The 111880-nt window shown below is 41.8% G+C and overlaps 6 protein-coding genes across 8 annotated transcripts in view; 2 read left to right on the plus strand and 4 right to left on the minus strand.

Moving 5' to 3' along the window:
- Positions 1-5588, minus strand: part of twist3 — a 5784-nt gene extending 196 nt beyond the window's left edge. The window contains exon 1 of the mRNA XM_031747870.2: positions 4464-5588. Coding sequence (XP_031603730.1) covers positions 4756-5328 — 573 coding nt within the window. The 5' untranslated portion in view covers positions 5329-5588 and the 3' untranslated portion in view covers positions 4464-4755. The remainder of the gene's footprint in view (positions 1-4463) is intronic.
- Positions 5589-14888: 9300 nt separating this feature from the next.
- Positions 14889-22583, minus strand: LOC116326462 (heme transporter hrg1-B-like). Of its 2 annotated transcripts, none has more exons than XM_039611868.1 (3): positions 22136-22583; positions 18331-18498; positions 14889-16060 (listed from the first exon to the last, which is right to left on the minus strand). In XM_039611868.1, the coding sequence occupies exons 1-3, from the start codon at positions 22302-22304 to the stop codon at positions 15924-15926; spliced, it is 474 nt and encodes a 157-aa protein (XP_039467802.1). In that variant the 5' UTR covers positions 22305-22583; the 3' UTR covers positions 14889-15923. The 2 variants fall into 2 exon arrangements, with proteins under 2 accessions (XP_039467802.1, XP_031603643.1); XM_031747783.2 differs by having other exon boundaries at positions 22175-22574.
- A 2199-nt stretch (positions 22584-24782) lies between these two features.
- On the minus strand, positions 24783-33691 carry LOC116326547. The gene is made up of 4 exons (XM_031747887.2): positions 33393-33691; positions 29501-29970; positions 26521-26567; positions 24783-26434 (listed from the first exon to the last, which is right to left on the minus strand). The coding sequence occupies exons 1-4, from the start codon at positions 33568-33570 to the stop codon at positions 25447-25449; spliced, it is 1683 nt and encodes a 560-aa protein (XP_031603747.1). The 5' UTR covers positions 33571-33691; the 3' UTR covers positions 24783-25446.
- Positions 33692-34459: 768 nt separating this feature from the next.
- Positions 34460-40695, plus strand: phf13 (PHD finger protein 13). Its single transcript, XM_031747838.2, has 5 exons — positions 34460-34896; positions 35756-35857; positions 37330-37509; positions 37609-38020; positions 38117-40695. Exons 1-5 carry the CDS (start codon positions 34852-34854, stop codon positions 38347-38349), a joined length of 972 nt encoding a protein of 323 aa, XP_031603698.1. The 5' UTR covers positions 34460-34851; the 3' UTR covers positions 38350-40695.
- An 86-nt stretch (positions 40696-40781) lies between these two features.
- On the minus strand, positions 40782-49664 carry LOC116326557 (dnaJ homolog subfamily C member 11-like). The gene is made up of 16 exons (XM_031747901.2): positions 49510-49664; positions 48755-48884; positions 48539-48612; positions 48340-48441; positions 48072-48200; positions 47855-47977; positions 47287-47360; positions 47002-47191; positions 46780-46865; positions 46242-46358; positions 45989-46144; positions 45553-45622; positions 45294-45351; positions 44869-45011; positions 44656-44785; positions 40782-44546 (listed from the first exon to the last, which is right to left on the minus strand). Exons 1-16 carry the CDS (start codon positions 49582-49584, stop codon positions 44521-44523), a joined length of 1683 nt encoding a protein of 560 aa, XP_031603761.1. The 5' UTR covers positions 49585-49664; the 3' UTR covers positions 40782-44520.
- Positions 49665-53847: 4183 nt separating this feature from the next.
- On the plus strand, positions 53848-108306 carry LOC116326471 (calmodulin-binding transcription activator 1-like). Of its 2 annotated transcripts, none has more exons than XM_031747792.2 (21): positions 53848-53919; positions 56308-56403; positions 61515-61618; positions 84756-84823; positions 87510-87645; positions 89747-89818; positions 91699-91852; positions 93257-95118; positions 96355-96481; positions 96995-97129; positions 100156-100304; positions 100797-100981; positions 101068-101146; positions 101233-101500; positions 102137-102657; positions 102938-103086; positions 103196-103442; positions 103643-103711; positions 104236-104381; positions 104460-104531; positions 105225-108306. In XM_031747792.2, exons 1-21 carry the CDS (start codon positions 53895-53897, stop codon positions 105298-105300), a joined length of 4740 nt encoding a protein of 1579 aa, XP_031603652.1. In that variant the 5' UTR covers positions 53848-53894; the 3' UTR covers positions 105301-108306. The 2 variants fall into 2 exon arrangements, with proteins under 2 accessions (XP_031603652.1, XP_039467705.1); XM_039611771.1 differs by having other exon boundaries at positions 104463-104531.
- Positions 108307-111880: the final 3574 nt, after the last annotated feature.

Below are 111880 nucleotides of genomic sequence, written 5' to 3' on the forward strand. Positions count from 1 at the left end.
GCAAAAACTTATGTTTAGTGCAAAACGGAAAAATCCCCACAGCTCTTTAGCTTCTCCTTTTAACAGGCAAACATTTCATCTGGATCATTTTCAGCTTTCCCTAATTATAGCGTGCCCTTCCGCGATACCACGAGAAGTCTTGCGAGCGGAAGCCGGATGTATGTGTGTGTTAGGGTTAGGGTCACATGACTTTGATTGTACCCCGAAAGCATGCCGCGTGCATATTCCCATCCAAAAGGTGCTTTTGTTTTTCAAGTCACAGAGCGTGGGGCCACCTCTTTTGTGCTGGAAAGCCATTAAACACCCTGCCTCCAATTTTCATGCCCGATCAGTATTTAAATGCACACTGTTTTTGTATTTGATGTATTTATGTTCGCTAATTACATCTGCACTGGATTCAAGCTAAGTTTATTTGTTATAGAAAGCACATGTAAAGGTTTCCATGTGGGGGTCATTCCTTATTAATGTTTTTAAATGATTGAACGATTTCTGTTTCTTTATATTGTGTAAGCGTGCAGATTCCGATACACTCTGGGCTTGTGTTATGTGGTTCTTTGCTGCCTACGTGTCAAACCAGAAGTCCTTCCTCTATCCCTGCAGCTGTCTGACCAGCACACGTTCGAATGCACGCTGAAGCGCATATGCATGGAGCAGTCAAATGTACACACACGCACACACACACACAATCCTCCCACCTGCACTCAGCTCTTAGTTTGGATCGCTAAAAATAAAGATGACTCTCAGAAGCCACGACTTCTGGATGAGGCTTTTAAAAACGCAGATGAGCCGCAGAGGACTTTACATCTGGTCCCAGATCAGCCAGCAGTGAAAGCCAGATATTTAATATGTGCAGAAGAGCGTCCAACAGCTGGTCAGTCCAAATTGTAAAACACCACACACACATACGCACACACACATATGTGCACAGACGCAGCAGAGCCAGGGGTTCCGGCACAGGAAAGAGCAGTGACAGGCATTGTGATTATAGTATAAACAGAAGGGAGAGTCTTGTTTGTTCCAACTCAGACTGAACAATCGTTTCATTCTGAACATCTCACGCTGAGCCAGACACCCACACATCTTCAAAATCGTGCTCATGAAAATGCACAAAAGTGTGCGCCGATTCGTGTTCGTGTGTGCATGCTGTGGGCTTCCAAAGAAAATATAAAGAGTTCTTTTACACCATAAGCACTGCATTTTAGAAACTTTTTTGGCTTTTTATTTCTTTGCTTTTTTTTTTTGCTTTTGTTGCAATATACTCATCAATTGAACAAATAAATAAATAAAGAACTATTTGATTTCTTTGAAAAAATCTGAGGTGGGAAAAAAAGCAGGAACACTGTGCAGTCCTTTAGAATATTTTAAATCCTTAGATGTACGTGTATGGAATTTTGAATTTCTGAATAATGTATAAATTACATATGTACTATCTGTTTATGTATTAACTGTCCGTCTACTCTCCAACTCTATAAACCATTTTTGTACATTGATCAGTCTTAAAGAAGAGGCACTGATGTTGTTCAACATCTTTAAATAAAGGATGTAACAATAATTCACTGCTATCTGATACCACACCATAAACAGCCTTAAACGAGGGAACATTACAAGCACGTCATGTGATGTCAGTTGTTTGGGTTATTTTGTCCACCCCCCTCCCGTGTACCATCTGCCACAGAGGACATGCAGAAAAGCTGTAGAAAACTCAAAAATTCGGATGAATCCCATATTATTTTTGCAGAATTAAGCACGTTGTTCAAAACAAGTACACATGACCTCATCAACACACACACACAGACTGTTTTAAGACCCGTGCATGCATCCGTGCACACTCCGCCTTTGAAGTGTCCTGACCCTTTCTAACCTCAGCTCTTTCCTAAAATTGCATGTTTTGGTCGTGCAGGCGCAGGCCTTGAGTTTGTAGCACTTTCTGTGGCAGCCCCTGCAGAGCTGATGATAACAGGCAGAGCAGTCAAAGTGGTAGGTAATAACTACAACGATGCGTTCAAGGACAGTCGTGTCCACGAGCAGGGGCCTTGGCTTTCCGCTGATTGGAGCCCTCCCCAACCCCCCACCCCACTCCACGATGTCTGGTGAGTTAACTGAGAGTGGAACACCTGCGGTGTGCACATAGCAGCAGCTGCATGTGTGTGTCTGGACAGTGTAATATATATGTATATATGCACGGGTTGTATAAAGCCCATGTGCAGCAGTACCTGTCGTATCATTTGTGATTGGGGATGAATGCTGCATATGTTTGTAATCATTTAAAGGTCTGATCAGAGAACTGCGTCTGTGCCTGTTTGCAGTGCCTGTGTTCACCTTGACCTGCGATGTAGCTGTTAGAAAAGCGTGTTGCACTGAAACTCAGATTAATCTCCGCTCCTCACAATGTCCTCACCCGCCTATCTTTTTTTTTTTTAAATAAATCCTTTTATGTTGTCAAAGACCTTCATGACCTTTTTTTTTTTTTTTTGAAGAAATATAACTAAGTCTGACCAAACTGAAACCAGAAGATGGGAGAGATAAAAATCACTGAAACAACATCTGCAAATGTATTCCTGTTTACTTATATGCACATGTTTGCACACAAACACACACACGCACACACACTGCTGCACAGCTAATTAAAGCTCACTACAACCACACAGACACAGCAAGCACACACAAACATGTGCTGACATACACAGCCCCGTGCGGCTGACCCTAACCCCGGTAGACACACCTTCCTAATACCTCACAACTGTTTCCAATCTAAAGGTTCCTGCTTGTCTGGGCCCCGGCGAGGCCTGATTGCACGATATAAGATCCTGAGGAGAGAGGGCAAGGCTGCAAGGGAGAGAAAGAGAGAGAGAGAAAAAGAGAGAGAGTGATGTGCCTCCACTTCCCCCCCTCCTCACTCTCCCTTTCTCCCCCCCACCCCTTCGCTGTACCTGTGCAGGAATCTGGTGTCTGTTTAAAATGTTTTTTTTTAAAGCTCTGGAGACTGCAGAGGAAAACATTTGTCTTACATTCATCAGAGGTATGTCAAACACTGGAGTGTTGATGATGATGATAATGTGCTTTTAGCTGATTTTTGGTTTATAAAGTGAAGCAACCAGGATGCTCAAAGGACCTCTTTCTTTTTTCTTTTTTGAAATTAACGCTCTACCCTTGATTGTGTTTTATTTAAGTCTGTGCACTAATCATCCTCACCTTATCTGCTGCAGCCATGGAAATGTCTGAGGAAAGTGTTTTTATGGTAATTTTGAGAATGCATGGAGGGTGGTTAATGACAACTACACTGAAAAGAGATAGAAAAAAAATTATAAAGAGGTGGGCAGACATTTTTGTTTGTGACTGAATGTGTTAAAAGAAGAAAATAGAAAATAAAATTTTAACCAATTAAACTATTTTTAGTTTTAGAATTTTGTTTCCTTTTATCTACTTTCCTTTTTGTATTACTTTACCTTTACATACGTTTGTGTTTTATATTATTTTAAATTTTCATTATGTTTATTATTAAATTAATTTATGTTTTTAAGAGTCCCACTCCAAAGTTGCTGATCCATTTACGGAAAACCAACGTGGGATTGAGTTGTATTTGAATTTCTTCTGTGTGTGACAAATATTTATACACAAAAACACAGATCATAACTGAGAGTGTATTACTCTTTTTAAAATATGAATTAAAAATGAAACAAACAAAGAAAAAATATTAACTGGTAAGTTGGTATGATGATTAGCTAATGAAAATTAAGTTAAGATTTGAGGTTTAAAGAAAACACATGCACACTGAAATCAAAGACTGATATCACAGTTACATGAAAAATAATACTGCAGTTTATTTTGTCAGACTTTTTTTAAAGCATGCTCTTGAATTCATTTTTCTATGTTTTGATAGAAATTACGATTTAAAACAAAAATTTAAAAAGTAAAGCAAAGTTTTCTTCGCTTTTGGTCCTACTGTATTTTTTCACATGAAGGTAAATAAGTTTGACATACACACATTTTAGCTCTTCACATTTGCACTGTAACATTTTGATCCACATATTAAGCCATTTATTCAATTCCTGTCTTCCTGATTGCATTTACTAAATGAAGCAAAAGTGTTAAATTCTCAGATAATAAAACTCCAAAAGAAGAGTTTTCGTCACCTTTGCACGGCGTGCATCGCAGTCTCAAAATTTAGAACATGTCCACATCATTTATTCCTTCTTTGATCAAATGAACAAACCATTTTTATTCATTTTGTTTGCATCGTGTTTGTGTTTTTCGATTGAAGAAAGCACACTGAAATCTTAGTCTAAATGTAGAGCCGCAAACTGCCTGTACACATGTGTGTGTATACATATATGTTCGACACTATTCTCTGCACTAATGTGTGTGTGTGTGTGTGTGTGTGTGTGTGTGTGTGTGTGTGTGTGTGTGTGTGTGTGTGTGTGTGTGTGTGTGTGTGTGTGTGTGTTTGCGTATTTCATCCATACCTGAAGGGCTGCAGTGGAGCGAATCATAGCCCTGGGAAAAAACTGTGGGACAGACAAGGGAGACAGAGGTAGAAAGATTGGAGGGGAGCGGGGTTAAGTTTTGGAGATTTCAGTAACTTAAAGCGTGTTCAACTATGGAGGTGGAGTGAGACGAGAAAGGACTGCAGAGGTTTATGACCATGAGGGGAGAAGGAGGTTTAAAGGTCAGGAAATGAGTGCAGACACGGACAGAGCTGGGGCGGGAGGGGAGATGTGGACACGAGAGGGTGTACGAGAGGAGTTCAGTGGGGTCCTAGTGGCTGGTAGACATGGCCCAGGCCCCCTCCATCCTCCAGACGGAGAAGGCGTAGCTGAGTCTTTCATGGGCCAGGTAGTTGCAGCTGGCCAGCTTGGCGTCCATCTCGTCGCTCTGCAGCACCTGGTAGAGGAAGTCGATGTAGCGTGAGGCCAGTTTCAGGATCTGGATCTTGCTCAGCTTGTCCGAAGGTAGTGTGGGAATGATCTTGCGCAGAGAGGCAAAAGCGTCGTTCAGGGACTGAGTGCGCTGACGCTCCCGCACGTTGGCGATGACGCGCTGAGAGTGGAGCTCCTCGAAGGGTGCCTCGGGCCTGGGGCCCAAAGTCGTCGGGGCCAACGACACGACCGCTGTGGGGCTTTTCTTCATCCTCTTTGGCCCAGACGGTAGCAGGCTGCTGGAGCTGCCTGTGCTGCTCTCCTCTGCCTGACTGAGGCTGTCCTTTTTGGGATAAGGGGAGCGTTTTCGATTTCCTGGTTGAAGGGTCTTTTTTGATCCTCTCTCCAGCTCTTCCTCGCTGGCCCCCAGTCCTCCTTCAGGGGAGTTGGTGCAGGACACCTCTTCTCTCATTCTCCTGTCCACTAATGACCTTCCAACCACCACTGCAAAAACTGGATTTCGTGCGGTTCTTTATCGCTTGAGCTTACAGCTTCAAAAAAGGAAAACAAAAAAAAAAAACCCTCAGCTTGACAAGCTTGTGTAAGTCACGACTGCTGAAGCTCCATCGGATTGGACGCCTTGTCGTCCTGTTTCCTGGTTACCTTGTTAAAATTCTCACTTTCACATTCCCCTCTCAACCTGCCAGACAGAACAACAACAAACCATCTGACAGGCAGGTCCACCTCCGCCTCTTTTATACCCAAACGCCAACCCGGAGCCTGCGGGCAGCTCTTATTGGCTCGAATGGCTTCCAGAGGGTGTGGCCGGGTATGAAACAGGCAGGAAAGCAGGAAGTGTGCATTAGCTGGGCGGGTGATAGAGAAAGGGGGTAAGTGGTTCGCTTAGCCAATAAGAAGTGCTGTGTCTAATGTTGCAGAGATGTCTGAGGCTTTATGGGTTCCAGATTTGGGCTGGACCGTTAGAGCGCCTGCATCCTCGTGTCTACACAAACCTTGCATCTCTGACAGTCACCACGTGTAAGCTTTAACGTTTTAATACTTTTATGATTATAGTGGCGCTTTAAGCTTTACTCTTTTTTCCCCTTTAAAACTCAAACGTGAGAGCGTTCACCTAAGCATGTGTCGGTCATGTTCTTTATTATGACAATGAGATGCTCGCTAAAAAAACAAATGTATAAGAGAACCGCAGAGGATTTATCTGTATAATAATGCACTTTATGATGTGAAATTTATGTTTTTAAATCACGGCCATTGCCATGACAGGCCAAAAGGTACAGCGGTATTTTTCAGAGAGATGTTTTTTGTCAGCCAGCGAGTTAAAATCTGCATACCAGCCTCTGCAAACTTCCTTTTCCCTCCAAATGTGACACATCGATGGAAAAGTTCTAAACAAATAAGCGCAGCTCTAATATCGCTGCCAACATCAGTTGTCAGGTTGGGAGGGGAGGACTGCCAGGACCCTAAATAACCCCCTGACCTGAGTGGCCCAGTGACCTCAGTCTGCAGAGGTGAGGGAGCACCTAATTGTGCCATCCATGGCTTCGGGGCAGGGATCGACACATGTTCCTCCACAGCGCGAACCCATCTGGGTCTGCAGCCACTTAAAATGCATTTTCCACACGTTGGCAGTCATGACACAGCAGGTAGGCCCTGCGTGAGAAAATGACAACAGGTTGTTCACTGTGTGCAACCTACAATTTGGACACATCACTAAATCTTGCGCAAGTTTACCTCTGAATCTCTGTCAGTTTCCCAACAACAGCCAAAACCATTTATACCTTCATGCGTCATGACTGGAGTGACTCATCTGTGGATCACTGCTGAGAAGTCTTGCGGGGAGTTTTCTGCCGCTCTGAGCTGTAGAAATGTTGTACTTTTTGATGACAGCATGCTCAGCGACAGCCTTTACATTTCAACACCTCCATCTCCATAAAGCTGGTTACATCTTTGATGTTTCTGAAACTTCAGAAACTTTGCGTAAAGACACTCAGAAACTGGTATTATTTACAAACACTGGTTTTATGGATCGTAACTAAAACCTCGTATCAGTTTCTATATGCTGCCCCGACAGCCTCCAGCCAACAATTTGGATGTGATTGGGGCGGTATTTGAAGGATCAAATGCGAAGAGAGTGGTTCAGAAGATTTTTGATGAGCCCCATGATTGCACTGGTTTACATTTCATTCACAGAGAGCGGAAAGCAGCTCAATCCCAGTTGGGTTCAATCAACTTGGAAGAGAGAGAGAGAAACAGAGAGAAAAACAAAAAAAAAAAAACCCTCATCTGGTCATCAAAGCAAAAGGCTGTGGACAGAAACGAGGAATTATATGAGGTTACATTTACATAAGCGGCCAAGTCAACTTAAGGATTAACTGGTATTAAAACTGAGGCCTGCTGGGACCTCTGGTGGAGCCAAAGGAAGGACAGGAAAGTCATCGTTGCTCAGGCTAATCTCGGAAGCTGCTGCTTACCTTTAGCGAAGCCATGGCTCTGTGCCACCATCATGGAAAAAATGAGCAAACATAAGCGGGTAGGCCTACAAGAATGTCGTGGCGCATAGAAGAGGCGGAAAAAAGAAGGAGAGAATGGGAGAAGAATGAGAAAAGGGGGGAAAAGAAAAAGGAGAAGAAAGGAGAGGGACAAGGGGGGGAAAAAAGTGAGGCTGTCCAAACAGAACCAGATGCAGGAGTGTGGAGGCTCGTTTGATCTCGATCCTCATAGGCTGATTGATGTTGCACATTTCATTTCCTTGTCAAAGTCCTGACATAATGTTTCACTAAACACTCAGACCTGCTCTCATCTTTGTTCTGTTTCCACAGGGGTCATAATTAAGCTTTTTTTAGAGCTGAAAATAGATCATACACATATCAATATATCAACATACACTATATAGGCTTACATACACAGACACACACACACACACACACACACACACACACACACACACACACACACAGGGGGGTTTGGATATCCAAAAAGCCAGTATGTTGTCTGTTTCTGTCTCTCCACCATATGGTTTTAGCCTGACTGAAATACTGCACTGAAGAGTAGCCACGCTTACACTTTGAAGTTCAGGGGGAAATATCTTTATGTCCGTAATGCAGTCAATTCAATTACCATCATGTGACTCCGCGGTGACAAACTCAGCTGGTAGGAGCGCAGCGGCGTGACCGATCGTAAGTGATGTGTTTGGAAATCCATACTGGCCTAACAAAAGGAACCAATCATTGAATTCCTCCTCACCTTCACCCCTGAGAATTTCCTCACCCTCCTGCCCGCAGTTACTGAAGTTTGCACACAGCACACTACAACCATACCCATCCTTCAAGAGCTCCATCCCTCCCCAGGAGCTTATAGTGACACAAAGGCAGACATCTGGGACCCATTTCCCCTCCGTGGAGAAGCCCTTCCTGTGGGGTATCCACTTAGAGGGGTTCGGGAGGAGTAGGCTGGGGGGTGTGCGGTGGGGTGAAGGTGCACGGTAGGTGGGGGATGGTGGTGATGGTGGTGGGAGCCTGAAGACTAATAATGAGGCGGAGAGGTGTGGATGATCTTAACACAGAGTCGAGCCTCCTGCCTTTCCTGGTTCGGGACCTTTTCGATTAAAGAAAGGCTTCGAAATGTATTCATTCATTTTATGTATTTATTTATTTGCAGAGTTACACATAGTTTAGCATAAAGACTGGAAACAGTTCATAAAATCCACCCGCCAACATCTCGAAAGCACAACTGGTTATTCAGCACTAAAAAACCTGTACAGGACCTAGCACATGAAAAAGACGCTCCACTGCTGGAATTTCACATTTATTTTATTTTGTTTTACAGAGACGACACACAGTTAGTGGTTCCCCTGGGGAGGTATACAAAATTAAAAAAAGAAGAAGAAGAAGAAGCAGGAAAAAAACAACAACAGCCCATATCACATAAAAGTCGATATTCTTAATCAACTGTACTCTTTTATAATTCTAACCAGGCTCTTTGTTTCTCATAGTTTCCTGCCTCTTTGGTGTCTGTTCACCTAAATTTGATATTTATGATACAGACTCTTCTCATCTGTTTCCAGAAATCCAAACGAGAATATTTCTCCCAGGCTTTCATCTCTGATTTGAAATGACCAACTCCATCCGCCAGCCCTGACAAGCCCTTAAAAACACTGAAAAGTATTTTCCACATACAACTTTTGTTCATGCTTCATAATGCAGAAATTTAAAAAAAAACAAAAAAAAAACTTCTTACAACTAGTGAAATTCATTTGCTGTTGAAGTCTTTCAATCGATGGTCCAGATATGCTCCTGAACAGACCTCGAGGTGAGCTTGATTAACACACTTTTTCTAGGAGTGTGTTTACCCCCGCTGCGCACAAGCATCTATTATTCTTGTTTAGCTGTGCCTTCTTCGTATTAGATTGTGATTTATCATAATATTTAGCACTCAGGCTTCCTTCAAATGTCCCTGCTTTCATGTGTAATTTAGCCAATATCCTGCTCTGGCTCTGATTACAGTGTTTAAGTGCTGGGGTCCATCCGTGGCACATTACAAACAGTCCCAGCGGAGCTCACAGCTGAGCTGGGGATAACACACGGCTGGGTTGGTGCAGGCGGAGCAGCAGGTTAGGCTGGATAAAAGACTCATGGGACTCATTCTGGCACATCCAGAGAAGAAGAAGCAGTGCATGATGGCTACAAGACAGAAGAAGGGGTGGGAATGTGCAGTGACACTATCACGCATCCAGCTCTGTCGGGGGTTCCAGTGAAGTCCTGTCTGCAAGGTGGAGGGAACTAAACTGATTAAATATGAGAGTTTGCTGAAAATAAATGGGACCCGCTTGTTTTGTTTAATTTTTTAGTAATGACTGATACGTGGCAGATAAGTTTGTGAACCACTGAATTAAAGGTGTGTTATGTGAAAGCGATATTTCTCTTTCTTGATCAAGTGTGTTGAGGGATTTATTTCACACACAAAAAGACATCCATTAAACATGCAGGTATAAACAAGTGGTAGGTGTGCATGTGTGCTGCTTACATCATATCATCTCCATATGTGCGAGCAGCACGTCCTGTGATCTCCCTGTGAATCTGATAATGAATTACAAGGGTAACACATTGCAAGTACATTTGGACTTGAACTTTATTGGAAGAAAACACAAATAAGGATATCTGGATTTCTATCAAAGCTGCCTCTGTAGTCAACATGACACCCCCAATGGTTTTTAATTTAAACTTAGTGCTGACTCTAGACAGCTAGGCAGAAAGACGCTGATGTGATCAAGCTCTATATATAGAAAACCATCACATGAGAGTCATTTTCTCTGCTGAGTCAGCCACACAACTTCACCATGTTAGGTTCACTTTTCTTGTAAGTAAGCCTGACAGTGAGTCAGCAGATCAGCGCTGACCATGTGGCCACTTCACTTGGAAAATCCTGTTTCAGTGTGAACTTCTTAAATGAGCTTATCAAGCCGCAAGTGTTGTTTGGGAGGAAGAGACTCTTTCTACAGCACTTTTTCAACTAAGTGTGAAACAGAAACACAATAATGACCTTTTACCATATGTGAAATGTAGTGTACATTCAACACCAAGCCAGAAGCTTGTGTTGTTAAGTCTACAATGTCTGAATATCTTGATATGAGATGAGAAGGCAACCAAACACCTTTCTGGCTTTCTATGGTCCTTTTTAGACCAAAAAACCCCAAACAAAACATACACACATACCATGAATCAGTTTGAGCGATATTTCTTCAGATAAAGATCCCTGTCAGGAAGTCAAGTGTCTTAAAACTCACTCTTCAAATGCTAGTTGCTGGAAGCAGTGTGAACCTGGAATTTCCAGGATTAGACACTATCACGCATCCAGCTCTGTCAGGCGTTCCAGTGAAGCACTGTCTGCAAGGTGGAGGGAAATGTTGCGTTTCTCAAGCAGAGCTATTGCATTAGAAACATCAACAGAGCCAGCTTCAAAGGGGTCTGCCTTCACATTGAATCAGGCCCCACTTCCATTAGATTAGATGGCCTTACCAAAGTTACATTGCGTTAACGTTTCTTTATGGTTTCTCAAATCCCTCGCTCTGGTTTTGGTTCCCCCTGTGAAGCCACTTCAAACAGCCTCTGCCATGGCATATCCCTTTGTGCTCTAAAACAGCAAATATGTGTCTCTCTAAAATGTTTCAGATGCAAGCTCACAGTGGTCCCAGAGGCGGAGAGAGCATCGCACACACAAACACATCAGAGGAGCAATGAACAATAGATGAGTGTAAAGGTAAGCCATCTAGCGTGCTGTCAACAACCGGTTCAATTGACTGATGAGTGATGGTCGGTGCAGATGAAGACAGACAGATGAGGAGGAAAAAGGACAAAAATAGAAAGAGAAAAGCGGAAAAAGGGGGAGAAATCCTGCATCAGTAAATCAGTGTGGTAAAAGGAAGGGATTGGAGAGAGGGGGGGGTGCTGCAAAAGGTCTAGAAACATATGTTTCAGTTTGTAAATAAAACAGTAAATTGCTATGGATATTGCTTAAATATCTGTGGGCTTTGTACCATGCTTTGCGGAAGTTCCTCGGAAATCATTCTAGGACTGCCTTCTTAAAATGCCAAAGCGACTTCTTAATGTCAAAGCAGCCATCTGGTTCTCGACCAATTCAAGATGTTTGCTTTTCATTTCGCTTTTTTTTTCTTCCTGATGCTTCTTTTTTTAGATCAAATACTTCATTTTTGTATGATTAATTCCGCTTTTCATCAATCGCAGTGGAAAAGCCAGCAAACCCGTAAATCCCCGTTTACCTTCTATCGGCCATTTTAAAGTAAAAGTACTTTTACTTCATTCAAGAAATTGAACACTACAACACCAGTATGATATACATCTCCAACACTTTTACAGTAGTATTGCTTCTTCTACTATGTTAAAGACCAAGCCTGGGCAACTAATTTTCCCAAGGAGCCAAATGAGAAACTGGGACTGTTGTCAAGGGCCACGCCAATAAGCTTACTGGTGCTGCCCTCCATAAGTCCCACCAATAAGCCTATTGGTGTGGGGAATAAGCTTGTTGGTAGGACTATTGTGGATGGCCAAAAAAATAAGATTATTGGTGAGACTGTTGTGGAGGGCCACACTGCTGGCCCTCCACAACAGTCCCAGTTTCTCATTTGGCCCATTGGGAAAAAAATTTGCCGACCCTGTTTTCTTTTCTTTTGTTTCCTTTCCTACACTCACCTGGCTGTTTATATTTTACATTCAGTGCAAATGTCAATGTAACATGAGGTATCAAAATGTGAAATCCCAGCAATATATTTAAACACTCATTCTGCCCCCTAACAATTTTAATACCAAGGTTCTCAAGGTGCAGTCCATGGAGGCAGTCGAAGCCCTTGATAACGTTTCATGTGGTCTATGAGCGCAGCAGGACAAGAATGCACTACTGTACATTTGATTTATCTGCAAGTCAAGTCATTCTATGAAACAGCTGTGCAGAACGAGAGCAGAGAGTTTCTTCTCTTTCTGTTAGAGCAGACTAAACTTTCCTAACACTGATAAACACACCTGGTATTAAGGAAATGTAGCAGCCACAGGAGCCACAGTTTGATAGAAAATAGTATTTAGACACAGGTGTTTCTAATTAAAATTAATTAGGGCTCCATGCTAAAATGGAACAGAAACTTTAATGTCATTACAAACACCTGTATTTTCTTACTATTTTATGTTAAATTAGGTATATGATTAAAAAAAAACCTCTAAAACAGCACAAATTATCAATATGAAGCGCTATCCTCTGAGCAGACATTAAAATATTGACTACTATTGATATGTGCAATTTTCTTGCAAAGCCCTCAGTTTCCCCAAAAATGCATTCAGTCATCAAAACTTTAAAAAAAACCCCACTGGTTTAATTCTTTAAATAAATGCTCAGAAGCACAGGATATATAAGCTGAAACAGTGCTGTACACATATTTAAAGGCTAGTACCAGTAATTTCTGCACCTATATAATTTCTTGCACCACCTGAAAAATCTTACATTTGATTTTTGGTGTCAATTTGAATCCAATCTCCCAGGGTTGACAATTTTGCATTTCACCAACTGTTGTTACGTCATCTTGTTCTCAATAATTTATTCAATGGTTTGCATAATTTTCAATTCAAATATTTAAATCAGCCACATCTGATATGTTTCCCAATAATTTTTTGAGCTGTAGAATCAAAACTCATAATGCATAATATGGCTTAAACTGGATTAATATCACTGATCAAGGAGCAGTTTTAACTCTTTTTTTTTAACACGGTTAGTTAAATACAAAAGAATACATCACACTTTGTGAAGTCGCCTTATATTTTGCAGTCAAATAACAGCAGTGGACCAAACTGAAATGAAAATGCAATGTAATTAAAAGTAAATATCCAAGTAATCTACTAATACTTTCAGTTTGCAATAAAATATTTTAAAATGAGGACCAAGTTTCTCTTTATCTCTATGCATTTTGATGTTAATGGTGGTATAATAATATATAAGTGTGAACAGACTGTTGACACATCTACAAAAGCTGAATGTGCTCTAACTGTTCACTTTCATGTGCCAGTGTGAACACATGAACAGGTCCAAATTTGCTGTTCTATAACTGAAGTCAGACACTTAAATTCTGACTGTAAGTGTATGCTGAATGCAAAGGAACATCTTTTGCTTCTTGCCGGTTGCTTGCTATAGATTTAAACAGTCGTCTTCTGTTTGCTCTGCAGTGTGTAATTATACAGGATGTTTAGGATATTTGGGTTATTTGAATGTCTAAACTATTGTTTCCAGTCTCTCCAAACTCTGCCAGACTGCCAGTCAAGACAACTTCCTCCCTTGATTTCGGTAGAAAGGAGTCCTGTAATTGAATAAAAAGAGACCCCTCCCTCTCTTTACATACTACACACACACAAACACACACATGCACATTTTACAGGCTGGTGTATAAACTTAATAGGGTGCATTTGGTTCCAAAGCCCCCAGCCCGCTTGATGGAAAGTGAGCTGGATTGTTTTTCAGTTTCTTAATGTCGAAGTTTATAACAGCCAGATAAAAACAACGTTACCATGGTGATTTAACCACAACATCGCAATTACCTTGATGCTGCGAGACTCTCCGGGCTTACAAACAAACCAGTATAATGCAATTAAGATATAAGCACCACAAAAATGTTGGTAAAACGCAGAGGAAGGATGTAGGACAGCAACAAAGTGAAATAATCATGGTGGCTTTTCCAGGATCAAAGTTATTGATAAATATAGTAAATAACCAAGCACCATGCCAAAATTCACTTCTTTTAATCCTCAGCATAGCAGGAGTTCTTTCCTTAATGAGCAGTGCAGGATGGAATTAGGGGGACACTTTTTCTTCCGCTAGATATTTTTCTCCTAACAAATAACTTAATGAGCGATAGAACACCCAAAAATGATAGCACTGTAAAAATTCGCTCACATATTTTTCACATCAACTTCAAAGTGCTTCTATCAGGCAGCTGCTTTAACAAAATCATATAGCAGAAAAAAAAAAAAAAAAAAAAAAAACACCCTGCACCAGCCTCCCCCACCCCCCACCTTTCCTTTGAGGGACAAAATAAAAATGTGGATAAATGGAATAATTGCCCAACTTCAAAGTGCAGGTTATTGCCTGCATTTACTGTTGCAGTTGCAATGCAGTGGGGATGTTTTCTCTTCATAAGGGTGGCTCGGCTTGGTGGGAGAAGTGCTTCATTCCTGTCAGGGTGCAAATCACATATTAATGCCTAAAAACACTGACCCCTCTGCCCCAGGCTTAGTCAGAAGAGGAGTGCATGACACTTTCAAACTGATTCCATGATAGTTTCTAATACTCATGCATTATAAGCTTTGTGATTTTTTTTTTATTTTTATTTTTTGATGGGGGGGGGGATGTTGTACTTTTTAAAGGACAGCAGACATTAAAAATTTTAGAGGAACAGAAAGTGCAAAAGAAAGAAAGAAATTCCTGGTCAGAAAAGAGGAAGAGCTCTTGGCCACAGCCATGCACATTTTCAGACTTTATTAACAGCACTCTTAGACACACTCCTGCACAAACACACACTCCTACATTCAGTCAAATGATACATGCGGATGCACAAAGTGTACTTCATACACAGAAGTGTTCAGCCTCACCTTACAGTATAAATGTCCATAATCGGGTTTCACAAGGATGATATAAAACAAAGTAACGTGATTACTTAAGTATGCATAACAGTGTCATCGCGGCCCAATGAATGCATGTTTCGCCTTTTTGTCACACAGACAAAAAATAAAATAAAAAGTAAAAAAGTCACTCATACATTAAAAACGCTGGTTCAAAGTTCAGAAACATACAGTACCAAGACATGTGGTGCTTATTTGGAATTTCACAGGAAAGCCTAAATGATGAAGGACTTCAGGCTTACCTGCCTTCTATAAGGCCTCGACGCACTTTTAAAGCAGTGCGTGAATGTATATCAGCTTTAAATCACTGTATTCATCAAGGGGCCGATGCTTTGTGATCCGATTTCGTCATTTGATTACTCAATGTACAACCTGTAAGCTAGTAAAAAAAAACACCTTAAATACAAATATCACGCAGATGGAGCAATAAGAAACGCCCATGAACTGTACATTTATATCTGGAAGAGTGATACCCCCTAGTGGCTGCAGCATTGATCTGAATGTTTCCACAGAAGAGTCTGTAAATTTGCAACAAGTTCTTTTACTGCAATGTGGTTAAAAATTTGATCATATTCTAGAAATGTTTTACCAAGAGGACACTGTGTAGATTCAGGGGTGAACGAAAAAGTAAGAAAATAAAATCTATCTGGGCTCGTATAAAACGGGGCTGGATTTATCAGAAAAGTTTAGAAGTCAGTGTCCTGCTCAGAATTAAAAATGCACCAGTACGTGGTGAGGTGGGGACCCTGTTCAAGGTCATGATGCTCTGCATAAAGAAAAGAAAAAAAGCACTGCTGGTTTATTTTTTTCCTCCTTCATCAGCTCCACACTGTGAGAGCAAAGTCTGTGCATCTTCTATAAGATGCAGGATGTTCCCTCAGAAGTCACTGAGGATACCGATGTCCTCAAACTCAATGCGGTATTGTTGAGCAGCGTGGGTGAGCATGAAGGACCATTTCAGGGTCATGACGCTCCACACACAGGACAGGAAGAAACTCTGAGGGTCACTGAAGCCTGCGCAAAGAGAGACACACAATTCAATTCAATTTTATTTATATAGCACCAATCCACACAACAGCTCCCTCGGGGCGCTTTGACAATCACATAACCACTTGTGAGCAATTCACTTGGCAACGGTCGGAAGGAAAAACTCCCTTTTAACAGGAAGACACCTCCAGCAGAACCAGGCTAAGGGAGGGACGGGCATCCGCAGCATAACTAAGGGATAATTGAGTGTCATCTGATCCAACTGGAAGTATAAGCTTTATTAAAAAGGAAAGTTTTAATCCTAAACTTAAAAGTAGCAAAAGAGAGTCTGTCTCCCAAATCCAAACTGGGAGCTGCTTCCACAGGAGAGCTGAAAGCTGAAGGCTCTGCCTCCAAGTCCAGTTTTGAAAACTCAACCACAGGTAAGCCTGCAGTCTGACATTACAGTTTTTCTCAGTTGCTTTGGTGCATTTCCCACAACAGAATTACACTTTGCACAACAGTTAGTTCAACCTCCACAACATGTAGTCGTTTTGGCACAACCTTGTGGCGGTTTCATGTTCATTTCGTCCAAAGGCAAATGCCTTTGGACATGAAGCAGTTGAGTAAGTACAAATATCTAAAGAATGGTCACTATCTCCTTGCTTCTATCATGAATGTCACAATTATTTATACTTGTACCGGCTGAATAGTCATTGTCCATACAACTAATAGTCTCCATTTCATTGCTTGTGTCAGTGCACTCAAAATTGTTGAACATCTTGTCAAACAATTTGTACACCCATTTTGAAAACCCTATTTTTAAGGAGTTTCCATGAAAATCTCCATAAATTACTTTTCTCAGGTGAACCTTATGTCACACTAATGGAAATTGGTGTGTGTTATTTTTACTTGCAACCAATGAAAAGCCTCTTCTACACAGTCATAGGTGAATCGCGTTACAGTATCCCCTACTCTACAAGTACATATATAATGTAAACCAACATACAGGATTGGCATGAGGTGCATACTGAATCTACAAAAGCTTGTGATGACATCACAGCAGAGTCCTGCAGAGGGTGGATTCGACACTCCAGAAGATACTTTCCCCGATGTAACGATAGAGCTGACATTCGCTGTGATGTTGATGCAAATATGTGGGCAGACAGACGGGAGCGTCTAGATATCAATGATTGATATGCAGCAGTGTCTGTTTTTCAGGGGGGTTTTTTGTTTCATAACTACTGCAGTAAGGTTTACTGTCTAAGTGAGTTTATGTTTACTGTAAAATGTTTGATTTACTGTATTTCCCCAGTTGCACAATGCTGTGCACAGTTTCAATTGAATATTATCAAGAGTGCATATGAAGTGTCTTGAGTTTCCTTTACAATTTATGGTTTTCAACATGCCATGCATGCTGTCCAGACTTGACATGTCATTGGGAAGCACCTACAAAGAAATCCGTCACAATGAGAACATGTTCAAACCATTTGATTTTGTGACCAAAGGTGCTGGTGTACTGACTTGTAATTGTGACAGCCCAGACACTTTGATTGATATAAGTACTTGCTTTTGATGAATATATTATCTGTTTTGATTAAGGGACTTGCTTTTGAAGCATTGACTACTTATTTTGAACAACTGACTTTTCTTTTTGATGAAGTGACTCACTTTTGCAAGTTATCCACCATGTTTTGCAGTTTGCACTAATTGTTTTGAGAAGAGCCTTAGTAGTCGTGCAGAGATCAATTCTGTTGTGAGAAATGCACCAAAGCAACTGAGAAAAACTGTAAAGTGCTCTGTTAGGATAATAAGGTACTGTGAGGTCTTTGAGATAAGACAGGGCCTGATTATTCAAGAAGAGGAGAATGATCTTAACTTCAATTCTGAATTCAAATGGGAGCTCAGACAGATAGACAGACAGATAGATAGATAGATAGATAGATAGATAGATAGATAGATAGATAGATAGATAGATAGATAGATAGATAGATAGATAGATAGATAGATAGATAGATAGATAGATAGATAGATAGATAGATAGATAGATAGATAGATAGATAGATAGATAGATAGATAGATAAACGCATGGGCATTAATGTGATCTTTTAACTGAACCCTTTCTTCTGTCAAGTAAAAGATGGCTGCAAAGTCAAAAACTGGGTCAAATAATAAAACTATTTGAAATAAATAATTGATAAACCGTGATTTCACACAGCAACAAGTCTGATTATGTATAACGCAGAGCTGTTTAGTAATGAACAATATACATTAAAAAAAAATGAAGTGAGACCAGAAAGTGATGCCGAACAACTCACTGTCTTTGTATAGGACGCCAATGGCCAGGAAAACAACAAAGGTTGCGAGTGCCAGCAGAGAGAAGAAAATCCCAATGAACATGAAAAACCTGAGGCCTTTCAGCCAGGTTCGCCAGTAGTCCTGGAGGTACATGATGTGAGTGATCAGGGTCCAGAGTGCCAACACACCTGAGGGAAGAGACCGGGTACAGACAGCAAGGTTAGCTTTCAGCTTCATGAGTCCGTTTAAAAAGCACAGTACTACAGGTTTTACATGATATGATCCACCTTCTTGGCATTTTCTAATAATATGTAAATCCATCAACACATTTCCACATTACTACACTTTTTTAATTTTATTGTTGCACTGTAACAGAGCTGCAGTAAGGGATAGAAAGTTGTGCACATATTCAACTCCTCTCTCATTCAGATTTAATGCTAAAGTTCATGTTTTACTAACCTTTAAGCATTACGTCAGGACTGGTGCTGAAAACTCAGTCTGATAGGAGGAATACTGAATATTACAGTGAGATTGGCTGGGAATCTGTATTTGGTAGTATAAGAGTATAGTAGCTATAAGAGTTGTGATTCTCAAGTGTTTGATTTCAGTTTCTTTGAGTTCATCAGTGGGGAAAAGATTAAAGATTAAACTTGTGTCAAGTACGTTTTAAACCTCCTTTGAGTTGATGGCAGTTTGGAAATTTGGAAAATACTCTGAGGGACCAATTTGTGTCCCAAAGAGGAAAACATCCTTTACAATAACAGCTCCTCACTTCTGGAACATTATTCTAACTTTGAATGTAATCTTAAAGCCATCATACCTAGCTGTTTTCCTTATATGCCCACATTTTCCTTTTGTTTGAAGTGCCTAGTTTTTGCTCACTTAATCCATTAATGACTTTTAGGTTTTCAAAAAGCAGCTAGGAGGCAGATTCTAAATGTCAGCCATTTGGCTAACATTGGCACATTTATGGTAACATTCATTAACGCGGACTGTCCCTGACAATTAACACTAACATTAAAAAGTTGTAGTAAAAAACACACTTACAGCTGAACTGATCATACAGCCATGTGAAATAGGAAGTTTTTGCATGACTCTATGCAGTCCTGTGAAGTACACCTCATGATTCAGACGGTTTCAACCACCTTCAGCAGCGATAATTTACAGTAATGGTTTTCAGTATGACTTTATTAGTCGCTGACATTATTTGGGAGGAATTCTGGCTCACTTTTCTTTGTTTGCTGAGTTCATTGAGTTCATTGTGCATTTGTTTATGCACAGCTTTCTTAAGGTCCTGCCACTGTATTTCAATCAAGCTGAGGTCTGGATTTTGACTGGACCATTGGAACACCTTAATTCTTTTCTCTTTCAGTCATTGTGTTATAGATTTGCTAGCGTGCTTGGGAACATTGTTGTACTGCATAACCCACTTTTATCTAAGTAACACTTGAGTCTTCATATTTGACTCTAGAATACCTGGGTATACAGAGCAGTTCATGGTTGATTCAGTGACTACAAGATGCCACTTCAGGAGCTCAGGTCCTATGGTTGAAAAACCCTAATCATGCTCAACAGTCAGTACGAGGTGTTTGTGCAGTGCATTATAGCCAAACATCTGCAGTTTGCTTTTGGTTTGTTCAGATGCACCTTTGCAAACTCAAGTCGTCGTGCCATGTGCTTTTTAGTGAAAAGAGGCTTTCTCTTTGTATCCCTTCTAAATGAGCCATACTTGTTCAGTAACTCCTTTGAGTTTGAGTCTAACCTTATTGTAAATTTGCTGGGGAAAGACTTGAAAGCTCCACCCTAGAAAATTAACAAAACATCTGCTTTTATCAAGGTGCTCACACTTGCTGAATCATTTAATCAGGTGCACTATTACCCTCTTAATTCATATGGAAGAAGTAAGAGTGTACTTAGCTTTCACAGTGAAAACTGTCTTTTTCACATGACTGCATGACTACATGACTATACCAGTCACTGAAATTAATTTGACTGGTCATGAACCTTTGTTTATATGATCAGGGAATGTTGGATCATGACACAGCATGCTGCCAAATGCTGAGTCAATAAATCACACTTCTCTTTTTGTCATTGCAACAGAAGGAAGTGTAACAACTTTTATATTAGTTGAAGATCAGTGAAGATGCACAGGATATACTTTTGCTCTTTCCTGTGGGATGACTCATCATCATGTAAACATGTTTGTGGTCTCACAGTATCAGATTCAGATTTACTTGTGGGTAAAAGAATTCAAAATCTTGATATTATATCAATATGTATTTTAAAAAGAATGAGAAAAACATGGTGCAAATGAACCTTTAACTGTTTACTGTGTGCTAGGTTTTTTATATATTAAAAAAAGAAGTTGGGTTGGACAGTCTGTATGCAAGCATACAACAACAACCATGACTCTACTTCATGGTGCTGGATTAGTTCTGATATTGTGTTAATAAAATGACAGCTTTGATTAAAATCAATAGCCCAATTCTTTTCAACGCTGACTGACTGTGAAATAAATCAATTATGCCCCAGCCTGATGGACAAAGAAAATGCAGCTCTTCATTTTCAGTCAGATTAATGTGTTACTACCAATGTAATTAGGAACGGTTACTAACTAACTGCACAAAAAGATGACACCACTGTTGTACTTTAACTAGTCTGATCTTTGGTAAAAATGCACCTTTAACAACTGCTAACACTGAGTACACTGCGGCCTATCAGCAGATGAGCGCAGAGGTTTCAGATGCTCATCTGTAAACCTCGATAGAGTTTCAAAGGTCAAATTTCCAGATGCAACTCTTTTATCACCGTTGCAGGGTTGTGCATGGACGGAAGCATTTTTATCTTTTTGACAAACCTAACAGGATCTAACATTGCAATTTATAGACTTACAAAATTGTGACCAACATCCTGTCAAGTCCATTGTCCATATGTTCACACTGCATGATAAAATCTGCATGATAAAATCTGAACTCAAAGCAGCACAGTCGTAAAGGAAATGCTACTGCTCTAAAACAACAGCCTTTCTTTTGCAATGTTGACATATTTTCCTTTCATTGTGAGTTTGCACAGAAATGCCCTTTAACCAGGTGTAAATCTGTACTGGGATTATACTCGGATATACTTGGATTATAAATCACGCTCCCTTATTCACCGTCAATGTCCACTGTAAGTCATTCATTTGTAGAGACTGATTCAGTACAACCAACATCTGCATGAAAAGGTTGAAAGAAAAAAAAGTGTTTTTTCAGAAATACAAAGTACTGGTGATTCCGGGTTGGAAAGGTTTTAAAAATGTCCTTTAAAAACTGACATTGGAGAACGGAGACTCTAATGGTTGATCTAGTAGGTGTTCACCAGTGGGAACAGGTTAAAGTACAAACAAGAAGGAATTTATGCTTGTTAATAAATGATGCTGAAAACCACCGAAAAAGACTCTTCCACTGTGGATAGCGTTATTTGTCCAAATGTTCTGAGAATGAATTCATAATTCAGCGACCTGTTTTACTTAGATTTACAGGATTTGGTTTTTTCGTGGTCTTGAACATATTTAAACTTTCTATTTAAAAAAAAGACACTTGTGTAGAAGTTTATGAACATAAAGTGGCATCTGATGATTTTAAGGCCTTTAAGACAAACAGCAAATTAAAAAAAAAAAAACGTCAGGTAATGAGAATTCTTTTAAAAAACTGCAATATTTCCCACACATTTAGTTGCCGCATGTATCGTAAAGTTAGATGACCTAGCCTTGAAATAGAAGTTATACCTGTGACCCATCTCTAACTCTACGCTCCCATAAATGCCAGTAAATCTCTCATTCCTCACATTCATCACATGTATCGCTGCAGAGAGTGTTTCCTTCACCTGACAGTCCTCCCATGGCTCCAGTCCAAGGCTGATTGTACACGAAGTTCCACACCAGAAAGGCTGAAAAGCCCACGATCGTACCAAACGAAGCATAAGCGATCCTCATGTACGTCTTATTGATACCCATGACTGCAAATTTAAAATTAATAATAAAAAATAATAAAATAACAGGCTGTGGAGGGAGAAGCAGGCGCGGGCTGGGCTGGAGGAGAGCCGAGCGTCTGTGAGAGCGACAGCTGCAGCAGCAGGAGGTAAGAGCTGGTAATTTTAAAATATCTACATCCGGTCAACCTGACAAAAAAAAAGGTCCACGAGGACGCAGTGTGACTAAAAAACGCTTGTGCTCTGCTGGCTAATGGTTAATGTGGTTATTGTGAAACATGACAGCGCGTTTCTGATGAGGGATGTCCTATCCAGCTGCAAAAACACACAGCCTTGCGTTACGTCATCAAGAAATCTGATCATGGTGGGTGGACACAGCACCCCCTACAGGACCACAGAGGAAATTATCTACCTCAGAGCTCGGAGCTCTGTGTGTGTAAAATAACAGCTGGAGTGATTAAAACCCTTTTTAATTTGCATGTTAGATTCATGGGTGATGGATGACAAATGTGTTTTTATTTTATCTGGGCAGACCATAAGTGAAAAAAATAAGAAAATGACCCAGCACTGGTGAATTCCAGCATGCTTTACATGGCGGTTTTGAATAAAATAACATGCTTTTTGGGACTGTTATATTAAAATTTTATTTGATCTGTGTACTGCATTTGAAACAGCTGGCCACATGGTCCATATAAACTGCTGGTGTTGGTACAAAGGCTCCTGTCTTGTCTTCATAGGAGAATTCTCCTCATCCTCAGCCCTCCATCATAGGGTCTTTCCCATATCCTCAATCTAAATGCCACCTGTGGGTCAAAATAATCCATTTATAGAGTCGTGTGAAAAAGAAAGTTGTCACTTTCTAAATCGTCTTGTAAAACACTCAGTAGGCTCTCATTGCTTTCATGGGAATTAAGTGGCTAAATAGGTGTTGCTGATCAAATGATGATCAAAATAAGACCATGCAATGGTTGCAAAACCACCATGAGCTACATCTAAGATGCTACAGAAGTTAGCATGTTAAATGCTTAAGTTCATGATAGTACAATCAGAAAAACACTGAACAAGTATGGCATGTTTGGAAGGTATACAAGGAAAAAACCTCTCGTCTCTAAGAAAAGCACATGGCAGAACAGCTTAGGTTTGCAAAGCTGCATCAAAGGGATAAAACCATAAGACAGATAATGGTCATAATGCTGTGAATTATGTACTGATAGGCTGTTTGGTTTTCTCCAAACAGCCTCCAAACAACTCATACTGACTGTCACCAAGCTAGAATAATGTTCCCAAAGTGAGGAGCTGTTATTCTAAAGGATGTTTTCATCTTTGGGACACAAATTCACCCCCTTAGAATATTCTCCAATTTTCTGCTCAAAGAGTAGCCTACCATCAATTCAAAGAGTACCACAGGCACCTCTAACACAATGCTGTCTTACATACAAAGTGCTTCATTGATTGTAGCAGTGTTCTAAACCTGCACAATTAATGTTTTGGCAAAAGAGCGCTCCAACATTCGAAAGGGCAATAGTATATTTACATATATAAAAATATATTTATCTACAATATATTTATTGCAGAGTCCTAATTTCCACCGCTATGCAGACGATCAGCTCAGTGATCCTACACCTGAGGTCCTTTCATCAGGCCCAAAAAAGGATTTTATTTTTTATTTTATTTTAAAAAGACCACAAAAAAATGTCATCCATGCTTTCACGCCTTTATGTTTGGACTGCTATATTTCCTGCTTTCAGTGGCTGTAGCCCAGGAGGTAGAGCAGGTCAGCTACTAATCAGAGGGTTGGTGGTTTGATCCCTGGCTGCTCCAGTCTGCATGCAAAATATCCTTGGGCAAGGTACTAAGCCCAAGTTGCTCTCCGATACATCCACTGGAGTATCAATGTTAGAAGGTGCTTGAGCATAGAAAAAATTGCTTGCGCGAATGAGTGAATGAGGCATGTTGTATAAAGCGCTTCGAGTGCCCATGCCACTCTAAGTGGTTCACCAGCCACCTGGTGGATGTTAAGAGGTTTACACTAGAAATAGTGGCTCATCTGCACGATCAGCTTGGTAATAACAGGTATAGAAAAACTTAAACTTTCTGTTATAAGCTGTGTGCTAACCTAGACCTCGCTGCTTCTTCATATCTTCATATCAATTGTATTTACAAAATGTGCAACTCTGTAAAAGCATACCAAATATGACTTGGGGGTGAAGTTAAAGGTACATGTAAACATAATGAAGAGTTCTGGAAATCTGAAAGATAACAGGAGTTAGAGTCAGAAGAACTGTAAGAATGAAAAATAACCTTTTTACAAACAGTGGAAGATGGTAAAGGGTTTTAGAAGACCTGATACAGTTTTACTGTTGCTCAAAGATGAAGATGGATGACTTGAAATGGGTCAAAATGTCAAAGAATGAGCTTTATAAGGGGTAATGTCAGTTGGACTGACACAGTCAAAAACAGCAGCTGACACATTAGTTTAAAGAACTTTAAACCAACACAGAAATATGTTTTTCTCTTTAAACTTTTTATTTTTAAAACAGTCCAACTCTTTGTTTAACACTGTACAAAAAGTAATCAAAGAACTGTGCAAACTATTGGTAAACTGATTAGTTCAATAAAATAATCATCACAGTGTATGCAGGACTACAGCGTGGAATCATGCAGTAATGAGGGAAAAGTGACAAATAATTGCATCAAAGGTCTGGCAGATTTTATTTTTTTAAACAAACTAAACTTAAATGACACAAATTAAGAAGTTCAACAAATACATAAACCTCCAATAAAAAGTAATGAGAAAGTTACATTTACAATAATGCCAGCAGAAACGATTACTTTCAAGTCATGTGGTCCCTTTCAAAACAAATGTTCAGAGCACATCATGGTAACATGAAGCCACAGCCTCCTATATAGTTACTGTGTATTAATGATTTTAGACAAAAACCTGAGTGGAGTTAAGCTATTGATCATGTATACTGAACCTGGAAAGGTTCAGAACTCTTCAGTTCAAGAGTTAAACCAGCAGGATGCTTTTATTGTGAAAAAATTAAAGAAAATGTTGCATGCTTCAGTAATGCTTCGGGTTTCTCTGTGATACAGTGGAGAAAAAAACTGCAGTAACCCATCTTATGCCGTTAATCTGGCCCATAGGGGAAAAACAGCATACAGCACTAATTTGATGACGTCGATGACAACTTTACATTTGCTGGCAAGAAGTAATAGAAAAAGAACTCATCCAATTTCTTCTTCATGATCTTGATAATGACGTTGTCACGGTATATACGCTGAACCAGCATGTCTTCTCTGGACAACACCAACAGATCACACCACGACGTGCCCGTAACCATCATCTCTCCCTGGATGTGCCAATAGTACGGGTGATTCTTTTTCAACTGTAAGACTCCATTGCGACAGATCACGAAAGCGCAATCAATGAAGCTCCGAAACTTGACGCATTTAGCATGCACCAGTCCAAAACTGCTGGTCTCATTGGAATCGTACACCAACCCATCAGGGTTCGCCCCCAGCCACGGAGCATTCGGATGAACGACAAAACCACAGGGGTACCAGTTGACGCACATTTGCCGACAATATTGCTGGAAAGCTTCATTTTTTATTTCCTCCTCTATCTGTGCTGCTTTGCTCAGAGAAAATCCTTTCTGAATCTTAAATACCAGATGCTTGATATTGCTTTGTCCCGATTTGAGTTTGCAGATCTCTCTGAAACGGCTGGTCAAGCGCAGCTTCTGCAGTTTCTTTATGTTCTCCTTACAGCCACGAGTGGATTGCTCCAGAGCGTGTGCTTCTTCCCAGGTGACCTGCATGGCATTTACATGTTCCTGCTCCTTAGCGCTAAGTGTAGGAAGGGCAGACACTGATTCCAGTTCATGGTGAGATAGAGGAAGCGGCAGCCGAGAGGGAGCATCACTGTTTATCGTATAACCCTGACTTGATGGCAAAGGGCACTGGTAGGATAGGAGGGAACCTTTGGGAACTTTACCAAAAGCACAGTCCACCCATTCCACATCTGTTGTGAGGCCCATTTTGGTTATCAAAGGCTTCTGGTCATCAGGAAAGTCCCTGTAGGCTTCTTTGAGTCTTTCAATAAACGACTGGCATTCAGATGGGACAGCAGTGGTGAATGCCATGGACGTCAACCTGTATGACACACATCATTATTATCATTATTATTATTATTATTATCAAGTTGAGAGGGTGATTATTAAGGTTCTTGCCATTCTTACCTTGGAAATTCTAGCATGGTTTTCTGCAGGGGGCACACTGGATTCTTCTAAAGAGTTTCAGCCAAAGATAGAAAGAGAGAAGTCCATTTTAATTGTTAAAAAATACAAACAAAAGACAAATAAAAGCATCTAAAAGCATAAAGAGTCATTTCTGTACATATCTGCAGATGACACCATTATGGAATCATGTATATTCAGAAAAAGGATTGGCCAACTAACCCTGCACTTGTGTGACAGCTCCTTTACCTTCAAAATGAGTGCCACTTATAGCTGTAAGCAGAGTCAGCATCACTTTAAAGTTCTTGAATAGATTCACTATTTATCTGGACAAAAAAGCAATTCCAAATGCTGTTTTGCAGTACAAAAGTCTCCTTACATACACATTTTTACTAACCATCAGACTTGTACAATTTTTATTTATAAAAATTCGGAAGCACCAGAAACTCAGAATGCACTCGCCTTCATCAATAGAGGCTCTTCATTTTTGAAACTTAAGGCCAATTCATCAGCCAATATCTTATATCCTGGATCACTTATGGCAGTTCATTCAGCAGTAATTATTATTTTTAAACACAAAATGGGAAACGAAAGGTTCTCACAGTTCCTGTAGAACAGGACTGGGATTTAATGAAACAAACTTGATCGCTGAATCATCAAATGCTTTGGGAACAACAGTGATTGTATCACCACTGATTCAAATTAGCTGTAAGGATGTTTATAAGGACTTCAGAGCAAAGTCTGGCTTTAACTTGGCTTTACCTTTACTCAGGCTTAATTTCACATCATATCTCGAATAAGCATGCATCAATAAATTCCGGATGGTGGTGTTAAGCTGCATGTGGACTTGAGACAATTATTTAATAAGTACCGCTCTACTTTCAAGTTAAACCCATTAAGACTACTAAGAATGCAGACATTAAATATAATCCAGTTCTTCAAAAGCTAATTCACTGACACTTTTATTTCCATGAATTTGAGATGTCTCTTATCCTAAGTGAACTAAAGAAATGACAGCTAAGGGAAACTGGAAGTCAGCACAAAATGTGGATGGCCAATAAAACTTTCAGACGATGTAAATGCTGAGCAGACAAGCAAAGTAAAGCTTCCATAAAGCAAAAGACCCGCTGAAAGGTTTAGCTGACAGGGAGCTAGTGATGCAACATTTCACTGTAAAGCGCTGATGCGCAAACAGAGTCTAAAGGTAAAACTTGCATGCCACATTCTCGCAAAACTCGATGTCTGAGGTATGCAAAGCAACATGTCATACTGTAAACAAGTGGCGTGGACAGATAAAGTTGAGTTAAAGGTTTACGGGATAAAAGGAGCAGCATTTGATGAAAGAATCCCTTGGCAGTCGCTAAACATTGGAGTGGCAATATTCTTCTTTGGGGTTGTGCAGCAGTAACAGCAAAAGCACAGAGAGGCTTTCACCTCATAGTAACAAAATCTCATTGGACAGCAGCCCTCAACCATCAGCTACTCAAAGAAACACAAGCTTAAGCATTTTTGATGGCACTTAAATTCATCTGCCTTAGTAATGCTGTGTAAGCAAGACAGCCTAAAAACATGTCAGAACGTAAAGTAATCTGCACAGAAAAGTGGCTGAAAATTCACAAGTTAGGAAGAGAAAGACTAAGGCTACGTTCACACTGCAGGCGAAAGCGCATCAAATCCGACTTTTTTGACCCTGTGCGACCCATATCCGATCATGGTATGACAGTGTGAACAGCACAAATCCGATATTTTCAAATCCGACCTGGGTCACTTTCGTATGTGGTACTGAATCCAATACATATCTTATGTTTCAGAAAGCAACTGCTGTTTGAATGGTCATGTTGCATTAATTCCGCCTTTTATGTCACTGACACAAGACAGACGCCAATAATCAGCACCGGAGAAGCGCCCGAGAAGACATCACGAACGGAAATGTAAAGTCCGAAACAAGTCTTTATATTAAAGGCCATCAGTCAAACAATACTGTTTGGTCTGGGTCTAAACAGAGCGCGTTGTGTGTGACGTCTTCTCTTGCGCATGCGGGCCGCTTTGAGGGTTCACACTAGAGCGCGTTTGCTGTCACATTTTATATGTAGTGTGAACAAGCAGACAAAAAAAATCGGATTCGATCAAAAAATCGGAATTGAGCATTAAGACCTGCAGTGTGAACGTAGCCTAACTGGCTGCCAAGTGTTCCAACATGCATTACAATAGTGATTCCAGGTGCTGTAAAGCTGTTCAAAGCATAAAGAGCCATATTCAGCGATCAGTAAAATCACTTAAAACTCTGTACTGAAGTGAAAGAAAGGAAAACAGTAGAAAGATGACATATCAGATATTAAAACTGGAAAATATATATTCCCTCAAAAGTTGACATTAACTCTTCTTTTATGACACTACCTTGCTTTAAGCAAGACTCTCCTGGAAAAAGACACCTAGAGTGTTGCATAGGTCACTCAGCAATAAGGGGGCCTTCACAGATGTGTAAGTTATCTATGCCATGTGCCCTCTAACCCTTACCCCCCAACCCCCAAACCATTACGGATGCTAGCTTTAGAGGTAGGCACTGATAACAAGTTTTACCTCTTTAGCCCTGTCCCACATTTCCGAAGTGAGCTTTAAGATTTTGGTCGGTGGTCCCCCACAATGGTTATTTCTGAAAGATTCCAGATCTCTAGGAACTCTCAGGTTGCTGATGTGTTGTCAACCTAATAAGTTGTAATCATTGATTTCTGTTTTTGTTTACTTATTTGCTTATTTTATTGAGTGTCTGATTTTGGGGGGGAATGGTTGTAGTTCCACAACTATTGGCTATTTAGCATCAGAAAATAAAAGGAAAAAAGAAATCCCAATAAAATAAACATTTATAGACAATTGTCTACTTTTGGTGCACATTTACTGAAAAGTGTGTGGGACCTTGGAAAGTTAGGAATAGCATTTTGGATTCTCAGCAAAGCTACTTTAGATTTAAGAGGGCAAAACTTACTTCTGTGTTTGAAGTTTCTGAGCCTTTTTGAAATCGGTGGCTCTCACTTGTCCCTTCTTCAATCTGGCAATCTGCTTCTGACTCATCTGAGGCACAGTCTCCATCTTCAGTTGCTTCATCAGTTGAGCTATTAGCTGAAGCCTCAAGTCTGGTATTTGCCACATGAATCTGGTTTGTGTCAGTGATGTCTTCTTCCTCTTCTTTTGATTCAAAACGGTCTGATGTAAAAACGTTGCTGGCTTTACCCAGCCACAGTTGTTGTCCCAAACTTATGTCACACTCAATATGCTCTTCTTTAACACAGTCTGGTGTAATGAAGTTGTCAGCTTCAGTCAGCGCTCGTTGCTGATCCCAACTTAAGTCATATTCTATTTGCCCTGCTTTAGCTTTTGTAGTGAGGCCCTCCGATATTTCAAGGTCCACCCTGGTGTTAGGCTCCGAGGGCTGTTCTCCACCGTAGTTATTAACATCTGTCATAGGAAATAGAAAAAAAAAACATTATTGAATACATTACATAGCAATCATATATGTTTTGCTTTAGTTTGAGTCATGGTACTTGCCCTTAACCTGTGATTCTTTTAACATGTCAACATGGACGTGTGAACACATAAGAAATGGAAACAGCTTATCTAAGCTATCCTTAGACTCTTACCATGTGGGGGAAAAAAATCAATAGTCACCATGCAGAACAGCTGTTATTGAGTTATTCACAATCACCAGCCACTCAGTTAGGTACACCTGATCAAAAGCTCTTCAATACAAATATCTAATGGTTTCAGGAATGCAGGCCTACTTACGTTCAAACTGAGCATTAGAATAAGGAGGTTTAAGTCACTCTGAATGTGCCATGGTTGTTGGTGCTAGACGGGCTGGTGTGATTATTCCGGAAATCCCCAAGCTACCTGGATTTGTCTGCACAACCAGCTCTAGAGTTTACAGGATACGGACCAAAATGATAAAATATCCAGGGAAAAAAAGAAAATTCTCTAGCCAAAAATCCCTTGTTGATGCCAGAGGACAGAAGAAAAAGGCCAAACTACCTTCATCTGACAGGAAGAGAACAGTAACAAATCACTCACTACAATCGAGGTATGCAGAAGAGTGTCTGTGAGCGCACAAAACATCAAACCCTGAAGCAGATGGACTAAAGCAGCAGAAGATCACACTAGATGCAACTCTAATCAGCTAATAATAGGAAACTGAGGCTCGCCAACAGTGGACAACAGAAGACTGAGAAAACGTCTTTTTCTGTTCCAACATCCAAATACAAATCACGCTTTGTACTAGGGCTGCCACGATTACGTTGACTATTAAAATCGACAAATAATTCAATAGTCGACACGTCGTTTGAAGCTTTGTAAGATCCCAAAAGACGCAGGAATAAGTAGTAGGATTTAAGAGTGTAATAACGGACTGAAACGGAAGATGGCAGCACTGCATGTAGAAGGATGCCAGCTGCCGTTAAACCTCGAAGAAGAAGAAGCTGTGTCCGGTATCGTAGCTGTGTCCAAATTCAGGAACCGCATCCTCCTCTGCCCGCATTTGTAGGCCGATTACATTACAGCGACACGACGAAGACTGTCCAAATTTGAAGACTCCGACAAATGCGGCCTTCATCTCCCCAGATCTGAAGGATGGGTCGGGTGTATACTTCGTGGCCCAACCTATCCCAGAATTCATAGCGCGGCCCTGCTCAGTTTCCAACAATGGCGGCAGCTAGCTTGTTTTAATATTACTCTTATTATTCTTTCTGGGTCACAAAATAAACGTTTAACATATTTTCAGCTGTACAAACTTCAAATATCTGCTCAGTTTATCAAGACACCGCATATTTTCAAAAGCGCTCCGACGTTTTCAGAGACGTCTGTTACCAACCAGCTCGATAGCTAGCCGGGGTTCAAGGCTCACTAGAGCCGGTGAGAACACCGGACTCCCGGCAAATCGTTTTCAAACCCACCGCCATCTTTCGCTACTCAGGTTAAACATGATATATAAGTCACTTAGATAACTTAAGAATGTTATTGTTTGGCTTTTTTCAGTATTTTATTTGTTGCTGAGTAAATCGGTTTGGCTGAGATTAAAGTTATAGTTTTTACACAGCTGAATAAATGTCAAGCAGACAACTGATTATCAGAAGTGTGAGATGCTCGAGAATATACTCCGGTGTCCTGTTATATTTTAGATAGCAAGGAGCAGACGGCTGACTTTATTAAACTCCACTGAAACAATCTGCAAATTTCATTAAAATTTTACAAACTACCTATCATCTGGTCTTTATTTTTAGCTAGCACATGCCTTAAACACTTAAAGCTGTAAGCTAATGATAGTTATATAAGACCAGATGCATGCTGGTGCAATAAGCTGTACGTTTTACGTCCAATGGATGCATGATCTGATTAGTCGACTAATCGCAAAAATAATCAGTGACTAGTCGACTATCAAAATAATCGTTTGTGGCAGCCCTAATTTGTACCAATGATTCAGGCTGCTGGTTGTGGTGTAACCGTGTGGGAGTGTAACGGTTTCATGGTGCAGTTTTAGACATCTTAGTACTAAAACACAAATTATCTCAAACTAGTTTCTTGAACATCACAATTGCTTTACTCCACTCAAACGGCCTCTAAAGTCACTAGATCTCAGTCAAGCAGAGCACTTTTGAGATGCAGTGGAAGGGGGAACATGGATGTGCAGCAGACAAACAACAGCAACTGTGTGATGCTATCATATTTTTATGGATCAATATCTTCAGCACTTGACTGAATCCGTGCCAGGAAGAATTAAAGCAGTTCTGTTAAGGTTAAATGGGGTCCTACCTGGTAGGGCTGGGCCATATCATACCATTCACGGTAATACCGGTACAATGTTAGGCAACGATAAGAAAATGAAATATCGCCATAAAATATGGGTAAAACGCGCATACGCAGTGCCAGAGACAAATGCAATCGCATGGCAAGATGCTGTAAACGGACCAAACTTCAGTCAGGAGAACAACTGAGATAATCCATCCACAATAGAAGGTTAGTCATTAATATACTGCAACAACATGGGAATAGAGCAACTGTGATAGAATACAGCATTAATGAATCAATGGTACAGAAGTGGAGGAAGCAAGAAGAATGAGTTGAATAAAGTTTGATTTATCTGACTGCTTTGTTTTGCTTAATGTGTCTTATAATCCCGTGCACCTTATGGTCCAAAGAATACGCATTTGACTTTTTTATTTGGCACACTGCAGTTTAATGTTGCAAAGCGCCTCTTTTTAACTTCAGTGGATATTATACATGGTTATGCTCAGGATATGTCAGCCCATTTCTACTGGAAATGCCTTTTGGTTTAACTTTCAGCAAGGAATTTGCATTTGCACTGTTAAATTTTTATATAGGTTTAATGCACATAAAAAACAGCTGCTTGTTTAAGTGAAAATAAATGGATGGGGGGTTTTTTGCGCTAGTAAAGTTGTGGAGTTGTATTTTGTCTCGCATCAATTATATCGTCAGTTATATCGTTATCGCAAATTTTCAAATATATATTGTGATAAATATTTTTGGCCGTATCGCCCTGCTCTACTACCTGGTACTGGTCGTTTTGTATGTGTTAGACTGATGGGTGGGTTACTACCTATGAAACATGTCCGCAGTAGTTTAGTGGTAATGGCCAATCGAGGTGAAGTTAATTTTCACAGCTTTATAATGTGAGGGGGCACTTTCGTCTTGGTCTTAACTAATTAAAGCATTAAATTACTCATGTGATGTGCAACCATCAAACACATGTCCTACAGTATTTACATACAGTGTCGCATTAAGCTTGCAATGCTTTAATTTAACAATTCCTCTTCAAGCGTAGCTAATACAGGTCAGTCAACTGGAAACGCAAGGAACCAAAAGCAACAAACCTATCCTGTGTAACTTTATCTCGGGGTTGAGGACCATGTGCAGAATGTTCCGCAGGCGCTTGTTTTCCTCACAGCACTCCACAACGATACTTTCAACTTCACCAAACACCTCCGTGGCCACAGCGGTGAAGCGTTCAGTCAAAAAGCTCCGAAAGCCCTCGAGTCTAACGCTCGACATTTTGGACTATTATTATCTACACAACGCCTGAGTTCCTCCGCGTGAACACGCTCAAACAAAAGAAAACAAACGGAATTTGGCAAAGGCGACTTCCTGTAGGAAAACTCTTCTTCGGTGGATTACGTGGGTCACATTAGCGCCCTCTTCTGACAGCGCGCAATCTACAAGGAGTATTTGAAGTACAGATTATAAAGATTGAAGAGGAAATAAAATTTTGAGATTACCGTCGAAATTTTAAGATTAAAGTCGAAATAATATTTTGAAAAAACAAGTTGAAATTTTGAGATTACAGTCGAAATGTTATTTTAAGAAATTTTAAGATTGAAGTCAAAATAATAATTTGAGAAAAAAAGTTGAAATGACACGCCTTCCTGCTCAAAGGTGTTCTTCACTGGGCTAAACGTTGTAAAGGATTTTCCTTATATAAAGCTCAGTGCATTCCTTCTTTTTAAGAGTGCTGCCAGATTGTTGATTTTGCCACTCCAAAAAATGTATGCTTTGTCTGTGATCAGTTTATTTTGGCTTTTTTTTTTTTTTTTTTTACCCTAATGATGACACCCCATTACTTACATCTGTAGACGACATACTGAGAGTTCCAGTGAAAAGATCGAAATGCAAGTCCAGCACTTGGAATCGACCCCTGAGCTTTTATCTGTCATGTTTCTCACTAAATAATGAAGCCTCGCCTATATGAAACTGCTTGTCAGTATTGACCGATTAGTTTAGGGCCTTCGAGTTTCCATGCATATTTTCCAAAGCAGAGAATTTGTTAAAATGTGAGAGACCTTTAAAGCAGGCCTGCTTTTATCCCTTCACACTACTGGCCAAAGATGGCGCTAATCCACCACTTCGTTCCCTTAAATAAATAACTTTGAAGGAGTAGAAGAAGAAGAAGCAAGGGGCAGGCAGCTGGTGACAGCCGAAGTGTACCGTTCCCCCCACCCCCCTCAGCACTCTGTTAACTGGATCAAACGGAGAAATTGCCGGACAGCTCGATGGAAATACAATAGTAACGTTTGCTGATAGTCGGCGATTACATTTTATAACTTTGACCGGACAGCACTAGCGTTTGTAGGCGAGTCCAAGTAGTGTTATCGTTGCCGCTTGCGGCAAACTGAGTTAACACTGTTGCTTCGAGTTTTAGCATAGGTAACGTTACCGTTAGCTGTCTAGCAAGCAAAAGCTAAATAACTTCAGTGTTTACGGTCCCATCGGATTGCCAGCTTCGACAGTCTGCCAGGTTATCGACAAAGCCGTCAGGTTGTCGGCTACTCGGTAAAGATGGGTGACATAAACCCATCGACATCCCATGCATTTCAGTCGGAGGTGAGTGTTTTATATAATTGTTTGACAGTGAGTAGTTTGCAGTCACGGCTAGCGACGTAAGCAAATGTCAACTTATTTGAGGTTGTTACTGTGACTAGCAGCTGCTGATTAGTTAGCGTTAGCTTGCTGCTGCTAATGTTGACATAATATTAGCCAGTGGAAAAATTTGACAAGTTATACACACCAAACATTCCCGCGGTATTAGAACAAGTTGTCAGCGTTCTGTAAATAAAACTTTACATGTCGTGTGAAAATGAGTCATTAATGCCACTTTAAACGGTACTTCACGAAACCTGCGAGCTAGCCTTACTGTATGCTTCATGGAGAATAAAACATTCCATCATCATTACGGAGCATGCTAACATTAAAGCTAGCTGACTAACCGTCATATTCACGCCATCTGGATTTTTCGTAAGTTAACAGCTGACGGACAATGATGCTCTTGTTGCATTTTGTGATTCCTTGATAGTATGTAATATGTGTTACCGCGCGGCTTCGTTGTTTTGTCCGTTAATTGAACTATAGTGACACTAGCTGGTTAGCAGTAGCTAGTGAGTTATTTGCGGTCTACCGCTAGCCGACCAAGCTAACATTAGCTGTCGTTTTTAGTTGGGTTTGTCGGTGGGGGTTGGCAGGAAGGTTCACTTGCATGTCTATAGATAAATATGTGGGGGGGGGGCGTAGTGAATCAAACTTTTGCTTGTGTTAGTCGCCTTTTCTCCCCTGTTCAGTTCTGCTACGAGTGTGGTACCATGCAGAGTAGAGGATGTGTGGCGATCACTCGTCGTTCATATCAACGCCATGTCTGGCAGTGCAGGTTTATTGCAGCTAATGCTTCGGTAACGTGAATGTGTTTCAGGGTTTCAGTCCGCCGTACAGGAGGAGGAGGACAGTGGAGGATTTTAACAAGTTTTGCACTTTTGTTCTGGCATATGCCGGTTACATCCCATACCCCCAAGAGGTAAGAAAACCAGGCGGTCGGTGCCTGTGCACTCTTCTTCATATCAGCATCTGTCTAGTTGGGCTATAACGGTGTCTCTTAAATGTTTTAATCAGGAGCATTCCCTGTGTTATACATAGTTGCATTATGTTTCCGCATGTAAACAAACAACCATACAAAGTTGGAAAATATTTAAAATATTCAGTCTTGACCAGCAGAAGTGAAATCTACACAGAATCAAAATGTTTGTGAAAATGATAAATAACCAAGATCCAAAGCCTGTCACTGAGGCTATCTAAGTGGGGGGGGGGGAGTGTTTTAATCATGAGCTTTATTCTAAAACCGGAGCTACTCTTTAACAAAACGATTTGGATCAGTTACAGATGATCTTGCATATCCACTGTGGATAACATCAAGTAACCTAAACCTGTGGTCTATTTGTCAGTTATAAAATGACTTGATGCAGCTGCTGCCATTCATTATCGTTTTTTTAATTATTATTATTATTATTATCTTCTTGAATTTTATTCACTCACTAAATTGGACACAAGAGTTTGTCTTCTGCTAATCTTGGGGACCAGAAAGGAGATGGCCAGACAGGGAGATTATCTTTAACAGATTCTTGTGGCTTTATAGTTTCTCTGGGTGTGTTTATTTTAGTTTTACACATACTCAACTAAGAACTTTATCTTCTTTCTTTTTTCTTTTTGCACTTACGTGGACTCTTGGCTTAACACATTGGTCTCTTTTGCCCCTGTCCTTTTTTTAGATAGATAGATAGATAATATATCTATATCTATCTTTTTTTTTTTTTTTTTTTTTAATTCTCCCACATTTACAGCCATCTGTGATGTTACTATGTACTAGGTTAACTGAATCGGTTGTATGGAAAGTAGCCCTGTTCATGCTGGTCATTCATTCACATTTATATGCATTTAACTTGTTGAAAACATTCATTTTACTCTAATTACAGTTTGTTTTTTGTTTTAACACATGCTCCTCCACTCTCTAGAACATGGAAGCCATGTCCTGTTATCAAAGGATGTAGAGCTGCATCCTTTGATAACAGTGTATCTTTTGTTACACAATGTTTGTTTGTTTTTTTTTATTCAGACTCACTTAGATAAGAAGCACCAGGTGGTAGAGATGTTCCTGTAAAGTGACACACACCCTTGATAGCATCAAATGTGTTCTGTTATTCTCCACTGCTCCAACTAAAGTAGAGCATTGTTTTTAGTGCTATTTTCTGTAAATCCAAAATAAAATGTGACATCCCTTTCTCTGGTTTAAGTGCAGTTTCTTTTATCAAAACTAACGTTGGATGACTTTGTTTCCTTTTCTTCACCATCAACAGGTGACTCATTCGCTTTCCTTTCAGTGATTTATTTTTATGGTCGTGTAATTGCAAATGTATTTATTTTTTACCTGTTAGTAGTCTACTTCATCTCCTTATGTTAGTGAACTAACTCCTGCACTTCCATTTATTATTTTAGGACTCTCCACTGCGCAGTAGCTCAAGCCCCCCAAACAGTACAGGCAGCACAGCCGACAGTGATGGCTGGACCCCAGGACCAGCATCTTCCTGCCCCCAACGCCCCCTGAAGGGCCCCCAGGATAGGAGCAGGAAGCGTCCACAGCCAGGACCCATTCTGTCCAGCCACGCCAAGAAAGATGTAAGACGGATTTATGTCACATCATCAACCTTATATAATCAGACCAGGTAAAAGTTTTGTTGTAATTTCCAAATGGATATCAAATTTTCTCCTCTGCAGCACACAATCACTACCCTGCATCCAGATGATCGCAGGAAAGCTGACAAGCTGAAGAAGAAGAAGAGGAGGAAGGAGAGGGAGCATCAGTCTGTTGAAGAACGTGGGGCTCACTCAGCAGTCCCAGAGCTGCAGTGCCCGCTTTCCTTTGGCGGCCGAACAATCAAAGAAGAGCCAGAAGATGACATCAGCATTCCCCTCCACCCCCAGTGCGTGCCTAGCCCGTCCCCTTGCAAAGAGGAACCCAAGGAAGAGCGTCGATACTGGGACGGACGAGACCTTGAGGAAGGGGTGGTAAAGATACAGAAAGTGGAGGGCTTTTCAGGAAACAGAACAGTGTTCCGCCAGGGGAAGCAGGTGGTGTTCCGAGACGAAGATGGCTCAGGGGAGGATGAGGATATAATGGTAGACTCTGGTAAGAGATTTGGGGGTCAGAAATGCTTAAATGTTTTAAAAAACTGATGAATGAATAAAGTGGAAGCTCAGTGTATTCTGTCTCCTTTCTTTTCAGATGATGACTCATGGGACCTGGTGACGTGTTTCTGCATGAAGCCTTTCGCGGGACGCGCCATGATCGAATGTAACAAGTGCAACACCTGGATCCACCTGTCATGCGCTAAGATCCGCAAGAGTCACGTGCCAGAGACATACGTGTGCCAAAGCTGCCGAGAGACACACGGACCCCCAGACACTCGACGTTCCCACCGCTCGCGTGTGGGCACACGCAAACACATGCTGGACTGACCCCAGGCCACATCCTGAACTCTGACCCTGACCGCTCCTACTTTAACCCTCTACTGGACTGGCCCCTCCTCACATTCAGGTCTTGCACCCTTCAGTCTCTCTCCTTCAAGGTTCAGCCATGAACCCATATTTTCTACAAACATTTTAGTGGACCTATCCCGAGCCCTTATCCCATTTGAGAACAATTTGAGTGCTATTTTAGATTTACTAAGGTTTGTTTCTGCTTCCTACAGACTCTGCGCGTAAGGCAATCACTGAATGGATGTCTGTCTGTAGATGACATTAGCATAGCAACAAACCGCTACTTTTGGGACTTGGTGTCTCGTGAACACTGGAAGCATTTTGAACTGCCATATTGAGAAAATATTCTCACAACTGCCACCCACTATGGTGCATGCTGGGATTTGTGGGAAAAATGGTTTGCACTTTTTAAAAAAAATCCACCTAACCTTTCTTTCAGAGACGGGTGTGTCTTTCTGATCTGATTAAACTGGATTTGATTTCTCTATGATGCCTCTATTGATGTTACATAATTAACCATTTAAAACAGGAAAACAAGTTGAGGCTTGTGTCAATTGCTTCAGATGGTGCTATAGTATTAAGCTGAGGTATAATCGAATAGAACAAAGATGTAGGATAAGAAGCTAGAGTCTGCATCTGCTTCATCAGTTTGTTGTTCTGCTTTTCTTGTTTAAGACATTTTCAAGAATATCATTGAGGCCATTAGCCCATACAGCTGAACCAAGATCTTGTCTTCCAGACACTGATATTCCTCTGAATCAAGACGTTACTCAGCCATACACAGAAGCTTTCACACTTTATGTTTCTCAAAGTGTTTAAACAGTGTTCTTCGCTGACCAGATTTGTTCCTAATAAAGAAATTGTTATATAACAGTTTAGAAAAAAAGAAAAGTTCAGAAAATGACAAAAGTCAGGTTTTCAGTATAAGTGTATCCTGTTATCTCTGGTCAGTATGATTTTAGTTAACCGCTTCATGCTCTTGACAAAGTTTTCAGAGACAAATATATTTATAGAAGGGAACCACAGTTCTGTTTGGAGTACTGACAGGTGAAAAAAAAAAATGTATCTTTAACTGGAATGGTGTCAGAACAGAAATCTTCAATTTTCAATGAAGATTTCCGATTGAAATTATGCACGCGAGCGTTTTAATAAGGGTGTTGGCGATGCATGTGCTGCTATGAGTTGTCTGAACCGATTTCCATGGTTTTTTTTTTTTACTTTTTTTTTTTTTTTTTTTCACGTCTTTTGCAAAGCACCATTTAGGGATGCACTGATGTATCAGCAACACACCGGTACTGGCCCATGTTGGCCCTGTTGAGCTGTTTTTACACTTTTAACTCTGCACAACGTTGTGAGAATCGGGGCTGTTATCTACACTTACCCTCTGACATGTAGCATACAGATTTTTTTCTATTATAAGGATTCATTTGTCACCCTGGCCTAAAGTGAGTAATGTTCAGTAATAATAAACGTAAAAAATGGAAGTCAGATTTTTATTTTAAATGTCTGTATTGATTCTGAATTTTCAAATCAGTGCACCCCTAGTACCATGGTAGTGGTGGTTTGTCTCTGGAAGGTCAGAGCAGAAGAACAGATCTCAGTCAGTAATCGCCTCCCGTTAACATTTTCATTGCAGTATTCGGTTCTATGTGGAGTACCATTGATGGAAAATTTGCTCCCGTTTGGATAAAAAAAACTTTAAGCTTTGTTATTCATGTGCCATCTGCTGTTGGGACTTGTGTGTTTCTGAACATATACATATATATATATAAATAAATGCATAAAAGCCATACTGTAGAGTGACAGATTTTAGACTCAGATTCTTGGATATTTGTCCGTGATGGGGTTTTACAATGCAGAATCAAAGAGTTGACCAGGGAACGACTAAAACAGACGAAGAATGTTTGTTTGGGGGTTTTTTTGTTTTTTTTTGTAAAGAACAAGAATTTCCAAGAACGATTAAACTCGTCTGTGCACTCTCCTGGTATTTACAAATGTCGGTTAACTGGTTTGTACCCAGCAGTCGCCTAAGTTATGTTTTTAAGACATTTGAAGAACTAAAATCACTTTTGCTGTTTCTCAGGACATGCATGTCTTGAAGAGAATCTGAAGACACCTTCAGACACAAGCTCATAATTTTGAGTGTGCGTCTTAAAGACAGTGTAAATTAATGTTGGAGGGGGAAAAGCTCATTGTGATACAGCTTGTTTAATCTGATCCTGGGTTGTTCTATCCTCTTACTGAGAAAGCGTTGTCTGTACTGTGGTGCAAACTGTTTCTGTGAAACTATTGTAAACTACTGTAAATAAAGAGTTACCATTTTAACTTGATTTTTTTTTCTTTTTGGAGGGGGGGAGGTGTAAAACTCCAGTGTATTCTGTGACTCTGGAGGGTGTAATCAAATGCCAAACATGTTTTAATCATGTTTATTGTCTTTACAGGACACAAAAACGGGCTCCTGAAACCATTCATAACATTTAAATACTACGGCCAGTCAGTTTGGATGATGGGTTGGAATGTAACAGCAGGGAGCAGTCTTTCTGCAGGCCTCAGGGTGGCACCAGAGCAGAGGTGACAGATGACTTGACCAAGAAAATTTTACATCACACTTAAAACAACATAAGACAAATACTACAAACAAATAGTGCAAAATGGATGCTGGAAGAGTAATCCCAACCAAAGAGCAGTTTAACAGCTCTCCCTTTCTCTAACATGACACCAAAACTTGCTGTCTCCTAACCCTGTCAGTGCTTGACTTATTATTATTGTTGTTATTATTTTAGGCCTACCCACACCTTCTGGATGTGTATGCTATTCATAGAAATGGACTAATGAAAATCAAAAGGACACCATATGAAGTCGCCTGCATTAATCAGTATTTCTTGATGCAAACTCCAGTTTAGTAAAAGTGTACCACAGTTAGAGGTTTGGTGACAGTCAATCTCTGACATTTGTTCCAAATGCTGTGCATTTTCTGCAAAAAAAAATTACATTTCCCTAAAAGCTCATGAATAACCCACTGTAGTTATAGAACCAGCTTATTGTGATTACTGATAGAAATAACAGTTTAGGACAGGGAGACAGATCAAAACAAAGAGGAGCAGGGTGCAACTAATCTTAAAATCTTTGGGACTTTTGTGCTGCATCACCTACCAGTTTCTCAACAGTTAAGTGTATCATAGGATTTTTTGCATTTTCCTCACCATTAAGAGGAGCAAATAACTACAGCCAAGGAGAATTAGTGCATGTATGACCACCTAAAGTGGCTTCAGAACACATTCGCCTTGCAAGCAAAAGATCCCGGGTTCAGTCCTAAGAGAAGAGACAAATCCCTTGGGGAATGTGTCGGAATCCCCAGAGGAATTGAGGTGGTGTAAAAATCTGCCGATTAACTTTGTGGTGCTACCTGCAGTGGCGAGGCTTTGTGAATAAGGGAGAAAAATTTTTTGTTTATCATCTAAAGGATAGTAATACAAGCCCTCTGCAACTATTGAGTGGCGTGTTGTTTAAAATGAGTGCGAGTCTGATTTGTTTTCAATGAAAGCTTCAGGGAGAATAGTATTAAATTAAAATATATGACTAACTAAAACACTGTAACACCTAATTCAGACAATATAGCTCTGTGGTTTGGGTGAGGCTACGGTTCAGTTGCTCAAAACCACTAGAGTCAATGGAAACATGTGCCTCTGTTCTACGGACTTTCCACCTCAGAGAGCAGCAGCAATACCCCGGCACAAAATAGAGTAGATATTATTGACAACTATATTGCCAAAAGTGTTCACTGACCCACTCAAATCATTGAATTTAGGTGTTCCAATCACTTCCATGACCACAGGCGTATAAAATCAAGCACCTAGGCATACAGACTGCTTCTACAAACATTTGTGAAAGTACCGGTTGCTCTCAGAAGCTCAGTGAATTCCAGCGTGGTACTGTCATAGTTGTTATTATAATAAAGTGGAAGCATTTGGCAATGACAGTAACTCGGCCACAAAGTGGTAGGCCACATAAAAATCACAGAGCAGGGTCAGTAGATGCTGAGGTGTGTAATGCACAGAGACTGCCAACTTTCTGCAGAATTAATCGCTACAGATCTGCAAATTTCATGACCTTCAGATTAGCTCAAGAACAGTGTGTAGAGAGCTTCACAGAATGTGTTTCTATGATAGAGCAACTGCATCCAAACCTTACATCACCAAGTACAATACAAACCTTGAGATGCAGTGGTGTATAGTATGTTGCCACTGGACTCTAAAGCAGTGGAGACGTGTTCTCTGGAATGATGAATCAGGCTTCTCTATGTGGCAATCCACTGGACGAGTCTGAGTTTGGCAGTTGCCAGGAGAACGGTACTTGTCTGACTGCATCGTGCCAAGCGTAAAGTTTGGTGGAGGGGGATTATGGTGTGGGGTTGTTTTTCCAGGACTTGGGCTCAGCTCCTTAGTTCCAGTGAAAGGAACTCTTAATGCTTCACAATTTCATGTGCCAGCTCTGTGGGAACAGTGTGGGGAGGCTCCTTCCTGTTTCAACATGACTACAGACCAGTGAACAGAGCAAGGTCCATAAAGACATGGTTGCGCAAGTTTGGTGTGGAAGAACTTGACTGGCCTGCACAGAGTCCTCACCTCAACCTGACGGAACACCTTTAGAATGAATTTGAGCAGAGACTGTGAGCCAGGCCTTTTCATCCAACATCATGTCTGACCTCACAAATGTACAAATTCCCATAAACACACTCTTAAACCTTGTGGAGAGCCTTCCCAGAAGAGTTGAAGCGGTTATGGCTGCAAAGGGTGGACCGACATCATATTAAACTCTAAGATTTAAAAATGGGTTGTGAGGTGTGTGAAGCCAGACAAGCGAATACTTTTGGCAATATAGTGTATAAGAATGATCATTTCAGATCAATACAAACCATGAAAGGTAGAGGTGGGTTGTAAAGTGGCTTGCATATGCACAGCCCTATTACAGATATGACAACTGGGGAGTGTAAAGGGGGAATCATCTGATCTGTGACTGCAGCTGGGCTTGATTTCATAGCCAACATGTTAAACTCAATTAATTACAGCAGCAGCAAATGAGCTACATGTGGCAAAAGTGCTGATCTTCTCCCATTTGCATCCAACCAATTACAAAATAGTCCCAGTTCAAATGTTTCAAATCCATGCCAGTATTTTACTGCTACCACTGGATTTGTTCCAGATATACATCAGAGAAGTACAAACTATAACCTTCACTGTATTTAAAGTCCTTATAGAAAATTCTGTTTTGGCTGCAGCTGCACAGTCAATCAATAAACACTGACGCAAATCAAAACCAAGTTGAATTTCTGCCTTTAAATTGCAGTCTAGAATAGATATTAAAAATCAATATGTGGAATTTGAGCTTCTCTCCCTCTCTTTAGTTGGAACATTACCATTAAAGGGCAACTCCCGCGTTCCCTCCCCGAGCAAGCCCTCCCCTTTCTTCCACATCTCAGCCTTCACAGATACAAGTTCAGAGCACCAGTTAGCACCTGCCGACCGGCACCACAGTGAGCAGCAGACAGCGGCACTAAAATCATAAATAAATTAGGATGATTTTTTTGAGCGGATGATGAGAAATTTAAAAAAAAAAAAAAAACACGAGTTGAGTCATTCCTCAGTCGTGGCTAGCCTCGGGGTTAGTGAGACGTGATCTGTGACCAGAAACATTTACATGAATTATTGCAATGACTATGCCATACCAATATTAGATCAAAACTATCAATGTGATACACATTTAGGACAAAGACTACAATTATATGGGGTAAATTAGAGCCCCCACTTTTAGCTCATTACTGAGGGAGTGTCAGGCCCTCTTGTGTAGTGCATATATAAATCTATGTTGTAGGTCTGTAGGGTTGTAGGGTCTCCCCTGCAGCAGGCAGGTATTTGAGCACCTCTCTCAGGTGTGGGGACACAAAGGGCAACACCTTGTCGGTGCTGACTGAATTCTGCTGGCCCACAGGAAAACATGAGGAGTGGAGGAACTATCGGATTTGCTAACGTCACAACAGAAGAAGGCCAGAGGAGAGAGGCCAGCTTATTTTCGATGTGACCCCCTCCATTCTTGGGTTCTTCTGTTCACACACAGTCCGTTTGCCTCGCCATGCTCCGACAGCGCTGCCCTCTAGGACTCGGACTCAATTCTGTGAGCTGATGAGACAAAAACACACACTAATAATCTGAACACGGATGTAAGCAGATGCTGTGCTGTTGAATAATATTGTAAATAACGTTGCTCTTAATAGTCTCGCATACTAACATTGCTTGGGTATCCGTAGCGACTCAGTGTCTGCAGAGATGACTTGGTGCAAGACACCCCTGAACTGGTAGAGTAATTTTAGGCTCTTCTCTTCGCCTACACAAGGGTCGTAGAAACCGGGCAACCCTGACTGCACACAGAGAAACAGTTTAAAAGCAATGCATGCAGATGTACATCAGATGCAGAAAGAAAGTCTCGTTTGGTTTGACGCACCTTAGAGGCCTCAGTGAGGATGAGTTTGGAGTCTTTGACGAGGCACTGTAGAGGCAAGGTCACATCGATGACCTTGGCTTTCTCCTGCTTCTGGCTGGTGTCTGACACAAACTTCCCATACCAAGCATTCAGGATGATCAGGCCTAAAAAGTAATATACGCCCATCATGATTGGCTTCACAGCAATGACGTTATGGGAGTCAGACAGACAGGATCTAAAGTTACAGGGCATTATGTAGTGTGACAGCTACTTTGACATGTGTTTCAATTATATGGATTTTTACCAAGTTTTGAGTGGATACAAACTTAAAAAAAAAATATCAGTTTTTCCACTCCGTGCAATGATTTTATTTTGTTTGTTTGTGTGTGTGTGTGTGTGTGTGTGTGTGTGTGTGTGTGTGTGTGTGTGTGTGTGTGTACTCTCACCCATCTTGGATTCTTCTGCTTCTATGATTCTCCTCACAGACTCCTGCATCAGCAGAACCTGCAGAGGAGCCGAGGGAGGAAAAAAAGGCGGGAGGGGAGAGGGGGGTTAGAAAGAGAGCAAAATCAGGATAGGATTGTAGCGAGCTTTTCTGGCGAGATTCAGTCATGAGTTCATAATGAGGAGAGCTGAACTCAGAAACAATGATCAATTATCCCCCACACACAATAAAGAACTGTGTTTCAGCATGCAAGTACTCACAGCAGACTCTGCCTCCTGCTTCTTCTTGGCAATGTCTGTGGCAGAGCTCTTCCTCTGCAGCTCCAGCTCTCTGAGAGGCACAGAGACAGACAACAATCACCCGCTGGGATTCACATTGGAGGCGTCTGTGATGACAGTGTAAGCATGAAAGAAATCCCTCTAGTATTAACAACACCCGCAATAGAAATGCTGCTCTTTTTTTTCCCTCCACAGCGGAGTTGATCACCTTTATCTGATGGGCAAAGTTTGGCCATCATGCTATTCATTAAGTGTAAAAAAATTATATTAAATAGAGAAAAGCAGAGGAGAACCAGGTGATGATTAATAGAAAATGATCTTTTCTTATTTACGAGTTTTTGAGAACAAGCCTGGAACCAAGAGTTTCTTCTGCTGGGACAATGTGAGATGCTGTTTGAGGCAGAGGACATTTACTCACTGTTCTTTCTGTGCTTGTGTGTACGGGATAACGATCAGCCTGTGGACGGCCATGTACACTAGCAGAGGTCCCACAGTGGCATAGAAGACGGCGCTGGGCAGCAGTTGATCAGTCAGATGGACTGGGAACAGGTATGTTTGATTTGCACGTGCCAGCCTACATAAGCCCAAATGTAAGCACACTCTTATAAGATAATCATGCAGTGAGGCAAAGACACACAGTAGAGTGAGACCACATTGTAGATGGCCCATACTTGATCTTGAGTGTAACTCCCTGCGGGACCCCAATGCTGACAGTGGCTGACAGTATACTGTGTCGGCTGATCTTTCTCTCTGCTCCATATTCTACCACAGTGCCAAACCAGCCTGTCCTAGAAACACGGGAACACAAAAGTGAACAGGGACCATGAGATAAATGAAACCAGGCAGCTAGTAAAGACAATAGCATGGCCACAATTGGACTTTCAGAGCTACTATAAGTGGTGATCACTGTTGTGAGAAAACAGCATGTTTAAAATGTTTGCTGTTACATTCCCTTTTAAAATAATGTCTCCATTAATGCAAGACATTGAGAGATACAGATCATGGCTTTTAATCATTCTGTGTAGTTTTTGTCTTAATCTGCATTAGCTCTGTGAATAAGCTACTGTTATGATTTTGAATATGCTAACGAGAAGAAAAAGTCAAATTATATTTCTATAACTCTCATTGTATGTTTGGATAAAACCAAACACAACATCAGCAAACTATTTTTGCATGTATGCATGTTTAGGACACTTTTTACACACATACTTCACAGAGCCTTTAACTTTGGTCTGGTCTTCATCCTGGAACTTGTACTGGTAGCTCATCATCAGGTAGGAGTGTGGCACGCCCAGCTGGACAAGGCAGGTTGGGAAGCCAGGAGAACAGCAATAAAGAATAGAAATAATAAGGAAAAAAATGATCGAATTAATAAAAGTAATGACGTAGTACTGCTGCAGCCTTTGTGTGTATGCTTATCTTTGAATGTACCTGCAGAGCTAGAGTAAAGTGGCTGCTCTTGGTGTCTCGGACGAGGCTGGTAGTCATGGCGCTGTTGGGCCCCCAGCGCCACTGAAGATAACCCATGGTGTTCTGATCCAGGTGCCGCGCTGTCATCAGAGAACAACTCGGTCGCAAACCTCGAGGTGAGAACTGTAAACCGCACTGGGCTGTCATGAAACTGAACAGAAAAAAAAAAATCACACAGAAAGTAGATATGAAAGGAGAATGCAGTTATGCAGTTTGACACATTATTGACAAAAAGTTAGGCCTTACCACCGTGGTGTGACATTGCGAAACACCTTTAACCCAATAAGAGGTCCCAGTATGTCTCCCGCACCAAACTCCACCTGCAACAAATGCAGATGTAAGTACACGGAAGGAAGAGATTGTAGAAGGCTACGAAAACTGAACCTACCACCTTGCGCACTACATACATCATGTCTGCAAGAATTACCAGTTTGCAGGTGTATGATTCCCAACTAGTTAAAGTGAAAGTTACATCAAGATTTCCATTTGGTCTTTAATGGGAACCTTCATGACTCATGTCCTTCAACCAAGGAAGATCTGTACAATCACTTCAGTTTAAAGGTGCATGTATTAAAGGTCACAATGACCTTGATCATTGGCCACCAAATTCTACCCAGATTCTCCTCGAGTCCAGGTGGACATCTGTGCTACATTTTCAAGAAATTCCTTTAGCATTCCTGAGACAATGTGCCCAAAACCCTGGATAGACACATAGACTTCCTCAGAGGTATAATGAGATGGATGGACAAGTTCCTACTCATTAAAACAAAACGTTAATGTGCTTCTTTCTGTAAATATGTCTGCTTGTGCGTACCTCCCCCCAGCCCTTGGCTGACATAACCCTGCGCACGGTCATGTTAATGTTTCCTCCTCCGTTCCCATTATGGGTGGAGAGCGAACCAGACAGCACTGCTGTGTCAGAGTTCGTCAAAGGAGCCTGCAGAAAGACAGACAGCACAGAATACCGATGTGATCTTGGCTCAGGCTAGCACGTGGGTGGACGGTAATGGCTAAGTGAATGTTTGTTGTACCTCTATAGACTGAGAAATATGCATCTTGTTGATTTCAATATGAGGAAAGCCTCCTCCTGGCATCTCTTCAAAGTCTTCATCATAGCGGTCAAACAGGTCCGTTGCATCCACACCAACGCTGATGGTGCCCTGAATAATGATGCAGTGACAAACAGATTGACAGGATTAATTAAGAAAAAAGGAAAAGAGCGCGAGACATAATGCAATGAATGTGGAAATACTCCACAGTGAAAACAGGGCTGTTTCGTGCTGTTATGATGCTGCAAACCTTAGGGTTTGTTCTTTGCTGCAGTCTCCTCTCCTCTCTCTCTCTCTGTAGCCTTTCATATTCCTCTCGAATTTCTGCTGGTGTCCTCTTCCTCTCCACCACCTACACAGAATCACAAAGTGCGGGTGATGCAGACACACCACGTAGCAGCGAAAAACCACTCAAATGCAAGAAAAGTAGATTATGTTTGGAAACATACCTCCCAGCCTTCCACCTCCAGCCCTTTCTTCCCAAAGATGTCATAGATAGCTCTGGAATGAGCATCACTCAGCACTGAGCAGAGGGAAAAGGGGTTTGTGCACATGTTTTGCATGTCATTTTCGACTTTCAACATCCACTGATCCCAAAGACAGGCAATTAATTTCCCAAGTTCAACTATACCTACTAAATGCTTTACACCTATGAGCTTCCTCACCTTCATAAGCCTGGTGAACCTGGTTGAAAAGTTGCTCAGCTTGTCTTTTCAGCTCTGGGTCTCGATGTTTGTCTGGATGGTAGAGCATACATAGCCTCCGATATGATGCCTTTAGCTCCTCAGCTGTGGCCTGTAGCAGGAGACAGGACAAGTGTCACCCCTGAGAATGACTGACTAATTAAACTGATTAAAACAGCAACTGTTGGGTATTTTTGCCTCTTGAATTAATGTCTATTCAATCAATTAACTGACTAATCAGTTAATTGAGAGCTGAAACACCACTGCTGCATTAGTGCGTCCAAATTCAAGAGTGAAAAACAGCCAGCAGGCGTTTACATTAAAAAGCCATTAACAAAAAGTGTAATAATGCACTACGCGTTAAGCTAAGGAGTCTGCCCCTGTGTACCTAATGCTATCTAATGTTACTTAGATGAGCAAGTACAATCCACACAGCTCATTTTCGCCCCAGTTTTTAGAAAAACCTAGATTTCAGAGGATGTTCTTAGACGATCGTAGCATTTCTGCCAGCGCCTACTTCCATGTAAAGTACATAAACAGCCTGCCTGACATGCATCTGCGGCATCGACCGGTCTCAACCTCTAACGATGATGGTGCCCACTGAGAGAAGCGTTATTCGGGTGGAGGATGACAGCACACGGGCTGCAGAAGGCTTTCTCATTAAAACCCAACACAGAGGTCACAGCAAAAAGTCCGCTGACGTCGGACATCACTGATAAACACGAAGCTAACCTTACCTCTTTCCTAACGTTGAGCAGTGAATAGTAGTCCTGATTGTTAGACTCAATATCATCATCTAAGGGAGCCGCCATGTTTGCGTTTGGCCCGGTTCGGTCCCGCCCACTCGTTCAGTGTTCTGGGAGCTCATTGGTCAGTCACAGGAGGCGCCGCTGTCTTTCTGTCGTCCTCTGCTGGCTGTATACATACAAGGAGAAAAGGGCTTTTTATAAAATGTATGTTGTCAGTTTATGACTTTTTTTTGTCATCCTTCAATTTGAATGTGCGCCAAACACTCAACTGTGATTGGCTATGACAGATTTCGGGGTGTTTAACAAAATAAGTACTATCGAAAAAGAAGTCCCCCTGAAACAGTGGAAGAAATAATAAATAAGTAAATAAAATCTTGTTATTGGCATTGGTTCTTGGCCTTCTAGTAATTTAAACATTTCACAATCTGTGCATCGCTAATAATAGCCTCTTTGCGTCTACTACTTCCTTTCCTTGAACATTTCATTTTGCAGCCTTATATTTCTACACTATATTTATAAGGTGTGGTACTCTGTACTCCACTACATTTATCCTAAGATAAAAGACCAGATTCAGATTTTACAACCAAATCACTGTTGACACCCTCAGAGCTCAATGACTATCAACTAGTTGCCAACTAAGACATGGGTGAAGACATCTCTTGACCCTCTGCAGTTTGAATGCAGATCAAATCTGCAGTCATCTACATGCTACAGAGAGCGACATGGTGAAGATTACCCTCTTTGATTTCCATAGTGCATTTAACATGATTCAGCCGCTGCTGCTAAGAAAGAAACTACAGGAAATGTCAGTAAATGCACGCATTCAACAACTCATGAATTACTGACAACCAAAAAGACCAGCTGCAGTATGCGAAAATGTGCAGTGCTCTTTGAGATCAGGTGATATGCGGTACAGAAGCTCCACAGGGGACTGTGCTGTCTTCATTCCTGTTCACCTTGTACACCTCAGACTCTCAGCACAACTCCAGGTCATGCCACCTACAGAAATACTCTGACAGTTCTGCAGTGGTTGGATGTATTAGTGATGGGCAGGGCGAGGAGTGCAGAGCGCTAGTGGATGATTTTGTAGAGTGGTCTAACAGGAATCCTCTGTTTCTGAATGTTAATAGCTCAGAGGAGAGATGGTGATCAATTTAAGAAGGAAACAGACAGTTACACGACCCATGTCTATCCTGGGACAGGATGTTAATGTGGAGGAGTACAAGTACCCGGGCACCTGCATTGACAAAAAGCTCAACTGGAAAGTCAACACAGACTGTTCAGGCTCTGTTTTACTAAGGAAGCTGAGATCCTTCAATGTGTGCAGCAAAATCTTGGAGATTTTTTCTCACTCAGTTGTGGTGAGCACAGCGTGCTTTTCTGTGGTCTGCTGGATGAGAAGCATCAGAGCTGGTGACACGAATAGACTGTATAACTGTTTAGGAAAGCTGGCTCTGTTATTGTCTGCAACCCAGAATACTTTTGAAGCTAAAATCACAGAAAAATCCTAACCACCCTCTGCACCACTCACTAGACAGGCAACAGAGCGACATCCTTAACCGAATGATTCAGCTGCCAGAAAGACACATATAGGAAAACTTTCATACAACACATTATTGTTATTATTATTATTAGTAGTAGTATTATTATTATTATTGTTGCTGATCAACTGGCCCTGCAACAGACTGGCTACCTGTCCCGGGTGTACCCCGCCTCTCGCCCTGTGAATTTCAACTGTTGTAACAAAAGAATTTCCCAAATATGGGATAACCTATTTCTCATCTCATTTATAGAAGTGCGTGTACACTTCCACACACCAATTAAAACATATATAAGACATTTACCTCCTAGATTAGCTCATGTTAATAAGTGAGTATATAAGTGAGTGATATTACATGAAAAAATCTAAGACCATCTTGTGATTCACTCTCTACACCAGGGCTGACAAATTCATTTTACTTCATGTCAGCCCAGTTTGATCTTAAGTAGGCTTGGACTACCAAAACCTTTGCATAATAACATATGAAAAAACAAACACCCCAGTTAATTTCTCTACAAAACACTTTGAAAACATTTTTTTAAGTCGCATTTAACCAGCCATCGCTTTACAAAAAAGGTGAAAAGTCTGACATTTCTTAAGAAAAGTAAGTCTGACATGGTCATTACACTATCATTGCATGTGCATTACAATTTAAAGATCACAGTGAGGCTATAAACTCACAAAACCTCCACATGTGGTAGGACAACCTCCACATGTGGAGTTTTTGTGGGCAAATAAAAGTTTTTTGTGAGTGTTTTATGTCTTTATGGTCCAAACAACCTACCGGCATCTAACATTTATAATTTTCTGTACATTTTCACTCTGGTATAATAATGCTGGCATCACACCAGGAACAACAGACATAAGATAAGATAAGATAAGATAAGATAAGATAAGATAAGATAAGATAAGATAAGATAATTCTTTATTGTCATTGCACAGTCATACATAGTACAGTAGTACAATGAAATTGGAAAAACTGTCCTACGTCGGTACTACATATAACACAACACGACACGATATGACACATCACAACGCAACACAAACAACACAACACAGTATATTAACTTAGAAATAAAAAAGAAGAATAAGTGTTATGTGTATTGCACACTGTTATTATTGCACATTAATTATTATTGCACATTAATTATTATTCTTTCATGAAAGAAAAAAACACACTGAGTTATTATTGCACATTAATTATTTTTCTTTCATGAAAGAAAAAAACACACTGAGTTATTAATGACTTCATCACACTTTGCAAAGTCATCCAGTGGGCCAAATTGGACCCTCTAGTGGGCCGCTTCCAGGCCCCAGGCCGTATGTTTGACACCCCTGTTCTTCACCATAACACTGGACAATTGCCAGTGATTACTCATGTATCCAGTACTCTTGAAGTACTATATATTTTGGATTAAAAAGTAATCTCATCGTTGGCTGAATAGAAAGTGCCACACTGTGTTGGTATGGACAGTGAGCTCCACCCTGACATAAATAACAGAAATGCAACATTAAACATTTGCTTTCTTTCTTATTACACCGCTACACGTTTCTCGTTGTCGTTCACCATCTCTGAATTCCGCTGATCTCGAGTACCTAGTGTGTCTCTGCACCCCGAGGCTGCGCAAAGCACACGTAGCCGAGGACGAACCATTCAAAACCTCTGTTTTCCGTGAAGCGTGTCTGTGGAGAGGATTGTCTCTGTCAAACACAAGGCTTTGGTGCAAAGGCGATATTCTACCCCGAGGCATAGAGTGACAGTGTGGGCTGGAAACGAGAACATAATGATCCCAGTTAAGCCCTACTATTTAGAAAAGGATAGCATCGCATAAAACGGCAGAATTATAAATAGCCTGTCAGTGAGGATATTGTGATAGGCTCGTTATAAACTAAACTTTACGCAAAGATACCAGCAGCGACATTTCATCCCGCACGCTGAGCAGGAGGACGAGTATGGAGGAGGGCATGTTTTTTTTTTCTTTCCACCCCACAAGTTTTCATCTGACCTGCCATGGCTCCCATTTAATAACATGGCTCAAAGAAAGCAGGTAGTGAGTGCACGCAGCTCTGTGTAGGCGCGTGTGGAGCTGTCCTTTCAGCACCGCGAGCTTCAGCACCACGGCGAATGACAGCACCCGGCAGCCCACGCGCGTCAAAAAACTCTCTTTCAGGCAGTTCTTTTCATTTAGATTCAAGAGGGGTTCATAATTTATGGCGAGACGCGACCTTACATCGCATTTTCTCAACAGTCCACTGGGTTTGCGTGTGAAGAAATGAGCGCGCGCTCGCTAGCGAGAGTTTCTGTGCGCGCGTAACGTATATGTGTGTAGGCCTGTTGTGCGCGTGCGAGTGTGTGTGTGCGCGTGTGTGTGTGAGGGAGAGAAGATGATGATGAGCATGATGATGATGCTGTGGGAGGCTGTCAAGGTGTCCTCGAATACAGACGTCGTTCAGTGACGTGAGAGGGGTAAGAGGGAGAGAGAGAGAGAAAGAGTGCGCGTGAACGTCGGGGAGGGGGCGTGGTCAAGGGGAATAAGCGGAGGGATGGTGAATTCCGCGAGTCACCATCACGGATCCCCGCTGTCAGTCCTCTCTGTTTGGACCAATAGCCGCGCTGAACGCGGCAGGCTCACCCTCCCCACCCCTTCTTCTCAGCCCCGCCCCCCTCCTTGAGCTGTCCTCCTTGTGCACGCGCGTGGTCCTCCCCCCCATCCCCCTCACCGGCACCACCACCATCACCACCCCCCCCTCCCACTACCACTAGGTCGAGTCGAGGAGGAGGAGGAGGAGGAAGAGGAGGAGGAGGAGGGATGAGGCGCGCGGCGGAGGGGAAATGGCTGCCGAAAACAAGCCGGAAGGTAAGAGAGAAATAACGGTTTTTATTTAAGGTGCCGGAGTCCCGCTCTTCGGGTTTCATGCGAGGCTATGAAGGGACGGAGGGATAGAGGAGGGCAGAGATAGCGGCGGGGCTTTCCCTCTCCTCTAGCCCGTCCCGAAAACACCGAGGCTGGTGCTGAACCAGCGACTGTGTGGAGCACGGTTAACCGAAAGCAAATAAATAACAGGAGGAGAGTTGTCCTGTCGGTGGGCTCTGGCTGATTCGGATACGGTAGTTTTTCACCGTCCGATGCTTGCCAGCGTTTCCCCCCTCGAGTAGCTGGCTTATGAATGCTTTTTAAGCATTTAGCATTAAGGGGATGGAGGATGAGAGGAAAAGAGAAGAGTGGTTCACGCTGAAGGAATTCAGATGCTGCTCTGTGTGTGTGTGTCCATGTCTCTGTTTAAGCATAAAGTAGACCACTGAATTGCTAATTTCTTTCCTGACAGGCACGCAACCTCCCCGACCAGCTGTGTATTTATTTAATCACAATCGGTGTGTGTTTCGGTGTGTGTGCGTGTGTGTGTTTCTGTTTTGTTCCTTCAGTGTTAATGTGTCCTTATGGTTGCTAAGGCGCTGAAGGTGAGAATTTGGCTGCATATAGGTTTGGGAGGGGTTGGTGTGTATGTGTGTCAGTTTTAGGTCATAATGATTCCAGTCCCCCCTCCCCCCCATTTCTGGTCGTTGTTTGTTTGTGTTTTTACTCCCTTAACTAAACTCTTGAGGTCGTTATCATCTCTCACACACAGTCACCATGTCGTTCAGACTACTATTTATTCATTCATGAATTATTTAAGGCTTGCAATGTTATCTCTGTGTCAACTTGTGAGTTCTTTACTCGTGGTGTCTGACATTTCTTTATAAATACCCCCTGGTTGTTACTCTGTTCACAGCGCCTCTTTCTTTTTGTGTCTTTAAAGCACTGCTGATGCCACGAAGGGTTAAATTTACAAAAGAGGGCAGCAAACTTAGCAGCAGACTGTGTTGTAAATGATCAGTGGCTCTCTAAATGGGGTCTGACCCCCTCAGGTGTCCCAAATTAATTTACAGTAGATCATAAAATTGTGTTGTATCATTAAAAAGTGGATATATACACAGATGGGGGACCATTTATGCCAATAAAACAAGCATATTGTGTACATTACTCCCTCCCTTTGTGTTGGCCCAATATAAACCCTGATACGGTTGTAACACATCCTGTCAATCTGTCATGAAATCAGTCATTTCTCTCAGTGTCTAACAGACAGTTCTTGCTGTTGCATTCCTTTCATTGTCAGCGTGCTCTGAAAAGTGATGCTACACCTAAACTATCTAAATTGTTTTTAGTTTTTGTGAGGCAGTCCTGGGAATATCTTCTCCCTTGTCACAGTTCCTTAGCAATTAAAATAAATAAATAACTTTAATTAATGGAAAGCTCTTTTTTGGGGGGGTGGTTCAAATCATCAAAAGTGTAGTAAAATTGTCTGGGAGAGCTTTCAGCACTCTCTCCACTAGGGAGCAACACTGAGCAAGATTTCTCAAAGGGGCAATTTTTGGCAACACTTGAACTACCGTCATGCATTTCTGCAGTACATCATGTGTACAGCACTTAAAGTCAGGCACGCATATACATACATGCATGTGTGCAAGTAAGCATGCAGAGTGTTGCCAAAGGCGAAAGGAAGGCCGTGGGTTGAGAGTCCCGTTGCGTGAAAAGACTAGAACTGTTGATGAGACAAAAGGCCCATGGGCAGATCAGCAGGCAGTGTACCACATAAATATTAAACCTTCCCCCCTGCCCACACTGTACCATACCTACTCACGCAAACAGATTCACAGTGTGTTGGAGTTTTATCCATTGCCCCTTCAGTGTTGCGTGTAGTCTGGGTATAATGATTTAAAAGCCTGAGCCTTGCTGAATGAAAGCCAAATGAATTGTGGTGACGAAGGCAGGAGACAGCCTTCCACTCTTCCCCCTGCCTGGCAGATGTGGATGGCACCAGTGGGCATCAGAACAACATCCACCATATAGCCTGGAAGACCATCTCCCTCTGTGCTGGTTGGTCTACTTTGTATCATAGCAACAGTGGTCAGGGAAACAGAGAAATGATGAGAGTGAAGAGAAACTAAAGCTGGGAACAAGTTAGTCACACACACAGAGGCAGTGTATCTTCTGTGGCCAATCGATCAGGGGACACGATGGATGCAAGTTAGTGGATCAGAAAATGGATCAGCCCACATGCATATCACTTGGAGTTTTGTTTCTGGGCTTTAGAGGAGAAAGATTGAGGTGAGGTGTACGACTGCCAAGGAAACCAAAGCCTGAAGTGTCTCCTAAATATGTCCCTGGTTTTTTTTTCTTCTTCTTCTTCTTTTTCTCTTTTTGTAGGACTGAAGAAGATAAGAAATCCAGAGCGAATGGTCAGGATTGCTGTTGGCTACACTGGACACACCCCTCCCAAGAGTGACGACACTGACGCCAACAGTAAGAGTCACACAAACACTCTTGGCGCAGTTTGTGTGTGCATGTCTGTCTGTGAGGGTGTTTAAGTGCCACCCGCACATTTGTCTGTAGCACGGGGTGACTCTGGGAGCAAGCATAAAAGCCTTCTGGCAGAATGATGCGATGCGGGAACTGAGGTCTCCTCCTCATCTGCTCTGTAACTGATCACACTTACGCATACGTACGAACACACACACACACACACACACACACTATCTCTATTTCTCACTGCTGAGACGTCACTCCAATTCAGCCCTGTTACACATCATGTTTATTCATGCATGCCAGTACAGTATTAGTGGGCACACGCACACACTCCTGCACATAGCCATACAGAAGGCAGGGCTTACTTTGGCTGTCAGTAGTTTATTGTCACACCTAATCTGTACACATGGCATTATGTATCTATAATCCTCAATGGGCCTTGTTAAACTAGAAGTGAGATGGAGTGTGTAATCTGGGGTCGGTGCATGGCCGCGGATGTGTGTGAGTGTGTAGCAAGCATGTGTGCGATTGCTGTTGTCTGTTAGACAGACTATAAAGGCAATGATTGCTTTGATTGGCTATTGATTCCAGAGGACATGGAGCAAATGCATGTGTGTGCCTCTGTGTGCATGTGTGTTAGAGGGACAAATTGGAGGAAAATAAACAGATGCGAGGAGGAGCAGACGGACATTTAGTGAAGTGATGGTTAGCAGTGGAGGGGGTTAGGAGTGTGGTGGTTGTGGCAATGGTATTGGGGGACATATTTAAACACCACCCACCCCAACAACAACCCTCTCCACTTCAACCCCTTTTTCATTTCTGCACCAGACCATGCTGAACAGGGAATGAAAGCTGGACTGAATAGAATAGAATAGAATAGAATAGAATAGAATAGAATAGAATAGAATAGAGGGTTCTATTTCTGATGACTGTTTAATAAAAACCAAGGCTTCCCGAGCCTATCCCTGTCTCCTATCTGTTCTCACGTCCCAGCTGGAGGATTACTGGAGGAAAAGTTTATCAGCAGAATGATAAAATTAGCATGCACGCCCATCTCTCTATCCCTTCCCCCCTCCGCCCCCTGCTCTCCCTCTTTTTCTCGTCTCTCCTTCCCTCTTCCTGCACTCTCACTCATCCCATGCCCCCCACCCCCCAAACCATCTTCTCCGTGCCCTGGCTCTCCCCGCTGCCCTCCTCTCACCCTCCTCTCTCCCATCCCTCTATCTAGCTGCTGTGCAATGAGCCTTTCTTTCTGTCACATTAATTTCATCCCGAAAAGGGGGAAAATGTGAAAATTTCCCCTGACGCCTCCTAATATCAGTAGGGGGAGAGTTAAGAGTTGCATTTGGAGCGTTTTTCTCTCTCTTTACTGAGGAGAGTTTTATAATTAACTGACAGCCATCTCACAAGGGCATTGGCTTGTTTCTGTGTTAAATATGGAGATGACAGTTTTATGAGGTAAAATATTCATCAGTCGGAGGCCGCTCTTCTGTGTGATTCCAGTCTAAATGGTGGCATTTGATAGCGTACCCAGAGCAATGTTTCACTTTGGTCGAACATTTTCGCTCTTTAGCTCACATACCTCTATATGACTTAATGAGCCATCAGTTTCACATTAGCATTCAGGCATTGTCACTCTTTTGGACTCGTTTTTACTAGATTAGCAAGTGAGTGAGTGATCTGTGTACACCCAGAATTTGTGGCATGCTGCTGAGGGACTCGCACGAAGCAATGCAGGTATTGAAAGTGTTTTATGATTTTAAATACAAATGTAAATGCGAACAGCGTCGGATTTTCATATTTAGATGTGCATTCCTTGGGTCCCAGGATGCTTCATTTTCCTGGGTAGCCAGAAAACAAAAGAGAAGTTTTGCCCCATGTCACACAATAGTACGGCTCCACCGAGAGTCATTTGGAGCAGATGGAAAGGACGATTGCAACAGCACTGAGGCTGAATCTTTTCAAAACAGGGACGCATTCTCTGGTTCAGGATTGTTAGAAATACAAGATACAACTCTTTGGGGTGTAAAAGCTCATCAGCATTCAACAAATCTGCAAAGTTGGTCCTCCGTTCCTCGTCAGCAGGGAGAGTAAATGTGAGGACAGGTTAAGATGATGGTTGTGTCCATGAAGGTGTGCTTTGAAAGGGGTTTGGGTGCCAAGGTCACTGGTTTAAAAACAAAAAAGAAGAAGTCACTCTGGGACAAATACTGTGATGTGTGTTCTTTGATCAGCAGGCACTGCCGTATGTGTCTGTTTGTATGTATGAGCATGCATATGTGTATGCGTGCGTGCGTGTTTGTGTGTGTATGTGTGCCTGCGCATGTGCAACGGGCTTGTTTGATGTGGTGGTTCTGGTACATTTCAAAGGCGAGGCTCTGATGAGAATTCTTCAGAACAGCAGAGGAAGGGAGGGGGTTATAGCCAGGAGGGGTGGGGTCTAAACGCTGATTGGCATTCATAGCAGAGAGGCTGGAGTGCTGCTAAAAAAGAAATTAGGCTTTAACTAAGCTGCACCATTCAGCTGTTTAACTAAGCTGCTGCACAGTTCAGCTGTTTGAAATTCTGTCTTCTCAGGCCTTCTATTAATAAATGCATAATTGATTAGGGGGAGCATACGTGCCTGAACACACTTCCTACTGACACAAACACACACACATGCTCAGATAGCTACTTACACGAGCACACACACACACTCACATACACACACACACACACACACACATATAGCCCCTTCCCCTGTCCTGCTAAAGCAATTCTTCTTCTTCTTCTTTGCATCTTTGTGTTAGCTTGTTCCAGTCTCCAAATTTCTTTTTTTTTTCTTCATTAACACCATCTTTCTGGCTCCTTGTCATCCTGCCTCTCTCTGTCTCCCATTCTGACCCTCCCACCTTACCTATCTGTCTTTTTCTCTTGCTCTGTCATCTTCCCTCAGGTAGAGTATAATTCCTATCTTCCCAGGGGAGTCATGAATGGACGCCCTCTACTCAAATGCTTATCAATAACCTTTGAGTGCTTGCTCGCTTTGACTTCTGAGAAGCACACCCGTTGGGAACACACTCACAAACACATAACAGGGGGTCTGTCTTTGTGTGGACACACTGGTGAGGTGGTATTTTCCTGAGGCTGAGGCTTGGTGGATTTTATTTTATTTATTTTATTTTTTGTTACCTTCCCTGCACCTATTCGATATTTTGGTGATTCTCCACACACAGCAGTAGGAGGAGAAGCACAGTAGGGGTAGTTTCACTGGTAATTCAACACCAACAATCAGCTTTGCTGTCAAGTATGACTATATTTCTGCCGTGGCGATCTCATATAGCGCCCTCCACAACATTAATTATACTGTATACTGCATAAGGTATAACTGTCCGTGGCTCTCAGCCCCTTGGTTTCTCTGCTAATTACTTAAATGTTTGAAAACGGGCCACAATTATATTGTTATGTAAAAAAAAAAAAAAAAAAGCAGAGCAATTTTCTAAAAAAAGCTTGGCCCTGTAGTTTTTAGAAAACATTAGTCAGGAGAAAACTGTGAACATTTGGGGGCTATTTTTGCTCAGAAAAACAATGTATGTGGGACTGACTCAAAATAAACTACTGTGTCTATTTTGAATTTGGTAAAGATTCATCAGCCTAACACAGATATAGCCTGATATTCACCTCGCTGACTGCCATCCGCCAATCAGCAAAGAAGGTAGCATTCATAATTCCTTTAAAAAAGGCACTGGGGTTTAGAAGCTTTTATTTCTGAATTTTCACTCATGTAAGGGTAGTGTGAAGAAGTTCTTCACAAAATGGATGATGAATAAATAAAGAGACAACAAAAGTAACCTGCAATGGGGGTTTTTGTCGAGAGTTTTTACACATTTTCTCAAAGAGGTTGTAACCAGAGGCGAAGAAAAATTGCTAGCATTTTAATAAAGTTCAATTTTAGCACCTTTTAACTAGTAAATGCCAGTTCTTACAATCACAGAGTATAGTAAACTTAACTTCAAAACTTACTGTTTCAGTTTATTGATACCGTCACAATTTGGGCATATTAGTAATGAGTATATTCAATATTGATAAGTTAGAATTTATTGTGAAATTAAAATAATGCAGTGGTTTTATTGTAATGACTAGCTGTTGGTTAGTGAACCCTTCAGGGACCTATATGCCAAGTGTGGTTGCTCATGTCCTGACTGTGTAGGAGTTTGCAGACAGACAGGCAGAGATTATGTGTAAATTTCAATAGTGGGCATTTTGTTTATCGAGTGTTTAGTAACAACAAGGAAATACCGAGATTTCTATTGAACAGATTAACACAGACGCATTACCCTATGTGTCTGTACATGGTCTGATCCTGCTTACTCGCACGTCACCCTGCCTCCTGTACAAGAATATTAGTTAAATCACAGGGAGAGCTATTCTGGGTTTCTCCACCTCATTACCAAACTGTCTGTGTAACACTGTGGGAAAAGCATTGCTTTTAATGGGGATAAGTAATGCCCCTGTGATTAGCCGTGATTGTTATCAACCCCAAATGCACTGATAATGTATGATAATGGATTCTTCTTTATCTAAATCTGTTTGTGGGTGGGCCCCAGGTGCATCTTCACTTGCTGTCCAAAAGTAACCCGGCCGCAACTCCCTCTGCACGCTTAGCTATTGTTAACTCGATTACCTTGATTGGAGAAATTCTGTACTCCTTTAATGTGTAGCGCTTTGAATCACACATAGATAATAAGCTATATTAAGGCCCAGTCACATAAAGATGATGTGGAAATATTAAACCCAACTTCATCTGTTTCTCTTGGTTTATTTCTCTTGGCGTAATTTCAAGGTCATTCAGACTTCCTTGCAGACATCTATTTCCACTGCTATGCCAAAAATATTCCTGATAAATCTCAAATATCCCGCTCAAGTACAAGATGGACAGAACACGTCTGTCACATCAAACCTTTAAAATTGTACTTATAATTTTAACTCATAATTTTCCTTTGCCTTATCCAAGAATTCTGCTATTCTGCTCAAGGTGTCTTTGTGTCTAATGTGCAATTAGTCCTCTCTTTCTATTCGTCTGTCATTTATCCTGTTTAATCTCCTTCTTTATTTCTTCCCTACCTCAGATGAGCCCGGCCAGTTGAAGATTTACCTTCCTAAGAAGCTGCTAGAGTGTCTACCCAAATGTTCCTCTCTGCCCAAGGAGCGCCATCGCTGGAACACCAACGAGGTGAGAATGAGACACACTCAAGAGGGAAATATCTGTGACAGAAAGATGAACAGTGTTTTTGTTTTTTTCCTGGCTGGTGACTCATCTCTAACTAATGTCACATTGAGAAATGAAGAGGAGGTAAACAAACACAATGGCAGCTTTTCATTATGGGATCCTAAAACTGTGACACTGGGAAGTAACAAAAAAAAAAACCCCAAAAAACAACCATCAGCAACCTGAACTCACAGCGAAAATCTTACAGAGTATAGATTCCATTTGGCATGTTGCTGTCTGTTTTTCTTTGTAACCCAAAACCATTCTGGGGTAGGGCATAGGAAACAGGGGATTTGAGGTCTGAAACAATAAGGCTTATAGGCTGAAAAACAAGGAATGAGGGTACAGATATGATTGTTTCTAGTGCTGCGTTTTACTAAGTTCAAAGAAGGCCTGGTCAGTAAGATACATTTTTTTGCTATGGAACCAGAGAAAGTTGATAAAACTGTTGCACGTTTTTGGCTCCAAAGCAAACACATAGCTACCATTCATTCATAAAGAGCGGAGATCGCTTTGCTCTAGGCCAAAATTAGCATCATCTTTGCTGCGTGAACAATAGATAACTTAGCCAAGTTGTAGAGTGTAAAATTGGGTCAAATTAGGTTCGGGACAGCTATTTACTCGGGGCCAAGGATAACCCTGAGATGAACGTTTTGGGCGTGCGAAAAGCTTTTCAGAGTTGCATGTTGTTTCCAGACTTAAGCTGTTAGCTTAGAAAAGTGTCTGATGGGTGGAAATGGTTGCAGGCATTTATCGTCAATACCTCCTTGTTTATGCATCACACAGCCCCTCCACTGGTGGTTTCCTCCATCCATTGTGATGTGGTTGGCCTCTGCTGAGACATTTTCTCCATGTGCAGACTGTGCACTCCATTATGGATGTGTGTTTGTGTTATTGATTACCAAGTCCAGCATTATTATGCAATGCAAAGCTGATTTGGCCTGTGGTTTTTCTCTCAGGAAAGTCATTACATTTTTCATGCAATCCATCTCAATGAAGGTCATACTGGGAGTTAAGCACGGTGCCTACTGAACAGTGTGTTCGTATGAATAAGCAGTGTGCATGTGCGGTGTGTGTGTGTGTTTGTGGTGTGTTTCAGAGCAACGTGACTGCTACCGGTTAGGGACTTCCACACATCAGCCAACCACAAGCAATTGTGGACAATGCTCTGAATTAGACGAGCACACCTTGTTTCTGCCCCTTTTCCTGGCCCTACTCCCTTCTTGTCTCCCTAAGTCTCCCTTCCAACTCTTCTCTCTCCATCTCTTTCTGTCTCTACACCCCCAGTACCACTGCCCCCCTTCACACACACACCACTCCCCATGCCCCTCTCTCCCTCTCTGATGAGGAGGTACAGGCTCAGTTCAGGGGGAGGTTGGTTGTCCCTCAGCGGATTTCTTCAAAGCTCCTCTTCCACCCAGGCATAAAGTTTTCCGCATACTTAAACACTCCATTGTGTCTGCTGCTCCTCTTGCTTAGTGCTTTCTTAGTGGGAGACGTGTATGCTCACTGTGCGTTTAGTGCATGTATGTATTTCAGCCTGTGCATCCGGCGTAAGGAACCCTAGATTATTGCCATTGATTATTTTGAAGCTGCTGCGACAGAAGAATTGATTTTTTTTTCCCTGTCTGTTGACTTTTTTTAATCTGTCTGAATTGCAGACATTCAAAGAAATCTGCCAGTTTTTGTCATCAGCGTATAGGATATTAAATTAGCATTGTCCTGAAATTTTATCTGCGTGTACTGTTGAATGTCCACAATAGATTGTAATGCAAAACATTTTTAGATGCGGGGTTTCTGGACCAATCAGCTGTCAAGCCAGTTGTTAAATTTGGAGATTTTATTTACTTGGGCACATCTCTTCAATATTTGTATGCGTGTGTGTGTGTAATTACTTAGTGTGTAGATCCATTTGTGTGTGTTTCTATATAATTCTTTGTTTCCATACGTCTGTACATAAGCAAATCAAGAATTGGCTTTGAGTGTCCTCATCGTCAGTGGCTTTTGGGTTTTTACATGCTGTTTATAAAAGCCATGGAGAATCAGGATTATCCTTAGTATGTGTGTGTGTGTGCGTGCATGTGTGTGTGTGTGTGTGTGTGTGTGTGTGTGTGTGAGGCTACGAAAGACGAGCGCGATAGATAAAGAGATTAAGACTTCGTTTGAGCGAGAATGCCTCTTATTAAGTCAGATTCAATCTTTACATGTCTTCATCTGATACGTCCTTAGTCTCACCTTTTTCTTGGCATGTGCATGTCTTTGCAAGTGTGTGTGTGTGTGGCTGTGTGTGCGTTTGTTTCCCTGTGCGCAAAAGGATCTCTGTTTTGTCACGCATGGCTCCCCCTGACACCTTGGTCTCCCACAAGCACTGAGCTGTGACCCCATACATTTTTTACCCGGCCCGTTCCTCCTGCTCTCTGTCCTTTCCTCTCTTCCTTCCCTTCCCTCTCTTTCCTCTCTCTCTCTCTCTCTCGCTCTCTCTCTCTCCCTCTTTTGTGTATCTACTGATGTGTGAAATTATTCTGGGATGGAGGGATGGATTCCTCCCTGAAGGGCTGAGCGGAGGCGTGAGCCTTTTGTTCAATAATAGATTGGGGGTGTATGTGTATCTGTCCATGGTAATAGACTATGGACTAGTTTTAGATAACAAACCACACTCAGGTGGGCAGACTGATGGTGGAGCCTGTGTTATCTATCCATCTGGAATTACTCGTTGTTTGGTTTCAGCAAATTCTTCGGAGCACCACCACGAGGAGGCTATCAAACTTTTGAAATGTAGACAAAGACCAACTTTAGAGTCTCATCGTGTGACTCAAGCTCATGAAAAGATATGATTACTCTTGTGGGGACCCTTGACATCCTGGCTCGTATATTAAGAAGCCAGACTGAGATGAATACTAAGTTAAAAAATTCTTTTTAAAGCCCCGGTTCAATATGAGACATGCACACACACGCTGTGCAAATGTGCATGTCATTGTGTGGTCTAATGTGCATTTTAAAGGCTTCTACTTCAGAGCTTCTCCCCCACTATGATTCAAATGATGCAACTGTCAAATGTGTTGGTACAGACTTCAGTGCATCACACAGATGACAGTTGCCTGTGCCACAACGCGTCTGCATGTGACTCTGCTCCACATGACGCTCGACTGTACAAGTGGGGAGAAAAAAGCAAATGTGAGAGCGGGTATTATTTTGTCCTTAATGATATGAAACAAAATGCTCTGAAACAGGCAGTGTTTTTGCCGTAATGCGCTGTTCTCATCGTGCAGAGATGTGTACGTAGCTGTGTGGTGTGACGAGAGGCTCATTACCGGCGCTCACACGCCCGTTGTCTGGTTGTGTTGCTGCATGACAATAACGTGATAAGAAGTGGATCAAAAATCATATATGTTCCACACCATCATCTGCCTCCTGTGTGTGGGTGTGTATCTCTTTTTGTGCATAGTTGTTCTCATGGTAACCGATTGTGCATGAGTGTGTGTGTGTGTGTGTGTGTGTGTGTGTGTGTGTGTGTGTGTGTGTGTGTGTGTGTGTGTGCGCGCGCGCAGGCATTTATATTTGTGCTAATTATATGATTGATGATGCATGTGCACCATTCATGATTTTGCGGCACACTTAAGGTGATAGGAGAGGGATTGCAAGTGGTATCAATGAGTTGCCAATCATGTCAACCAGACATGATAATTAAAAAAAATAACAGCAACAACAATAGTAATAGGTAAAGAGCAGACATCTCAGGGAAAACTGTCAGTAACCCACTCACACTCACACATGCGTGCTGTAGTGTCTCAGCTTATGGGAGCTACAATTTCTAGACCAAACAAAGCTTGGGTTGCTGGTGTGTGAGTATGTATGCATGTTTAATTTATTATTAATCCCATTACTGTTGTTTGTGAGCCATTAAACAGATACATTGGATTAAATATGCACATACACAGCACTCCGCTGTTTGTGGAGATATTTCCTGTTTTTCCAATGTGGCTAAAACATGAGGCAGGAGTGCCTGAAAAACAAGTTACACTAGGGGGAGATTGGCAGTTGTCAGTTACTAGACCATGAATCCATTATGGAAACCCTGAGTGATTATTGCAGGCCTCTCTGTTCCATTCAGACTGTGGTGTAGGGAAATAGGTGTTGTGAGTATTACAGCTGTTCATCCCTGCATTCATATTTGTGAATGTGTTGGAATGGTTAGATAAGATTAATTTAAATGTTTGAATAAGCACCAAATAGATCTAATATTTTAATTTGTTATATGCTGTGTGCTTTCATAGTCGAATATTTGCATAAAGATTTGCAGTCATGCGGTGCTCTTGTGGGTGGAAAAAAAATTCACACAGAACTAAAATTTTACAGCTAAACCTAGAGTAAAATCCAAAAGTCCAAATTAAATATACAAGTATTAATTATACATTGATTGGGAAGATCATATAGTAAAAATTAGCAGCTGTCCTAACAGATAAGTTGATTACACAGAGCCGCCTGAGCTCTTTACCATCCCTTCAGTTATTCCTGCAAGCTGCTTTGCAACCCACATTCACCCCAGCTCCTTCTTTTTGTGTCTGAACTGTCTGACCTCCCCACCCCACAGACTTATTCCACCAAATAAAAATTACTGCAGATGACTACAATAGTCTTTATTTAACTAGAATGGTCCCGAGTGGCTGAAAGGTTATAGTTGCAGCTGAAGCTTGATTGGATCAGTTGGAGGCATGGTTATTACATCATAAGCCTTATATGAGCAGGCACGTACCGACTTCCCACCAGGGAGACAGGCGGTGTAGGGAAATATCCTTGAAAACACTTTTACAGTTCAGAAATATATATCCTATCAACACATTATTACACAGTGAGTTTCCCCTTTGTATGCACAATTTAAACATCACAATTTCGATGGTTTGGGCTCTTTCACTCCATGTTACTCTGACTTGGAGCTTCGGGTTTCTGAATAAATTCCCCCTAAACTGTCACACGTAGTAGCAGAGCTGAAATATTTGTCAAAATGTTTTTTAATTAAATTAATTTAAAATATGCAAATGTACACATTTCCACTTTTCATTTAGGTGAGTACCACTCTGAGGATTTTGAACCAATAATTGACCCATTTTGTTGTTATGTAACCATCTCCAGGCCTCAATGTCATCGTTGTCTGGCAACAAAAAAACAAAACAATCATCCATCCATTATTCCATCCATCAATTTCTTCCATTTATCCAATTCCTGGTAGAGGTGGCTCTGGAGCCAATCCCAGCAGATCCATTCTAGCACACTTCTTTTTGCCAGTGGGGATACTCTGCCTGTCCAGTCATACAAGCCACTGGGGTGGCCAGTAAAATACAAAATAGTTTAATTCACTATAACAAAAAAAAGATACTGCTTTTCTGTTAGCCTGTCATCTTGTTTTCTATCCAGGAACAGCTGATGGGAATTATCCTGAACCTTTTGTATAAATCTGGCACGCTTGCATTATACATTATGGTGATATTGACTGATACGTTGTATTAATGCAGCTATTAAATATACAAGTAGTAGTTTAGTCACTATTTAACTTTTTAAACTATTTATTAGTGAAATCGTTCCATGTCAGTGTTGGTGTCTACAGCGTTTGGCAGAGAGCTTATCAGAATGATTAAATGTTGATTCTCTCCCCTCCAGAGAAATGTGTTCTTCTGACAGCTGCACCCACACAATACCACACATGTGTAACTCCAAACCTTTTTTTTTTAATCAGGGACTATTTGTGCAAATCTTAGTCATTTGTTTTGAAATTGTCAGGCACAGTTACAGGCACAGTCCTCAAAAAAAAGCCCAAACTATTCTTCCATTTTCAGATTTGGTGATGCGCAGCTACAGTCCTTATGACCCCATTTTCTTTCCAAAGTTGTGCCCTTGATTTTTGACATTGATGTGCAAACTGCCAAAGTGCAGCACACCCTGGCATGGGTCTTGAAAGTCTAAGTTCTGCTTTTTTTTTTTTTTTTGGCCGTGTCAGAACATAGACAAAAGTATAAGGGTTTTGGAAACTTATAGAAAGTTTTATTTTTAAACAAAATGGGTGTGCTGCTCAAGTATTTGTTAGATAACATGTTGGTGAGAAACTTTATCCGTGTCAGTGTGTGTGTGTGTGTGTCCCAGAGCCTGCCTATGGCTGTAACCTCTCCAGTTGACATTGAGCTCTGTGCTGTTGCCGTTTACCAGAGTAAAGCATAGTTTAATGAGGGGGCAAAGAAGCCAGTACACACACTCGCACATGCACACTCATGCATGCTACATACGTCTACACTCGCAGACATGCACACGCAGGACCAGAGGGGTGTTTCACAGCTCCTTGTGTTTGATTCCCATTCTTTTATTTTTAATCATTCCTCTGTCTTTTGGGTTGAGAAATATTTTATGTTTGGAGAGCGCCAAGTTATAATCACTAATTAGTCCTCCAGGCTCTCTCGCTTCATCCCCCCAACCCCCACCCCACCACCCTCCTATCTCCCCATCTCTCTCTGAGCCAAGCATAGCCCAATTAACACCCAGCGTCACTTTGTGTCTGCTGTGACTTCCATTTTCCACTTCCATATTGTCCTGCTGACCCGACCGGAAAAATTAACCAAAATGTAAAGAAACACAAAGAAGTAATTGCATCCATTCTACTCAAAGATTAATATCCCTGTTGATAAATGTAATTATTCAGCAAGCTTTTGCAAACAGGGACGTGCATGGTAAATTCTGCAAGTTTTAGCCAGGCAGGTATTTTAGCCCACACAAGTTCACAAGAAGACGAGATTAACAGGTCAGGTGTCTGTGGTTGGAGTTAGAACTGTCCCTCCTTTCTTCTTTACATTGTGTGCTGGGAGTGATGGAGTGTAAGGTGGCCAGTGAGTGTGTGGAATTGGTTTTGTGGTGGTGGTTTTGGACTATTTCCCTAAAGAAGAATAAGGGTAGTTTCATTATTCATCATTTTCATTATTGGCATTTAAATATTCAGTTAATTCGTAAAAAGATCGTCTGTCAGTCATTTTCGAGTCATTTGGGTTTAAGAAAAATTAAAAAATTCCAATCACTAACTCAATGGTGTGAGTTGGGGAAAACTCAAACTGGAACCTTTTGTCAGCAGAACTGCCTGTTTACAGGTATTAGAAAGCCAAATTTGATTATCTGAGGAGACACTCATTAATTGGGAAGTAGAGCTACAGCAAAACTTGGGAGTAAAGCAAGAGCAAAAAAAAAAAGGCAAAGGGGACTTCAGTCAGAAATGGAATATCTTCCATTAATGACACAGATGTGCCAACAACATGCTTTTTTAAATTAGAAAACAGAAGTTAGGTATCATAATTTGATGACACCTGAAGCTTCCTGATAGGACCACAGCAGCTAATCTAGTGAAGCTGAGGATGCTGTACTCACACTTCAACATTACACTTTTCGATGAGAGTTGTGATCCTAGATTCATGGATATGGTAATGGAAGGATTGCCAACACTAGATACACACAGAAAACTTCGACTGAGACACCCCTTTCTTTTGACGAGTTGTCTACTTCCGTCCAGGAGCTTACATGTGGCTGAGCATCAGAAATCGATGGACTCCCTGCAGAGTCCTATAAACTGTTTTGGTTTGTGTTAGGAAAAGATTTGTATAAACATTTTAGAGACTTGTTAGACTTTGCAACAATGCTACTCAGCTGCTCCAGGGCAGTTTTGCCAACATTTACACACAAAAAAGAGAGAGATCTAGGTTTGCTTAGAAAGTGGAGTCCGGTTTCTCTCCTTTGCATATATTATAAAATAATTGCAAATTGCAAAATGTCTCTCAAATAGACTGAAGGACTGTTTGATACTTTGGTTTCTATTATCAATAACAATCAGTCATATTACATTCTTGAATGCACAAAAATAGACAATCTGTTTTTGAGTCGTGAAATGACCTATCAAAATGTCAGGGTCTGGATGTACGCCTTTTTTCTATAAATCAAGAAAAACCTTTTGACATAGTGGATCATTTTTATTTGTTTAGGATGCTTGAAGCTTTTAGGTTTGGAATAAAATGCATTTCATGAATTAAGTTGCCCTATTCAAATGCGTCTGTTTTTCTGAAGATACGAGGGGGACTCAGCGGACCAATCCCTGCACAGAGAGGCATTAGGCTAATGTCTGCTATGTTGTATGCTCTCACCATTGAGCCCCTCTTGAACCAATTGCGACAGGGTCTCACGGGGCTAACCTTTGATGCAGATGCCAGTATAGTAGTTAGTTTGTCTGCCAGTCAAAAATGATACTCACATATTGGAACAAAAGTTTTCACTGTGTAAGTGTGCATCCTCTGTGAGAGTTAACTGCCAAAAGTGTGAAGATTTACTGTTAGGAGAGTGGAAAAGCAAACAAGCAGCCATTACTTCCAGCTGGGCTGCAGTGGAGCAGACAGGGGATGAAATGCCTTGGGGTTTTTCTTGGCAATGATGATTTGCAGAGGAAAAACTGGGAGGGTGTAGTGGAGAAAATTAGTGCCCGATTGTTTAGATGAATGTGGGCCCAGTCACTGCTGTCCTATAGCCCCCTATAGGACAGCTGTCCTATAGGGGTTGTGACTAATCTTCTTGAGCCTTCAAATGCACTGGTGCAGGAGATTCAGAAGAGACTGATTAACTTAACTTAACTTACCAGTATGGACATATTAGGAACTTCATCATTCTACCTCTGTGCTAAAGACATGCTAAAGACCACTGGCTTAAGAGTGCTCAAAAGTATATGGGAACATGAGGGAAAAGCCTCTGTTCTGTAGTCCACTTACTCAGTTCCGGATGCTTAGCTCTGCTGGCATACAAAGAATCCTTACAACAGCTGGCTTGACAAAGTTGGAAGGGTTGAGATCAGGAGAGCAGTGTAAAACTGTTGCCATCACCTCTTAAACTGGTTTTGTGCTTTGCCCTTCCTGGTCTCCATGAGCATTTTTTGTAGGCTCCACAGAAACGCAGCCATTGGTTTGAACTCCTTTGCCACCGCTGTCCATCAACGCTGTAGTAGAGGAACATGAAGAAGATGTGCCTCTTCTATCTTTTGAAACACCGCAGCTCACTGATCTTCCTAAAGCCTCAAAGATATATGTATTTCCTGTATGCTGCGGGTATGAAAGCTCTCAACGGAGCTTCATTACTTCTTGTTCCAGTTTTCTTCTCCTATAGGCAGCTGGACAAACCTATAAAGAAGCGCAGTGCGGCTCTCCAGTGGAGAGTGGCACATGGGGGCTGGGGCCACAAACAGACATGTGGCACATATAGACCACATAATAGGAGACCCTGCAAAATCTGTGGGTAACCTGTCCTAGGCTAGTTCCTCTGGCTGGGTATGGACAGGTCTGGGATGACAACATCTATAAACCCAGACAGATAGTGCAGCATAGTGGAGACATATCTAGTCAGTTTTCTTATAGGTCAGGCAAAAACTGGGATTGTGTTAACCAGGAGGAATAAAATGAAAGGAACAGGGTCTACAGATGTTCAACTTATGTTCAAGAGTTTGGTGTCTGCTTAAATCAGAATAGAGTTCACCTACTATAAAATGGTTGCAGACTTGGATCATTTCATCTCTTTTTGGGGGGGGTGAAGGAAATGTTCTGTACACAGTGAATAATGACTTGCGTGGTCTCAGTTTCTTGTGTAATGGTTTACTGTGGGGCGGGGTGAGATTGTGAAAATGTGCAGTTATATTGTGTTTTTCTTTGTATGACTGTAAATAAGGAATTGATTCATTAAAGGCTTTGTTAAAAGTCAAAGGTCTCCTCTGCTCTCTTCTCTTTTCCTCTCTTCTCCTCTCCTCTCCTCCTACCCATCTGGAAGCCCCACATTTTCCTCCTGTTCTATTTTCTCCATGTTGCACAGACCCACTATTTATCTTGCCCACTATAATTTGACACAAAATATTGTTAACTGGAGACACAGAAATATATTAAACAGTGGGAATGTGCGACTGTGAGTGTGGGGGTGTTGTGTATGTGCCTGAGTGCATTTGTGTGTGCTTCTGTGTGTGTGTGTGTGTGTGTGTGTGTGTGTGTGTGTGTGTGTGTGTGTGTGTGTGTGTGTGTGTGTGTGTGTGTGTGCGTGCCTTTGAGTTTTAACTTCCTGTTAGATTCCAAACCCGACCAAGTACTGAATGACCCACAGTGTCTGCTGTAATAAGAAGCTGGGCTGTGCAGTGGAGACAATATTTTTTGTATCTTTAAATGTCCCCACATAAAACCTCTGTAATATCTGATTCTTGTGTAAATTAGATTGAATTCATTGGAGACAGATAAAGCATATAAATGTGTATGTGTGTTCATGTGCGTGCACAGACAGCTGGTCCTTCTGCTCCTATTTTGAGAACTGTATCTGTAGAGTTTTGTCTAGATAACTTTATTTAACTTTCATAACTATGTGCTTTGCTGGGCCTTGAGAAGTCAAATACTGCATATGTTAAAGACAATTTGCCTTTTGTATATTGCCAAATAACTGTGACTTACACATGACATTAGAGTACAAATTAGGAACAACAAGTGTTGGAAGGCTTTCTTTTGTACAGAGGTTTTTCTTAAGCATCTTCTCTTTTTGACTTAGTTGCTGGAGCTTAGGGACTTGTAGAGAATATGCCTGGTTCAGGAATTCTGAAGTCAATGCATATTTCATACTCTCTGCTCATGTTTACAAAGGTAGGTTTCAGTCTAACATACTCTTAGCTTTGATGTAAATAGTGCTGCAAAGTCCAACAATGCATAAATAATAAAACAAATAAATAAATCATATAAAGATATGTGTAAATCTTGTACACTTGTTTAGTCAATGTATGGGTGTAGATTCATATCTATATGCTCTGCTGATCTGAAACGCAGCTTACTTTTACTCATGCCCAACTCGGTTGCAGTCTCCAGTTGCAAAGTATTTATTTAGCAATATTGTCTGTAAATTTATATGACGAATATACACTGAGCATATCGATGGACATCTGGGTCTGCATGAGTTTTACGTGAGTCATCAGAGAGATTCTTATATTGACATTTCACACTGCTTTATCACTGTATAAGGATTATGGAGTTGTCTACTCAGCAGTAATCAACAAGAGCTGTGTAACCAGTGTGAAAACAAAATATGTCTGTGGAATTGTATCCTACATCAGATTTCTCAGCTGTACATCTATGAAGTGAATTGGATTGAGATCTGGTGACTGTGGAGGCCATTTGAGTGCGGTAAACTCATTGTCATGTACAAGAAACCATTTTCAGATGATCTGAGCTTTTCGACATGGTGCGTTATTGTGCTCGAAGCAGCCATCAAAAGATGGATACATAAAGGTGTTCATAAAGGGATGCACATAGTCAGCAGCAGTACTCCGGCAGGCTGTGGCATTGCTCGGTACTAAAGGGCCCAAAGTGTGCCGAGAAAATATCTTATACCATTACACCAGCAGCAGCAGCCTGAACTGTTGATACAGTGTAGGGTGATACCAGGTGTGGTCTTCTGCTGCTGTAGGCCATCTGCTTCAAGGTTCAATGTGTTGTGCCTTCAGAGATACTCTTCTGCATATCTTAATTGCAAACAGTGTCTATTTGAGTTACTTTTGCCGATTGTCCTCTGACCTGTGTCATCAGCAAGACATTTTTGCCCAGAGAACTGCAGAGAACTGCAGCTTGCTGGATGGTTTCTCTTTTTTGGGCCATTTTCTGTAAGCAATATTTATTTATTTATTTGTTTATTTTATTTAGAAAGAGGGACAATACATATTAATGAACATTTTAACAAATGTAAATATGCCAGATTATAGCCTTGGGCTAATTTCCATCTGCAGACCCTCTGGCTGGTTGGTGTTACACACAAGTTAGTAAAAACATAGAAAGACACTATTTACAGATCATGTGACAAGAACAAAAACAGTGATCACATTATATTAGAACAAACAATGAGAGAAGAAGAGTGGACAACAGAGGACAATATAGATATCAATAACGGAAACACATCAATTATATTGCACAAACCCCAGTATTACACATGCCCTGACTGTGCTAATATTGCACTGACCCATTACACTAATTGTTGTTTCCCTTTTTGTAATACACTAACTCTTTTTCATGTCCAATATAAAGCATGATTAATTAAACATGATCACATGTTTGTGTGTCCCTCAGCCACCCTTTTAAACGACTCTTAAAGATAGGGAGATTTGTACTTTCCCTCACTGACAGTGGAAGACTATTCCAGAAGCTCACTCCCTGATATGACAGAGCATTCTGTGAAAAGGTGGTCCATCTAAATGCCTCTGTCTAAATAGAGATAGTTGCATGGGAAAATCCCAATAGAACAGCAGTTTCTGAAATACTCAGACCATTCTAAATTAAGTCACTCTTCTTTTCCTTTCTGATGCTCAGTTTCAACTTCATTTGATCGTCTTGACTGTGTCTACATGCCTAAATATACTGACAGCTGATGAAATATTTGTGTTAGCGAGCTGTTGAACAGGTGTACCTAACCAAGGGGCCTATGAGTACATATATTTGTAACCTGTGAATTGTAACCTAGTCTTTAATTTTATTCCCCTAGACATGATTGGAGTGTTTATGGTTTTTATTTCTGCGTCTGTCTGTCTCCAAATTTGCAGTTTCTGGCACGATGCTAATTTGGTCTCTACAGATTTTTTTCTCGCTGCATTTTTGGAAAGACACAGATTATGGTTGTGCCTGTCTTTTTTTATACATCACAGAATATTCTTTTTTCTGGAGTGAAGAGACCACAATTTACTCTCCAGTTTGTTGTCTGTTCCATGCAAAGTTGCCTCAGTTAATTTTGTACATAGCACTATTAACTGCCTCTGTTGTAGCTAATCCAAGATGAATAGAATTGTCAATAAAAACATCCCAGCTCAAGTATTTTTCACTAACGCAATCAAAGTTCATACGTATTTGCAAAGGGGATGCAAAATTATCCGACCACATTTGTTTTTGCTGCGTAAAGTTGCTGTGGGGTTAAATTGTCAGTTTTGTTAATGTGATATCGCACTGGATCTAAGTGTGTTGGCCTCATAAGCTTCCATCATCTAATGGCCACTTGGAGTCCGTAGGTTTATTTTTAATTAAAACTGGTAAGATTATGTCGTCGTTAAATTGCATTTCTAGGGTTAGATCAACTGCATTCACTCCAGACCAAAAATACAAGGTAATAATAAAGAAATGTCAAATTGCTGCAGTAGATTCAGAACACTCTAATTTATTTCCACTTATCATCTGTTTGCTCATTACTTTATGATTTCATAAAGGAGATGCATGTTACAGTGGTAAATGTCTATAGCAGTGAATTGTTTAACATTTATTGGTAGATGTTTTTATGGATGGTAATGTGTTTTTCACTTGTTAATGAGTTAAGAAGACAAACAGTTGAGCACTCCTGGGGTGTTTACTACACTCTCACTGTGAACAATGTTTCTCCTGGTGCAGAGCTGTTTCAGAAAACTCTTTAAAATCACAATTAAAAACTTAAACTGTAACACAAACATTTCTATGAATTTATACATTAGTGAAAGTGCACTGGATGGCTCTAACAAATGTGGAAAAAAAGAGGCTTGATGCACAACATCTGCTTTTAAAACCGAATAATGTTATGCTTCAATATCATACAATGGCCCTAATATGGTGTATTCCTCCATAGAGGAATCTATGGAGTCCTTTAAAAAAAAACATTATTCAGTTGCTTATAAAACTACATTTAGCAGCAATAACCTGAAGTAATGGTTTTCTGTATGTCTGTCATTTTTTGTGAAGGGGTTTTGGCTCCTTTACAATGTTGCTTCAATTAATTGAGGAATGATGGCCTCACATTAGAATACTTTGACATACAAACGTGTTCATGGTGGACTCAGTTGCTTCAGTGTACCCAAGTCCCATGACTACAAAACAAGCTTACATCATAACCCCTCAACCACCATGCTGGATGAGGTGTTTGTGCTAATATGCTGTGTTTGGTGCATCATGGCCAGACATCTCCACTTTGGTCTTGTCTTTCCAGAGCACATTGTTCCAGAAGTCTTATGGTTTTTACAGATCCAACATTACAACCATGAGCTACCATGAGCTTTTTCCTGCCAGCCCTAGAAAACAAGCCATACTTGGTCTTTTTCTAATTGCACTGTCATGAACTTCAACCTTTAACAAGCTAACTGAGGCCTGTAGAGTCTGAGCTATAGATCTTGGGTTTTTTCAGTTTTTCTGAGCATTCGCTGATCTAACCTTGAAGTGGATTTGCAGGGACATCCGCTGCTAGAAAGATTGTTGCGCTGTGTTAACCCAAACCTGAATGCTCTGGACCAGCAAACTGCCAAAATCTGCTCACACTTGTTGATGATTTTAATCATCATCAATTAATCAAGGGAACTTGATTACGAGCACCTTCCATATCTCTATGGAAGCAGCAAGACTTTACATAATTTTTCACAGGACTATAGAGAGACTTCTGAAAACTTTTTTTTCACATGACTGTAGGTCAATTATGATTGCATGTTTTAAAACCTACAAAGCATTAATTTCAGCTTTGTTTGTATTTATGTTTGTATGCTCAATTTATTTCTCAGTTTTTCAGAGGAGGTTGGCAAAAGGGGTTAATTGGCCGCCCACAACATCATATCCACAACAAAACATAGTGAGAGAGGTGTGAATCCCATGGTGTTGTGTCTAGTATTTTCCACTAACATTATTCTGGAAATGTAAACATTTACAAGAGTTACCCAGGGACACATATACATTTACTGGTAAATATGCTGTTCCCAACATCTACCGTAATATATAGAGATTTTTTTTCAGTGTCTGTGTGTGTGTGTTTATGTGTGTGTGTGTGTGTGTTTTGCACTTTCAGTGTGAGTTATGATATCTGAGCTGTTCCATTCAGGGGCTCACAGCAGGAGTCTAGTCTTTTTCTCTCCAACTGCACTTCGATCTAGCACTACATATTCCTCCATCTCCCCGATTCTGTCCTCTTCTTCCTCCTTCTCCTGCCTCGCCCCCCTCGCTGATGTATGGAATGTCTACTCTCATATGGAGTGTGTTTGTAAAAGTCATGGTAATCAAATTTCACTGATTCCCGGGGGATTAAACAAGGTGGCATTTGTGTGTATGTGTGTGCGAGTGCGTTCTGTCTCTCTGCATATACACTATTAGCTGTGCACTAAGTTGTATATTGTAGTGCAGCTGTGTCATTAGTCTAAGACCAGCTCAGCTGTAATATATCATCCATCATCTTGTACTCCAAGGAGGCAACTATATATGGGATGGCAATGCTGCATTTGCATACTGGCAGAGCATATACTGTGTTTTAATTGATTCAATATGCAGTATAAAGCGGATGAAGGGGACATTATAAACACCTAAAGGCAGAGCATCTCACTTGTCTCAGCTGCATCTTGACCAAGTCACAGAGATTAAAAGTCTTGTTTTCTGGATTGTGTGTCTGACTCAGACACTCACAATAACAATATTGTTTGCTTATTTGAAATCAACCCTAACACTTGAGGCAAAATCACTCTCTTTCAAAAATGAGATGATTACCGAGTGGAAGTAATCGCTCATGACTGCTGCAAACATGGCGGCAGCAAGATTTCCCACCCACAAAACAGGTATTACTTAGCCTAGGTGCACAATTACCTATTGTTGAAAGTATATATGTTCTGGCAGTATGGTTATAAGTAGCTAGCAAGTTTTAACTAGGTTCAACACACAACTTCAGCCTCATTTTTTTTTCTGTGAGACTCTAAGCTACAATTTCTGCCTGCTCTTAGGTGTTATTGCATGTTGAACTAGAAAGTCACACCCCATTACAGTTCATATGAGGTGGAAAGTTAGGAGGACAGCCTGGAAGGCAATGACTGATGTCTGTGTGCCTTTGAATCTCTAAAAGTGCATTAAATTAGCAAATATTATATAGCTTTGGCAGAAGTATTTGCAACAAAGCCAACCAAACTTAAGTAAACTCAGTGTCTCCATAGACAAAGAAAATATGCTTGCTGTCAGATATAAACCATAAAATTTTGCTGAAGTTTCTCTTCCCGATATATACATATATATAGATATAGATATAGATAGATATACATGCACATAGCTTGCATTATGTAGCGGTAAGAGTTAAAGATAGCACACCTTCTTTTGCGCCCACTGCATGAATCACAGTACTTGAAGAGAAGGTGATGACTCTGGGCTCTACCTTGCATTATGTATCTTTACTGTAAATATAGTGTGAAGAGGAGCCCCTTTGGATCTAGTGTTACACTGTACTGCAAACTATTAACTTCTACAGCATCCTGCAGTTCACGTAATTTGTTCGAGATATGTATACTCTGTCCCTGGTGTTATAGTTTAATACAAATTGAAGTGCTGGAAAAAATTCAGGATGGATCTGTACACATCAAGCTGAATTCACAATGATACAAATCCATACTTTTTACCACAAGACGCTGCCCAAATTCTGATTTGTGTTTATACCTTTGCTCAGTTCAACAGGAAACTGATTCGCTGTCTGAGATCTTTAAAAAAAATAAGCAATAATAATTTATTTAGCCAAAGAAGAAAATGTTCATTTTATTAAATTGAAGTTGCAGTAAAAAATGAATTCTGTGGGGACGATGGTTAAATTAAATTCTCCATCTTGATTCTATTGCTTGTGGTATTGCTTAATTGTGAGTAATCAAAGCAGTTGTCCAAGTGAAAGCACATAATTTGGTTACATTTGAAAAAAAAGTTTGATTTCTTAGCAAGAAGTGAGTTTTGCTCTCTCTCTCTCCCTCACTCTTTGAAGCGCGAGCTGGCAATCATCAGAACTGGGAACACATTGGGGACTGTTTTATTAAACCATGTGAAAGGTACATTACATTTTGCAATACCCTGAAAGAGTGAGCGCAGGTCCACAGCCCAGGGCTTCGTCCTAGGCAGAGACAGATCAAACTGCACAACAATGGAAGCCAGTGAGCGGAGCTGGGTTGATAACCTTTCATGTTTACTTTTGCTTATGATTGTTATGACTCCACCTGCCCGTCTCCCAGATTGAAGCCTCCAGCTCTATTGTCAGTAGAAAAGATAAACTCGAGATTGCAAGCAATTTGTACATCTGTAAATTGATGCTTGTCTTTGGCAGCTTGTTTTTGAGCATTGAGGAGAGTTAAATATGCATGACTTCAACATGGGTGGCTCCCAAGTTTTCTTTTTTTCTTCTTCTCCAAAACAACAACCAAATGACATGAAATCTTTATTTGTTAGAAACAAACAGAAGTCTGAATTGATTTAGATTTAGATTTTGATCTCCACGTGAGATCCAGGAGCTAACTAGATTTGTTTGTTTTTTCTGAAATGGAGCTACAGTCATATTTACCGAGCGTGCGTGCGCGCACACACACGTACTGAACAGGTGCGCAAACACATGTGCATGCAGACACACATGCACGCACGTATGCTCCCATCTTTAGTCGGTTGAGAAGGAGACAAACCTAAAGATCGCCACAGAGACCCATCTTTCAAATTTATTCATTAAACTCCCAAATGCTCCCCTTAACGAATGTAATTAGAATATGGTAATGAGAGAGGGCTGAACCAGGGAGTGTTATAATACGCTTAGCAGCACAGAGGGAGAGATGAGGAGAGGGGGGGGGAGAGAGACAGAGAAGGAAATAGAGTAAGGGAGTAAGACGAAAGAGAAATAGAGAGGCTGACTGACAGGGTGCCAATTTATGTCTTGTTGTAAACAAGTATTTATGCCAATGAGAGGTGGCACACACTTTCTTTCACTCTCTCTCGCTCCCAGTCTCTCAGTTTCTCTCTCTGTCTCTCTTTCTCTCCTTCCTTATCATACTAAACCTCCTCAATAACAATAACATCAACAATAGCAGAGCAGAGATCACCCTCCGAGGGAAGAATGACTCACAACGAGAAGAGGCATCAGGGGTTAACACAACCACTGGGGACTCCTTCAGTGAGACACCCCCACCCCCCACCGACCCGCTGCTGCCACCAAGTCGCTTTCTCTTCTTAAAAAAAAGAAAAAAAAATCCCACTGCTAAATGCGCTTTCATCATTCGAAATTTCAAATATCCGTCTGTGTGTGCAAGTGTGTATGTGTCTGAGCACCCTTTCCTGGTTAACTTTGCGGGAGTTTTTGAGGACTCTGACAAGCTTTATCCAAGACGCCCTAACGCGGCGGGGTTCCTGGCATTGTGTTTGACACCACACACCTGTTGCCGTCTTTGATGTGCTCACCCCCCCTGCTGAGAGAGTGGGGGCCGTCTCCTCAAATGCAAATGCAAGGCAAGAGGAAGAGGACAGGTAAGGTGCGCAAGAGAGGGGAAGTCTTAGAAAAATATGATTGATGTTCCCCCAGTGGATTGAGGCTGTCTCTTCTTCGCTCTCAGGTCTCCACTAAAAGAGTTTGTGCTACTTTCAATACCGTCAGTGGGTGTGTGTGTGTGTGTGTGTGTGTGTGTGTGTCTGTGTGTGTGTGTGTGTTGCCACCTTCACCGTTTGGACCTCTGTAAATTTGGAGGGAAGGGTGATGAGAGGGAGATGAGAAAATCAGGGGGGGAAAAAGGCAGAAGAAGGTGAGCTGTGGGAATGGGAGAGGTGGGAGGAAAGTAAAGAGGTCAAACCAAAAAGGAGATGGAGTGAAGGAGAGGAGAGAGAGACTTTTTCATTACAAAGCCATCACTCACATGCGCAGCAGCCACTACATACTCTCAGACTCTTCAGAGACTAAGCCTCCGCGTTGTGTGTGTGTATACACTTGTTCATGCTTGTGCATCCTTCCATGTATATTTTTGACATGGGGGATATTTTTGGGTGCACGCATGTCTGAGTGTGAGCGTATGCGCCTGCGCGTGAATGCTGCGAGAGCTGGGGTGAGACAGAGATGAATGCGATGCACATGTCTCTTTCCCAACCAGGTGACAGAGGCGGGCCCCCACTGAAGGTCAGACCTTATCCCTCAATGATAGCCCAACATTAAATATGTATATATGTGTGTGTGTGTGTGTGTGTGTGTGTGTGTGTGTGTGTGTGTGTGTGTGTGTGTGTGTGTGTGTGTGTGTGTGTGTGTGTGTGTGTGTGTGTATGCACCCAGTTTTGTTTCATCTTTAGGACCTTCACCATTGTACACACCAACCTTGTTGGCACCACTGTTCTTTTTTGGGAACAGAAGGCCAGCTTTTAATGGGATCGTGGTTAAGTTAAGTGTTTTGGTTAGACTTTGAGGATAGCGGCATAAACTTGTGTGTCTGTGTGTGTATGTGTGCAGCTGTGTGTTTGTCTCGCAGTGTGTGTCACTGAGAGAACAGGAGGATAGGCAGACAAAGCCAGGACTAGTTTTGTTTTTATATATTTATTTTTGTATACAAGCGACTTTGTGTATTAACGGCCCATTTGTATGCGTGTGTGTACAAGTCTTTTATGTCCATGGCCGTGCATGTGTTTGTTACTCAGTGTGTGATGAGGTGTTTATATGATAAACACAAGGCAAGCTTGAGAGGAATTCTGATCAGGGGCTTTGCAACAGTTGTTATGGAAACAGCATTAAGCAGTTGTATTAGCCAGTGGAGGTAATATAAAGGCTGTTGAAAGTAACACACTGTGGGGAGAGAGGCAGTTTGGGAATATAATACAAACTACACATTATTGCTCCGGTTTACAATAGACTTGATGAAATTTTATTGTGTGGCTAGAACAGAACAAAATTATCCTCGTCATAAGTCATTGTCTGTCTCTCTGTTCGCACCACACATTTTAATTAGCCAGGTTAGAGAACACAGTGCAAACAAGACATTATTGGTCTGGTTTACAATAGACTTCACATCATTAATGTCAGCTTAAGGCAAAGCCTAACTTAGTCTGCATTCGGCTTTCTCTTTGCAACATAATCTTTACTGCAGCTCGAGTCTGCACAAAAAAGCCACCGATGCTCCATGACATTGGTGATTTTTAGAGGTCAGCAACGAGCGTTACACAAAGGGATGCTGAGAGATGAGCCGTGTCACATTTCAGATCACAAATCAAATAGTGTTACGTGTGGATTTAGCGCGAGACAGCCACTGTAATGTGTTTTATACGGTGAAACTTTGAAATAAAAATATATGAAACGGACAAATAATTGATGTATAACATAAATAACACAAATGCTGTATGCTTGCTAAAAGAAAGCAAAATGAACTCTATGAATAGAGTGCCTGTGAACATCAGGCACTTGTAATGCTAATGCGGTTTGTTTCACCCCCGTCATATGGTATGTATACAAGACTTATCATGCTCAAGGAGAAAGGCAGAGACAAAATTCTGTAGTTGAAAAGGACACTTCAGCTTGTTACCTCCTGTACTGCCAAAATAAACTGCTCAATGCCAGATGATTGCTTTGGTGAGAACCAGCAGCAGCCTTCATTTGAGGCACTTCAAATGGATGTGACAGTTCCAGTTTATAGACAGCTCTGTTTTCCCCCTATCTCTGTCGGGGTGATGCTCATCATTAGACTTCAAACATGCGCACACACATGCTCTCACGCATACACACACACACACGCTAGCCTGTAGCTAGACCCTATAACGGAATCTCCCTGGGGAAAGCTCCTGGATAAGTCTGTTGCTGTGTAGGCGACCCCCCCAACTTCCCCCTCCCTCCTGTGGAAATCTCCTTGAGGCCTGTGAGTGTGTTTGAATGGGTGTGTTTGAATGTGTGTGTGTGTGTCTGTGTGTGTGTGTGTATTGCTGTCTGTCTGCTGTTCTGTACATGCCAGTTTCTTGGAGGGAGATGGTCTCAGTGATGCATGAGTGGGAGGCTGATTTCCCTAACTGCATCACTCGCTCCAATCTAACTTCCCACTTATGCTCTCTGCTTTGTTAGATACTTCTTAAGTAACTCTGTCTCTTTCTCAGTTTCTCTCACACACAGACAGACAGGAATAGGTGTGTGTTGGGAATAGTGCGCGTGTGTGTGCATTCAGGCAGGCCTGTCGTGATGTATTATTACGTAGACTCGCACAGACATGCAGAATGTCTGGGTTTCTAGAGTAGATCCCTTGAGGAAGATACTCATCCCTGTCCGTGTGTCTGACATAGCTAACATGCACGCACACGTGCGCCTGCACGTACACACACACACACACATGCACACACAGTATTCCTAAAGGGTCAGTGTGTCACCATCACCAGGCATGCTCAAAGCACTCCATCACTGCTTTCTACTGGGACAATAACAGTGACTTCCTGAGGTTCGACCTTCACCGTCTCACTTCTGTCACTCCTCACACGGGTGAGCGTGAGTGCTGTTGAGGGAGTGAGCAGCAGTGTGTGTGTGTGTGTGTGTGTGTGTGCGCAGTGTGAAAGTGTATGTGTGTGTGGGTGTGTTTTAGAGTGTGTCAGGCGGCCGTTTCAGCTGACTCTTCTGTTTCTAGCTTTTTTAATGGCTCTTATGGGGCAGGCCTTTAATTGCAAGTCTCTCTCCCTCCTTCTTAATCCTCCCATCCTTCTGTCTCTCCCAGCCCCTTGTCTCCTCTCTTCTTCTCCTCTCTCCTCCCGCCTCCCACTGGCTGACAGTCACTAGGGGGGCACGAGTGCCTGGCCGAAGCTGTGGAGGCCATATAGGATATTGACTTGCTGCGGAGTGGTTTGGGAGGAGGAGAGGTGGCTGCCTGTCACAGCTAATGAATAGATGCATAAATGAATGAGGCACTCCTTTTGCGTTTGTGTGTGTGTGTGTGTGTGTGTGTGTGTGTGTGTGTGTGTGCGCGCGTGTGTGCATGCGTGTGTGTGTGTCTGTTGTTTGTGCCTAGCTTTGGCTGAAAATGTGCCTGTGTGCATCCAACCCAACCATGACTCGGAGCAGTTTTATGTGCCTGAGACAGACAGACAGACATTAATAGTGGCCAGCTTGAGAGTGATAATTATTAAGGGTGTGATAACAGCCCAGCCTACACATACACATGCACACATAAACACACATAAATGTAGGATGAGGCAGTAAGGGGTTGGAATGAGAGGAACGAATGGGGTACATAAAAAAATAAAAACAATCCAGTTAAGTGCAAGCACCCTTCAGCTGGTCCCCCCCAATCTCGTCTGATCGGTGTGGAGCTAAAGTACTCTCTTGCCAAACTGGGACAAATACCTAAACACACACACACACGTGGAGAAAGAGGCAGAGGAGGTCTGGAGAGGAGACTGTTGATCTGAGGGGGCAGATGAAGGAGTGCTGGAGTGTTGATGTCTTCTTCACTATTGCTTTGTGCCACATTTCAAACACTGATTGCCTTAAGAGGACAATTTACATTTCACAGTCTTTCACAACAAGTGGGTGAGAAGGGAGTCGGGGAAAGATAGAGAAAGAACGATGTTTCAAGGAGGAAGTCAGAGGTTAGAGGGTTCACCGAGAGAAAGGAAAAGGCGATGCTGCGTGAGCGACTAAAAAGCAGGAGGTATAAACAAGAGTTTCTTTTGGCTTCATCTCTGTGTGTATGTGTGTGTGTGTACGGGCGTTTTGTTTTTCCTTACTCTTGGTAGAATGCACCTGTACGATTTGAACTTTCTTTTTCCTTATTGGATTCATTTGAGTGTGGAAGAAGAATAGAAGTTGTGTGGAGAGGAGAGCTGAGGAGATGAAAAGAGAGCCAGAGGAATTAAGAATCGAGTTAGGAGCGAGCTTTATCTGCCGGGAAACTGTGAAACTGCCAAGTACAAGAAAACTTTTCCTATCAGCGCACTCTCTCAGCTAGTGTATAGGTCTGCACACACACACCCACCCCCACCCAACCCCTGTGCATGTGTGTGTGTTTATGTAGCATGTGTGTGTGTTTAGGAGATAGCTTTTCCTCCCCAGTGGAGGGAAACATCGGTGTGTCAGTGAGTGTGATTGGTTGTTGGCCCTGAGGGTCTGTCCTCTATATCTGTCTTCTGACTGGCTGCACTGTGACCAATCAGACGCCCAGACCTCACCGTGGCAATCAAGATAGTGACACGCTCTCTGTGGGCATCAGCAGGTCATCTGGAAATACCTGTTATGTTTTATCTCTCTGTGACACACACACACGCACACACACACGCACACACACCAATATAACCTTTCTGCCTTGTCTCTGTCTCTCTAGGAAATTGCTGCATATCTCATCACTTTTGAGAAACACGATGAGTGGCTGACGACGTCGCCGAAAACCAGGTGAGGGGAGAGAGAGCAGACAATGATTTCCACACACGTACAAAAACACAGTATCGCTCAATCAGTCAGTGGCTCACGTTGGTTTAATCTCAATGACTGAGCGCCTCTGTTTGATTAAAACATTAGTGATGTACGTCGACTGTCTCCAAAGGGTCCTTCTAGCCGGCCTGCTCTACATGTAGAGAATGCTCCAGAACATGCTTGGACTGTAAAGCACCTAGTCAGCTGGAAATGGAGTATTAATGAATGTAAATGTATTAGGATAAGTGATGTATAATTCAGATGAGTGAGGGTGAGGGGGGGTTGTGTATATAAGATGGGGTGTGAACAGGGATTCACATGCCAGAACTGAATATTCATCGATCCGAATGAGCCATAAGCAGCTCTTTTCCTAGAATGGGGAGAGGTTATAGCTAGGAAAGTGGGTAGGAAAAAGAGGAAGAGAAAATAAAAGACTGAAGGAAAGGGCAGTGTGAATTATTGATAAATCACCTTATTGACATTTACTCTAGTTAATACAGATGTAAGTAGAGGACTGAAAGAGAATGAAAAATGACAGAGACGGGGAAGCAAGAAAGGAAAGAAGAAAGAAAAGTAAAGTAAAGTTAAGGAAGTGAAATGGTCACCCCCGTGGCCCCATTTCTGATTACTGACACCGCTGAAAGCCCCAGGATATGCCTCTGCGCTCCTATTGTGCCAGCTAAAGGACTCTTCTCGGGAGCAGCCGGAGGCCAGCAGCACAGTTTATGTTGTGGATGGATTTCTCATTGATTGGTTGTGCTGCCGTATAGCCTCAGTCTCCCAGCAGCAGCAGCAGCAGCAGTCATATTGGTGTTATTGAGCAGCAGTTAGATATAATCCCATTTACACATGACATGAGGCACGATTAGAACAGATTACACCTAATCCCATCAGATGGAAAGATCAGCTAACGGGGCCCGTGACATTTACGTGCAGCGCATGCGTTTTTGTGCATGCACGTGCACGCTCGTGCGTTTGCATCCATAAGTGTGCATGTGTTTGCACACTTGTGGGGGGTCGATATTAAGATAACAATCAATGACCTTCATTTCTCCCCCTTGACTGAAATAGCTCATTTGTTCAGTGTAATGAACTCCTCCTTCTCTCCTCCCTTACCGGATTTACCCACTCTGTCTCTTTATTGTGGCGTTTTTGTTTTGTTTCTTTTTTTCCCACTTTCCTCGCAATCGCTGTTTTTTGCTCTGCTACACCGTGGAACAGTGGAAAAGCTTTTTATATCCCACACATCACAGCCTAGTTACAATCAATAGCATTTATGTCTGCTTGAATCAGAAGGTTCGTGAGCAGTACGGGCACCATCCACGCGCCCCTGTCGCCACACACACACACACACATGCACACATATGTATGATCCCGTGCGCATGTGCCGCCCACACACACACACGCACACACATCTGATCTCATCCATCTTCTCCATAACATAATTAGAATCAGCAGCTCTAAGATGACTCACGCTGCTCGAGACAGAGACTAAACTCGGCTTTGATGGGAGGGTGGGGGTCTCCACTCCACTAAGAAACTGGCAGGCTCACCCCCCAAAACAGAACAGATTTAAGGTGTCAAAGAAAATCAGCTCAAAGTAAATTCAATTTCGCTGCTCACAGTGTTCTGAGTAAATTGCAATCATCTAAGTCCATATACATATATGAGAAGGAAAGGAAAGGAAAGGAAAGGAAAGGAAAGGAAAGGAAAGGAAAGGAAAGGAAAGGAAAGGAGATTAGATGAAAGGAGAAGCACAGGTTAAGATAGCAGCAAAGGGAACAGATGAGATGAGCAGATCAGAAAAAGTGGAGGGGAGAATGGGGGAACCAAAGAAGCCTTAAAAGAGAAAATGAAGAGATGGTGTGATAACAGGGATAAAGACTAGAGGTAGATGAAGACGAGGACAGTAAGAGGAGGTGTATGAACGTGTGTTTGTGTGCATGTGACTGCGAGAGAAAGAGCGAGAGAGCATTCGTGAGTATATGTTAGTTTATTGATTGTTAACGCGTCTGTTCTCTCTCTGTTGCGGTGAGATAAGGCAGAGAAAGCATTTTTCAGTGTCCTACACACACACACACACACACACACCTGTCCTTAATGTTTGAAAGTGTAATGATTGATTGCTGAGTAGCAGGTTTGACATTGAGCCCAAAGAACGCACGGCGGTAGGTCCTGCCACCTTTGATATCGCTATAGCATCTGTGTCTCACGTGTACGTGTACATGCATGGCTCCTGGTGTGCGCCCGTGTGTTTGTGTGTGAGCATCCTGATAGGTGTATATAGAATGGGAGCTTAGAGGCCAATGTTCCTGCCGTGCCAATAAATCACCCTACTAAAATATTAACATGTAGGAGCCGGAGTCTATGTATGAGTGGGGAGGGAGCACATGAGACCAGCTCACTTGACTGTGGGAGAGTAACGCTGACGTCACTGTGTACACCAGGAACATGTTTTTTTTCCTTGTTTTTTTTCTTGTTTGAGTTGAGCAATGCAGAAGTTTTTGGGTATTACGGGAAGTTTTAGGAATCCAGCACAAAACTCATGTTCTGTTCAGTATCCCAGAGAGCTGCTTTGCTGCTAGCTTCAAAGACATTTTAACAAATATTTATTCTGAATGACCAACCTAATACCTGACTACGTCTTTATCCTGTATCCCATCAGACCTCAGAATGGCTCTATGATCCTCTACAACCGTAAAAAGGTGAAGTACAGGAAAGATGGGTACTGCTGGAAGAAAAGGAAAGATGGCAAGACCACCCGAGAGGATCACATGAAGCTGAAAGTCCAGGGAGTAGAGGTGAGAGGCTGCAGTGGAAAAACAAGTCGATGATCTTGTTTGCCGCTGAGTGTGGTTTCACTGCCAATCTTGTCTCTAACTCACTCTCCTTCACTTGGAGGGGCCACATACGTGTAGCACAAACGAACACACACGCCGAAGCTACAGGCCACTTTGTGACCTGGGAGCAAGTGGTGCCAATCTTTCATTCTCTCCCTTCCTCCTCCTGTCCCTGTCTCAATCCCTCCCTCTGTCTCCCCTCTCTCTCCCTCTCTCTCTCTGTGAAGGATAAGAGTGTGTTTGGCCTGAGGCCAGGAATGATGTCAATGCCTCCTTCAGCAGAACAGAGAGGGGTATCGATCCAGTCTCAAGGCAGCGTCTGTGTGTGTGCGAGTGAGTGTGTGTGTTTGAGTCACATCAGCTAGCTCAAAAATTGATTATTCAGCAGGAATATACCAAGAGGTGAGAGGAGTGAGCATGCATGTGTCAGAAACAGAAAGAATGATTTGGAATGGGGAGCGAAGGAGGAGGCACATGGATCCTTGTGGAGGGCTCAGTAGTTTTGCATTAAAGGAGAGCTGGAGACACAGACGTAAAAGGAATAATTGAGATCAAGTATTCCCTTTTGCAACTCACAGCTCCACACTCACGTCCCATTTCACATGCATTTCCCTGCAAATGTTCATGGATGCACATGCTCAAACACATACACAAGGCAGCCGCTTCTCTCCCTGGTACTTGGTCAGTAATTGTTTATGTCACTGTTTCCCGTGACCCCTCAAGCAAGTAAGTAAGTAAGCAGTGTGTTGAGCACGGGAATGAGGGAACGAGGAAAGCAGCGAGATGAGCAGAGGGAGAGGAGCAGGAGGATGGGGAGCGGCAGGAAGCATGAGAGGAAAAACATAACCCTGGATGGAGAGCCTCCTCATATCGAATGGAAATATATGGAAATGCACTCTGCCTTTGGCAAAACACACTTTAGATAGAGGGCTGGCTACTTCTGAGAAGAGGCAAAATGGCGAGAAAATACAAGTGTGTGTGTGTGTATATGAAAAAAGAAAACAGGACAAGTTTTAACTGTGGATTATATACTGCCTGATTGCTGAGTATTTGTGTTTGTGTGCAATTTTGTCTGCAAAAACAACCACTTTATGTGCTGCATGTGGGTGTGATCATGTGGGTGTGTGATTCTTGATTGTACTGCGTGTGTTGACCTTGATAGAAGGCTTTTCTGCCATCATTTCATCCTTCTTCTGTCAAAAAAAAGCTCACTTCATTAAGGCCGGGTATTGATTCCTCGATACATTTTGAGTATTGACTAAAAAGTTTCTACTGCGCAGATGATCAAAAACTGTCAAAAGCTCCAAACTGGAGTCTGACTTAATCCACGGTCAGACTCTATATCTTGTTCACGTATTCTCTAAGATAAGATGTTTACTGGTGCAAGTCTTTTTTTTGTTGTGATTGTTCTGTTGCAAAACAATTTCATATTCTTTAACTTCAGGTATTACAAAATCATATTGCAGTTTGTTTCGGCAGGTTTGAGAAATCTCAGCTGTTTTACTGGCACCAGTTTGCACTATTTTGTACATGCACTATGTCAGCATCCCGCCCTGGATGAAGTCCATACCAAACCCCGCTTTTCGTCATAGTTTCCACGCTGAGGCTCCACTCACACTTTATGCTTTGCTCTCCTCCTCCTCCTCGTCTTCTTTGTCCCCTTTACTGTTGCTGATCTGTCTTGCAATGTCTGTAAACCGACAACATTGTAACTTTTTGTGAATTCCAAGTGGGTTATGCCTAGTCTTGCAGAGGCAGTAAATTTCACAATCTCTTGTGCTATAATTGTCAGCATCAGATTTATGGTATTTTAGAAAAGACATTAGGAAAAAACGCATACAGCATGTTTGCAATTTAGTTTTAGCACCGCAATCAATACAACCTAAGTGGGTATAACCTAAGTTCTCCTCTCCTGTTCTGTCCTTCAATGTCTTCTCCCCCTCTCTTCTCCTTTTTCGTTTTTGTCTTGCTTCCGCCATCCCCCTTCTTTTCTCGTTAACCAATGTAATCTCTTTTCCTCTCCTCTCCTCTCCTCTCCTCGCCTCTCCTCTCCTCTCTCTAGTGTCTGTATGGCTGCTACGTCCACTCCTCCATCATCCCCACCTTCCATCGTAGATGCTATTGGCTGCTGCAGGTAAGCCCGCTGCCCTTTCCCACCTTTCCTTATCGCACAGCATTTATACACATTTAAAATAAACCTTTAAAAAAAGATTTCATAGTGTTGTGATGACTTATTATTACTTGTCATTTAAAGCACCATAGATTTGTCATTTTGGGGCTATTTCCCCTCCCATTATGGCCACTCCATGGCATTTATTTCAGCTGTGTTAGTTTTTATTTAACATTCTACCTAAAAAAGACTGCTAGAAATTATGTAGTATATCATTAGTTTTACACAGAGCTTCACCTGTTAAATTTTCAAAACAAAACACTAAGCTAAACCATAAAGCAGCAATAAAAGTCCTCCTCTTCTGAATTAATGAGGCAGACTCGGACTGCTGGAAATACTGTCACAAAACTGGGCTCCTAATAAAACTTAATGTTGTTTGGCCAAAAGGAGTTTCCTACACACACAATTAGACCGCTGGACTACACCTAGAATAGGCTCGGCATCTATAGCGGGTCATATACAATGCCATGCCTTGCAGAGCGGTAAAAACATTTCTTCTCCAGAAGTTGACTGTAACTTCCTCGAGCACAGTGTGATGCCTAACACTGAGACTCGATGCTCATGGCGAGCATGAAGGACTCAGCCACTAGTCTCCATGTGGTCCTCTCCAAGAAAACACCCCGAAGCTACAAACAACACACACACAACCTGCTCTCACGAACTCGCACGCACACACAGACTCACGTACAGATGTCTACTGTGTATGAAAGCGTGTTGCTTTTCAACAGAGACGTTGGACTCACTCTGCTGCTCATGTGAGAGACAGCAGAGAGCAGCATTTGTGTGCACGCTCCCCACGCACACCCATACAGGTCTCACTCTCTCTTTTGGGACATATAGTCACCAGGACCTCATCATCTTCAGATGGCAGGTTACATGATTCATCATAACATGCCTGCATACATTTATATACTCGTCCTCTGTCTCTCTGTCCGTTTGAAAGAAAATAATGATTGAATATCAAGCTATGGAAATGTAAAATATGGAAATGTATACTTATTTATTCATTCATTTCCAGAATTTCCTGCATAATTTGTCACATTAAATTTACAAGACAATTTCAGCCATCAGCGTAAATTGAACATGCCCTTACCCGATACATTTTTTTGCAACACGCCCCACTAGTTAGACTGTCGTGATCTCCGGTTTTGAAGGGAAATTTGACTTTCTTTATCTTTAATGTGCCATTTTCTGCTCTTTGCACATATATCAAAACACATCAGTGGAAATGGTCATAAATCAGTCTACGAATGCTGTTGCATTGCACAGTGAGGTGCTGTAGCAGCCTACTGTGCTATCCTCTTTCGGAGAGAAAAGTGTTCCACCTCAGCAGGTCCTCCCCTCACCTGAGTCTGTCTACTGAATCTTTCATCAAGAGGAGCTTCTCTCTCTCTCTCTCTCTCCAACATACACATACACACATGCAAGTGAATGCACTTGTTGAATCATTCATGGGGTAGAAATTCCATAGGTCTGCTGGTGACCTGCAGTATAGTGAGAATTGTTCTCTTCCTTTGTTTCTCTCTCTATATATAAACGTAACACACACATACATGCACAAACACACATGTAGGCACTGCAGGGTTAGAGAGAGTGATGAGTGAGCTCAGGCTGATAAATCTTTTATGGGCAGGTGAGAGAATCTTATCTGACACGCAATGTCCGACCTCCTCCGTATCCTCCGCTTTCTCTTTCACTTTCCTTATGCACTTCTCCTTCCATCAGTCCTGATGTTAATATCTTTTTTTAATTCTCCCCCATAGGTAGGAAAACAGTGAAATCGCTGAAATGATGAGCTTATGCCACAAGTGTGCATGCCTTTGTTTGTGTGTCCTTTCTGTTAGAACCCAGACATTGTGCTGGTGCACTACCTGAATGTACCGGCGGTGGACGACAGCGGGAAGCCATGCGGCCCTGTCCTCTGCTCCATCAACACCGACAGGAAAGAGTGGGCAAAGTGGAGCAAGGAGGAGCTCATTGGACAACTCAAGCCCATGTGTGAGTTCTCTGTGCATCAGCACTTACACGACCTTCCTCCTACTCTCAAGCACTCAGGTTTTTAGCTCTCGCGCTTTTACTAAATTCGGGAGTGCGGCTAACCCCGGGTCAATATCATTCCACTTGTCGTGTTCAAGTAACACCGGCAAAGATGCTGAAGAACCCAGACAAGCATGAAAATGAATCAGTAGACAGTTAGTGTGGAACATCTAAAGCAAAGATCGTTTGGTTCACTGGCTTGTTTTTATCTTTGGCAGCAGAATGGAGCCCCGTCTGGAGCTGTGCCATCACTTATCAAAAGAGACAACAGGTGTTGCAGCGGTTCATTGTTGATCCTACGAGGGGTTCGCTGTTGCACTGAAAAGAAATATGTGATGTAACTGAAGCAGCTCACTGTTTAGTTCCTCATTGTAAATCAGTGATCCAAAAAAGAAGAGTGGAGGTGCCAAAACATGCTTTAAGATATTAATAACTACATTATGTTGATTAACATGTGAACAAATGATATGTATCGTCATTAAAAAGAATCTTGTTCTTTAAAAATCCATTGTAGTAAGAGATATCTACTACATATTTTCAGGCTTTATGCAGTTATTTATATATGTATATATTTTTTGATGGCTCCAACAGTCAACGCCATGCTGCCACCTAGAGGCAGATACAAATTGCAACCACTAAATTGAGGGATTGAGGGAAAGAAGACAGGGATGCTTGAAATATCCATCATGTATTATTCATAAATGAGCATCAGGGAGTAGATAACTCCAGTACACACACTAGCGCACATATACACACACACAGATCTAATCGCACCCATCTTTTGATCTGCATTGGAGGGGCAAATAAGGACAGCTGCCCAAAACTAAGTGGCTTGTTGACTTAAGTACTGCTTCATTTCTTCTTCTCGCTTCTCCACATGTCCTAATTTGTTCACACAGCTCTCTGCCTTTTTCCCCCTCCCAGCGCTTCTGGTTTGATCACTGGCTTGATCCCTCAGTGGTCAAAGGGGTTTTTATTGGCATTAGACCTCTGACACTTAGACTGGTGTTTGGTGTTTTTTATCCTCTCTGAAAAAATAAGCCGGCTACATACTGAACCTGTAAATGAATACAGCTAGTTTAAAGTTTGGAAATATCTTTGGGTAGTAAATGTCTTGCAAAGTAAGCAAATTGTACATTTAAAGGGTATTTACTTGAAGTTTTCGCAGCAGTTGTATCAGAGTCTTCATGAAGTCAGTTTTCAGTGTAGATTCTGAACACTAGAGGGTGCCATTACACACTCTTAGATGTATGCGAGTTAATACTACAATATGTTACTAGAAAATTTGACCTGAAAGTATGAAAGGACAGAAAATGATGACAAATGTTTGGTTCTTTGTTGATGTTTTGTTTTGTTTTCTGCCAGGTGCTGGAAGCAGCCTGCATCAGAAATGTTCCAGTGTCAAGCAGCGCATCATCTCCTCCAAGCAGGAGTCAGGAGCGGCAGCAGGAGGGGGAACTGCAGTCGGTACCAATGTAGCAGCGGGCCAGAGAGCTGAGGAAGCAGATGGCACAGAGGTCCAGAACAGCGACGTGTCAGAGGGTCAGACAGAGCCCAATCCTGGAGGGGGGAGGAGCAGAGCAGGTGGAGGAGAGAGGAGGAATGGCAGGATAACCAAACCCTCCTTACTCCCACAGAGCAGCATGGAGGTGTCTTCTTCTACTTCCACCAACCAGGTGGAGGTCCCTGACACCACCCAGAGCTCCCCGCTGTCAATCACCAGCGACATGGCTGACAGTCCTGCTCTTGCAATTGGAGCGGGCTTATCACAGAGCACAGCTGTGTTCATGTCTGAGGTCACCACGCTCACTGGGGATTCGGTTTACTCCGCTGGCCACACCCACCTGCTGGCAGCTACCCACGACAGTGCCACCGCTGGGATTCTGTTAGCTGTTGCCCCTGAAAACCAGAGATTTGCATCATTTCCTGGTGGAGTAGGATTGGGCGAGGGAGGAGAGTTGGTTCTGTCCAGCTCTTTAGACTCTGGTGGAGCAGTCAGCCTTCCTGAAACCACCATGACCTTTGACCCCGATTGCTTCCTCAACAATCCCAAGCAGGGCCAGACATACGGAGGAGGTGGAGGGAAGACTGAGGGCTGTAACGGTGATGATGGAGGCCTCCACTGTTCCTCTAATGGCTTTGTCTACAGCCCAACCCTCGTCAATAACATCAAGACGGAAGCTACACCCCTGGAACAACCGCTGTCCACTCAGAGTAGCTACGTAGGAGAAGGAGCTGGCCTCAGCCCCAGCACCACGCTGGAGCAAATGGATTTCAGTGCCGTCATGTCATCAGCCTGTGTCCCAACCCTGACCCAGCCTTCACACCACCCTTCCCCGAGCCTCTTCCTCCAGGCCTCCTCTCAAACAAGCCAGCCCTCCCAGCTGCAGACCAATGGTACTGAGGCAACCCAGGAATCTGGTGAGGCCCAGGTTTACATAGGCCTGCCCACGGTGCCAACAGACTCTTCAGTTGCCAATGGAGACTCACATACACACCTCCATCAACCCAGGACAGACCAGCAGGCCCTGTGTGCAAGGAATGGGAAAGGATCAGCAGTGGGTTCCTTTCCCCTGACACCGCAGGATACCACTATCGACCAGTCAGGCAGCAGAGGACACCAGGAGGTCGGAGGCCTAGACAAGCCTGCTGAGAATGGGGGAGAGTTACTGCTCAAGACCGGAGATCCTCGTGAAGCTTATGCGAGTGTTGACACCGAGCACTACCTCCAACCCACAGATGACAACGGAGGAGAGGAAGGCGGAGGAGGCGGAGGAGGAGGAGGAGGGGAAAATGAGATCCTTTGTAATGGTGTGAGCTTGTCAGGGGCAAGCAGCTCAGTGGTGGCCAGTCCTCAGTCAATGGCTACAGGCGCCATTGAGGGGGCGCTCTACAGCTCTCCACTTCCTCAGCAAGGTGGGGGGGTGTCAGCTGCAACAGCTGGAGCAGGAACAGCCATCAGTCTGGAAGGCTTTGAGGCTTCTTTTGGAAGCCAGTTTTCTGATCTCATCAATGATTTCATCTCAGTTGAAGGGTCTGGGAATGGGGTCGGGGCAGCTGTCAATGGGGTTCTGATGCCCCAGGAGGGGGCAGCAGGAGAGGAGCAGGGCACAGCACCAGGCCACTTGCAGGGCTCTGAGGTGGAGCAGGGAGCTTTGGGATTGCTCCAGGAGACTGGGAGGCTGTTTGGCGTGACAGACTACTCCCCAGAGTGGTCTTATCCAGAGGTTAGTAAACCCAACTTGATTGTCATTATTTATTCATAATTATTCCCTACAGTGAAATTAGTCTTTGCAGCACATGACTGAAGGTGGCTCGTATGAACGTTAAGCGCTGAAATCATGCTGAGCACAATTTGTACCGCCAGCTTGCTTGTGTGGTCATTAAGGAGACAGAATATTTCAGACTCAGCTGACTGGATTTTGATGAAATTTCAATATTTAACTGATTCTTCAGGATAGCCTCATTAATTTACCCATGTACCATTTCTAATATTCCAGACACCAGTTCTGTGATATAATTACGATAAAAACTTAAGATAAGACTGCATCTTGCCGCCATCATTTCCAAAAGCTATGGCATACCAAATTTTATGGAGGATTAAAACTGCCAAAATTTAAATTAAAGAAATATCAGAAATTAAGAAACTGGTTTAAATACTGCATAAACTACTTTATAAATTGTAACATAAATTGATATTTTAGTTTTACCTTTATTTTCAATTTAATTACAAAAGGCAAAGCAAATCACTTCAGTTTACATTTTATTAATTGCTTACTGTGTTCACTTTTAATATTGCTTTTCATACATTTAAAAGCATATTTGTATTTATTTAATAACTCCTTTATTTAACTACTTATTATTTTGGCAGTTTTAATCATCCATAAAAGTTTGCTACTGTGTTTTTACAGCTTTCATTTGAATCATCACCAATACATCCTTTTCAAGTTTAGGTTTCCTAAAAAAACAACAACAACAGTTTTCTCCAAAGGCCAGTGATCCATTTTTGCACTAAATGCCTCCTTAATTTGCCAGCAATGATGATCTTTATGTATTGCATTATTTTTAGCTACACTGGCAGGAACACAGAACAGCTTCATTCAGGCAGTTCAAGCTAATTTGCTGCGCTTTGATGTAAGGAGTAGCACAGCCTCTAGGGGTTGCTAGCAGTCACGGATCTGTCATTGCCAAAGTAGCAGGTAGCCTACTTTGTAAATGAAGAAGAATGAAGAAGAAAGCAAATATTTAGGCGCCTGGGTCCCAGACATTTGTCTTAGTTACAGATGGGATTTTTGATAGAAATAAGGCATTCTGCATACTAACACGCATACACACATCAAGTGAAGTGTCTCATTTCTCTAAGACTGTTGTTTAAACTTATACTTGGAGGCAGTGTACTGTGTACACACACAAAAAGCTACGCTGTGTGATATTACTCTGAGACATTTACCTGTCTGCTGCAGGGTGGAGTGAAGGTGCTCATAACAGGTCCATGGTTGGAGTCAAGCAGTGAGTACAGCTGTCTTTTCGACCATATCAGCGTTCCCGCTGCCCTCATTCAGCCCGGGGTGCTGCGCTGCTACTGTCCAGGTAACACACTTGTGCATGTGAAGACTCTGTTTTGTCTGTTTTTTGTTTTGAAAGCCTTGGTATTTCTTTGTGAAGCACTTTGTGATCTTTGTCTTCAGAGGTGCCATATAAATAAAATTTTGCTTTACTTACTTTACTCTCTCCCAACTCACACTTTCCTTTATTTATAAATTCAAACCTTGGTCTGACCTTGATAATAAGCAACTTTTGAACAAAGGAAGACCCTGACAGGGTTGCTTATCAGGACAAGATGATACAAATGAACACAAAGGGGGGGGATTTGTTTAATTTTTAGGATTAAGTAAATGATACTTGACTATCAGGCTGTTTGATCAGTGTGATTGGGGTAAAGTTCAAGGAAATACTGACTTGCATAAGCATAACATTCATGATATATAATCTGTAATTGACTAACAAACTTTCCTTAAGTTAGTCTTTGACATTTACCTTGACCAAGATGTTCATCCACTGCAGACACGCTCCAACACCTTTTTGATATCCGTCTATTTCCAGCTCATGACACTGGACTAGTGATGCTGCAGGTAGCTATGGGCGGTGAGGTCATCTCTTCCTCTGTGGTGTTTGAATACAAGGCACGCGACCTTCCAGCCCTCCCATCGTCTCAGCACGACTGGCTGTCCCTGGATGGTGAGGACCACAATTTTCTGTGTACTGACGGCTGCACTTGTTTCAGTGACTTTAGCATGTAACTGGCTTATTGTGTACACAGAGTGCCAATATAAACCTGGATTTTGTAAAACACACACACACACAAATGTGTGTGTATGTCTCTGTGTGTGTATGATGCTGCCACTTTTTCTGCTCTGTTCTATTCCCTGATTCTCATATCCTGGCGTGAGATGCTTTTTGTTTGTTTTTCTGTACTCAGTGAAGTCCTGACCAGTTTCTCCCGCTGCTTGTCTTTAGTGCGTTCTTCTCTTCCAGCAAGCAGCTGTTTTTCCGTCACCCTCCGCCTGCATGCAAATTGACTCTAGCAGTAAACTGTTTTGATGCCTGTTGTTTCAATAGCGCAGGCATGTACCAGGCTCTTTCATCTTCACTGACAGCATTCATAGAGATGTTTGGCTTTGCCTGGTTGGCTTTGTTTTGGGCAAAGTCGCTTATTACGGAGTCTTGTTTGCATAAAGGATTGTTTTGTTTGAGCTGTAGATGTTCTGTGTGATTTTTTTTTTTTAAACGTACTTTAAAGATGATAGAGAACAATTAAACTTTCTTTGAGTGATCTGGAGGGGGGGGGCGCTTTTGTGTGCAAATATATCTCCTGATACAATTGCAGTTCGGAGACGCACGGGTCTCCTCGGTAAAGGCATGTCCTGGGTCTGCGTTCGCCCCCGTCTCTGCGTTGCGCAATGCGGCAATGCGGCTCCCCGCAGCAGGCTGGCTGATTTTTTTTTTTTTTTTTTTTTTTTGCTTTGCTAGAATGAAGGGCAAGGACATAAAGGCACAATCGCGGACCATTTGACAGTCGAAATGCTGGGCACCGCTGGCAGTTGCGCTGTGCAGCCCGTGCTATATTTAGACTCTGGGATTGACTGTGAGCGGAGATAGCGAGGCTTGGCGCGTTTCCCCCTCTCGTGTCCTTTGTTTGGCCCCATATATGAAGCAGAGGCTCAAAGTATGTGAAGCATACAGATAAATAACTACAATCAAACATCCGCAGCACCCGGCTTTGTCACACACCGTTGCTCCAGCGTGTGCAGACATGCTGACGACCGAGCCTCCTGCAGCTCCGAGTCTGGCGGGCGGATTTGAAGCGCGCTGTTTTGCCAGACACAACGTGGAGACTGCTCGCTCCCTCTCTCCTTCTCTCTTGCTCGCTCGCTCGCTTGCTCTCTCTCTGCACTTAGCTGTGTTTTTTTGCACGGCTGGAGTAGCAACGTGTGAGTCGCACACTTCAAACTAACGGGGTTGAAGCGGGAACAAGAACAAAGAGAGAAGCAGATAGAGAGAGGCTCGCTGTTTGGGTTCGTAGCTTATTTGATTTGTTGATGTTTTTTAACTGGTCTTTGTAGCTCAGCTGTTTTTTTTTTTCTTGTGTTGTAGATGGACATAAACGTCCCAATTTTTCCCTTTAATTCAGAGCTGTGGAGCCTTTGCTAGTTTTCCATCCCACGTTTTCTGTCAGTTTCTTTTTTAATTTCAGTAGTTTCCATGTGGTTGCCCTGCCAGTCGATTTTAAACAAATGCAGGTGAAGCTGCCACACGATACCGTCACGCTGGCTCCCAGCCCTTTTGAGTTGAGTTGTAGAATTGTGGATGAAGCTTGACTGGTTGACCTGTTCGGTTTCAGCACCACCAGGAGTGGACAGTGCCTCTGAACACTAAGAAGCTCACGTAGAGAGGCCCTGATCAAAACAAGCATATAGAAGAGTGTGGGGATGCTGATGTGCAGATGTGTTGTTTGTGGAACATTTTGGCATGTTTGGATGTTCACGTTCATTTTTGAAAGTTCCTCTGTTTTCATAATTTCCCCAAAAATGGTGTGTTTAATTGATGACAAGAATTCTCAGTGACCTGTGTGTAACAATGAAAAAAACCCCGAAAGGATTTTACTTTTTGGTAGAGTTTTGGCACAAGTTTGATCATCAAAAGCATATTTAGCGATGTGCTGTAACACTGGAGACTTTCAAATCTGCTGTTTTTGTTTGTCACTTTGGCCAAATCTCAAAAGAAATCAGGAAGTCTGAACACCACAGTAAATCCACAGGTACCAGGGATAATTTTGTCAAGCAAACTCTTAAAAATCAGAGAAGAAAAAGTTCAACAGGTGAAAATATGTCGATAGAATGAAAATGGGTTTCTTGCTGGTCAGTCAAAAAAATGTACACACAAAATAAACAGTTTATAAGATAATGTAATAACTGTGCATAATAAGACTAATATTAGCAGTAATTATAAGGCCAAGTAGAAAATTAATTACAAAATAATAAATTCAAGATTTGATTGAACAGTTAAGAAGGGGAATAAAATTACCCATTTAACTGCCTATTTACAGTTAATATCTTCAACTTCATTATGGTATTTTATTGTATTAGCTTTTTCTGTTAACCAGAAATTAATACTGTAGCAGATATCAGGGTCTATTCTTTTTCTGTGTGTGTGTGTTTACATGCTGATGCATTGGTTATAATAGGTGAGGACAGGTGTTTCTGATGTGTTTAGCTGCTAAAATAGTGGAGTGTTTTTGCCTTGTAGTCAGCTGAGCTGTTTTGCTCTGGGATTGGCAGAGTGGAGTGGGAGGAGCCTGGGCCCTTGTGTCACCGTCATGGCCCCACCCACCTCTGGTTCAGTCTTTGTGCTTCAGGCAGCAGAAAGAAAAATAGGAGTGAAATGAGAGCAGAGCAGAAATAGAGACTCGGTGAGAGAGCAGCAGGTGGAATGACATAATGTGCACTGCAGCAAAAACCGCAGCAGCCCTGAAACAAAGGGTCACATGCAACCCTGCTACAGACATAAATCTCCATTGCATACATGCTTATTTACACTCTTATACTCTTGTTGATAATAATGGGAGTCATTAGATTTCAGCCAGTATTGAATCCCTTCTGCCTTTAAGCCTCTCTATAGCATTTATTGAACTCTCACATGGATTTCCCTAATGCCACAGTTTGGTGGTGCTTACAGCTTTAAATGTCCCACCTTCATTTCTGTAGATACCCAGTTCAGGATGTCTATCTTGGAGCGTTTGGAGCAGATGGAACAGAGGATGGCTGAGATAACCAATCAAAATCCCAGCTCAGAAGCCATGGCAACAAAGGGAGGAGGAGTGGAGGGAGGAGGAGCTACTGATCAGCAGTCTCAAGTAAGGCTGTTGAGCCTCTTACGATGAAAGTTCCCTTTACAGCTTTAAAATGTGAAGATGCCCCATAAGTCTTTATAATTTAGTTTGAGTCACGGATATTTGAATATTGTGTTATTGTACTTAAAAGCGAATCAACTATTTGTTTCTGTATTTTTTCATATAAATGCTTTGTCTATTTTTACAAACATTGCCAATTAAAGGAACAAAAACAAGTTGTTTTTACTTGATTGATCATGGGTTGAATCTAAAAAAAAACTTAAAAGACAAACTTACAAAGCCTAAAATCTGACCCTGTCCACATACAAAACTAATGCTGATCGTTCTTTAGTGAAGTGCTTAAAAGCAGCATTAGTTGCAAGGCTTTTTACTGGTTTTCCTTATATTGCAAAGGTGTTGCAGTATGGCAGAAAAGTTAGTGAAACCTTGAAATATATTTTTAGCATTTGGAAAAGAAGTTGACTTAGTCTATTGTTTTATTTTACAATCTTCTAGATCTCTCCTGATCAGGGGTCATTCGAAGGTCGTGTGGTGGTGGTATGTGAGAAGATGATGTCTCAGCCGTGCTGGGCTTCTTCTAATCAGCTCGTCCACAGTAAGAACTCCAGAGGAATGACTTTACTGCATCTGGCTGCAGCTCAGGGTTATGCGGGACTCATTCAGACACTCATTCGCTGGCGGTGAGGAACACACAATTACAACATGTCATCTTGACGGCACAAACTGGAATGCCGGTAATTTTAATGCTTGTTGTGTTTCTTCGCAGCACAAAGCATGCTGACAGTATTGACCTTGAGCTGGAAGTAGATCCTCTGAACGTAGACCACTTCTCTTGCACTCCATTGGTGAGCAATCAGTGCTTTTTTGGTGCATATTGCTTTCTTTCCATTCCTCTGTGTGTGTGACAGTTGTTTTCCTTGGACCTCCATAGATGTGGGCTTGTGCTCTGGGCCATACTGAGGCGGCATTGGTGCTTTACCAGTGGGATCCAAGAGCTCTAGCTATTCCTGATTCACTGGGACGCTTGCCGCTAAACATTGCCCGATCCCGGGGCCACACTCGATTGGCTGAGCTCTTAGAGCAACTGCAACATAGTCCTCAAACTCAGGGCCAGCCTGCGGACACTTGGATGGATAGATGGAGAGGAGAGTCACAGACCGGTGGGATGAACAGCAGCCCCAGCCCTAACCCAAACTCAGGTTTGTGGTTTCTAAACCAAAAGCAAAAGTTTTGTTTCACCCTCATAAATAACAAAGTTCTATTTATCCTCTTTCTTTTATTACTGAGATTCTATTTACTGAGTTCAACTACCAACCTTTAATTATGGAAGTGGATTTTCATTTATATATAGCTGGTTAGTTTAACTTAATATATAGAGAATGGAAAATGTGCCAAGATAACATGAGCCACCTACCAGCATGTCTTAAGCTCTCCTCATTAGCATTAGTGTTTAAATTGAAGTTTAAAAATGTAGTGAGTTGTTTTTTGGATGGTAGTAACTTCCTCCTTACTGGTTTTGTAGAAATTGCACCAGGAATCATTTAAACATAACCCAAAAAATATGACTTCATAAGGCATGGTATTTACACTTTAGGTTTTTGTACCGTTTGTATAGAGGGACCTTTAAAGGTGTTGGTAGGCAGTCAGACTTTCTCTTCCTGAGCTAAGCTATCCTGCTGCTGACTTTATTTATGTACAAACTGATTCTGAAAATTTTGTTTGAAAATTCAACAGTAAGTTATTACACAGAAAACTGTAAATGATCTAGTATTTATGTTTTTAGTTGCAAGTGTTTTATTATTTTCATTGTTTTTCCACCATCTTTGTTTCCCCAGAGCTGAGGAGAACCAGGGCAGGAAGCAAGCCAGACAACCAGAGCCAGAGCTGGAGCCAAACAGAACACAGACCCCACAAGGGAACCCAGGGAGAACAGGGAGGTCCACCCCCAGCCAAGAGGCTCAAACCCAACCCAGATTCACAGCAACAGCTAGCTAACTCGATCTCTGGTACCACCCCCCTCAACTCTTCTCCAGGTCCTAATCCTCAACGGTCTCCCCTCTCCAAGCCGCTACAGACTCAACCCACCAACCTCAGCTGTCAGAAGGCACCGCTTGCCAGCTCCAGCCTCAGCCAGCCTCAGCTTCCTAGTGCCCCATTCTCCCACCTGCAGGCCAGGATAGGGGGAGCTGGAGGGGGCAGCAGGTGGAGTCTGAGACAGACTCTGGGGCAGCGTAGCCTCGCCAGGAAGATTTTAGGAAAGGAGCGATTGGCCATTCACCTGCGTCAAAGAGTGCTGTCTGACAGGGGAGAGGAAACAGAGCTGCTGACCTATCAGGATAATGCAGATGACTTGCAGGTACAGATTTTTATGTGCAGTGTTGAGTTCGATCTCTAACCAAGCATTCATGCATGAACTGAGTAGCTGATGCAAACTCAAAAAGTACTCAAAATGGAAGTGGTAAATCATGTATTAATGTGCAGGAGATAGCTCTAAGTATAAGATTTCTTTGAGATGAGTCATTTAAGTATAGAGTGTTAGGTGAGGCTTTAAAGAGTTATTCAAAAATCACCCAAAAAACTAAGAGGAAGTAGGTTTTGTAAATATTTAGGTAACCTTTCCTTTTCATGATTTGCAGATGGACATCACAATGCTAGCTGATCACATTGTGGAGGCTTCAACTGGCAGACTCAAGCAGGAGGTTATTGAAGCAGAAATTGAATCCGGGAAAGTTGGGATCAGCAGTGATGTCAGATTACTGTCTGGTTACCTTGGTGAGGTGGAAAGGTGAGGTTCACATATTTGCATAAGTTATTGCATTGTTTTTTGGGGTTTTTTTAACAAACAACCATTCTCAATCTTATTATACTTTAAAAATAATATTGCTTTTCCTCAGGTTTCTAAACTCCAAACCTCAGACTCCCAGCCCCAAGCCAAACTCTCTCTCAGGGCCAGAGGATCAGCAAAGTCCTCAGGCTAAGCAAGCCCCATCCTCTCCCTCTGAGTGGACCTCCTTTCTTTGTGCAGCTATGAAGGAGGAGAGGTTGAAAACAGATTCTTCCTGTCTAGCCATGACTGAGGCAGAGCAGGGAGAGCTGTATGAGACCATCAGGCATGCTCTGCACTCCCTCAGAAAACACAAGGCGAGTATAACCTAAACTCCTTTAGAAAAAAAAACAGAATTTGTCTTTATGCTCAGCTTACAGTGACTCAGTGTATCATCCTCAGTTGCATAATCCACATTTACTTGAACAAGCTCATTATGAAAAAAAAACCAAGCTCATTATGATTGTAAACCATTTTACATATACAAAATTTAGACAAACTCTTGTCACTACCACAGGGTCCCATTCAGGAACAACGCAAAGAGATTGCAGCAGTGATTCAGCGCTGCTATAAGAGATACAAGCAGGTAAGAGTTAACAACATGTAGCCAAGATTAGCCTCTAACATGTCGCCCTGCAGTTCAATAACGAAGTAGTTACACAGCAGTTGTAGTTGTGTTCCCTTCATAGATGTAAGCTAAATTATCAGGTGAATTTTCACTTTGATTCTCTCTCATATGTGGCTAAATCTGTAGTAAAAGAACAACAGATTTCAATCCACTTGAAAAAGCAAATCTTGCATGTACATGTATGGACTACTCGTGTTTTTTTTTACCTTGTTGTTCTAATATAGCAATCTGAGAGGAATATATATAACTTAATGTTGTCATAAACTGAAAGAAAAGATGTTCACATGATGGATTTTGTGTATTCTTGAGATTTTTATTCACTATTATTTTGCTTCCTGATCATTATGTAATGTAGAAAAAAGTAAGCTCACAGGTCTGTAGTGCATCTTTGGGTCTTATCATGTGCAGACATGTTGCATATTGCAAAAGTATGTCTTTTCTGATCCCAGTGAGTTTTACGGCGCTGTTGTCCTCTCTCCCAGTATGCACTTTATAAGAGGATGACCCTGGCAGCCATCTTGATCCAGAGTCGTTTCCGGAGTTTCCATGAACAGAGGAAATTCCAGCAGAGTCGTAGAGCAGCGGTCCTCATCCAGCAATACTACCGCTCCTACAGACACTCTCTCAGGTACGGCTCACACACGCACACACACAAAGGGAATAATTATCTTATGTATAATCTCTTACCCCTCATCTTTGCCTGCAGCAGCCTCCTAACTAAAAAACAGAACCAGGCTGCTCGCAAGATCCTGAGGTTCCTGCTCCGATGCCGCCACAGGTAAGACCTAAAACTCTTAATGCTGATTCAAACACAAGTGCACACACATCCAAAGACACATGCTTGACGCTTAACAAACCCACTGCCACACATACACACACTACACTATTGCTAATAGTTGGTGTTGTTTTACTGTTCACGTGAAGCCCCTTGATGGACCATAGGCCTCTGAAGCGGGTGAGTCTTCTCTTGCTCTCTTCTCTCACTCCCTCTCTCCTGGTGGCTGATGCCTGTTTGCATGTCAGCAGAGGGAGGGGGAGAGGAGATCCTGGATTATCATCCTTCCATCTCGCTCTCTCTCTCTCTTCTTCCCTCCCTTTCACCTTGTCTCTCTCTCTCTCTCTCTCTGTCTCTCTCTCTTTCTCTCTGCCAAACGATGTCAGGACTTGTGCATGACTGACATAGTTAGAGGAGCGATCCCTGCATATGGTTTTCCTAGGGGCATGTTCTGACTGTAATTGCAAGGGGACTTTAAGTGTATTGCTTGGCCTGCAAGTCTTATTTTTTGTGCCTTGATGGGTGGGGAGAATAGCAGAAGGGAGAATGTGTGCGTCTGTTGAAAGGAATCGCTGGGAATTTGCTGAATTACGTGCGGCCTTTGGATATGAAAATGAAAAAAAAAAGACATGCAGTTGCACAGACACTTACACAAATCTCCGATTCTGAGACTAATATGTGTTTGCTCTTCTTCAGGGCCAGAGAGCAGAGAAAGGCCAGGGGTCCTGAGAGCCCACCACCAGGCCCCGCACAGAGCCCCCTCAGCCTGTGAGCAATCTATGTCCCCCTCCATCTTCTCCTTTTTCTGTCTCTTCTCTTCTGCCCTCTCTCAACTCCCTTCTCTTTCCTGACCCCTTTCCCTTGCTTTCTTCTTTCCTCGTCTCCCCTCTTTTCTCTCACTCCCTCTCCCCTCTTCTCTCAAGATGAAAAAAAAAAAAAACTTTTCCCAGACAGACTGAGGACAGGATAGGTGTCCATCATGGCAGCTCAGACAGACAGACTGCTGGGCAGAGCCCAGGGACCTGGCTCTGCCCACAGCACTGATCCTCCTCCCCAGTTTCACTGGGAGGCCATCACATTAACCTCATGGCATTCTTTGCACTCTTCATGGGTATGTTTCTTTGCAAGAGCAAGTCGACGAGTCAAACCAGAGAAAACAAGGAAGCGCCCGACAACGGCATACCACTGTTCACGGCGGCGGCTGGATGCACCAAAAGGCTCCCGTGATGAACAGCTCGCTCGAGAGAAAGGCTACTTTGACATGCAGAAAACACACAAAACTTGCTGCGTTTTGTGTCCGAACAAAAATCCATGAAAGAATAAGAAAAACATAAACCAAAAAACTCACTTCTGTGTTGCATTTGCATGCAAGGTTTTTCGCTTATTCCTCCTCTCCATCAATCCCGAAGAGCTACAGTCGCAAATCATTCTGCTGATTTAGTATACCACAGTATCACCAACCACTCTGACTCGCAGGCGTGCAAACCTATTACTCAGTCACCCAATCAAAAAGGGGAGGAACTGCACTTGAATGTAAGAGGGGCATTGTTAGATAAAGGGATGGGGTCTGAATAACGATGTCTTAATTTGTTACATGGACTTTGTATGGAGTCGTTCTCAGAGGCGGCATTTTGCCCGCCCGATGTGGTGTGTCCGTGTTTGTTCAATTCAATGCATGTGTTTGAGCTACGAGCTCCTGCATGCTTGCCAAAACTGCTTTAGTGTTGTTTCTTTTGTATTTCTGCGTAATTGTGTCTCACTTACGTCCTCATCAACTTATCCTTGCCCTGTGTAATGTGAACTGTGTAAGGACAACTTACTTATTTTGGGTGCTTTTGTTTTGTTTGTTTTTTTAAAGGGAAAAAAAAACTTTATTTATTTAAGGGTCTGATTATTTATTTAATTGGCTCAAGAGTGGTTTTAGCTCGATGCTGGTTTTTTTCCCCCCATGTGATGAAATGCGACATGTTCCAATGGTTAAATGTCTCTGTTAGTTTGTTCTTTGCGTGAACCTCTAAATCCTATCTGTGGTTTTGAGGAGAGAGTCACATACCATTGCCTTGACTTCTTCTTGAGTCTGAGAGGTCTCTATGCTTGCTCTGTACAGGACATGGGTCCTATACCTGCCCCTATACAGGGCACTGGTCCCCATATTAGCCCATACGGGCAATCAAATCCATATTTTGGACTATTGCATATTCCTGTATATAAACTGACGAGGTAAGGGGATATGAGGACCCTGAAACTTTTTCATAAGAGGACTGTATTTAAGATTATAAATTATTTTACTCCCATAATGAGAACTTAAGACAGAGACCTGGGTATACAGGATGGCTGTATTGCTTGTAAATAATGTAGATAATACAAACGGATTAACGTGCATGAGATTTAAGACAAAGAAACAGCAAAAAGAACATGTTAGTGGCTATGGACTGTGAGAGGATTTTAACTGCTTCACTTTAAGAGTATCCAGTTATAAGTGTTACTGAAAAGAACATTTTGTTAAAAAGCATGCAACTTGAAAACTCTAATGTTAGAATTATAAGTGGGAAAAACAAAGTTAGCTGAAACAACGATCTTTCAGACAAAACATTTACACTTTGTGCTTTTCGTTTCTTGGCTAGCAAAAATTAAACTCCTTTTTGCCAGTAGTGCCAATTATTATGAATGCTATTTTGCCTAACAGTATGTTACGTTGGCGAAACCAACGCCCAAAAGATATCGGTAAGATCTACCGAGGCAACACGCAGACAATAAACCGCAGAAGAGATGTAGTGCCAGCGCAGCCGTAGATCTCCTACAAGTTCTGAAGTTTGCCCAAGGCAGGCTTACGTATAGGTGACGATGCACGTGGGGAAATGATGCCAATGGCGATGATGATCGTTTAAATGTGAATGCAACAACTGACGGTCCAAGAGAAAAGAAAAAAAAAAAAGGGAAGAGGGCGCTACATTCTTCACAATGTGGTTGTGCTTCAGCAGCATACTAGCTTTTATTAAGATCATTTATCACACCTACAGCGGATCCAACCTGGCCTCCAGTCTAAGCTTTCCATCCTCAAACAGAATGTGTCCTTCCCCGCTTTGGTTTTGACATATCATTTGACTTCTTTTCTTTTCTCCTCATTGTCACTGCCATAATTATACTACATGTACTTTAGACTTATGGAAAGCTCTGTTTAGAAAGTGCCTGCTCAATAACAGAAAAGTGCAAAATAATATCAGGAAGTATCTTATTGTGTGTCCTCTGAAAGGTTTCCAGTTAACCTGTTTGTTTTTTCCTAAATTGTGTGTTTTCAAATGAATCTGACAGTGTTAAACTTGATCTGAGTCTAAGCTGGAAGCTGTAATTGGGAATGTGGTGTGAATGAATGCTCATGGCCTGATTGACGCTGTGTGTCGCTTGCTCGGGCGAATAATTACACTATTGCCGTTAAGTCCTACTTTTTTTGTGCGTTTTTCAGTAATTAGAAGGAAGAAAACCGCTGAATTCAGCCTCCGTGTACTAAAGTATGAAAGGCACAGTCACGAGTCTGTTCGCCCTCCAAGAGGAAGCTGTGTTTTCTTTCACTTTGTCTGCTTTTCCCCAACAAAGAAAAATATTTTACAACATTTATTCAAAATCATAACTGGGCTTTTTTTTTTTCCTCCTAGAGGACAAAAATATCTTTCACACACATTTCCTTTCTTTGTCTTTCTCCCTGTCTCACAAGGATGTGCATAGACACATAAACGCAAATGTACACACAGGTGCAAAAATAAAACGGCCACACGCTTTCTCTCTGTGTTTATGTCTTCGGGAACAATGAAATCTCTCCCTTAGATTTTACTCAGGGTTGAAGAACAGGGAGATGGTATGTGGAGTGCAATGACTGCTGGCACAGAGTTGTAACACTGCAGGTGACAGGCTGTGTACATTTGGGTGTGTATGTGTACATATTTGAATGTGTCGGGGATACGTAATCCACTTGTATCCACGCTCTTTATAATAGTCTAGAAGCAACAAATGTGATCTGTTTGCCTTATCTGAGAAGAGAGTGAAAAACATGCTGAAATATGAATTCAATTCAAAGCAAGTAATAGGGTAGAAAAAAAGATATTTATGCACTTGCTGTAGTCTTAAACGCACAAGATTCTTAATATCAGAAATTCAAGTGATACAAAAATAGGTAATGGCCCCTCAACACCTGAAAAACAAAACAAAACAAAAAAAGTGAAAAGAGATAGCAGATTGAGAGATTAACAGCTGGAAGATATCGATTGTGTTCCATATGTTTTCTGAGGTTTCATCATACTGAGAGACAGCCATGGTTAGGACAGTGCTGTTAGGAGCGTTCATACGGTATCACATGAATAACTTCTTAAACTGCCCTTCCTCTCACATCAGCACAACTAAAGGACACTGCTTTGAACTCTTTTATATAACAGACACACAGGAACATACGCACATACACAACAACTTCTAAATGCTCAAGCTTACAGACCACACGCACACGCGGAACTGAACACACAGATTGCAGAAAATCCATCGATATGCTCACGTTTTTGGAGAGGATGGTGACTGTAAAAAGATTATGTAGAGTAGAAGAAGTAAAAAAAAAATAAAAATAAAGAAATAAATACATAAATAAAAATAAGAAATGTTGCCATAGTAAACAGCTGGTTAACATGTGCAGAGATGGCCTCTGTTCTCTTAAGTCTGCCTAGAAATGAATGGTATATAACCTTTCAGGCCTTGTTTTGAGAGGGCGTGGCCAAACACCACATTGCATGCTAGAATGGTAGACCCTCATAGATAATCTATGGCTAGACCTCTCCTTGCCTTCCTCTTCTTTCACTCCCCCCTGGCCCTCCCCGCTCCTCTCCCGCTCTCATCTCCTGCTGTATTCCCACCTTGCCTGCTGTTGTGTTCTCCATGCCTATCTCAGTCTCTCATTCCTTTTTATTTTGTAGCCTAGTTTTTAACTTCTTTTGTTTTACGAACATGCATGCACAAGCATCACTAAATTGTTGATGTTTTAAAAAGAATATTTTGTTGCTGAGGCCATGCAAAGTGTTTTGAATATTGCCCTTATATGTGGAAAATGTCTTCTGAATGCTTTACATAATTTCTGCTGTAAAATGATATCAGAATAAAAAAGAAAATTTGCACTTTAACACATTTCCTGGCTCGTATTTATCCCTCACTGGATCCCTAATGAGAAACTTGCAGATTGTGATGCTCTACTGAAGGGATGTCAAACTCATTTTACACTGTGGGCGACATATAGTGGGCCAGACCAGTGAAACTCTCCTTTCTCTTCTATCAATGTAAACAGGTTTACCTACACACTTGATCGCTGGGATAAGTATTAGAAAAAGAATTGATTTCAACATTCCAGCTTTTTGCCAGACTTTCGACAGACTGGCGACCTGTCCAGGGTGTACCCCACCTCTCGCCCTATGACAGCTGGGATAGGCTCCAGCGCCCCCCGCGACCCTGAAAAGGATAAGCGGAGGTGAATGGATGGATGGAAGTTTATATAGTAGAAAAAGCAGGAAGGTTTCTGTCATTTAATTATCTGTTACATGAATGGTCATGGCTGAAATCCTCATCACTAGGAAAAGCTGTAAAACTTCTGAAAATACAGTTAAAAGTTCATGTTTATTCTAGTGCTGTCAAACGATTAAAATTTTTAATCGGATTAATCACAGGGTTGTTTTGGATTAATTTCAATTAATCACGATTAAATATCATTCATTTTTAATCTATATTAATCGCATTTCATTTTGCATGAGCAAACAGACTCAAGAAAAAAGGGAATATATACGCACTTAACATGTTTATTGAACATCTTGAACATTCATGTTAACAAAAAACTGTAAACATTTATCCATATTAATGTAGCCCTAAGACAAACTAACTTGTTGACATTGCCCGAGAGGAGAGCTGACTTCTTATTTACAATGTTGCCTGCAACTGTGAACAGTCTCTTGCATGGAACAGTAGTTGCAGGAGTGGGCAGATATTTGCAAGCCAGCAGTGCCAGCTTGTCATGACCTCCTGAATGAGCTGACCACCACTCCAAGGGACAGTCCTAATGATCGGCTCTGCTCTATACAAGAGCATGATTCCGTCAGGCAGAAACTCCTCATCTGATTCTGAATCTGAGCCCATCTGTAACAGACTCACTCATCTCAAGTCTGTCGAGGTAAGGACTCATCATGCAGCAGTCTTCCAAGTAATGCTTTGCATTAAAATGTGATATTGTAAGCTGGAAGTGCTTTGGTGAAAAGAAGATTCCTTATTGCACAATGTACATAATACTTTGTGTCGGTCGACTGTTCCGTCTTGTTTTTGTTTTGTTTTTATACTCAAATTTCCATTCGAGAGGGCCAATCGTCTTCCGTATTTAGCTGACTAATTCTGCGGCCCGTCACTACCAGACCAACTGCCTATTTGCTCATGTGCGAAGGTAACTCTCCTTGGACAAACTGCCCGAAATGCATTCACAGAGACATGTCAGGGATTTCGAGTGATACTGCAGATGGGTTAACTGCGTTAAAAATTTTAATCTGATTATTCATGATGATGGATCAATCCGTCCTGAAGACTTTCTGTGACTCTGTAGTGGCATCAGTGATCTTTCATGATGTGGTCTGCTGCTAAGCATTCCTTAGCAATATAAATAATTATGAAAATAAAATGAACAAATATTTCCACATTAATCTCAACACATAATGCTCTGGTCATAATTATATCAAGGTGTTTCACATTAATGAATGTCACACTTCAATGATCCAACGTCTAGTGCTTCTCAACCTAGATTGCCAAAACTTATTGCTAAGTAGCAGCCAATCAGAGTGCCCCAAATGACCCGGCTGGTGGTTGGTGGTCAAAAGGAGCGCACACATATCCATACCTCTACAGGTATGTCATCTGGACCAACTACCTGTCCACTCATCATCCTCTCTACTCTTCATGCTCTTAATAGCTGTCCTAACTGCCTTTTTACTAATTCTCTGCACGTCCTGATTCACTAACTTCCCTCCATTTGCTAACCTCTTTCTGTAATTTTCTTGACTCATCAGCTCATCAAAGTACTCTTTCCAACACTATATACTAACTGAACAAATATACTTACTGAAAACTTAGTATACCTCTATATTTAATGACTGTAATCTACTGCATATGCTTTCAGGCATGTGTAAAATTAATTAAATTAGGTAAAATTTGGCATATTATCACGAGTATTATATTTATCTTTATTATTTTATACTTTTTAAATATAAAGTATAAATACTCGTGAAAACTTTATGAGTACTTTGCAACAAGGGACTTGCTATGCTCTCAAGTTGCTTGACTGTTACACA

The sequence above is a fragment of the Oreochromis aureus genome, linkage group 5, assembly GCF_013358895.1.
Source record: "Oreochromis aureus strain Israel breed Guangdong linkage group 5, ZZ_aureus, whole genome shotgun sequence".
Taxonomy (NCBI): Eukaryota; Metazoa; Chordata; class Actinopteri; order Cichliformes; family Cichlidae; genus Oreochromis; species Oreochromis aureus.

Excerpts from the sequence above, each read along its gene's own strand:
- LOC116326462 (XM_039611868.1), bottom strand. The coding sequence starts at position 22,304 with ATGGGTATCAATAAGACGTACATGAGGATCGCTTATGCTTCGTTTGGT. Across the intron at positions 18,499-22,135 it reads CAGCGATACATGTGATGAAT|GTGTGTTGGCACTCTGGACC; the intron begins GTGAGGAATGAG and ends CTCTTCCCTCAG. Across the intron at positions 16,061-18,330 it reads TGGCGTCCTATACAAAGACA|GCTTCAGTGACCCTCAGAGT; the intron begins GTGAGTTGTTCG and ends CTCTTTGCGCAG.
- LOC116326547 (XM_031747887.2), bottom strand. The coding sequence starts at position 33,570 with ATGTCGAGCGTTAGACTCGAGGGCTTTCGGAGCTTTTTGACTGAACGC. Across the intron at positions 26,568-29,500 it reads CAGAAACTTCAAACACAGAA|AAGAATCCAGTGTGCCCCCT; the intron begins GTAAGTTTTGCC and ends GAAACTCTTTAG. Across the intron at positions 26,435-26,520 it reads ACCATGCTAGAATTTCCAAG|GTTGACGTCCATGGCATTCA; the intron begins GTAAGAATGGCA and ends TGTGTCATACAG.
- phf13 (XM_031747838.2), top strand. The coding sequence starts at position 34,852 with ATGGGTGACATAAACCCATCGACATCCCATGCATTTCAGTCGGAG. Across the intron at positions 34,897-35,755 it reads CCCATGCATTTCAGTCGGAG|GGTTTCAGTCCGCCGTACAG; the intron begins GTGAGTGTTTTA and ends AATGTGTTTCAG. Across the intron at positions 38,021-38,116 it reads GGATATAATGGTAGACTCTG|ATGATGACTCATGGGACCTG; the intron begins GTAAGAGATTTG and ends CTTTCTTTTCAG.
- LOC116326557 (XM_031747901.2), bottom strand. The coding sequence starts at position 49,584 with ATGGCGGCTCCCTTAGATGATGATATTGAGTCTAACAATCAGGACTAC. Across the intron at positions 48,442-48,538 it reads TGGAGGTGGAAGGCTGGGAG|GTGGTGGAGAGGAAGAGGAC; the intron begins GTATGTTTCCAA and ends GATTCTGTGTAG. Across the intron at positions 45,623-45,988 it reads ACACAAGCACAGAAAGAACA|AGAGCTGGAGCTGCAGAGGA; the intron begins GTGAGTAAATGT and ends TGTGCCTCTCAG.
- LOC116326471 (XM_031747792.2), top strand. The coding sequence starts at position 53,895 with ATGGCTGCCGAAAACAAGCCGGAAG. Across the intron at positions 56,404-61,514 it reads TGACGACACTGACGCCAACA|ATGAGCCCGGCCAGTTGAAG; the intron begins GTAAGAGTCACA and ends TCCCTACCTCAG. Across the intron at positions 104,532-105,224 it reads CTGCTCCGATGCCGCCACAG|GGCCAGAGAGCAGAGAAAGG; the intron begins GTAAGACCTAAA and ends GCTCTTCTTCAG.